The sequence below is a fragment of the Chlorocebus sabaeus genome, chromosome 17 (assembly GCF_047675955.1).
Source record: "Chlorocebus sabaeus isolate Y175 chromosome 17, mChlSab1.0.hap1, whole genome shotgun sequence".
NCBI lineage: Eukaryota > Metazoa > Chordata > Mammalia > Primates > Cercopithecidae > Chlorocebus > Chlorocebus sabaeus.
Genome location: NC_132920.1, coordinates 11,481,141 through 11,623,794, shown reverse-complemented (window position 1 = coordinate 11,623,794; position 142,654 = coordinate 11,481,141). Strand labels below are relative to the sequence as shown.

At 40.5% G+C, this 142,654-nt stretch overlaps 1 protein-coding gene across 1 annotated transcript; it reads right to left on the bottom strand.

Moving 5' to 3' along the window:
• Positions 1-69,644: 69,644 nt before the first annotated feature.
• TMEM170B (transmembrane protein 170B) lies at positions 69,645-112,826 on the bottom strand. Its single transcript, XM_007973686.3, has 3 exons — positions 112,726-112,826; positions 87,260-87,430; positions 69,645-77,764 (listed from the first exon to the last, which is right to left on the bottom strand). The coding sequence occupies exons 1-3, from the start codon at positions 112,820-112,822 to the stop codon at positions 77,634-77,636; spliced, it is 399 nt and encodes a 132-aa protein (XP_007971877.1). The 5' UTR covers positions 112,823-112,826; the 3' UTR covers positions 69,645-77,633.
• Positions 112,827-142,654: the final 29,828 nt, after the last annotated feature.

Below are 142,654 nucleotides of genomic sequence, written 5' to 3'. Positions count from 1 at the left end.
AAAAAAAAGAAAGAAGAAAGAAGAAAGAAAGAAAGAAAGAAAGAAAGAAAGAAAGAAGAAAGAAAGAAAGAAAGAAAAGAAAGAAAGAAAGGAAAAAAGAAAGAAAGAAAGAAAAGGAAAGAAAGAAAGGAAAGGAAGGAAGGAAGGAAGGAAGGAAGGAAGGAAGGAAGGAGAAGGAAGAAGGAAGGAAGGAGAGGAAGGAAGGAAGAAGGAAGGAAAGAAGGAAGGAGAGGAAGGAAGGAAGGAGAGGAAGGAAGGAAGGAATCTCTGGTGCATCTGGGCACGGTAGCTCACACCTGTAATCCCAGCACTTTGGGAGACCAAGGCGGGTGGATTACCTGAGGTCAGGAGTTTGAGACCAGCCTGGCCAACGTGGTGAAACCCTGTCTCTACTAAAAATACAAAAAATTAGCCAGTTGTGGTGGTGCACACCTGTAATCTCAGCACTTTGGGAGACCGAGGCAGGCGGCTCACTTGAGGTTAGGAGTTGGAGACCAGCCTGGCCAGCATGGCAAAACCCCCATCTCTACTAAAAACACAAAATTAGCCAGGCATGGTGGCACCCCACCTGTAATCCCAGCTAGTCAGGAGGCTGAGGCAGGAGAAAAAACTTGAGGCAGGAAGTAGAGGTTGCAGTGAGTCAAAAACACACCACCTCGCACTCCAGCTTGAGCGACAGAGCGAGACCACTGTCCCCAGCCTCCCCCCACCAAAAAAAAAAAAAAAACCAAAACTCTGGTGCCTATCAAAACCAAGAGTGGCCCAACAAAGGGCTGACCAGCCAGCTTCCCGGTCATCAGGGTCACACTGATGCTAATGGAGCAAGCTGGCAAGCTTGACATTTAAAATAAAACTGCCAGCATCAGATTCTTTGGCGCCAATGTTTCCCCAGGGTTTAAGAATCACTTATAAATTCTTCTTCCTTGCAACTCTCAGAACTGATCCTCCTCTCTTTGGCACATATCTCTGCCTTAGCTCCAGCTCTCAGCCCCCTCCCTGAATCCTGCAGCACCACAACCACTGTGTCCCTGCCTTCAATCTGCCCCCATCATCCCCAGTCCCTACATTGCTGCCACAGTGAGCTCTCTGACATGTCTGTCCAAGGCGGTGGATATTATTGGGTGTCTCTCAGCATCATTCTGTCTTCTCCTTTAAACAGAGACTGGATTTTGTTCAGATACCTAAATCTCCCACCTTTGCCATATGCTTCTAGGAAAGCTGTCTCATCTCCCTTTTCTTTGGGCAGGCCTGATTAATCGAAGAGTTAGCCTGTCCACTTACCAGTGACTGTTTTAATATTGATCCATGTTTCAGTTCTGGACAATGTTTTGGAAGGAAAGGTTTGTGGCTACTTCTGGGAATGTTCTTCTTCACTCCTTATCTGCAGGCCATGAAACATGCAAATTTCTGCCATGACACTATCACAGTGCCTTACTCATTTATGTGTTTGGATCCCTACAGAGACTGTAAGTTCATAGCGTGGACTTCTCTTACCCTACTGTTCATCCCACTCCTAATACTGGCGTATAGTAGACCTTCGAATAACAGTTGCTGAATGAATGAAAGAAGGAAGGATGGTTTAAGTTATCAAGGGTGGTGGATCTTCCCAAAGCACTTCCTACCAAAGGGACAGAGATCCTACTCCACAATCAAAGGACATCCACTTATAGGTGATGTTTGCTATAAACTCACATCTATTGCAGCTGCCTTTCCAGAACACAGTGCCAGGCCAGATGTCAACCTTCTTTCCGAAGTAGGAAGTGTTTCCTAAGTCACATACACAAGAAAACTTCTCCACAGGATGTTATGCTTGCCCCTTAAAGGCAGCAACAAAGCAGGGTTTTAGGACATCAGAGTCAGAGGCACTTTGAACACTCTGTCTTCTCAGCAGAGGCAACATCATGTACTGGCTTGAGTCATCCAAATCAACAAGACAGGTAGTACAGAAGGGTATGACCTCGAAGCAGAAGAGACCCTGGCCTCACCTGCAGGGCATTACAATTTGAAGTGGACATAAAGCGTAATCACCAAAAACATTAAATTAAAAATCCTGCCTGCCCCCATAAAGCCCAGAGGACAAATCAGTAGAGTTGTATACAGGCTGCAATGGAATCGTTTGCAATTAAGAGCAGTAATTTAGCTTCTGTTCCTGTAATTATAACTGCTCCTGTGTGGACAGACAGATCCCTCATTGTGTCTGGAACAATCTCAGCATTCCAAACATAAAGCAAGCCAAAGTAGCATACCCCAGGGCCGCCTCTTTCAACAAGCTATCGCTCAACAGCTCCCCGGTGCAACCGGCCTGAGGGCCCAGTTTCCTGCCATTGTTAGCCTGTTGAGCCTGGAATTCCATCCAAATGGATTTGACCCCTTTGCTAAACAGCAGTGCATATTTCCCTGATTAGTATATTCCTGTGTTTAGATGGGAAGTGGCAAGGTTGGGGGAGGTGAAGGGAGAAAGACAAGGAAAAGAATAAGGAAAAACAACTCCATTCTATTCATACAATGATGATAGCAACCTGGAACTCTGGCTTCATCTGCAAGTGTGATATACATGCTACTCATGCATAAATAAACATTCATCCATCAAAAATCCTGTGTTATGTGCATGCAGTAGACTAACCAGGCTAAGAATGAGCACGCACACCTGACTTCATTAATAAGCAGTGATTGCTATGGGGGCTCTGTTTATTCTAAGAACATGCAGAAAATTATAAACTAGAATCTCCTTGTAGTTGTCCTTAACTACGTGAGTTCTGTTCCTCAAGGACATTTCCTTCTGACAATGAGAGTGAAGAGGAGCCTTTAGGTATTCAGCAGCTGGGGTGCTTCCTGGATATACAGGACTGCCCTTCTCCACATCACATCTTCTCCCACCGTACCCTACTTCCTGCTGTTTCCTCTAATGCTAGAGTTTCTATCCATTGATTTTGCCCTTTATATTAATCGGGAATTCCGTCTTGCAGATCACTTCACCATATATTCCATAGCAAACATTTTTATCGCCACATGTTTATTAATGTCTATTTGTTAATGACCCAAAGGCAGAGAAAAAATAATTCACCATTTAAAGTCCTACGAGATTATCAAAATTAAAAACTGACATGTTTTAAAGACACCATCGAGAAAGCGAAAAAGCCCATGGAGTGGAAGAAAAGTTTCACAAATCATATATTTAATAAGGGACTTGTATCTAGAATATATAGGGAACTCTGACAACTCAAGACAAATAACCCAGTTGAAAGCAGGCAAGACGCTGAATAGATATTTTACCAAAGAAGGCATGCAAGTAGCCAGCAAGCACATGAAAAGATGTTCAGTGTCATTAGCCCCCAAGAATGTGCAAATCAAAACCACAGTAGGAAACCACTGTTACATGCGGGTCTTTGTTCTTACAGCTCCCAAGATGTGGCGAGCCACTCTCAAGATGGCGGCAAGCCTTTTGTTCCCTGACCTGGGGTTCTTGGCCTCAGGCATTCCAAGGAATGGAACCTTGGGCCATGCGGTGAGTGTTACAGCTCTATTAGAAGCCGTGGGTCACAGAAGAGAACCATGGAACCCAGCAACTAGTGTTCAGCTCAATTAGGACGAACCCTGGGGCCTTAGCCATGCAGGAACAATAGCGAGCCACTAGCCCGATCGGGAGTGGCAATGTGCGCCTCGCTGGATCAGAAGCACAGCGGTCACCCCACTGGGTCCGAAGGGGTGGAAGTCAGCGGCGGGTCTGTGACGACGGCAAACAGCAATGGTGGACGGCGAGCGAAAGCTCAGCTCCAACTGTAACAAACACCGACCGGAGGAGTGTGTAGTTGCAAGATTTAATAGAGTGAAAACAGAGCTCCCATACAATGGGAGGGGACCCACAGGGAGTTCCTGCTCCCTGCTCAAATGCCTGGGTTTATATCCCGATCATTGTCCCTCCCCCTGTGCTCTCAGGCGATATCTTATTTGACTATTTATTTACCTCCTGCTTTAGCCTAATTTGTGTTTTAGTGAGCACTCTTTACTACCTGATTGGTTGGGTGCGAGTTGAGTTACAAGCCCTGTGTTTAAGGGTAGGTGCAGTCACCTTTCCCAGCTAGGCTTAGGAATTCTTAGTTGGCCTAGGAAATCCAGCTAGTCCTGTCTCTCACCACTTCACACCCACTAAAATAACTCTAACAGAGAAGACAGATAATAACAAGTGTTGGCGAGAATATGGAGAAATCAGAACTCTAATATGCTGCTGATGGCAATGCAGAATGCTGAGGCTGCTTTGGAAATCATTCTGCAGTCAACCAGTCTGGCAGTTCCTTGAATGATTAAACACAGAGTAACCATAGGTGCCAATAATTCACCTCCAAGGTATATACCCAAGACATGACAACACATGTCTACACAAAAACTTGTACACAAATGTGCATAGCAGCATTATTTATCACAGCAAAAAAGGACAGAGAACCCAAATGTCCTTCAGCTGATGAAAGGTAAATAAAATGTGGTATGTCCATACAATGGAATATTATTCAGCAACAAAAAGAAACAAAGTACAAATACATGCTACAACATGAATGAACCTTAAAAACTTGCCAAGTGATGTAGTCCCAGCTACTCGGAAGGCTGAGACAGGAGAATTGCTTGAACCTCGGAGGCGGAGGTTGCAGTGAGCTGAGATGGCACCACTACACTCCAGCCTGGGCAACAGAGCAAGACTCCATCTAAAAAAAAAAAAAACATGTCAAGTGAAGGAAGCCAGTCACAAAGGATTGCATATTATAGGACTTCATATTATGAAACATCCAGAACCGGCAAACTGCAGAGACAGAAAGCAGATCAGTGGTTGCCTTAGGTTGCCTAAGTGGTTGCCTAGGAGGCATTCTGAATGGTTATTTCTCCCAAGAAGATGCAGAAATAGCCAAATGGGCGTATCAGGGGCTGACAGCTAAGGGGTGTGAAATTTCTTTTTAGGATAATGAGAATGTTCTAAAATTGCTTCTGCTGATGGGTGCACAACTGTGTGGATATCGTAAAGGTCATTGATCTGTATGCGTCACAGGGGTGAATTATCCGTTATGTGGATTGTATTTCATCAAAGCTTTTAAAAAACTGTGAGGTTAATTAAATACTCACAATTAGCTGGCAAATTTAATTGAAAGAGCATGGGACTTCACTCAGACTCTGCAATCTCGTCCTAACCTTGACCCTGCTCTAAATGACTAAGTAACTGAGGCAAGTATCCTCGGCCTCCGGCCTCTGCGCCCTCATTTGTAAAACGAGGAGCGTGGACAGATGCTCCCCGAGGACTTTCCACTTTTAATTCTTTCAAAAAACAGTGACCTCCAAAACAATTGTACTGATAAAATGGCCTGACTGTTCTTTGAACTCTCTGAAAGTTATCATATTCTTTTCCTTGGTTTTTAAAATTCCACCATGGACTCCACTGGGTCGTTAAAATAATAAGTTAATTGTGTTTGATTTCAATGAAAGCAAAGTGTTTCAGATTAGTGTGTTGTGTTTATGTGCTGATAATGACCTTTTCTGCGTGCTGAGGTGGGCAGCAGGAGTGAAATCTTCCCAACTGAAGCCAGCCTCATTGGGGTCTGCTAGGGCCTGGGAAGCCCCTTCCTACTCAGTCTAAGCTGAGTACATCCACTTCCTCTGAGTCCTCCTCTGTCCTCCCATGCGAATTCTTATTTCCTGGTGTCCTTCATGTGTGAGTATGAGCCGGTTAGGTCCCCAGGCCAGCACCACATAGACTTGCAGATTAATTCTGGTTTGCAAGTGAATCACAGCATGGCCAGACATTTTTTTAGGTGTGAGTGTTCTTGTCCTCACCATTTTTTACTTGATGGTGGTGGAGGAAGGTGTACTCCTTCTGCCAAGCTGCCATATAAAGTATTGGTCAGTGGTCTGCTTGACTGGCTAGAATTCAGCCAAGGCTGGCTTTGGAGAGTAGTGAACAGAGCGGGTTGCCTCCTAAGCCCTCACGTTGACAGTGACATAGCTGCGCTGATGTAGAGTCTGCCTTCCCTCTTCCCCATTTTCACCCAGCCTCCTGGCTCTGTTTCAAAGATTCCCTTTTCCCCATCAAAATAAATATCTAAGCTTATAAAATACAGCTTCAGCCTAAATCCTGTCTTGTGCTCAAAGCCTTCACATTTGCCTGCACTAATATCCTCTTCCCCCGAATCCCATCACAATAATGCTTATGAACCATAAAATGCTGGAAATGGGTGACTAGTTGTCTAATGTCTTTCAAATCAGCATCTTCTACTGGCTCTTGAGGTCAGAACTAAGTCTAATGCTTCTCTACTGTCTTCCTCCATGCCTAGCACAGTTAGGTAGACATTAAATAAATGTCTATTAATTGGCTTTACAAAAAATGGTCCTAGGGGAGCACCTACAAAGATGTGGTTCATGCTGGCATCCTGAGACAAGCTAAAATGCTGACAATTTCCAACAGATTTCTGAAAATGGTCAAAGAAAACTTTCATAAATATTGTGGTCATGCCTTACTAATCAGCCGGCTAGAACTTTTCTTGGGATGCATTTAAGTATTTCTTAAATAAAGAAATAATGAAGCTATGACTTTCTTTTTTTTTTTTTTTTTTTTTTTTTTGACATAGAATTTCACTCCTGTTACCCAGGCTGGAGTGCAATGGCACAGTCTCAGCTCACTGAAACCTCTACCTGTTTCAACCTTCAAGTGATTCTCCTGCCTCAGCATCCCAAGTAGCTGGGATTATAGGCGCCTGCCACCACGCCCAGCTAATGTTTGTATTTTTAGTAGAGATGGGGTTTCACCATGTTGGCCAGGCTGGTCTCGAACTCCTGACCTCAAGTGATCCACCCACCTCGGCCTCCCAAAGTGCTGGGATTACAGGCATGGGCCACTACACCTGGCTGAAGCTATCACTTTCTTTCTCGAACTCTTCTATAGGAGAGGAGTGTGTGTCTTTCCAGTGTTTTCATTCTTTCCCTCCAGAGACAAGGAACCCCTCTCTCTGGACTCCTCACTGGTGTTTTAGGTCAGATCTTCATCTACACTCTGAAAGCCTCACCAGGACCTTCACCCCGAGTTGTCTTCTTGTACTTGCCTTTCGTTTCCTCTTCCTAAACCTCTTTGGAAGAAGAAATCCTCTTCCTCAATCCTCTTCCATGGTAGCCTTTTCCCTCATACTATCTCTAGAGTAAAAAAATGTTGAGAATCCACGTAGGCAAATTCTCCATTACATGTGTATGATTAATGACCCTCTGAAAAATAACATTACTGCAAACTATTTTATTTTAAAATGGCCAACTTTGGGAATTTTGTTTGGTTTGCTTTGGTTTGGTAGATCACAGTAGGCTTCAAGAAAATTGGAGTGGGCAAATAGTTTTCCTCTACCACCTTTTTAGCAGGTATTTAAAAAACCAAGTCCCTGACCAAATTCTCACACATGCAAACAAGCTCAGAACAGTTCATCAAGCAGTCCTGTAAACCTGGAGTCCCAGCTCTCAGCTCTCTGTTTAGGTGCTCCAAGCATGTCTTGTAAAAGGTCTGCTTACCAGACACAGCAACAACTCTCGGCAAGATTCAAAACATTGCCATCTGCATTATCTCATCTCTTAACCAATGGCTGTAAGACTAACTGAGGCTCAAGCTAAGAAACTATCCTCAAAGGGAACAGATCCATGGTTGAATGGATTCTGAGGGGCTCTTCATTCAAGAAGGAAGGAGGACCTCTAAGCTCTAATCTATGCATCTTGAATTCCTTTAATTTTGAAAAAGAAAACTAACTGCCAAGACACAGATTTCATCCATAAAAACCCATTGTTTACACCTTACATAAGAATTAGCAAAGTAATGGTCGTTGAACAAGGAGGGCTTGTAAAAGACATGTCTGGCCTTTCTGATGTAATCCTGCCTGGCCACCCCATGAGAGGAGTTCTTGATTGGCACATGAAGTTCACCTAAGCTAAAGTAACACACAGAGTATCACACTAGTTACTATCAAGTATTTCTTCCTTTCTAGACAGAGTCTCGCTCTGTTAGACTGGAGTGCAGTGGCACAATCTTGACTTACTGCAGTCTCTGCCTCCCTGGTTCAAGCAATTCCCCTGCCTCAGCCCCCTGACTAGCTGGGACTACAGGCACACACCAGCTAATTTTTTGTATTTTAGTAGAGATCGGGTTTCACCATGTTGACCAGGATGGTTTCCATCTCCTGACCTCATGATCTGCCCGCCTCAGCCTCCCAACATGCTGGGATTACAAATCAGCGTGCTGGGATTACAGGCGTGAGCCACCGTGCCTGGCCACTGTCAAGTATTTCTAAGTAAGCTACAGGCATGACAAGCCTATAAACTAACACTTTATACCTAAAACTGCTTCAGAAAAATAAGTTGCATCATTTTGTAAAGTAGGACATTACCCCACTACCATATTTATCCTTTACATGATTTTTTAAATTTATCATTTTTATTTATTTATTTTAGAGATGGGGTCTTGCTATGTTGCCCAGGCTGGAATGCAGTGATTATTCACAGGTGCAGTCCCACTACTCATTTGCACACTAGTTCTTTTCTTTTTTGTTTGTTTGTTTGTTTTTTTGAGACAGAGTCCCCCTCTGTCACCCAGGCTGGAGTGCAGTGGCACAATCTCGGCTCACTGCAAGCTCCGCCTCCCGGGTTCATGCCATTCTCCTGCCTCAGCCTCCCATGTAGCTGGGACTACAGGTGCCCACCACCGCACCCAGCTAATTTTTTTGTATTTTTAGTAGAGACGGGGTTTCACCGTGTTAGCCAGGATGGTCTCAATCTCCTGACCTTGTGATCCACCCGTCTTGGCCTCCCAAAGTGCTGGGATTACAGGCGTGAGCCACCGTGCCCGGCCCTGCACAGTAGTTTTAACTGCTTGTATCTGACCTAAGCTGGCTCACCCCTCTTTAGGCAACCTGGTGGTCCCTGCTTCTGGGAGGTCATCATAGTGATGTTGAACTTAGTGCAGAAGCTTAACCAGCACAGCGTCCTGCAGCCCAGAACTCCCGGGCTCAAGTGATCCTCCCGCCTCAGCCTCCCACGTAGCTGGGACTAGAGGCTAAATGATTTTTTATAAGCTGGTTTTCTTAAAATTAGGCTTACATGTGATGGAACGCTGGAACTGCACCAGGCAGGTGTGTGAGCACGTGAGAGTTGCCACATGGGGTCCTCTGAACAAGTGATGAAGATGGAAGTTTGATGGCCGTGTAGTGACATAGTGATATTGCTGCTGCTGGTGAAAGGCCCTTTTAAGCTATGTTGGGCAGAGAGGGACTGTGACTCCCAACCTGAATCTCCACTTCACATGTGGGCCCCATTCTTTCCCCACAAGGGTTGTGGTCGGCCAGTTTTTTCCATACCTCTCCAGTTACACACTGAAAAGCCTGGAGGTCTTAAGCTTTTGATGTTCAATGACTACTTTGAGAATGTAGTGAAAATGTCTTCAATAAAATTGCATGTACGTACCAGCAAAAAGCAAATGTTAAGTATCATTTCAGTGAGTTATGGACCCCACCACCACCAGTTTCATCGTTAAATCTCCTAGGAATCCATCAAGGGGGTCAGGGAACCTCTGGCATTATGATGTCAAGAAAGTCAGTTAACCTCCCTGAGCCACTGAGTTTCATCTTCCATAAAATGTGCTGCTCTCATAGTGCTACCTCCTACTCCATCACAGTACTCTGAGGAGGGAGTAAAATATCAATTATGGAAGTACATTGGAAAGTGTAGATTACTGTGTGAATGCACGGTGAACTCTGTTTAATGAAAGTGCAACCCACCGGGAGGACCAACTTCTGTCCTCTGGACCTTTCCCTGGACATACAAGATGTTACCCGGCATCTGAGTCTACTCATGTCCTTCTGTGTTTTATCAAAGCTGGAGAAGTGACACTGATTCCCAGGACTGTCCTCTACCATGATGGGAAAATCAATATACCTCTGGTGTCTTCTCCCCTCTCAAACATTGCCCCTTACTTTCAGTTTTCCTTCCTCTCCAGTCCTCACCAAGAGCTGACATTAATCCCTGAGCCCCTGAACTAGTGAATTAATTTACACTGAAAAGATAATGATTTTATGTATTGTTTATTCCCAGCAGTATTTTGCATTTTAAAAGAGAACTGCCCTGTTTAGGCTACAGTGGATGCTAAAGAATGTACCCCTAATGATGGAATTCCAATAACTGTTGTACCAGGAGAAGCTATTTTTTTAGGAAGTTATTCAAGTCAACCACATAGGCTATTTCGTATTCCCCATATAAGCCTGAAGGCTAAGTTTGCCACTCACTTTAACTTTTTAGTGAAGATGAGATGATTCTCCCATATCTAGGCAAGAATATTTTGAAAGGGGTGTAAAGAATTCTGCTCCTCCAGCTACAAAGAGCACAGCTTTTTCATGCAAAGAAGAGGAGAATCAGGTTTATTTCAATGTCTGTTGTGTCAAAACTCCATTTACACCCTAGAGGGGAAAACAGGTTCGGAGGACATTGCTCCCAAAGGGCTCCCATTTTCACCAGCTCTAGAGGGAGTCTTCCTGGCCACCCTGTGGTCATGGCACACCTTTTGGGAAGATGTATGAGGATGATCAAAGGACTGCACTGGGATGGAAGACCTTCCCCTTAACACACCTCTCACCTGAAAAGCACTTGAAGTCTTAAAGTCAGAAGCCTGATTTACTTGTTCCCACCTTGCCTTTTTCCACTGTATTAGTCCATTTTCACACTGCTGATAAAGACATATCTGAGATTGAGTAATTTATAAAGAAAAATAGGTTTAATGGACTCACAGTTCCACGTGGCTGGGGAGGCCTCACAATCCTGTGGATGGTGAAAGGCACATCTTACATGGTGGCAGACAAGAGCAAATGAGAGAACTTGTGCAGGGAAACTCCCCCTTATAAAACCATCGAATCTCATAAGACTTATTCACTATCATGAGAATGGCATGGGAAAGACCCACCTCCATGATTCAGCTACCTCCCACCGGGTCCCTTCCATGCATGAAAATTGTGGGAGATACAATTTAAGATGAGATTTGGGTGGGGACACAGTCAAACCGTATCACACACTAACCCCCAATGAATGGAACAGACCTAAGCCCATGCTCGGTGTTGCAGCCCTCACCTCACCCTTGTCTTACTTCAGGCTAATGGCTTGGCCTTGCCATTCTTGCTTGCATCTAAGCATTTTTCCCATCTATGGCCTCTCCCTGATGAGGTCCCCCCTTCCCAGTCAAGTCCTGGCTGAAAGCTATTTTAGAACCTGCAGGTCCAGCTCATGCCCCTGACAATTCTGAGCCCACCCCTGCCCTTCAGGGGAAAAGCAGCACTCTTCCTGGCTCAGGTTGCCCAATCCTCTTAAGTATAGGCCAGCTCTGCCAATTCCTCACCATGAACCTATGTTCCAAAGGAAAGACTTATGAATTCATATTCTTTCCTTCAAACCAACAATTATGGGATCATGGTGCGGGACTTCATGTGTTTTTGAATGACTCAAACTTCATTTTTCATGTAATTCATACGAGAATCCTGGAGCCCTGGATTTCCTATCCACCCTCTATTTCCATTTTCCCTTGCTTCTCTTGTCCAATTTTTAATGGCTCAGCTGGAGTTGAGACCATATTTGCTACTCATGTTTGTTTGAACACTTAGGTTCTGTGAAAATATTTGCCTCCCAAATTCCCAATGATAGACAGATGTCCTAGCTCATTGCTGTTGCTTTTTAAGTATCTTGGCAGGGAGAGAACTGGCTTCACATTTCAAAGAATTCCTTTTCTGCTAAAAAGTTCTGGTGTCACCACACAAAAGCACTTGCAATGCATACCCACAAAATGGAGCCATCAGGCCCTCCTTGGAAAGAAAATGCAACTCTTCATTCTCTCTCAAGGTCCACTAATTAGCTCAGTGTCCTTGGGCTTAACCTCTCTGGACCTTAGTTTCCTCATTTGTAAATGAGGGATTTGTTTGATTTCTAAGGTTTCATCCAACCGTGACCTTCTATGATTCTATCAAAACAGGTCACAGGGAAGGAAACCATAATTTTAATTTGAGCACAGGGATTTTTGGAAGACTGTTACAAATCTGCAAATAGAGTTTAAGATCTCATCAATCTTCCTTTACTAACAAAATACATTACCATTCCTTATTCACTGAGTAATGGAAAATAGCCTTGAAGGGTAATATTTGAGGGGCCTTGGTGACAGCAGGGTTCATTTTCTTGTTTTTAGATTCCAAAGTTAAAAAAAAAAAAACTATTAAAGCCAATTCCTCTCACCAGGCCAGATCCGGAAGTTGCCATTTCAACTGGGTCTATTTTGAGGTAAAAGGAGATGAATATGAACACATTTCCGTAGATGGAACTCATGCAAGAAGAGGGCAAGGTAAAGTTCCCCCTTCTGAAATCAAAACAAACCAAGAAAATCCATGATCTGTTACAGCTACACTTGACATGCTTCTGCCCGTGTTATTTGGGGCTCCCTTAAGTTCCAGTTTTCATGGAGTGGGGGAGACAGAGTTGTCACTCATCTGAGGATTTCTCATACACTGCGCTGCTAGTTGGTGAACAAAGCTACGACTGTCACTTTGCTCCTGCAGCCTCTGACTTTCCAGCACAGCTCTGAATGTCTCTGCATGGAAAAGGACTACTTCATGAAAACGTCCCTGATCATTTTAACTGCACCATGAGCCACACGAAGGCCAAAGGGGGAACTATAAAGTAGTTCGCTGCAGAAACTGGCCTCCTACCTGGAGGTTATTTGGCCTCTTCTCTCCCCCTTTTCCCTGGATGCTGAGTCTCTGTCTCTTTACTGTTCCTTTGAGTTCTTTCTCAAACCCATGTGCTGTGCTTCTATGAACCAGAGCTAAGTGGAGCCCAAGGATGTCGGTTTCATGCGGCACTCAGAAGAAATGGCCGATTTTGGCTCTGTCCTCTTACAGAGTTACAGTCACATAGGAATATGAAAAAGTTTTTTGGCTCACAATTCAGTTCTTAACCGTCACTCCTTCACATATCCATTTTCTAATGAAAAACAATCTGGAAAAAAATAGCTGGCTGTATCTTCATTTTGTTTTTTGTCTCCTGTGGAAAAAAATATATAGTTTTTCATTCATTCTCATTAAGAAGGATTGGAAGAGGCTATAGATTTCATATATGTATATTTAAACTTGTTGGAATTTTTAATTCTCTCTACCCAATTACTAGTTTGAAAGGGTTAGAAGAAGTTCACTGACAACAATCCAGTTTATGAAGGTCTAGAGAAACATTCCATATGGGAAAAATAAGGCCAAGTAAAAAGGAAAATAGAAACTTCCTCTACCAAAAATAGGGAAAGGGCCCTAGAAGAAACCAAATGCCAAGAATATCTTGAAAGAAAAGCATTCCCAGGCAGCAAAAGGCATGCACACACAAACATGCACACACACACCCACCACCCATATACACACAAGCATGCATGGATGTAAGGACACAAAGACACACATACACACATATATCTGAACGCAGTGGGCTGGTCCAACCATTGGGAGGTGTGTGTCATGAGCTCCTTTTGTTCTTGTCCTTGATAAACTGGTAATCTTTAAATTCTGCTGCAAAAGCAAAGATATGGAAGGTAAAACATGATTCTGTCATTGTTTTTTTTTTTTTTTTTTTTTTTGAGAAAAGCATAGAAATCCCTGAATGTACCTCTGTTGGTTTTATACCAGAGATGACTATTCATTTATTCAACAAATGTATTTTTTGGTAAGCATCTGCCATATTCTAGGCACTGTGGATACAGAATCGTAGAACACTGGCCATGACGGATGGCGCTCCTGTCTGCGGAGTAAGGTGGGCATAGAAAGAGATAATTAGAGTAAAAATGGTTGGTATGGAGGAGGATTATGTACACCCTAAGTGGAAACAAAGAAGAGAGAACAATCGTCTCTGCTAAGGGCTCATAGTAGAAGAAACATTTGTGCTAAGTATGGAAGCAGGATGGAGACTCACTAAGGAAGCTGGAAGGGCATTACTGGCAGAAGGAAGGGCAAGAACACCATCACAGAGATGGGGAACAGCATGGTGTGTTCTGCACACAGCAGGGGATCCCACAAAGCTGGAGTTTAGATGAGTCAGGTTTTGAAGGACACGATCGACCATCATGCGAAGGAATCTCAGCTTTATGGCATAGGCAATGTGGCAGCATCAGAGGACTCTCTCCCCCCCACCCCCCACAAGCATAACTGTTAATTATTAGCTTATGGATTTGCTTTGAGATTTATGTTGCTGCCGAGTTTCTTTGGTGACAATAAGAAGAAGGAACCGGAGGTATGTGAAGCAAGGAGGCGAGTTAGCGGCTGCAGCCGTGCTCCTCGTAAGAGCAGAGGGAGAAAGTCCTGGCTTGGGGAGTGAAAATAGAAAGGAAGACTCACAGACACAGGCCAGGAAGGACCCAGACCACACTCGTGTCCTTGGTCTCCTAGATTATTCCTATTAGGGGTCACCTGTGTCCCTCCCCACCCAGGACTATGGCATGCCTGTGAACTCTTCTGGGAACAGCTGCCAAGTCCCTGTTGCAGGGGGCCAAAGAAGACTCAACTCATCACTTGACCCAGGCCTTCTGCCTGAGGGTCTGAACAGATTTAACCGCCAGAGCTCACGCCAGATTTATGGAAACATGGTTAAAGAGGACATCAATTAGAATGGCTTACTTCTCATATTAATTTTTTTCTTTTAAGCTCCAACAGACATGGCATACTATTGGTGCTCAACAAATGCTTTTATGCTGGGCATGGTGGTGCATGCCTGTAATCCCAGCTACCAGGGAGGCTGAGGCAGGAAAATTGCTTGAACCAGGGAGTCGGAGGTGGCAGTGAGCCGAGATCATGCCATTGAACTCCAGTCTGGTGACAGAGCAAGACTCCGTCTCAAAAAAAAAAAATGCTTTTGAATGAAATGAGAGGCGTGGGCTACACAAGTAAGTTTGGAACTGAGCTTAACCTAAGTTTACAAATTTCCCAGACAAGCCTTGGACCCTGCTGTGGGGGCCTATGTGCTGGGCCTCACCAGAGATATTCTACCTGCGTTTTTGTGACTGTCCACATCTTATTTCATTTTAAGAAAAATTTCTACAACTAAGACCAGATCATCGCTAAAGTCCTCCCTTTCTTAAAACATCTCTGCAGCAATAAGACATCAATGAACTGATTATCAGTGATTAATATGCTCTAGCAATTTGTGTTTAATGTATTTTTAATCCACTTGTGACTGAAATAAAAACCTTTCTCTTCCCTTATACTTGAGAAAAGGGAATTCTAGAAGTGGCCTTGGTTTCAGAGGAATGAGGCTGCCAACATGGGGTTTACCCAACTGGTTTTATAAATATTATTCTACCCTGTTCCCCGGTCCTTCAAACAATCAGTGATACCACTGTGGCTTAAAATAAAAATCTCGTGGCTGCTCTCTGACCCTCCCTAGTCACCCCCAAACCTCTCTAGGGGACTTGGACTTCCAAACCAGAATGACTTCCTCACCCAACAAGCAATGGGGGCTGGATTTTTCTCTTCTTAGGGTATCTTTCTAACTTGTTATTTCCATAATTAACTTTAATTACTTTCCTCCTCCTCCTCTCTTTCCACACAACACCCTATTTTCATTCTTTGTGGGGGTGGTAGACCTCCAAGCTTCTGGCAACTCTCCTTTTGACCAAGGTCCCCAAGAAGAATTTCCAAGGTCAACTGAGGGGGCCTAGGAGGGCCGTGTGGAAAATGAGGCTTAGGAGATGAGGAGGGGCTGGGAGAAGGGGAGGAATGAACTTTCCAATGGAAAAAAGACTCAGAGAACATTTATTCCAAGTTTTATTTCATAGATGAGAATGCTGAGGCCTAATGAGGTGAGGCAACTCACCCCAGGTTGCCATTGTTAGGGGGTCTTAGGGACATGACCCTATCAAAACTGGAGGCAGAGTTGAAACTGAGTGTCCGTCATTGGCAACCTGAACTTCTTCTTGTCTGTTTCAAGTGAAACATGGCAGCAGCCGAGCCTTACCTTTCTGGAACCTCTAGCTCATGTCTTCACATTCAAAGCCTTTGCCTAGCCTGGCCTGTTTTGTAGATCCGGCCACATGTTCCAGCGGGACCATCACTCAGCATTCTCTGCCACAGTGCTCAGGACTTTCCAGGGCCCACAGGCAATAGGAGATTGAGAAGCTCACCCAGGAGAGAAGGGGCTTGACCACCCCAGCAGACAGCTCCACATTCTTCTCCTGTGCTCTCCTCTCTCCCGTATGCATGAGCCTTCTTGTTTCACACATGTGTTTTTGAACACAGCAGCATCTCTCACTCATTTATTCATGAATTTTACATCACCCTGTGCACTTCCCAGGCACCCTGATCCCTCACACCTTCCCCAGCCTTAAACTCAACACAAGATGCAAGAGAAATATGCACTCAGACGACACACAGGCAAAGTCACACGTGCACATTTACATCCCAGAGAAACCTAGAAAACAGTAGGAAAGGACTGCTTTACAAGGGCAATTATTTTCTTTTTTTCTTTTTTTCTTTTTTTGCTTATCTTAAATGTTTCTGGAGTTCATTTGAATTACTAATTCCATTTGAATACCTAATAACACAAATAAATGCCTTTTTTCTTTTTGAGACAGGGTCTCGCTCTGTCGCCCAGGCTGCAGTGCAATGGCACAATTATAGCTCACCACAATCTCAAACTCCTGGGCTCAAACCATCCTCTTACACTTCAGCCTCTGAGTAGCAGAAACTACAGGTATGCACCACCATGTCCAGCTATGTTTTAAAATTTTTTTGTAGAGATGGGGTCTTGCTATGTTGCCCAGGCTGGTCTCAAACTCCTGGCCTCATGCAATCCTCCTGCCCCAGTAAATGTTATTTTTAAAACTTCTCTGCAAAATGTGTTTAATGGGCACAGTCCCTCCCTCATATATGTTTCAGCCACTCATTCAATAAGCTTTGGTTTTTACCTCATTGCCAGGGTAGTGCTCAGGGTAAGAAGAAGACGAGTAGCTTGTTTGTGTTCTCAATCTATCGCTTATCAAGGAAAGAATATATTGAAGATATCACTTAAATTAAGTCTAGACCCAGTCCGGATATAAAAATAGGATTACAATTTAAAAGTATGTGACAAAGATTTCTCAGTGCCAGCTAATGATCAACGTGTGACACGTGGAAATATACTACGAAAGAAGCCTCCAGCTCCACCATCGAGTCCTTCAGGGCACACAGAGTGAGGGGCTTTGACCTGGACAAGGCATGACTAATGAGGCAATGAGGCTCCGCTGTCATTCTGCTTATTGGCAAACACACCAGAACTCCTGCCTCTAAATAAACAGGTCCTTCCTGGGAGTCAGGACAGACGGCTACAGGCTCGTTCAAGCTAGACCATCACTGTTCGGATTATTTTGGAGCTATTCTTTGGGAACTCTCCTTATAACCAGTTTATCAGCCACATGGGAACATTAGCCACTTGCCTCATAGTCTGCTTCAGAATTAATATGTAAAAGAAAGGCAGGAAGCTAAGTGTTGGGAGTCTCACCAAGGGGTAAGGGCACAACAGATGCCCAGTGTTAAGGAAGCCACTGGGCCCAGACAGTGTGAGCTCTCTCAGGGCTGTCATGGGGCTAGGCATCCTCTGGTGCCCAGAGCGGTGCCTGACACACAGTTGGTCATTAATAAATACTAGTAGAAAAAAAATTGAGAAAAAAATGCAGCAACATTATGGTCAAATCCATAACCCACATATGACACACTCATTTGTCCAGACCAGCCAGGTGCTGGGCTGCTCCTGCTGAAATGAAAAGAAAAGGAGGTCTCAAAGCTTCTTTCTTCTCTTTTCATCTTCTTTTCTAATGAACATACAGGGTCAGCCTCAAATTGTTAAAACTCTTCCCAGACTCCACGTTTATAATCACATATTTGACATGAAGGCAAAAGTATGTCAGACTCATCATCATAGACAAAGGCAGTCAGGTTGAAAGCCAAATGTTGAACGCTCAGGCCAAAGCCTTCAAGTCCAGGCAGGCGCTCAGGATGGCTGGAGACCTCGCAGGGCCCTGACTTTCACACATGCCTGGCTGCTCAGGGTGAGGGATTTGAGAGGGTGTCAGCAGGAGATAGACCAGGTCACCATGCGCTGGCCCTGCCTTCCAGGTGAAGCAGACACCTGTCTGCAGAGCGGCCCTGCCTTGCTCCTGCCTGAGGTTGAGGGGTCCACATTCCTTTAATTCAGCTCAGGCCCACGGAAACCCTCCTTGGTCCAGCGTCTGTGCCAGGGACCTCTAGAATCCACTGCTCTCCAAGCCAGGGTTAGCAGGGCTTTCTCCAACCCTCCATCCTTTTTGCTAAAAGAGAAGGGTTTCAGAAGATATTCCTCCCTGGGGTGGGGTCAGGAGTGTGGGGAATGGATAAGGGAGTGAATTTTGTCCAGACAATCAAGATCTGCTGCTCTATTTCAGTTTTTCCGGAACATGAACAGGAACGCTTTTTCTCCCCCAATTCAAACTGCACACACCTTATAAAAAAACGATGGCCTGCAGGTGTGTCATTTCAGCAGCCGGCTGGCTTCGTACCCCTGGAAATCCCTGAAGTGGGCAAGCTGGTCATATCCCTTGGGCATAGAGCAATTTTTATTGGTAACTCTATCAAATAGAATGATTAATTATCTTATTGACCACATTCTATCAAGGGCTAACCATACTCCAAGCCCTGAGCTGAAAGTCAATTATCTCATTTAATCCTCATGAAAATCCCGTGGAGCAGGGTTGATTCCAGTTTTACAGAAATAAAAGTAAGGTGTGTAGGCAGCCCCTAAAATAGACTGACAAATTCACAGTCTGATGGAGTTCCGGTGTAACCAATGTATATTGTTACAGGTGGGTTTTCAGAGTTCGCTGGGACTCGGGTTTTTTCTGTTTTTTTGTTTGTTTGTTTATTTGTTTGTTTGTTTTTTAATTGTTGGGAGACATTATTATTATGTCAGTAAATAATAAGATCTGAGTGGGCAGCGTGTAGAGCTGTGATCCAAAAAAATTCAGAAGCCAGGTTATTAATCTGACACCTGCAGAAGCTGGGCATGGCCGATGCTTGACTGCAAGCCCAGGAGGAGTGCAGGCCAGGTGTCCTCTTCCTCTGTTCAAACTCCAGCCCTCTGACCTCAGCTTCTCATGCTCCAGCCCAGCCTCCCAGGGATGCCTTGTGATGCTGGCCTGCCTGGGGCTGACTGTGCGGCATCCTGTGTGCTAGGAAGATTCTAGGACCCACAGAGAGTGAGGATATTTGTGGCCTTATTCACAAGGACTCACCCACACCCGGCACATAATAGATGCTCAACAAATACTTGCTGACTTACTGATTCCTCCCCAGGGCCTCTCCTTGGGTGAGTGAGAGCAGCCCCCCTTCATCCTGCATTCCTGAGCTGGGCTTACTCAGAGACGCAGTGCTGTATTTGGTCACCAAGCGTCACCTCCAGCTAAGTCCAGCAGAGAAGACAACAAAGTGCACATGGAGCCTCGTGTTGGCCTCCAGCGACTTCTCCCAGCCCAGGCCTGCTCTCAGCCAGACTGTACTGACAGCTGCATCTGCCAGGGCTGGGAGCTTTGGGGGTGTGAGCCTGGGCCCCCACAAAACTGAGGCACCACCCAGGACTTGTCCTGGGTACTCTTAGAGCAGGCATATTGGCGGCTGCCTCCCCTCCTTCTCTGTCTCCAATCCTCTGGGTCTCCAGGATCTCATTCCTGTAAATATCTCACTAAGGCATGAATGGGCAACTAAGGTAGAATATTTACATTTTGAAAGCAGGACTCAAATCTGAAAAACTCACACACAAGAAATGCAGCTCTGATGTGAGGAGAACGTGAGTGAGGATGGCTTAGCGGAGGGCAGGAATCCTTGCCTCACTTCCTTCAAAGTCAGGCACTCTCAGGAATTCCCAGGAGTAGCGGCTCAAAGGCTGATGCTGTGCCACACCCCACAAAGGAATGTGTACAAGGAGGTCCCAGTCATTGCAGCCTCGCCAGAGAGATGCCGGGCTGTCAGTAGCCTTTTGCCTAAACCACCTGTTTGAGAAGAAGGGAGTGCGTGTGCGTGCGTGTGTGTGCATGCGTGTGAGTGCGTGTGTGTGTGTATGTGTGAGTGCGTGTGTGTGCGTGCACACGTGCGCTGTGCTGCTCCTGCTGAAATAAAAAGAAAAAGGGATCTCAATGCCTCTTTCTTCTCTTTTCATCCTCTTGTCTGATGAACACAGAAGTTAGGCTTAAACTATTAAAATTCTTCCCAGCCTCCATGTTTACAAGCACATATTTGAATTGCATGTGGGGGGTGGGTAGGGGGCGGTGGGAAGAGAGAGAGAAGAGAAGGAAAGAGAGAGAGAGGAAGGAGTAGAGGGGAGAGAAAGAGAGATGGAGAAGGTTAAGCAAATAGTTTTAGGACTAGGGCCTCCTGTTCAGCAGCCACCCTGGGGAGCCCCGGTCATGGGCACAGAGAAGATAAAAGTTAAGTACCTCCAAGGAGCTCACGGGCCAGCACAGGGAATGAAACATCAAAGCAGAGACTGTCGTTCTAATGAGCCAGGTGTGACGAGACCAGCAGGGTCAGGATGTCTGGGACCACCGGGACAGGATAATCCACCCTTAGCTTGAGGTTTCAAAGCAATTTTCCCAGAGAGACTTTGCTCATGTTAAAAGATATATTTTTGGCCTTTTTTTCCTGATCATTTAGTGGCAAAGATTTCCCCGACCTGGTTTTCTTCTATCAACACCCATAGAGCAGCTGTCTGTTCATGCCTCTGTAGTACGAACGCACCCCAAAACCGGCCATGGAGGGCTGAATGGCTCTCCAGCCTGGCCCAGGGAGCTTTTCTGGTCCAGAGGTGTAGATGCCACGGGGAAAAAAAGGCTCTGTGTCGCGGACCAGAGGTACAGGGATCAGAAAAGGGAAATGCTTGCCGCATCTTGGGAAATGTTTGCCAACCATGTTGTCCCAGATGCAGAGATGACAATGTCATCCCAGCTGGAACCTGGACTTTTAGACACTCTAGGGGACCCTCTTTAGGAAAAAGAAATAAAAAGGATTCCTCTTACACACTGTCAGAAACACAGGACTTACGGCGACATGGACGGGTTCTTTGCAGAAAGCAGGCCACTGCAAATGAGGGGCCCTCAGGCTTAAGCTTCCTGTGGCCTTCATGGCAAACCCACGTCTGCTCAGAGGACAAGAAATGGTCTTTCTCTGGAGGAAAGAATTGGGAGCCAGCTCACCCTGTGTAACTTAATCATCTGTGAACTGCGCAGGCAGAATGGCAGCTGTCGAGCGTCCCCTGCTTGTTCCCATGGGTCACTAGGAAGATGTAATCTTATTTTCAGAGCACAAACTTTCTTCAGCATTTCAGTTTGGCATCTAAAATTTTCACAGGAAAGCAAATGACAGCACTTGGCAGAAAACAAAATAGTCCTCCTATTACATTTTTATTGCTGTTCTGATGAGCCAAGGGCACAGGATACTAGTTTTTAAACAACGTAACAAAAATATTTGCCCCTAATGAAGCTTGTGTTCTCTTTCTTTAGAGGTTAAAAATGTCAGAGATTTGAACATCGCACATTAAAATCAGCAATGTATTTATTGCTTTTGTTCCCACCTAACATACAGTGTTGCTAAAGATTAGGAAAAAAGAGTCTGACGAGCAAGTGGAAATTGATCACGTTTTTCATCATCACCGTTACTACAGCGACTGTGGCTGTTCTAACACTGCTAACAATAATGATAACCCGTTCTCCGTCAGACTTCGTAAGTGAGATGAAAATTGCATCAAGTACCAACCTAAGCAGAGTTTGGAAAACAAAATGTGCTTGAAATGGTAACCCTGAAGAGCTTTTCCCTCCAATATTCATCCCTTTCTCCACACCTGTGTTCCTTAGGGAAGCAGCCCTCCACGAGATACAAGTCTGCTTGGTCACATGTAGGCAGACGTCATTGGGGAAAAGGCCTAAAGCCAAAGGGCAGAGCTTTGTTAGGAGACAGCTCTTCACTCTGTAGTCCTCTTCCTTCTTCCCATTCTCCCTACTGGATAGCCTGGGGGTGTCGCCGTCACACTAGAAAACAAAGATAGGCAAGTATGAAGGAGAGCTCTCTGTGCTGAGCAATGGGAAGACGACTTTGAGCAATGGGAGGGTGCCATGTTTGGGTCACACACCAGCCCTGTCCAGGCCTCCTCTGATGATGATTTTCCGAGATAAGCATACCTTTATTTCTTTAAGCCACCATCAGAAATACCAATAGTTCTGATACTTGTTGCCAAACACATTTCTAACTAATGTAAGAGAAAGAAAGAGCCCGGTCCCCTTTAATTCCATCATAAATATATTAGCAAATTATGGGACAAGCAAAAGCGTTCTATGTTCTCTAAGCTTCCATTTTCTCCTGGGTAAAATACATAACTGTTCTTGACCTGCCTCGTTATGGCGTTGCTCTGAGGATGAAATGATATATGTGAGGACACTCTGAGAACTGTCAACTGCATATGATTGTCAGTAGCAGGTGCCATGCTAGGAGCCTAGTCTGAGTGCCCATCTCTGCTTGGGTGTTAGGATCAGCCACTAAAAGATCTAGTTTCTAAAGTCTTCTTACAAAAGACTTCTCTGGCATAGAGGTGCCCCAGAGATAAAGGGTCAGCTAACACAGAAACCAAGTACAGAAACTCAGAACAAATATGAGAGTGAAGGTCAGAGTGCCCCCCACTAACAGTGTCAGAGGAATCACAGAACCGGTGGATGATGAGGAATTTTCTGGTACAACCCTGCATTCATTGCCTGGGGCTACCATGACAAATGATCCCAAGTTGGGTGGTTTATTTTATTTTTATTACATATTTATTTGTTGAGATGGAGTCTTGCTCTGTCACCAGGCTGGAGTGCAGTGGCGCCATCTCAGTTCACGGCAACCTTCATCTCCCGGGTTCAAGCGATTCTCCTGCCTCAGCCTCCTGAGTAGCTGGGACTACAGGCACACGCCACCATGCCTGGCTAATTTTTGTATTTTTAGTAGAGACAGGATTTCACCATGTTGGCCAGGATGGTCTCAATCTCTTAACCTCGTGATCCAAGGCCTCCCAAAATGCTGAGATTACAGCCACCGCGCCTGACCTATTTTATTTTTTTCTTAAAGGCCAGTGCAACAGTGTTGGGTACTTCAAAGCAAAGGGAACTCATTTCTTTCACAGTCCTGGAGGTCAGATGTCTGAAATCAGGGTGTCAGCAAGGTTCATTGCTTCCAGGGGCTCAGAGGGAGAATCTGTTCCTCTCTTCTCTCCTACCCGCTAGTGGCTCCCACAGTCTTTGGCATTCCTTAGTAGCAGATTCATCACTCCAAGCTCTGCCTCCATCCTCCCAAGGCTTTCTCCTCCCAGTGTCTCTGCGTCTGTTCCTTTTTCTTTGTCTCTTACAACACCCCTCACTGGACTTGGGGTCCACCCTAAATCAGGATGATCTCAATTTGAGATTTTCATCTAAATGACATCTACAAAGATGCTTAATCCAAATAAGGTCATATTCTGAGATTCTGAGTGGACCTGTATCATTTGGGAGCCACAGTACAAATCCCAAGATTATCCCTCGGATATTCTTGGGTCCAAGTCCTGGGTAACAGGCTCACATCCTTGCAAAAGGGGAAGTGTGGGTTTTCCTTTGGGGGCCTCAAGGGTCTGTGGTCACTGAGAGGTTCTCACAGCCTCCAGAGGCAGAGCTGCAGAAGGGAAGTTGCAGCAGCAGTACATGAGGCTGGGACAGAGGCAAAGCCAGCAGCAGCAGCTCCGGGAGGGGATGCACCGCCTCCCCTGTATGGCCCTTTCCCTACTCACCTGACCAGCCACCTGTCTGTCTTGTCCCAAGTTCCAGAACAGTCTTAACAGGGTATACCAAGTGCACTCAGTCCTCCTCATCCGTCCCCACGCCCCTCTACCTGCCTCCCAACACAGGGCTTCAAATCATGTCACCATCTGCTTTTGCTCAAACCTGGGACACAGAGTCCAAGGGCTGCCGCTGAGCTCCAGGAATCACCTGAGTCATAGTCCCTCCCCAGGGCTGTCCCCACGACAGAGGTTCAGGTTCCACAGCCTCTTCACACAACTCCCTAATCCTGAGTCCACTGAGCACCTCGGGAGAGTGAACTTCTGTCATGGCTTCTATTTCTGAGCCTGCCATGTCATCTGAGGAAGCTCTCCAACATGCTCTGTGAGGACTCCCGCCTCGCTCTAGCCAGGCTTCTAGGATCTCACCCCTTCCCACTATCTTCTGCCATCGAGGCACACACACACCTTGCAGAATGCTGAGTGAAACAGAAGCATAAGGAGAAGGCTCATAGGACTCAGGCAACCTCAGAGCTCACACGATCTGGGGAGAAAAGGAATCTATAATTGTACTAGGAAGCCCATGGCAAGTGTCAAGTGGCAGAATAGACATGAAAGGCCCAGAGAAAGTTACGAGAGAGGAATTACCACCTCAGGCATGGCAAAGGTGGAATTTGATTTAATGAAGAAAATCTTCTCTGATCATTCTTGGCCATCTTGTTACACTTCCAACAATGTCATATGGCTGATGATTCTCAGTCTGTATCTCTAGCCCAAGGCTTTCTCCACAGTCTCACAACTGTTATCTCTAGGCCTACTGGGCATCTCCACCTGGATGTCTCCCAGGACCTCAACCTCAACACGGCCAGACTTGAGCTCTCTCTCTCTCTCTTTTTTTTTTTTTTTTTTTGAGATGGAGTTTCACTCTTGTCACCTAGGCTGGAGTGTAGTGGCCCGATCTTGGCTCACTACAACCTCCACCTCCCAGGTCCAGGCGATTCTCCTACCTCAGCCTCCTGAGTAGCTGGGATTACAGGCGTCCGCCACCACACCCAGCTAATTTTTGTATTTTTAGTAGAAACAGTGTTTAGCCACGTTAGCCAGGCTGGTCTCGAACTCCCAGCTTCAGGTGATCCACCTACCACAGCCTCCCAAAGTGCTGGGATTATAGGCATGAGACCCGTACCCGGTCGAGCTCTCTTTCTTCCTCCTTGGGTACAGAGCTTTGCCGGCTTCCCAAGCAGATGTCTAGGAAGCACCTTCAACAACTTCCTTTCCTTTACCCTCTTATGTGATCACATAGGCACAGAATAGATACATTTAAGGGAAGGAAGAGAGGGAAAAGGAGTTCATGTTGTTGAGCCTCAATCACGAAATTCTTAATTAATTCAGAGGCTCAATCTGCCCTAGGGGACAGAGAGCCAACACTGATGTCGCCTGTCTCACATGCTTCCCTTCTTCCTGGCTAACAGAATCATGACTGTGCTAGGGGAGCAAAGTACCCAGCTGAAACTACTGGTAGATTTCTCAACTTCCTTCACCACTAACAGCAGCCATGTGACATGATGCTGGCCAGCAAGCTGCAGGTAAAAGTCCCCAAGAAAGAGTCCCCTTCTCAAAATAAAAAAAGCAAAACCTCGCTAAAAGAAAGCCCTTTTGTTGCCCTTTGCGCCTTTGCCCTGCCCTCATTCCTGCTTACAAGGAGGCAGCCATCCTGCAGCCACAGGGGAACAAGCATGACAATTGATTGGCAAGAGAATGGTGTGTGGAAAGATGGGCCGAGCCTCCATCCATGATGTTGCAGATGCCTGGATGGCCCATTCCTGCGTGCCTACCTGCAGACTTCCTTTTGTATAACACAAAATAAGCCACTCTGTGTTTAATCTACTGTAGTCAGGTTTCCCATCATTTATGTTCCTGATTTCTGCCATTATTTTATCATTAGTATTCATATATATGCACATCTATGTATATCCTACAAATTCCTCAATAATCCTTCACAAAACACAGGGAATGTCACAGATACTGTGCTACTGCCTAAATTTCCCCCTTCAAAAAGGGAGAATTTACTGCCCAATACTGTCACTCCTTGCTATGGTTTGGCTCAGTGTCCTTGCCCAAATTTCAGGTCGTCTTGTAATCCCCAGTATTGGAGGTGGGGTCTCGTGGGAGGTGATTGAACCATGGGGCCTGGTGGGTGGTGATCGAATCACGGGGGTGGATTTCCCCCTTGGTGCTGTTCTGGTGAAAATGAGTGAGATCTCATGAGATCTGGTTATTTAAAAGAGGGTGGCAGCTTCCCCCTCTCCCTCTTGCTTCTGCTCCTGCCATGTGAGATGCCTGCTTCTGCTTTGCCTTCCATAATGACTGGAAGCTTCCTGAGGCCTCTCCAGAGGCAGAAGCCTCTATGCTTTCTGTATAGCCTGCAGAACTGTGAGACAATTAAAATTCTTTTCTTATAAATTACCCAGTCTCAGGTATTTTTTTTTTTTTTTTTTTGAGGCGGAGTCTCGCTCTGTCGCCCAGGCTGGAGTGCAGTGGCTGGATCTCAGCTCACTGCAAGCTCCGCCTCCCGGGTTCCCGTCATTCTCCTGCCTCAGCCTCCGGAGTAGCTGGGACTACTGCCCGCCACCTCGCCCGGCTAGTTTTTTGTATTTTTTAGTAGAGACGGGGTTTCACCGTGTTAGCCAAGATGGTCTCGATCTCCTGACCTGGTGATCCGCCCGTCTCGGCCTCCCAAAGTGCTGGGATTACAGGCTTGAGCCACCGCGCCTGGCCGTCTCAGGTATTTTTTATAGCAGTGCAAGAATGGATTAATATAGTCCTCTTTGAGAGTTAACTTTACTCAAGAGAGATGCTCACTCAAGGTCACCCTCCTGCCTTGGAAAGCACATCGCCAACAGTCAATGCAGGATATCTATGTCTGGTCCCCTTCCCCCAACTCAGATCTCCCTGATGGACCATGCCCCTGGGATTAGCTGAGAACTCTGGTGACTGCGTCACACCAACTTTTCCGTCTGCCGTCATGGGTGTTGATCCTGACAGCATTCCAGAGTTAGGCGAATCTCCATCTCAGCATCTTCTTCAGGGACACTAACCTGCAAAGAACTGCCCTGATAACAAAACGTGAGAAAGAGAAGCCTCGGCCCGCATGTCAGGCAGTCTAGCATGCTCACGTTAAGACATTTTCAATTTTACAAGGACAGAGCTTTTTTTCCCCCTCTTAAACAATCAAGTATAAAATAACTTTGTCAAAATAGCATTAACACCAAGCCAGAGCTCATGCATGTCCCATACTGGCTTAACAAGCGGGGCCCCAGAATGACTTCTTTGCTTACCATGGGTTCTTTCAACTTTTTACTACTTGGCTTAAATGTTAACAACCTATTGTCTGATTTTTTTTAATGGACTTTTAAGTAGTGTTGCCAACCCTCCTGGAAAAGATCTGTTTGTGTTAGCTATTCAGGCATGAATATTGGAATTTGAAAACAAAGAACATGATCTAGTAAGCTCATGAGACTTATCCTTCCAGATGAAAATGTTCCCCATGTCCACACACTGTCCCACAGCAGATGCGCCCACCCTTCTACAACTAGAGTTGTGTTCACGCCAGATGTGTCCTGCTTAGGGCTGGGGTCAGCATGTACATTTGTGTCTTAGATAAAATGACTTAGTGCCAACGTGTGTCTGAGTCATGGAGCCATGAATTTGGATTCCGTACCACCCAGGCAGGCTGAAACTCTGGGTAGGTGTGGAAAGGGTTGTAAAGATATTTCAGAATGTCACAAAAACTGTGAGCTCTGAGAAAACTCTATCATGAGTTTAGTGCAAAGTACTTGAGCACAGGAAATCCAATCAGAGGAGAGCGCAGTTTGGTCCAGGGAAATTCCGTGAACAGAATCCTGAGATGCCTCTGGGCTTCGGTTTAGGTAACTTCAACACAGAAAAGAGGTTGCAAAAGAAGGTTCTTCATCTCAAAATTGAGTCTGGAAGAAATCTCAGGGAAAGATGTTGTTGTCACATTAAATAGAACTGGAAACAGCTGTAAAAGTTGGATTTTGCAGTCAATCTGGGGATTTTTTTCAGCTCTATCAAATAACAGAGAATCTCAGCTGGAAGAGCACAAAATGAGCGAGCAGTACATCATCAAAGGGTGACATGGAACCTAGGGACCCAGTCAGAGACACAGAAACCCTCCAGGCCCTAAGTGGAAGCAGGAAGGGCCCCCGCTCCCCCATGTCCTGTGTACTAGAGAGGGGGCTGAGGGGCAGGAGTCTCGCTTATTGGAGCCAGTGACTCTTCCCTTTCACACACACCGACACCACACCAGTCATTTCATTTGTGTGAGTAAAAAGCCCAGATCACCATTTATTCTGCCCACAAATCGCATAAGACAAAGAGCACAGATCCGTGGGTAGAGGGACAGGCCCACCCATGCCGAGAATGGGTTTTCTTCTTGCTCGGAGCGTCTTTAATTCTAACTCAGACACACTGACTTCCCCAGGTCCACGCAATGGCCTTCCTCAGGACTGGGAGGCAGGACAGGGCTGCTGCTTACACAGAATCCCACAGAATAGTCCCTGGCGAGGTGGGCAGCCAGTGACAAGCCTGCTATGGGTTGAATTGTGTCCCACTCCCACAAATTGAGGTCCTAACCCCCTAGGACCTCAAAATGTGACATTTGGAGATAGGCCGGTTAAGAAGGTATTTAAGGTAACATGAGGATATTCAGGTGGGCCCTAATTTACTATGACTGCTGTCCTTATAAGAAGGGGAGATGAGGACACAAACACACTGGGAGGAGACACCATCTAAAAGCCAAGGAGAGAGGCCTTGGGAGAAACCAATTCTGCCCAGAGCTTGATCTTAGATTTCCAGCCTCGAGTCCATGGTACTTTGTGATGGTGGCCAGAGCAGACCAACAGCCTTTCCAGACAAAAGTCTTAAGAGACTGCTGATTGTGCCTGGGATCAGGGGGGTCTTTGTTGGTATTGTTTACCTTATCCCTCCAGGGCCTAGCCCGGAGCCTGGCCTACACGATACTCAATTCATTGCGTTTGAGAAATCAGTGAAAGACTCGGGATGAACCTTCCTGGGACAGAAAATTTCCATGTGGCCTCACTCTGCTACACGGCCTTCCCTGAATGGTTGCCAAGAATCTTGCTCTGTTCCAAAAAGCTATAAATGCATAGCAGTAGTAACCTGTCAATGATTATAAGCCCAGGAGAAGAGGGGAGGGGGTAACAAATACTTTTTATTTTGTTTTCTTTCAGCCCTCAGCACAACTGCCTTAGGTCGGTCAAGGCTCGTGATTTCTTTTTAGGAAGGTAACTATGGTATGGTTCCACCATGGCTGGTAGGACAAATCCATGTTTAGTAAAATCAGTGACATTCAAGAATTTTTCTCTCAGGCACTCATGGCTCTAGCACTGATCCCATTTTATCCCTCCCGACTTCTGTCAATGGTTCCTCCATTCTCCCATGGCTCAGGCTCAGACCCTCAGAGTCATACTGGTTTTTTATTCTTGAATCTCTAAATCCAATCAGTAACAAAATCCTCTTCCTTTTTCCTTCCCCGTGCCTCTAGCTTCTTCTTCAGGTCCCTCAACATTACAACCCAGCTCATGCCTCACAACATGGGAATCCTCAATGATTCCCCCTGCCTCTAAACTTGTCACTTCACTGTGTGATGCTTTTGCTGCAAACCCCACCTGTGTCAAGCCTCAGACACTCTTACCTGGGGCCCTGGGTCAAGAATAACGAAGGTGTATCTTAGTCATTTTATACATGGAAGCCATGGTTAAGAAGTTTTTAGAAGGAGGGAGAATGAAAGGCTAGGAAAAATTGCTAGAAATATCGGCTACATTCATCTACAAACACTGGGGCTCTTCTAGAATCAGAAAGCCCATTTCCAGCTGCTACTCTACAAAGCACACACAACCAGCTTCACCTTAGGTTGTTGGACACAAGAATTCAGCTTTTAGAACATGCCAGAGTTCATAGGTAAACAGTTAATCATCTTTCCTGCTCATTTATTTTTGCAGGGATCGTTGTAAGATGGGGCAGGGTTGGGGAGAGAGGTGGCATGTGCAGGCCAGAGGGACATGGGGAGAGAAGGAGGCTGCTCCCAGGAACACAGAGTCATCGCCAAGAACTTTAAGTCTAACCTTCACCCTGCACGGTTCAGTGGCTTGCAGGCTGAGAGAAGGAAAGCGACATCTGGGATTTAGTCCATATGAGACACTTGACCTCTCAGCTTCATGCCTCAACAGGTTTGGTGTGGGGCTGAGGCCAGAGAAGCAGAGCAGCACATACAGGGCAGGCGAATGTTGACAGAAAAAATATGTTCTTCTCTGGATGCAAACTACAAATAGCCTACCTTCCAACAGGAGGTCTTGTGGTAGATTTCCTGCTTATATTAATGTTTAAAACAAATGAGTCTGTTCGGTTTGGTTAGCCATGGGAGGATGAGTTCCTGGACAGCACTGGTACAATATAACCATCCTTCTCTGCCTTGGGTTTTTTTTTTTTTTTTGAGATGGAGTCTCACTCTGTTGCCCAGGCTGGAGTGCAGTGGCGCAATCTCTGCTTACTGCAAACTCCGCTTCCCAGGTTCATGCCATTCTCCTGCCTCAGCCTCCTGAGTAGCTGGGACTACAGGTGCCCGCCACCACACCCGGCTAAATTTTTTTGTATTTTTAGTAGAGACGGGGTTTCACGGTGTCAGCCAGGATGGTCTCGATCTCCGGATATCATGATCCGCCTGCCTCAGCCTCCCAACGTGTTGGGATTACAAGTGTGAGCCACCGCACACGGCCTGGGTTTTTAATGAGAAACCATGGCCACGTGTGTGCCATGGGAGTTTCTGAAGCTGAGAGTCCTATAATGGCCAGTGATTGACCCTAACTCTGGGCCTAGGATCTCCAAGTTTGGCTGCAGAGGTGTTTTGGAATGAATAAAGGACTTACGGAAAACAGAAATTGTTTTCTTTATTAATCATTACAAGTGTAGGTAGAGACAAACCAGCCCTGGCATGTCCACCCAAATTCCTGCATCCTGGATTTACTTCCTTACTCTGCCCTTGCTTCAATCCCTAACACAATAAAGCTTTGAATACTCTGTCCCTGGGATGCTTATCACCTTTGAGTTACAAAAGCTGACGCTGTGGGGAAAAGCGCAGAAAGACATCCCCAAAGGGATCTGGATCGGTTCATCCAAAGAGAAGGATACAGAGCTCTTCTGATTCAGGGTCAATTCTGTTTCCTTGTCCATCAAATGGAAAAATACTCTGTTTACCCTCTAGCATCCCTTCTAGCATACAGATCTATGATATTAAAATATTGCTCTTTTCAGCCCTAGGCACAGGGTAAGAGGAAACTGACCCACAGCAGAAGGTTATGGGAAGGCTGAAGATACTCTTTTCAAGGAAGGTAGCTCTAGTTATTAAAAAACCATATTCAGAAACATAGTAAAACTACCAATGCTAACAAATATTAACACTGCTTTATTTAGTCAATTAATTACTTATTTTTATTGAGTATGAAGATCACATACAAAATGTGTGTGCTGGGGACAGTAGCATGCTGATAAACTGGCTCTTTAGAGAAACAAACAGCCCTGAACTGTAGTGTTTGCAGATTTTCATGGTGTAACTAGTCCTACTGTAGCTAGTTTCAAGGTATGAACCTGATGTCACTGGACCCCTCGACAGAGAACTGGGAACATGCGTACAATTGACTCTCAAGGGCCGGCTCAGGATCCAACACACCACTAGTTGGGTATAGTCTGAGCAACATCCAGATTTGTTGAAATCAGCTTAAATTCCTATATTATGATTTTATTTTCTCTTTTCACTATTTATGTCAGGAAGACCTAGTCTGACAATAAACAGACACATATTTTGAAACTGAACTCCCACGAGTGGAGAGTAAGCAGTAAAATCGCTGAAAACCAAAATGGGGTCCAGCCATCTGGTCCTTCTCCTGCAGGGCGGAAAATCATGGTGATAAGCAGACCTTCAGGCTCTCCTCACTACAAGCCACTTGACTGCCTAACTGCTGGGGTGGCCTGTGCTGGCAGCAGCCCCATTTCCAGCACACACTTACTGAGCTGTATGCCAGTTACACAGCTCAACCCACAGCTCATGACACATATTCAATAAATGTTAATCAAATATGAATTGATTCTCTAACAAGGTCTTGAATGCCAACCATGGTTTCTGTTCTAATAAAAGTCAAGTAGATCCAACAGACCGCCGGTCAGTTGAGTGGAGAAAGAAAGTAATGGGTGATGTCCAGAAAGATAAACACCATCCTCTCTAACAATGGCCAGATTCATTCTGCTGACATAGGGGAAGATGAAATTAACCCACAGCAGAAGGTTCTGGGGAGGCTAAAGGTACTCTCTTCAGGGAAGGTAACTCTAGTGATTTAAAAACACATTCAGATACTTCATTATCTCTACTGACAAGCAATGGTCCTTGGGCACCTACCTAGACTAGATGCCGTAGGGCCCATTATCCTTGTACAAATTTGTTTCCTCTTTTTTTTTTTTTTTTTTTAATTGAGATAGAATTTTGCTCTTGTTGCCCAGGCTGGAGTGCAATGGTGAAATCTCAGCTCACTGCAACCTCCACCTCCCAGGTTCAAGCGATTCTCCTGCCTCAGTCTCCTAAGTAGCTGGGATTACAGGTGCATGCCACTATGCCCAGCAAGTTTTTGTATTTTTAATAGAGACGGGGTTTCACCATGTTGGCCAGGCTGGTCTCAAACTCCTGACCTCAGGTGATTCACCAGCCTCAGTCCCGCAAAGTGCTGAGATTACAGGCGTGAGCCACCACACCTGGCCAGTTTCCTCATCTTTAAAACAAGGACATCAGTGCCTATTTTGCTGGCCTATTGTGCAGATTAAGTGAAATAGTATATACTGTGCCTAGCCCTAGGTCGAGGACATGACGGTTTAGTAAATGGCAGATGTTATGATGACTATTACATTCATGTAAGTCTCCATATCCCTTTTCTCTGTCTTCTCACACCTTCACATTGACTCCATGCTGGTAAAAGCTGTGCTCTAAGCCCTGTCAAAAATACTGATCTGCTGCCCCCTCTCTGAGGTGTCTGGGAATTGTTTTGTGTTACGACTCCAAGCTGCTTAAACTGTAGGCAGTAAGTAAAATCTTCCTTGGCTGGTGGGACATCCTGTAGGGTCACAATTTCAGCATTTTGCCCTGTGGACTGTGCTAGATAGGACAATGGCCCCCTAAAGAGGTCTGCATCCTAATCCCCAGAACCTATGACCTTTCATGGCAAAAGAGACTTTGCTGATGTAATTAACTTAAGGATTTTAGATGGAGAGATTATTCTGCATTAACTGGGTGAGCCTAGTTTAATCTGCAGGGTCCTCTGAGAAGGGGACATGAGGGTCAGGATCAGAGAAGAAGATTGAATGATGGAAGCAGAGTTTGGGGTGATAAGGCCAGGAGTCAGGGAGTGCTGGCAGCCTCTAGAAACTGAAAGAGGCAAGGAATGGAATGTCCCCTAGAGCCTCCAGAAGCATCCAGCCTTACTAGCTTGCCGACACCTTGACTTTGGTCCAGTGAGACAGAGTTTTGACTTCTGTCTTCCAGAACTGTAAGATAACAAATTGTTGTAAGCCACTAAGTTCGTAATAATTTATAATAGAAGGAATAGGAAGTTAATACAAAGGCAAATAATAAAACACAGGTCATGAGTCCCAGAAGGGGAGCAATCCTTCCTCTCCAAACCCCATGTGTGAGAGGAAAGGACACAGTCTCCTTAGTCTATGACTGTGTCACTTCCTCAGGCGAGACATTTTTACAGCAGAAAAGTACGGGTCACCAACCAGTCCTCACACCTTCCAATATTATAGCTTAAGTCGGGGATAGGAAAGGAAGAAGGTTTAGTGTGCAAAAAGCTGTAAGCCATCAGTATTGTGGAAGTCAGGTGATTACATGTATATATACATAAATACATTATATACACTTGGATATACATAAAATATATAAAGGTTATATACTTATATATACTTTAGAGTGGCATATATACTTCTATATATACATAGTATATATACTTCTATATATACATAGTATACATAGTATGCATAGTATATATAGAAGTGTATATATAAGTATATAGTGGTATATACTTATATACTTTATATGTATACTTTAAGTATATACTTTGTATATACTTTATAATATATATACTTTATATATACTAATATATACACTATACATAAAGTATGTATAATACATACTTTATTATATTATATCTCTTATAATGTATATAATATATACATATAATATGTATATTGAATTATATATAATAAAGTAATAATATATTATAATGTATATAATATATGAGATATTTTATAATATATAATAAAATATAATGCATATAATATTACAATATATAATATATGCTATATTATCACAATGTATATAGTATGCAATCTGTATTATTCTAATGTATATAGAATGTATAATACATTATATATGTTATTGTAATGTATATTGTATATTTATTATATGTGATATATTTATTATTATGTATATAATATGTATGTTATATATTATATACATACTTTATAATATATAAAGTATAGGATAATATGTATACCTTATAATATATATTATATATACTTTATATAAAGTATATATACTTCATAATATATAATATATACTATTTATACATTATACTTCATATAAAGTATATATACTTTATCATATATAATATGTAAATTACATACATTATACTTTACATATATACTTTATATATACATAGACTTTATATACTTATATACATATATACAGTATATATTTAAAGTATGCATACTTAGGTGTATATATACTTTATAATATATATTATACTTTACAGATATACTTTATATATACAAATTTTTATATACATATATACTTTATATACCTATATACATACTTTATATACATATATGTATATAAAGTATGTACTTTAAATATATAAATATATAAATGTGTGTACATATACATATGTATATAAAGTATATATATATAAACTGTATGTGTACCCACACATGCATACACACACTTATGTTAAAAGTTCAGAGTAATAACACTGTGAGTGGACCAAGAAAGCTAAGTAAGTGATTTTTCAAATAGATTCTGAAGAGGAATTAGAAAACAAATGACCTGAACTGAATTATGGCCTCATTTTTGAGGAATGAACTGTAGGCCCTGAACTGTAGTGTTCAGGAATGAAAGCTCCAGCTTAGCGTGCATGAGGAATTCTGTGAAACCACTGGAAACCATTTGGTAAGAAATAACGGCCTCGAGCAGCAGGACTAAAGTTCTTTCATGACCTCACCAGGAGGGTAGCGTGAGTTCCTGTGATCCCAACTGGCGCCACCCACCACCCACCGTGTCTGAGCCACATTTGTAAACTCCAGAAGGGCATGGGGCATGTGAGGGTGCCCTCTAGCTTTCATGGGGCTTGAGCTGTGGAGAAAAATGTTGAGAACAGAAATGAGAGCCGGCGGAGCTGGCCGTCTGGCTAACACCCTGCACTCCATGGGATTCATGTTGACTCACTTTGCAAAAGGCCCTCTGCGCCCATCTCTTTAAGAAAAATGCTTCTCAGACTGAGCTGCCAATAGACTCAAAATGGAAGGGCTTTCAAAGGGCTCCTTCTGATATTTTTTTTTCATTGTCATAGCTTAGAAAGCATATAGAAAAACAGTCATTAAAGATGATTTCCTGGTGTGTGTGTGTGTATATATAAAATATATGCAAATATAAGCATAGTATTTCTGGTGGGATACCCGTGAAATTGGTTAACAGTGAATAATTTTGAAGGTAGGATTAGAAAAGTGGCAAGGGGACCTAAACTTATTGATTCATGTGTTTTTAAGTGGCGATATTAAGGATGCTTTTTTCTTTCATGTTAATTGTTTCAGCTATTTTTTCCCTAAACACTTTCTTTTTCTAAATAAAAGAACTTTTTCCTTTTGGCTGAAAAGAGGTAATATCGCAGAGCAGAAAACAGAAAAGCTCTGATTGTACCCACTGAATTTCCAAAGTAAGTTCTTTCTTCTTACAACCAAACTGTCCTGGGCCAGTGAATGGCTAATCTACCTCCCAGACGTGCGGGCTGGTATGGCTTCATTTCAGGGCTTCTCTAACTAAAACGTGCAAATGAATCATCCAGGGATCTTGTTACAAGGATCTTGTTCAGGCTCCTATTCCCCATATCTAGGGTGAGGCATTTCTAACAAGCTCCCGAGGGATGCTGATGCTGCCAGTCTGTGGACCACGTGGTGACACCTGTTGGACGAGGTATCCAGAATGAATACCATGCGTTCCAGTTTAGCCATCAGAACATAGAAGCCCTGGAGTTATGCGAACCTCTGACCGGTAAGTCAGAAGTTTCCAAGGTCAGCCCAAGATCACACAGTGAACTCCAAAACCAGAGTGGATAACTGATGGGCATGGTCCCAGGCCCACTGAGGCTGGAGGCAGTTCCACTTTGAAGCCCACTAATCCCGCACTAGAATACCGAGGAAGTGCTACCACAGGAACAAACTACCTATGTTTCCACCTCAGGACTCTGCTTCTTTACTGTTTTTTGCTATAAGTGGAAAGACTTTCTTTGGGAGAGCCCCAGGGACCTGACACTGGCTCTTGTTGTGGTTACTGCTGTTATCGCTGATATTACAGTAAAGGCTATGATGCCAGTGAGCTAGAAGGCTTGTTCCAAATACCAGGACATTCAATTCTTTGTGATTACCCTTCAAGGAGAGTCTCTGCTATTTTGAAACTGGTACACTTATTAAAAAATTAAATACCAGGTGGTCAGCCAGAACCCAAGGGCATTTCCCACCCTGAACTGTGCATGCCAAAACTAACCAAACGGCCTGGTTGTGTTTTCCTTTTCTATTACCGGCATGCGAACAATGCAATCGCCGTCGTTTATGCTGGAGATATGGTGTCACCGTTAACCAAGACAAAGGATCAAAACAGGCTTTGTTCTAGGACTCTCTGTTCTATGGCCAGAGAGTTCTTGTAGGATTTGTGCTTGCTAATCCTTGGAGTGCAAATTAGATTTCTTTAAGTCCCCAGTACACTTATTCCTGTAACCAAGCTTTTAATAAGGACTTCTCCCCCACCCACCAATGTTGCCTGTGCCACTGCTTCTCTGCAATTCCAGCTATAAAAGGCGTTGTCCAGGTTTTTTTTTTTTTTTTGTGGGGGAAGCGATTTCCTTCTTGCTGAGACTAAAAGAGGGCAATCTCTACCTCCACATGTCTCTGGGCTTCTTACTAGTTTCTTAGGCCCAAGCAGAGATTCCATTTCATAGAATCAGATTTTTAACAGATTTTGGAAATTATTCAGTACAATCTCTCCAATTTGCAGATGAGAAACTTGTGGCCAAGAAGAATGAAGTGTTCAAAGTCACTCAGCCAATTTGTGGCAGAACCAGAGCCAAAATTCTGTCTTCTGACCCCCAGACCCATGCTGGGCCCACAGCACTCCAGCTGCCTGGGATCATGGCTGACATCAACGGGTTTCCCATCCTATACAGGAAAAGTGGCATTCCAAAACTTCCTTCAAAATGAAATCTACCCACAGTGTGCAGACATAATCTTGTGAGTCACTCACTGAGAATCTGAATATCTAAACAGTATCTAAGTAGCTAAATATCACCAGATTCAGAGCCAAAAAAAACTTCACTGGAGTTGAGTTGGTTTTACATTTAATATTGGGTACGTACTTGGATGGTTCAGGATTTCCTGGGTCTTATTTTCCTAAAACATAAAATGGTGATAGCAATAGGTCCTCACCTGCCTTGCAGGGTAGTTGGGAAGATAATTTGAAAGGACATTTTAATAGTCATGGCATAAATGAATTTGATGCCCACACACCTAGGTTTGATTCCTGCTCCGTAAATTACTGGCAGCAGGCTCGGAAAAATCCTTGAACCACTCTAGCCAATAGTTTTCACATCTTTGAAAATGAGGCAAAGACTTTTATCTCATAACTTTGTAGAGGATTAAAATGAGATGGGTATGAAATCAGGTGTATGACACAGTTTCTGGTAAGTGGTAAGCATCCACTGATAAACCGCATATTCTAGCTTCATCACTTCCTTTGTGTATCTGGTTTTCCCCACCTAGACTTCAACTTCCACACAGATTTGTTTCTTTGAAGTGAAAGGCTAACACTCAAGACATGCTTCCAGTTTACTTCCAAAGCAGAAGAAAACATGATGCTAGCCCTTAAGGAGTTCTTACTGCCTGCAGAAAAACAAAATGAGCTAACATATTGAGCACTTCGCAAGCATTATCTCATTTAATTCTGATGGCATCTCTATAACATATACGGTGTTTGAAGCTCATTTTACAGTCAACAATATGTAGGCACCAAGAGATTAAGGAACTTACCCAAGAGCTCAAATCCACTACATGGCAGAGCTGGCCCTCAGAACTCTCCCAGTTTTGCCCCAGGTTTGTAGACTCGTTTTGTGTTCCTGCCCTAGTGTTCTGATCTCTCATCATGTCTTCCAAGGTGCGTTTTAGCAAGGAACTCCGTTTCACGGTTCCTGATGGATTTTTTTCTAACCATGTGTGTTTGTTTGCTAGGGCTGCCATAGCAAAGTACCACAGACTGCAGGGCTTAAACAATAGAAATGTGTTCTTTCACAGCCCTGGAGCGCAGAAGTTCGAGATCCAGGTGTGAGCAGGGTTGGTTTCCCCTGAGGCCTCTCTCCTTGGTTTGCAGATGGCGTCTTCCCCTGTGTGCTCCTATGATCTTCCCTCTGTGCACGCCTGTGTCCTCATCTCATCTTCACAGAAGGACACCAGTTATATTGATTGAATTAGTGCCCACCCTCATGACTTTACTTTTTAACTTCATTACTTCTGTAAAGTCCCTATCTCCAAATACAATGACACTCTTGAGGGTTTGGACTTCAACAGATGAATTTTGAGGGACATAATTCAGCCATAACACTGTGATTTCCATCACAAATGTGTGTCTCCTCCTAAACAAATTCTGAAGTCCTAGCCTCCAGAAACGAGGGAGAAAGGGAGGGGAAGGGCAGGTGGCATAGACTCTGCTGAGGAAGGGGCACACATTTCTCGTGGAACACTTTTCAGTGGCCCCTTCAGCTCCCTTGAATAACCTGACTACTTCATCATTCCCACGCCCTCCGTATTCTCCAATAAGCCCTTTACACCGGTTTCTCTTGTCAGGGCTACCACGTCCCCACTTGAATCCTCATCTTGGTGTGCTTCTGGGGGAATCCAAATAAAGACAATCGCTATAATGAAATCCTAAGTAGAGCTGATGTGAACACTAGTAGACATACGCTACACAAATCTACCTCCAAGATTGAGCCCAACAGCCTTGTGATGTGTTTCTGCAAAAATTTCTATTTATCATCAGCACAGCAAGCTCCATATTAGTGGGACTCAGAGCAATGAAAACTGTTTAAAAGTGGAGGAAGAAAGTATTGTTAAAGGTACTATAAAATAAAGCTTTTTCCTTCCTTCTGCAGTGTCTCAACTTCTCATGACGTTAAAAAAATCTGCTGTTTAGTGTTATTCTAAGTCAAGAAAAAATAAAAATTTAAATTATTAGCATGAATTTTACGATTCATCTTTACATTGTACTATGTCAGTTTTAAATGCAAATATGGGCCAGGCATGATGGCCAACACCTGCAAAACCAGCACTTTGGAAGGCCAAGGCAGGTGGATCACCTGAGGTCAGGAGTTTGAAACCAGTCTGGGCAACATGGTGAAATCCCATCTCTACTAAAAATACAAAAATTAGCCAGGTGTGGTGGTGCATGCCTGTAACCCCAAGTTACTTACTCTGAAGACTGAAGCATGAGAATCACTGGAACCCCAGAGGCGGAGGTTGCAGTGAGCTAAGATCGTGCCACTGCACTGCAACCTGGGTGACAGAGCAGGACTTCATCTCAAAAAATGAGAAAAAATAAAATAAATAAATAAATAAATGCAAATATGAGAGTATTAAACTCATCTACTGAATCACTGGAATTATGTAATTCACACTTTGCAGCTTATACATGAATATATATTTTTTTTTCTTGCCGGAACAGTGGAAATACTGCACAAAACTAACTTAACTCTGTTTATTTTCCTTTTTTTTTTTTTTTTTTTTGAGATAGAGTCTCAGTCTGTCACCAAGGCGTTAGTGCAGTGGCACAATCTTGGCTCACTGCACCCTCAGCCTCCCGGGTTCAAAGTGATTCTCCTGCCTCAGCCTCCTGAGTAGCTGGGATTACAGGTGTGCACCACCACCCCCGGCTAATTTTTGTATTTTTAGTAGAGATGGGGTTTCACCATGTTGGCCAGGCTAGTCTCAAACTCCTGATCTCAGGTGACCTGCCCACCTTGGTCTCCCAAAGTGCTGGAATTACAGGCGTGAGCCACCACACACAGCCTTTTATTTTACTTCTTGATATGCACATACTCTATCAAATCTTAACTCTCAGCTGCCTTTTTTCCTTTTGGTCTATGTCTTCATTTTCAGAGAAAGTGTACGGTTAATTCAGGGAAGTGCATGAGTAAGAAAGAACAGAATAGGGTCCCTTGGTTGTTAGTATTTGTTATTAATAGAATGCCATTGCCTTCTTTCTTGTGTCAAAGCAAGTTCTGCTTCAAATGGGAAGTGTGCCCTCTTGGGGCTGTCAGTGTCCCTCCTCCTTCCTCACCTTGCCTTCCTTGGTTGTCCACACTTACCTTGTATTTGCTTTGAGTCTTCCCTGAATCCGCACACGTGGTGGTTCCACTGGAATTCTGTGTCCAGGGGGCATCCCGAACACTGTATGTGAATGAGCAGCAAGGATCAATGGACATACATGTTCTATGTCACTACTCAGCTCACATGCATGCTGCGTTTTCATGTTGGAGTACATCTACGAGACACGAGTTCAAAGGTATTAAGGCTTCATTAAGGATTAATAAATTATTAATTAAAAAATTAAGGATTTTACCATGGCAACAGCAGAATGTTAAACCAGATGTGAGACGCTTGTGAGTTCAGGGCCCTGGGTAGGTCACTCAACTGTGATGCTAACTTTGATCACAGAGAAAAGGAAGCCACGGCATGTTGTACACCCCTAAATCGTAAGTGGGAATCACGATTCTGCATTACAACCAGAGGCAAGGCACTGAACTCTCTGATCATCAGAGTCCTTATAAGATGAATGTCTTGTGCATGATAATCACAAAGGTATTATTTCTAAACACTTTATCATTCAGCCAAGGTGAGAGAGCTTCTTGAAGTTCTTTACTATGTTCAAGCAGGTCTCATTTAAGACCAAGAATGAATTTAAAAGAACACACCTGTCCCTTTCTTTGGGATTCCCCTGCTCTCATTAATATCACTTGGATAAGTAAAAAAAAAAAAAAAAAAAAAAATTCCTGGTAGCCTTTGAATGTCTTTGGCAAGAACAAAATTTCTTCTAGATGGCCAGAAAATTTCCACGATTATTTTTTCCTCTTAAATGCAGGGGGCTTTGCAGGCTTCTAATTTTTAATCCTGAGTGCATCCACAGACACACATAGACACACGCACGCCCTTGGTTTCCCCTCTGGCCCACACCAGCACGGCGTGGCCCGAACAGCTGCGGTTTGTTGTGTTCGCTGGTTTCCAGCTGTGGTCCTTGCACCTGCCCTCACCCGTGTTTGTACATTCTGGAATGTCTGCTGGTTTTCCTTATCAGACGCGTGGAAGAACATAAACATGTCACTTCTTCCGAACAAGACTTGCAGTGTGTGTATGTGTGAGAGTGTGTGTGTGCATTTGTGGGACTTCCTAGAAACTAGGGCTGTTTTCTCTTGCCAGGCGCCACAGCAGGCCTTCCTGTGCAGGAGGTCATTTCAATAAGGACTCTCGGAGTTTAGTAAGCGGAGAAAAGAAGGTCATTCCCAGACAGGATGTTGGGAAGACGCCCGGCATGAGCCTTGCTGGGCAAGAGACGCCAACCGGACCAAGAATGTGGGCCAGTCCCCCAGGAAGTTATTCATGAGCCTGCACTGTATGATAAACAGGCAACCAAAACCTTTTCTAAACAACTAAAATAACAATGCTCCAAATTCCAGAAAATCCTCAAACAATGACTGGACATTCCTTATCCCCTATTTGCTTATTTGTTCACCAAGTACTTTCAAAGAAACCAGAAACTGAAGTTCTGTCTTGCGTTTCAGAGCAGGAATAAAGTGGGAGAAGATGTGCTGGCCACGCCGCCCTCCCCGGGGCCATTCTTCCTTGCGCCAGCCGGGCCTTCCAGAATCCTTGTCACTCCCAGTGGCAGCTGAAGGCTGAAGGCCAGCATGGACTTCAGCTTTCAGACAGGTCAGCAGGATGGGGCTGAAAACAGGGAGAAGCTTCTACGGCTTATATAAGGGATCAAAAGATGTAAACTGATCAGGTTAGAAAATCATTCCTGAATAAGCAAAAAAAACTCTTCGGGGAGCTGGAAATTTACTATATATCTACATGACTTGAAAGAGATATCAAAACTCCTTGAGGGCATGTATCGTTTAAATGATAATATACACTCACTTGCTACACAATGACATTTCAGTCAAAGGCAGACTGTGTCCACGATGGTGGTCCTGTAAGATGATAGTACAGTATTTTTACTGTACTTTTGTATGTTTAGCCACACAGATACTTACCATTGCATCCCAGTGGCTTATAGTACTCAGTACAGTACCATGGAGTCCAGGTTTGTAGCCTAGGAGTGACAGGATCTACCGTATAGCATAAGTGTGTAGTGGGCTATGCTACCTTGGTTTGTGTAACTCTGATGGTCACACAACGATGAAATAACCTAATGAAGCATTTCTCAGAAGAGATCCTCATTGTTAAGCCACACATAACTGTGTGTACACATAATATGTATGATAATATGTATGAACACATAAATGTATGATTATATGTGTGTACACATATATAATGTATACATAATTATGAAATAATATTCTGAGTATCATTTTATAGATATAAATATCTACAGAATCTAAGTCTGCAAATAGTAAGATGACAGGTGGATATATGCACATGTATCTTCTATCTTCTAACACTTGTTTATAGGTAAGACCTATTCTTCATAGGAAGGAATAGAAACTTGTCATTTTTCTCACTGGTTCAGTAAAATTGCACTTGGAAACTTCAATGGAATCTTCTCTCTACTGTCCCGGTTGCAGGCCAGAACACCCAGTTTCTTCTTTTTTCCTGTGGGGCTTAAGACTTTAATGTATGCGGTTTATCTATTCTTTACTGTTTGTAATCTGTCTCCCCCACTCCCCTCTCCCTTATAATGAGAGCTTTCAAGGCAACAATTTTTTGTTGTTTCCTTGTTTCCTAAGTACACAAAGCAGTGACTGGTACATACTAGACACTCAAAATTAATTTTGAATGAATAAATGCATCTAGCCTCATTTCCAAAATTCAAAAGCACCGGATATTTACCACACACCAGTGAATACTTCTGATTAGTGTGGACCTAAATGGAAGATTGGATTGGTATTGAGATGGTAGTTTCTGGAGAATGGAAAACTCAAACTCACAAACATACTATTAAGATTTGACCAAAGGACCATCACAGGTGTCAAGAAGGATACATTTTAATGGGACAGACAGAAGAACCTGGACCTTCTGGAACAACACACAGAAATGAGCCAAGGCCCAAAAGCCCAAGGAATCTCTACCCTTAGACATCCTTGAAGCCAGTGCTCTGAAATGGCCAGTTTCCATCTTGTCTGTTGGTAGGAGACAGGCTGCACAGAGAGACTTTAGGATTTTTCCAAGCTCTCTTTTCCCAAGATTCTGTGAATTTCTCCGTCCATCTCCCAGGGGCAGGAATTCACACCACATCAAACCTCCCGACAATGCTGGCAGCATGGCTGGTGTGAAAGAGACTCTGGACTTGGGTCAAGAAGGGATGGAGGAGAGTGAGGCTGAGATCAAAAAGCAGGAAGAACAGCCTGGGGAAAGAGCCAGGGAGGAGCCGGCTCTGCTCTTTGCACTTCTACCGGTTTCTACTGGACCAGCTTTAGTTCTGCAGCATTTTTCAGCAAGCCCTTTCCTGGCAATGTTCAGATTATTTCTAAAATAAACACAAATCACTTTGCATCTCTCTCCATAGGCTGTGATGAACAGAAAGAGGCTTTGGAAAGCCGTGGGGACTCAGGAGCTGGAGCCAGGCTTGAGACGGAGTCTAGAAGGAGCAAGATGGGATACCTTTGGACTGATACCTTAAATTCCACCCAGTTTATTACAGCCCTGCTCACTCCTCTACCTGTCCCACCTCAGTCAGGTGCAAACTGCCCTCTCCAGTCTTTCTTCCTCTCTCATTCATATGTTGTCTCTGTTTTAAGAAGGCAAGTGGCCGGTGAGAGCCTTAAACTAGCTTTGGGTTCTCTAAATAAGATATGCCTCCATGGAGTTGTGAAAGTGGATCTTTGCATGTCACAAAATCACATATGCATACCTGGGCCTTTTTTGCCACGGCGGGGAGTGGGGGAATGTGGTGAGACACGCTACATATTTCTTGGCTTTAAGACAACAATCTTGTCAAGAACGAAGACCAATTCTAATTGAATTCTAAATCCCTTTCCTTACCGACTGCAACAAGAGAAGCCAATGCAAATCTATTTCTAGCCTGAGATAACTTGAAATTAAATTTGGAATAAAATTTCAGGAGAAGGGTCATTTCTGGCTTTCAAAGGCAAACCTAGAATCAGGCAGCCCCACTTCCTGTTAGGGACACGTTCCCCTCTGAAAACGATGATATATGGAGGCAGGGAGGTGACAGGTGTTTAAAATTTAAACCACGTTTCCGGGGGTGGGTGCCGATCCTGGCACGCAGCCCTGGCACCCACATGATAATGAGGGGCTCGGCTGGAATCTCTGGCTGTGGGCTTTTGTTGGAAAAGGTAGCAGGCAAGCCCAAAGAGCTCCCCAACAGATATAATGGCTTAATTATTACTTTCATCAGTAAGGCTGAGGTTCCTTAAAGGGCAGCTTCCTTCCCTTAGTTTTTTTCATCCCACTGGCTGCACTCACAGCTGACTGTTCTGAGCACGGTCCTGTAACAGAGGGCACATGGCCAACTGGATCTTAAACCAGCTTTGTGCACTGTAAACAAGATGTACTCTAATTATAAAAGAGGGTAAATGGAAGAGCCCAACAGGCAGAGGAAATTGAACATGGGTACAGAGTCAGTTGACTCAGAGGTTAACTACCCATTGAAATGGAGTCTAAAATGAGAAGTGACCTTTCTTCAGCACGGTTTTCATTCCATGCTTGATCCACAAAGGAACAGATACTGCACAAGATAAAGCCACCCGTGGCTAGCAGACAGCCTTGACTTGGTTCGTTGGATTTTAGCAACCTTGCCAAAAAAAAAAAAAAACCAGGGGGTGGGCGAAGAGCATCTGCTTTTTACAAAGAGACTGAAACGTAAAATTAATGTTCCAGGTCTTGTTTTAGAAACACGCACCTCACAGCAGCTAGGCCACACTGTTTGTGTCTGAAAGGTTAGGATGGCTCATTTCAGTGTCCCATCCCACCCTCCCACCCTGCCCCAGCTTCCTGCATTCAACTCAGGGCAGCTTCTAAATAAGCCTCTTTGTGCAAAACCAGCGTGCCCTGCTTGCTCCGGGCACAAACTTGATAGTCGTGGCTTCCCTCATCTCTGCCCAATCGCATTTCTGGAAAATGGATTTTCAGGTTCCAGTTTCACCCAACTCTACCCAGAGCTTGTTTTCTTGGAAGGTTCAAGTTTTCTTTGCAGATTTTTCCTAGGAGGCCTCAACTCTTTCCCCAATCCTAATAGCTTTAAATTCTATTTTCAGCCTCTGCACACGATAACCCTTTTTGTTCTCTTGGAGCCCTCATGCTGACACGATGCCCTTCCTCTTTTATAATCTGTCTATCTTTCTATATATTTGTCTCTGCAGGAATGTAGCACCAAAGAAAGAAAAGTTGGTAACAGGGTTTACTCCCTGCAGCCTAGTTGGCTGTTTGTGTCTCTCTCTACAAAGCATTCACCCCAGAAAGGAACGTGCACAGCTCTGGGCATCCCAGAAAACAAACCATCCCAATGCCAGGTAACTCAATCAAGCACAGAGGGAACTCAGATCTATTTTTCTTCCTTTGTTTTAGAACAAATGATGCCCGTAAGTGCTCAAATCTGAGTGGGGAAAAAGGAAGGTGTTAGAAGAAACAAAATAAGTGGTGTTGCAATCGTGTTTTCTTCCTTTCCCAGGGCTCTGTGTGCACCCCACCCTCATGGCAGCCCGGCCAAGAACAGGAGATGATTCTTGACTAAAGCCTCCAAAATGAGACCCCCGTTTTTGTTCCTCCCTGGGGTTCCCTGGGGACAGGGGTTCCCTGGGTCCAGTGATCAAGAAGTCCTGTCTGTGGTGTTCTGATGAGTTCTTTGTCCTCTGTTATCCATTCAAGTTCCTATAACAAACGTGATGCACATTTTACTGAGTATTCAAAAAAAAGAAGCTCTGGAAGCTGATAAAAATTGACTACTGTCAGTTTAGAGGCAGAATCCTTAGTTTGTCTTTTCTTCTTCTTTCTTCTTCTCCCCGCTCTGTCCTCCTTTTCCTTCCCCTCTTCCCCCTCCTCCTCCTCCCTCCTCCCCCTTCCCCCTCTCCTCTCCCTCCCCTCCTCCTCCTCTGCCCCTACTCCTCCTCCTCCTTCTTCTTCTTCTTTTTTTTTGCTATTATAGTCTTCCACAGAGTCTTTCACATATCTGTGATGAAATTTGGAAAGTCAAGAATGTGTCTAGGGACCCGTGTAATAGTGAAAACCTGCTGATCAGGGCCCTCCTGCCTCTAACCATGACAAAATCCACAAAATCGTATGTATGTATGACTCACCCAAAACGCAAATTCTGATCCATCTGTCCTCACTCCTCCCATCTCCCTTCCCTCTTTCCCACTTTACCAGCTAGCTTAAGTCATCCTGGTATTACTGCTTTTGCCAGGGGATTAAATTTCTTACTGCAATAAAAACCTTCTCTCCCATGCTACCCTGTGAGGAAGCACCCATCTTAACTGTATGGTCAGCCCCGTACCACCCAGCTGACCTCCTGGAGATGAGCATCAACTCTCTGGTGCTGACAACTTCCCCATCCTTCTGTATCCAGTCCATCAGCCCCAGACAGGGTGCCCTGTGCAGTCAGTCCTGCTATCACAATACTTTAGGTCATTTGGTACCTTGCTCTGGTTTAGGAGGGCAACTTCTTGGTTACTCTGTTACTTTTCTCTCTGACCTCATGCCCTGCAATCTTGATCAACTGATAGGTGCTCAGGTCCAGGTTTCCAGGGCATGGCCCTTCTCATGTGTCTCTCCAACTACTCCCTGGTTGGGTCAATACAAGACTTTGGGAATTCAAGGTCTGGCCGTTACCAAGCCTACTAACTTTGTGGATGAGCCAGTGCTCAAGGGAACCTGTTTTGAATTCTGATGAGATTCTTGGACCTCAGCCTCGGTGAAGCCTTTAGGATGGGACTTGAAAGGAATGATCTCAGAAGGAAAACCAGATTCTCCATCATCCTTTTCTCGTCTGATCTAAGAGCCTCTGCTCCTAAGATTCCTCTGCAGAAAGGCCCAATCTTAAGAAGTGACTTTGGTTGGCTGAGAGACCCCAAGAAGTAATCCTCTGTGTTATTTCTAAATGGTAGAACTCAGGGTCCCGGTCAACCTTGCCTGGCACTGGAAAAAGGATGATTAGCTGATTGGCTGCTGCTTCTGGAACTCACACAGGTGTACTCTGGGTTAGCTCAACATTGCACATGAGCTCAAATAAGTGCAGGGATGAAACGGGGCCAATGCCTTCTGCAACACTCATCCCAGTGCAGGTGGATTCAGTCAACATGTATCCCATGATGGGTATGTATTTTGAATCACTATAGGAAATGAAAAACCAATAGTCATTGCAGAGATAAAAGCAGACATACACAAATAATAAAGGGCAGAGTGTACATTATTAATAATAATGTGTAATTACAGACCCAAATAAAGTGCTGTAGGAGCACAAAGAAGGAAGAAGTGACTTCCACTGGGAGAGAGGAGTAGAAGAGGGTGAGGAGGTGGGTTTTTATCACCCAGGCCTTGTGAGCAGGATCTCGAAGAAGCAATTCTTACTAAATGAACCAAATGAAAAGTCTTTTGAGTGGCTATTTTTCTTGGCTCATAGCTGCTGCTTCAGAACCTCTCCTGTCTTATACAATTACAGATTTTGAGGTATCCTGGAGGAAGGACTTCTAGGCAGGACAAATATTCTAAATATCAAATAACCAGTAAGGCACAGGCAATAGCCACGGAAATGGGCATACTGTGAACAACTGGCAAAACTGGGCTGGTGCACACCCACTGATTTCATCCCCACGTCCAGCGGCAGCAGGTGGGGAAGATGAGAACAAGAGGTCAAAGAGGTTTGGGGGCAAGGAGAGGTTTGGGGGTGACGGGTCATGGCAACGTTATAACCAATCTAGTGATGGTGGTCTTTACTTTCTGATTTTAAGGGAAACTTTGGATTCATTCTAATGAGTATGTCTTGTTTTTATTACAAACAAAAATTAACTAATTTTAAAAGAATATAAAGATTTCAAATTCTTTATATTCTGTGGAACCATACCCACAAGTGTGGGTAGCTACTATCTAAAAAACAATAAAAGTAAAAACAATCCAGAAAATAGCAAGGATATGGAGATATTGAAAGCTTTGTGTGAACTGTTGGTGGGGAGTAAAATGGTACAGCTGCCTTGGAAAACAGTATGGCAGCTCCTCAGAAAATTAAAAACAGAATTACTGCATGATCCAAGAATCCCTCCTCTGGGTATATACCTGAAATAATTGAAAGCAGAGACTTGAAGAGATATTTGTACACCCGTGTTCGTAGCACCATCAGTCACAATAGCTACAAGGTAGAAACAGCCCAAGTGTCCAACAACAATGACTGGATAAACAAAATACGGTACATGTATATGATGGAATACTATGCAGCCTTTAAAAGGAAGGAAATTCTGACACATATGACCACGTGGATAAACCTTAGGGATATCATGCTAGGTAAAATAAGACAGTCATAAAAGAATAAATACTGGCTGAATCCACATATATGAGGTGTCTAATGTAGTCAAATTCAGAGAGACAGAAAGTGGAATGGGGGATGCCTGGGGCTGGGGTAGAGGGGAAGAGGGAGTGTTTAATGGTTACAGAGTTTCAGTTTGAGAAGATGGAAAACCTCTGGTGGTGGATGGTGGTGATCGTGGCACAGCAATATTAATAAACTTAATGCCACTGGACTGTACACTTAAAAATGGTTTCAATGGTCAGTTTTATGTGCATTTTATCACAATTTCTTTAAACTTGAAGAGAAAGAGAGCCCATGGAAGAGAAGGGTGTCCCAGGAGAGGGAATGGCTTGTGCAGAGCCTGTGGGTAGAAAAGCAAGTGTGTGCCTGCTCCTGTCATGGTAGGTGCAGGACATTGCTCCGACTACACATTAGAAATAGATTGTGAGGCCAGACACAGCCTACACCTGTAATCCCAGCACTTTGGGAGGCCAAAGTGGGTGAATCACTTGAGCCAGGAGTTCTACACCATCCTGGGCAACACAGTGAGAATCCGTCACTTAAAAAACAAAGCCAGGTGTGATGGCATGCACCTGTGGTCCCAGCTACTCAGGAGGCTGGGGCAGGAGGATGGATCACTTGAACCTGAGAGGTTGAAGCTGCAGTGAGCTGTGCAACTGCACTCCAGCCCAGGCAACAGAGCAAAAGTCTGTATCCCGCCCCCGCCTCCAAAAAAATAAATAGACTGTAAGAGGGAAATGTTGAAATTTTGGCTGGGTCTGGTGGTGGGGGTGCAGGTGTCGGAGTTGGGCACATTGTTCTCTGGTTGGCTGATGGCTTTTGAGGAAGGCGGGGTTATGATTCAAGATGGACCTCATGCAGCCATCACTAAGCAGAACCATGTGGGTTCATCCAGCAAGGAACAGACTGGAGGTCTCAGCCGAGCGTGAAGGATTAGAAGAAAAAGAGGCTTTTTAGCGGAAATGGCAGGAGGGGAAGGGTAGAAAAGATGTTGCTCATATAGAACTAATGTGAGGGGTGAGTCCGATATGACATTATAGAGACTTGGGGAAAGAATACATCCTAATGGTTTTTCCTGAGAGGGCAGCACGGAAAGGGTGGGAAGAGTCATCGGCTCAACCTGAAACCTCTCTAGTTTAAGTGTCTGTCACTGGGGGCACCTGGTAAGTTAGAGCTCTGATGAAACAAATGAGTGACAGGTCAGGAGATGGCAAAATGCACCAAGCTCTCTCGCCTAACTCCTCCAGATTCTGTCCAGAGCTTTCACCTGACCCTTCAGTTCTCTCCTCCTATCTCCTTCTAAAGGCCTGTTTCTTAGGGAAAGGCTTCCTCACGTCCCCACCCCATTCATACAGAGGCATCCCTGCTAGGTGCTCCCACAACATCCTGTACCCCCCACACCACAACACTTGCCAGGCTATATTGGAATAGCTCCTTCCATTTTTTGGTACAGTGGCTGGCCCACAGAAGATGCTCAATAAATACCCATTGAGAAGTTGGGAGGAAGGAAAGGGCCGGTGAAAAAGGGAAAGAGATGGGAGGAAAGAAGGGAGGGATGTTAGGAGGGAAGAAAAACCTGGAGTTTGGAAAAGAAGTGAGGTCTGTGAGTGCCAATATAGAGGCCATTCACAGAGGTAACAGATAAAATCCGAAGAAGAAAGAAAAATAAGGCTAGAATGTACATACAGAGAAAATGAACAAAGCCTGTACATTTGGAAAGAAGCGGGAGTGGGAAGGGCAGGAAGATTGGGAAAGAAGACATAGGAATGATTTCAAGGGTATGAGAAAAATCAAGGCAGAGAAGTGCTGCTGCAGCTGGGGAAGCACAGTTTGAAAAAGCGGAGGCTAAGGTGGCACGGGGAGGGGGAGGATCATGATTGAGGAAATGTCCTTTGGTCCAGGCATCTGGGAAGGCTGAGGTGGAAGAAGTCAGTGAGAGAGAGTGAGGGTGAGGCTTCCGCAGGTGTGGGCTGGAAGTGGACACTCCACCTCTAAGAAGTGTGGCCCTGGCAGGGAGGAGAAAGATGTGCTGGCAGCTCAAAGGAAGAATGAGGCTTGGGTTTTCTTTTTCCAGTGTAGGAGTCTAGGGAGATATGAGACTATTCGTAACCTGCAGTGAGAGAGTCACAGTGCAATGGAAGACAAAGGTCATGGGACATCATCAACGGAGACTGTAGGAGGACTAATGGTCAGGATCAGGGACAAAGGGGACATTCTCCTGTAAGAGGAAGAGGAAGACATGGTTCCTTAAAAGATAAAGGAGAAAGGGACAGGTAAGAACAGCAGACATTCACGTGGTGAGACAGGTTGCAGGCTCCCTCTTGGATGAGTCAGAGGCATTTGCCAAGGAAGGAGGTCAGGTGAGGGGCAGCGGTAGAGGTGGCGCTGGGTCTGGCAAGAGTGAAAAAGGTTCGGAAATCCCTCTCTGGTTAAACAGGAGAGAATGTGAATACACATGGGAGGTCTGGACCCCACTGAGCCTTTAAAATAAAAGCACACATGCCCCGAAGGCTCACTAGTTTCTAACAGCTTAACTTTGAGCATCCAGGGAAGAGTGAGCACAAGACTTTCTGAGAAAAGGAAAAGACTTTGTATCCATTCCAAGAGTTAGTCCAACAGCAAAGTGGGACCTCCAGGTTGCTCCCTGCAGGGACAGCCTGCCCACTGCCAACCTGACCTCTGTAACCTGACACCTGTTCCCTCATCTAGCTTTCAACCCTGAGGCCCACGCCCCAGACCCAGCTGTGAGTCTCTTGGAAGTCAGGACCCCAGGCACGGCTGGAGCCAGCCTAACAGAAAGAACAGCAGGGAATTCCCTACATGATGGATAGAATGACGTGCGTGCCGAAAATGTGTTACCACTTTAGAACTTCCTATTTCGCTATTAGAAATGTGCCTTTAAGGCCGGGCACGGTGGCTCACGCCTGTAATCCCAGCACTTTGGTAGGCCGAGGCAGGCGGATTGCCTGAGCTCAGGAGTTCGCGACCAACCTGCGCAACACGGTGAAACCCCGTCTCTACTAAAATACAAAAAATTAGCCAGGCATGGTGGCAGATGCCTGTAGTCCCAGCTACTCAGGAGGTTGAGGCAGGAGAATCGCTTGAAATGGGGAAGTGGAGGTTACAGTGAGCCAAGATTGTGCCACTGCACTCCAGCCTGGGTGACAGGGCGAGACTCCATCTCAAAAAAGAAAGAAAGAAAAAGAAAGAAAAGAAAAGAAAGAAGGAAGGAAGGAAGGAAGGAAGGAAGGAAGGAAGGAAGGAAGGAAGGAAGGAAGGAAGGAAGGAAGGAGGGAAGGAAGGAAGGAGGGAAGGAAGGAAGGAGGGAAAGAAAGAAAGAAAGGTGCCGTTAAAATCAAAATGGGAAGAAATAGTAACTAGGTGAGTGATGGATGGGTTAACTTGGTGGCGGTAATCATTTCACCATATGTACCGATATCAAAACGTCATGTCATACATCTAAAATACATGTAATTATTTGTCAATCATACCTCAATAATGCTGGGGGGAGATATCAAAATGGGAAAAGCAGAACATAAAGAGGGAGGTCAGTTGTGGGCATTTGTGGATTGCCTTGACCCTCTGCCTATTTCTAAAAATTAGCCAATATCAGCTAACCCAGGGAATGAGAGTTGTGGAAGGTGACTGGGATAGGCCATTTTGGAAAACAGAATGGAACTAGACAGACTGCTACAGCGAGGACTTCCAGCCACAGGAACACTGAGTACTTGAGATTTTAGGATGGGAGGGAAAAGAAATGGAGATGAAAAGCCTATGAAAAGCAGAGGTAGAGAGGAACCAAAACAAAACAAAGCCTTGTGTGCTCCATAATTTTACTTGGAGTTGACTTCGACTGAGGGACAGTGGAGTATTTAGAGAAAGAACCAGTTAGCAGAGAATTTTGCAGAGCCCAGAGTGGGATTAGGTCAGAGTTTATTCCAGCAAAGCAATCCACCCAGGTTCAGCGGAATCAAGTTAGGGAAGTCTGGAAGGAGGACGGGAAAGAGGGAAGAAGAAAGGGAAGAAGGGAAGGAGGCGGCAAAGGGCGGGAGGGAGCCATACAGGAATATTTTGAGAATCCAGAGCTGGTTCCACAAACACATTTCAACTGGCAGGGAGCATAAGAATGCCAGATGCTAGCAATGATTGGATACTGCCCAGTTCAGAAGGATAAGCTGCTGGGCACCTAGTCCCCCAAAAAGTCCACCACAAGCTTGGATATTCTGACTTCTGGCTTAGCCCCCTCCCTTCCTCCCTTCTGAGTATTAGTAACATAACATTCTTTTGATAATTTTTCTTTTAAAGGAGATACTGCTCTTACTAAAAGGTCAACCAGCTAAAAATATTTTGCTCAGATTTTCCATGCACTTCTGTTCATGATTTCTTTGCTTCTAGCCTTGCCTGGGAGAAATGATCGAAGCATTTTCCACCCGCAGGGAATCATTTTCTAGGCATTGATGCCAATGTTTGTCTTCTCACTTTTCCTTCCCTGCTTTACCCTCTTTGGTTTTATCAGTAACTTTCGGAAGAACCAAATGAAGTATTTTATTTTTAAGGAAGAGTCCAATCTCTCTTTGACATTTTAAGCCAAAGCGTCCTTTTTAGTAAATCCCTTTACCAGAGCAGAGGCAGGGCGCTGTGGCATGCGGGATGGAAATGGGGACTTTACTTGGGGCAGGACCCCAGGTATGGTGGCGCACCTGATGGCCCTTGGGTAGGAACAGCAGCTGTGCCCCTGGTAGAGCAATTTGAGGGGTGCCCCAAATGGTACCTGGAATTCCTACTGGCAGAATCATTTGTTTGAGCCAAAACATGGAAGATCCCTATCCAACCTTCTCTTCCTGGAATGGTCTTTCCTCCATTTCTCTACCAGGTGAAATTCTACTCATTCTTAAGACGGAGTCTCACTCTGTGGCCCAGGCTGGAGTGCAGCGGCACCATCTCAGCTCACTGCAAACTCCGCCTCCCGGGTTCAAGTGATTCTTCTGCCTCAGCCTCCTGAGTAGCTGTGATTATAGGCACCTGCCAATACACCCTACTAATTTTTGTATTTTTAGTAGAGATGGGAGTTCACCATGTTGGCCAGACTGGTCTCAAACACCTGAACTTGTGATCTACCCACCTTGGCCTCCCAAAGCGCTGGGATTACAGGCGTGAGCCACCACACCTGGCCCTACTCATTCTTTAGTACACAGCTCAAAGTGTACCTGCTTGGGGTTAGTTGTTTTGTTTTCTGGGTTCTCATAGCAGCTGACTCCTACCACCATCATGGTACTCAACTTGTCTTTTATCTGCTTGCATGCCTGTCTTTCCATAGCATACCCTCTCCCCGTGAGACCCTTCCATGCTTCCAGGTCAGCCTCAGTCTGATTATCTCTGTAAAAGTAAGACCTGGAACCTAATGGGTACTGTTCAAGAAAAAATTATGCTGACACTTGTTATTATGGCAAGGAAGACTATATTCAAAACTATTGCAATAGGAGAGAGAGATTTAGTTCAACCCCAAATGCAGCAACGATATGCAGGGATTTATAGCAAGGAGCAGAGTAACGGGGGAAATGACTAGGAATTACTAAGAGGAGACCTCGGTGGGAGGGAGATTCTGGCTAAACTGACTTAGCAGGATACTTTGCTAAAATTTGTTTGGGCAGACCAAGGATGGGGTGGGGACCACGGTCAAGGCCTAATGGAAAAAAGGGCTTAGAGGAGCCTAACTAAATTTTGGTCAAGGAGCAACTCTTTGTCAGTACCAAAGAGTTTATAAAATGAAAGGATCTATCTCTAAGAAGTAGCTCATTCTTGTCATTTAGCCCTATTCACTTTCTTCTCTCTGTAAACAATTAGTAGCCATGTGACCAAGATTCTCTCTTTGACCAAACTATAGGAGGATCCTCTGAACTCTCTTCTCACCTATGCCTTGATCTTTGGGCTTCTGTGTTAGTGTTTGCATTGCCCAATTTAGCAAGAATCTTGCTAAATCTGTTTAGCCAGAATCTCCCATCCTTGATATCTTACCAGGTAACTCGTCCCCACCATCTCCTAAGTGATAGGTGATTACACTGGCCTGTCTGTCTTCAGTCAGAATCCCGCAGGGATACTTTAGCCAGAATCTGCTGTTACCTTTGATGTTTTCTCTAGGAATTTTTCATCTGCTGACCTTGTGTACTAAGAGCTGAGCCCAATCTCTCAACCCTACTGCAAAATCCCCCCGCAGTCATCTTGATGTCTCCCTCAGTAGTCCCACTGAATAAAGTCTGCCTTGCCATTCTTTAACAAATGTCAGGAATAATTATTTCTTGGATATGTTTTGTCACTAACCCTGGCTAGAGAGCAAGCTGCATCCTTGGGCATTGCCAGGGGACTGGGGGCTGTGCTCTGGACAGGGATAATGGGGCCATGGGTCCCTGAAGGCCAGCGTGCCAGAGGTAGGGGCTGCTGAAGACCAATCTCACCCCCATCACAATTGTGCCCGAAGCCAACCCTTGCCATCGGGATGCCAAATTCTTCTCATATCCAATGAAACTTTCAAACTGTTTCTATTTCCTAGTCAAAGACAGTTATTTTTCTTTTTCCTTTTTTGCCATCACAAACATTTTTATTTAAATATTTAAAAGTAGCATGCCTTTTTTTGTTTGTTTGTTTCAAGGTCTTTTGTGTTTTGAGAACATCCTTCAGCCCAAAAGCGGTCCCCATGGGAATTTCTTTTAAGACTACAAAACCCGAGAATGCAGGAGTGAATGATAGTTAGCAGATGTGCCCAGGGGAGGGTGAAAGTAAAAGCTGAGTTCTGCTTATTTTTAACCTATTTTCCTCAGGATCATCTCCTCCCATAAGGAGCTTTGTGTCAACATGATAGGACTCTCCGCAGAGTTTTTAGAACTGGGCAGAGATCATCTGATCTGTTCCTGACATCTCAAAGCTTGGAAAGGAAAAGGAAAAGGAAGGGAAGAAAAGAAAAAGACTGAGATAAAGAGGTAAAGGCATTTACTGAAGTCCCCAACTGTCTCGGGGACAGTTGTCACCAACCCTGGCTAGAGAGCAAGCTGCATACCTGGGCATTGCCAGGGGACTGGGGGCTGTGCTCTGGACATATCTCACAAGGGAAGCTCCGTGTCTCACAAGGGAAACTTACACGCTGTTGGTGGGCATGTAAACTATTACAACCACTATGGAGAACAATATGGAGATTCCTCAAAAAATTAAAAATAGAACTACCATATGATCCAGTACTCCTACTTCTGGATATATATTCAAAGAATATGAAACTACTATGTTAAAGGCATATCTTCACTCCCCTGTTTACTGCGGCACTGTTCACAATGGCCAAGATATACAATCAACTTAAGAGTCCATCAATGGATGAATGAATAAAGAAAATGAGGTGTATTCACACACAGTGGAATTCTATTCAGCCATATAAAAGAATGAAATCCTATCATTTGTGACAACATGGATGAGACTGGAGGATGTTGTGCTGAGTGAAACACAGGAAGACAAAACACAAGATCTCATTTCCATGTGAAATCCAGAAAGGTCTAACTCATAAAAGCAGAGTGAATGGAGGTTACCAGGGGCTGGGACAGGGAAGAGGCGATTAGGGAGATGTTGGTCAAAGGATATAAAACTTCAATGAGAGGAATGAGTTTCAAGAGATCTATTTTATAATATGGTGATTATAGTTAATAAAAATACATTATACACTTGAAAATTGCTAAGAAAATACATTTTAAGTGTTCTCACCACAACTAAACAAGTACATTTATGTGCTAAAAAACAACATTTTGTTCGATGATGGACCCCCCCATGACAGTGGTTCCATAAGATTATCAAAGAGCTGAAAATTTTCTATGGTTTAGTGACATGGTGTAAGGCATTACCTGTGTTTGTGGCAATGCTGGTGTAAGCAAATCTGCTGCTCTGCCAGTCATATAAAAGTCTAGCACATACAATGATGTATACTACATAATACTTGATAGTGATAATAAGAAACTATGCTACTGGCTCATTATGTATGATGCTGTACTTTTTTATTATGATTATCGAGTGTACTCCTACTTATCAAAAAAGGTACACGCTATGATATTTGCACAAGGACAAAATCTAACAACCCGTTTCTCAGAAAGTACCTGTGGTTAAGCCACACCTGACTGTAGATGAGGCAATGCATATGTTAATTGGCTTGGTTTAGCTATTGCACAAAGTATACATCTATCAAACTGTGATACTGCACACCATAAATATATATTTTTATTTGTCAGTTTGAAAAAGGCTTCTTCTTCTTCTTTTTTTTTGAGACAGAGTCTCGCTCTGTCGTCCAGGCTGGAGTGCACTGTCGTGATCTCGGCTCACTGCAAGCTCCGCCTCCCAGATTCATGCCATTCTCCTGCTTCAGCCTCCCGAGTAGCTGGGACTACAGGCGCCCGCCACCACGCCCGGCTAATTTTTTTGTATTTTTATTAGAGACGGGGTTTCACCGTGTTAGCCAAGATGGTCTCCATCTCCTGACTTCGTGATCCGTCCACCTCAGCCTCCCAAAGTGCTGGGATTACAGGCGTGAGCCACTGCGCCCGGCCTCCGGGAGAGGCTGTTAAGAGAAAGAATTCCCTGGCCAAGGAATTCGAATACGGTTGATAAAACTTGCCTTCTGTATTCCTGTCTTAGAGATTCACAGTTCCAACACGTATATTGAAGATCGTGGAAAGCTCTGAGTTACAAACCTATTTGGCTTTGTTTAATTTCTATAAATACTCTTTTAGTAAGTCAACATCAATAGAAGGAATGTCCCTAGTTGATTCTGTGGTCTTCCAGGAAGCGCTTGCAAGCATATTTTTAAAGTTCATCATGGTCCCCATCCCAAAGGTCTCTGGCCCATCACACTACACCTGAACTGGGTTTTGACATCTACGTTTTTTTATTTTCATTTTGATCCCAGGCTGGTGTGCAGTGGCTTGGTCTCAGCACACTGCAACCTCTGCCTCCTGGGTTCAAGCGATTTTCCTGCCTCAGCCTCCCGAGTAGCTGGGACTACGGGCGCGTGCCGTCACACCCAGCAAATTTTTATATTTTTAGTAGAGACGGAGTTTTAACATGTTGACCAGGCCAGTCTCAAACTGCTGACCTCAGGTGATCCACCCGTCTCAGCTTCCCAAAGTGCTGGGATTACAGGCATGAGCCGCCGCACCCAGCTGACATCTAAGTTTTTATCTAAGTTTGTAATCCCACTGCTCAGTGTTGTTTCTCTTTAGCCTGCCAATATTTACTGACCTGATTTCTCATCCTCTGCCAGGCCCCTGGGCTCCAAAACCTTCCCAGTCCTATGATGTCATGTTTGGCAGATTTCTGTCTGGAATTTCCTAACTTGGGTGTCCTTCTGGGGGTTCCCAGACCCAAAACCCAAGGCTGGCACTCACTACCCATGGCCCAGGTAGTCTATGAATGTGGGACCCTCGTATAAAACCCAAGATTGCAACTGGCAAATGTCAAACGAGAGGTCTGGACCAAATGTCACAGGTTCCACGGGAAGGGAGAAGCTGCAGGGGTCTGGGAAGGTCAGGGACAGCTTCACAGATGACTTGGGCAGCGGGGCAGGCTTCAAGCCATGAGTTTCTGAAGGCAGAAGTGGTGGCTTATCATGAAGAGGGAACATCCAGATGTGGATACATAGTTGAAAGAGCACCAGAAACCCACACATTAGGGGTCAGAGTATGTGGAGGGAGTTACGGACAAGTGAGGCCACAGTGGGAAGAAGTGGGAGGCAGGTAGGTAAGCAGGTGCCAGCCTGGAGCCCTGAACTCCAGGAGAAAGGGCTGGAATTGTATCTTACAGGCAGTTGAAACTTTTTGAAAAAGAAAAGTGTACCCCCATCTGAAATTAGAGGGCAGGCAAGGGATGGGGTACAGTTGTTGGCTCTAACATTGTTTTAGTGTCTGCTTTTTAGATCCAGTGGGAAAGAATGAGGGCTTCCCAGTCAGAATCTTCTATCGAATTCCACCTTTGCCACTTAGGAGCTGAATCATCTTAGGAACGACTTTATCTCATTGAGTCTCAGTTTCCTCACTGAAGTGATTTCAAAGTTTGTAAACTAACTGTGGTGCTGGAACAGAGCCTGTCTACGGACATACTTAAGGAAGTGGTGCGTTAAAGGACCATTCTAACAGGCATCATCCCCCTCCACACTGGCAGGCACGCTGTCTGGTCCGATGCCTGCCTTGTCTGGAATCCCTGAATCTCGCTGTTCTGTTTGCCTGCAATAGAGAGGATGGTGTTGCAATAGTCTTACTCCTTTTACAATTTTCATTAATGTTTTTTGAGACACGGTCTCCCTCTGTCCCCAGGTTGGAGTGCAGTGGCACAGTCATAGCTCACTGCAGCCTCAACCTCCAGGGTTCAGGTGATCCTCTTGCCTTAGCCCCCAGAGTAGCTGGGAAGACAGGTGCACACCACCACACCTGGCTAATTTTTAAATTTTTTGTAGAGACGGGGTCTCATTCTGTTGCTCAAGCTAGTCTCAAACTCCTGCATTCAAGCGATCCTTCTGCCTTGGCCTCCCAAAGTGCTAGGATTACAGGTGTGAGCCACCACGCCGGGGCCCATTTCTCCTTCTTAATCTGAACTGCTGGTGGCTGTTGTTTTGAGACCCTCACAAGCACATTATTCTTAATTAGCATTAAGGTTAGCTCCCGTCAACAGGCAGAAGCAGCCACCTTGGCTGGCTCTTGAGTAGGACTTCTTGAAACCCAATCTGCCTAATTACCTCCTGTGCAAAAAGGCGGGTCAGAAGGAGGTGAAACCAATTGACCTCAACATGGCAGGTTTTGCCTGGAGCCTGAAACAAGAATTCCCTTTGTAGCTTCTCTTTTTCTCCTTTTTAAAGTTCATTAACTGTGGGAGAGAATGCCTGATGGGAATTCTCCTTAATGTTTCTTATCTGGGCACAAGTTGAGGCCTAAGGCATTACAGATAAGTAAAAGTAAACTCTACGTATTGAGAGTTTGAAACTACAAGACACTTAGCAAGTAGTTAATACAGGTCAAACATTTATTTATGTCCCTTGGTCTATTATTTCTATCCTTACCCTATCTCTTGTATAAAGTTAATTTTTCCCACTCGGCCCCCTGGCCCCTGCCATGCCCATCCCAGCCTCTCTCTGGACTGAAGGCACTGTTTTGCTTTCTTTTCATTGGTGGCTTCTCCATCACATGTTCATGGAGGTTCTGGCCTCTGAACCTACTCCTGGACCTTTCACCTTCCCCAGGCACCACACCCAGCATGGCAGCCTTCTGCAGGCGAGGCTGCACCTGGACTGGGTTCCTGGGAAAGATTTGAGTAGGTTCCAAGTCATGAGGGAAGAAGCCAATGGAGAAGGAAGAAAGGTGAGAGAGAGAAGAGTGGGAGAGATTGATTGTTGGGGTGAAGTCTCAAAGCAGAGACAAGGGGAGGAGATAGGGGAGGAAAGCCTGGCCCTGATGGGACATCTATTCAATGGCATGTTCCAGTGACGTGAAGCAAAGGGGATGAGATTGAGTGTGGCTGAGGACAGGTAAATGGTATTGATACAATACCAGTGTTCCATTATTACAAAATGACTACATGCAGTCACACACCCCAACATACTCACAGTGGAGAGCGGCCCTGGCCCCTGCCCCTGTCTGAGTGAGAGTGCTGGGGACAAGACACCCTCCTACCCTTGGTTTACAGACTTACTGTCAGTTTCCTGGTGTGGCTGTTAGTTATGCTTTTTTTTTTTTTTTCCATGAGGACTGGGGTAATTTTCATAAAAAGCATTTCTAGTCCTACATTTTAATTCTCATTTTTCCCAGAATCCCAAATCTGGCTAAGATATTTAAAGACTGTATTTTACCCCTGGAACTTCCTCTGATCACCTGCATTTATAATAAAATCTCAGCTCCTTCACACCACCTTGATACCTGCAGGACAGGGATTGCCTTCTTGGATTTATAGAGATGTGTCTAGAGGCTTTAGGTCAAGAAGCAAACTAAAAATATCTAGATCAATTAATAATATATGGAGCAAATAATTTGTTCTTATAAATTGGTGGGAAGGTTCTTATGAATTATCTCAGCTGTGAGTAAAACATTTTTCTTTGTTGCATTAAAAACATTAAATAGCTTATCCTGCAGCAAGACTTTTGGGATACACTTGGCTAACACGGTGAAACCCCACCTCTACTAAAAATACAAAAAATTAGCCGGGTGAGGTGGCGGGCGCCTGTAGTCCCAGCTACTCGGGAGGCTGAAGCAGGAGAATGGGGTGAACCCAGGAGCTGGAGCTTGCAGTGAGCCGAGATCACGCCACTGCACCCCAGCCTGGGCGACAGAGTGAGACTCCGTCTCAAAAAAAAAAAAAAAAAAAAAAAAAAAGAGCCTCTCCCAGTTAGTGTTCTTTAGAACAGGGGTCCTGTTCTAAAGTACCTGGTACCTGCAGACAGGTACCAGTCTGTTGCCTGTTAAGAACCAGGCCACACAGGCCAGGTGCGGTGGCTCACGCCTGTAATCTCAGCACTTTGGGAGGCCAAGGTGGGCGGATCACGAGGTCAGGAGATGGAGACCATCCTGGCTAACATGGTGAAACCCCGCCTCTACTAAAAATACAAAAAATTAGCTGGGTGTGGTGGCGGGCGCCTGTAGTCCCAGCTACTCGGGAGGCTGAGGCAGGAGAATGGCGTGAACCCGGGAGGCGGAGCTTGCAGTGAGCCGAGATCCAGCCACTGCACTCCAGCCTAGGCGACAGAGCGAGACTCCGTCTCAAATAAAATAAAATAAAATAAAATAAAATAAAATAAAATAAAGAACCAGGCAGCACAGCAGGAGGTGAGCGGCGGGCCAGTGAGCATTATTACCTCCTGAGCTGCGCTTCACGTCAGATCAGCGGTGGCGTTAGAGTCTGGTGGGAGCACAAGCCCTATTGTGAACTGGGTATGTGAGGGATCTAGGTTGTGTGCTCCTTGTAAGAATCTAATGCCTGATGATCTGAGATGGAAGAGTTTCATCTTGAAACCACCCCCCACTCTGTCTGTGGAAAAATTGTCTTCCACAAAACCAGTCCCTCCTGCCAAAAACATTGGGAACCGCTGCTTTAGAACACACTTAATAAATGCTATTTACATTTAGTCTGACCCATTTGTCATTGTGGCTAACAAAGTGAGGAGATTGGAAAATTTGAGAGAGAGAGAGAGAGAGAGAGAGGAGAGAGAGAGATCAGGCTTTATTTTACCAAATTTATTCCTGTATTAAAAGCTAGAGTTTTTGATAGTTTTGAGCAAAAGCTGTTACTAATACCAGACTGGATTAGTAACAGCCAAGATAACCATAGGATTCTTTGAGATGTACATCATAAAACTGGAATCCTACCAAATGATTTGAGACATTTTTCAACTTGATGTCTGATACTTTCCAGAATTAAAAATGCTGAATGGATATGTAAGAATATGTAATGAATATGTAAGAATAAACCAATTCTTAGTTATTCGGCCTGATTGTCCTCATTTCCTCTTTTGAAAAAGCCCTGCTTTCATGACAGTACCTATTTCATGGGCTTATTTTGTTAACTTTTAGGACAGTCCTTTAAACACACACACACACACACACACACACACACACACACACAATCTACATTATTCCTGTCTTAATTCTCCACCTACACTGCATGTGAAGAAATCCTTTGACACTTGACCACCTCTGCCCCCTTCCAGAGAAGGTAAAGGCAAAGTTGCATACATTTGAGATAGAAACGCTTTAAAATAGAAAGTGACACTTGTAAAGTGATACAAGTTTCAACATCAAACAAAAATTATTTTGGGGATATTTGCCAATTTATCTTTACCTCTTGTCTCTTGCATTGTGTAGGTGACATAAGGTTGAGTTGGTCTTTATGGACATGATTGTAATATAAATTTTGGTTCAAACTTTTTAAATAGTTTCCCCAATACAGTCTCTAATACCACACAGATTCCTGATGTCACGAGTCAGGCTGTTTTTACTTAATCCTGATTCTGAGGTTAATCAGCAAACTGTTCATTTTTCCCACCACAACCAACAAAACTGCTCCTGATATACTTCAGACTCCAGTCTACAGGGGTCTTGAAAACACAGCTTCCCATATCAACGACCCCAAAAGTACTGTTTTCTTTCGTCCTTTTTGGACTCAAAGTGTCCAGCGGGCCTTCATATTTTGCTTTGATTTGGCAACTTTTCCTGTCCAGATAATTGGTGGTGTGCATTGAACTAGTCAAGGTGAAACAAGAGTCTGAGAAACATGCCGCTTTATTTGTGAAAGAAATAGTCTGCTTAGTTAAACTAATGTTGAAAAATCTTAATAAAGCATTGCGGCAGTTCTATTCTATGAGCATTCTATTGACCTGGGTGTGTAACTCTTATGACTGAAGAGCTCCGTCACAAGTAAGATATTCCTGATAGAAGAAAACGGGACTTAACCCCTCAGTAAGATCTCATGTGAACATCTGGGCCTTTGTACATCCTTTCTCTCAAAATTCATAAGCCAAAGCATTGTGACAGGAAAATGAGCTAGTCATGGGTTACCCAGGAAGTGACTAGTTTCCAAGGGGATCCCTTTGGGCCTCTAGGGATTACCGGAGTCCAGGCAGTTAGGCTGTTATGGCCACCTCCATTCTGCTCTTAACATGCACATCTGTTCAAACAGCTGTCCAGGTCTCACAAGAGACCTTTGTTTAACCAAGTAAATGGCTTTCTTCATTTATTAAAAGCATTTTACCTTTCCCCCAAATAAGAACAGATTGTGAGGACAAAATGACATTACAGATGTGAAAATGGTTTGAGAGTAAAAGTTGAATTCCAACATTATTACAATGATTACCCTATCAGTAATACAGGCTTTACATATATCCTCTAGGCACTTGTGAAAAATGAAAAACAGGCCAGACACAGTGGCCCACGCCTATAATCCCAGCACTTTGGGAGGCTGAGGTGGGTAGATCACCTGAGGTCAGGTGTTTGAGACCAGCCTGGCCAACATGGTGAAACCCCACCTCTACTAAAAACACAAGAATTGGCCAGGCATGGTGGTGGGCACCTGTAATCCCAGCTACTTGGGAGGCTGAGACAAAAGAATCACTTGAACATGGGAGGCAGAGGTTGCAGTGAGCCAAGATCACGCCATTGCATTCCAGCCTGGGCAACAAGAGTGAAACCCTGTCTAAAAACAAAAAACAAAAAAAGAACAGAAGTTATTTGAAAAGCTGAATTTAGATCAAGACACTATGTGTGTATATATTCTTGCATGTGCACATATGAACACACACGTTTGTGTATGATGTTGGCCAAGACATGTAACCTGTATGCCTCAGTTTCTGGATCAGCAAAATTGGAATAATACCTCTGCCTTGTTGAATTGCAAAAAAAGGGGAAAAAACAGAAGTTAGAGTTTAGATTTGAACTTTTCATCCCTTCTCGTTCACCTTGGAAAAAAATCCTCCAAGTTAAACAAGTTTCAAATAAATCTGGACATAGACTAAGGCTCAGAACTACACGGACATGTTAAGTGTCAAATGCTTGGAGCCAAACTGGTCCTGGCCTAGGAAGGTCTGAGAATAACAGGCCTATACTGATGCTGTCCTGTTACAAGTTTCAACTTGCATTTATGAGAAAGCAAAAAGAGTTGATGTGTTTTCAGGTTTATTGAAGAAGAAATTGGCATAGAGAGATTAAGTCTAATATGAGGTCTCATGGGCACAAAGGGTCAGAACCTGGGAGAAGACCCAGGTCTCATGTCATCTCCTCTCAGGTAACATGCACAGGGCTTTCAAAAGTCACAAGTCTCAATAAATAGGAATGCTTTTACACTGTTGATGGGAATGTAAATTAGTTCCACCATTGTGGAAGACAGTGTGGTGATTCCTCAAGGATCTAGAACCAGAAATACCGTTTGACCCAGCAATCCCATTACTGGGTATATATCCAAAAAAATATAAATCATTCTACTATAAAGACACATGCACATATGTTTACTGCAGCACTATTTATAATAGCAAAGACATGGAACCAACCCAAATGCCCATCAATGATAGACTGGATAAAGAAAATGTGGTAGACATACACCATGGAATACTATGCAGCCATAAAAAGGAATGAGATCATGTCCTTTGCAGGGACATGATGAAGCTGGAAGCCATCATTCTCAGCAAACTAACACAGGAACAGAAATCCAAACACCACATGTTCTCACTCTTAAGTGGGAGTTGAATAATGAGAACACATGGACACAGGGAGGGGAACGACACACACCAGGGCCTGCTGGTGGGTGGAGGGCAAGGGAAGGGAATCTAAAGGATGGATCAATAGGTGCAGCAAACCACCATGGCACACGTATACCTATGTAACAAACATGCACGTTCTGCACGTGGATCCCAGAACTTAAGAAAAAAAAAGGAAAGTCACGAGTCTCTCAAAATTGTAGTTTCCTCAACCCTACATCTCCCACTCATTCCCGTACCTTCTCCTATTTTCCACATCAAAGATAACACAAGCGTCTTCTTTTAACACATGTTGGAGTCGCCCACCAACACCAATTCCCACAAAAAGTAAGCCAAGTGTCGTTTTATGAAAATCTGTTTGGTTCTCTTCTTTTCTTTTCTTCTCTTTTCTATTTATTTATTTATTTTTGCGACAGAATCTTACTCTGCCGCCCAGGCTGGAGTGCAGTGGTGCCATCTCGGCTCACTGCAACCTCTGCCTCCCGAGTTCAAGCGATTTTCCTTCCTCAGCCTCCTGCGTAGCTGGGATTACAGGCGCCCGCCAACATGCCCTGCTAATTTTTTATATTTTTAATAGAGAGGGTGTCTCACCATGTTGGCCAGGCTGGTCTTGAACTCCTGACCTTAAGTGATCCGCCCGCCTTGGCCTCCCAAAGTGCTGAGATTACGGGCGTGCGCCATCTAGTGTCTGAAGTTCAGTCCTGATTGAAGACCCTGAGTGCAGGGGCACGTGTGTCTCCATGGCTGCTGCAGGCCACACTATGGAAAACAAAACTCACGCTTTTACAACCAGAACTCTGGAGCTGAAAAGACCAACCCTCCCTCTCTGAGTTTGAACTAAATAGTCTGTCTCTGTAGCATAGTAAACAAAGCAGAGAAGCTCATTAGCAATAGGATCTGTGGTGGTTGATGACTATGTGCACAGCTGATGGGCAAGTCCCGGCCATCTTTCAGGATTAATTTATGCTGGCCGCCTTGGCTTCCTCATCTTGTACATATTTGGTTTAGAGAATGCGAGGAATTTGCTAGCTGAGCAAGTTTATTCATCCTGCTTTCTAACTAGGCTCTTTCCCACTGAGATATGTTTCTAAAATTTCCCTCAGCAGGCTTTGTTGCAAAAGCAGTGCAGGGTTCAACGGGACAGTTTAAATCTAAAACAAATCCTCCCTAAAAATGCACTGCTCTCTGTCAGGACAGAATCGGACTTAGTCTTTGAAACAGAAGTGCCTGAACTTATTACCAAAACTTACAGTAAAGGCTGGAAGGACATCATCCCTCTATGTGCAGACAATACATTGAAAGAGGCCGGTGGGACAAAGGTTATTTGCTAAGCACTCACTACGTGCAACATGAGATGTCATTCCATTTTACTAATGTAAGAACAGACTGTTGCAGAAGTTAAATGACTCGGACAAGTTCAATTACTAAGTGGGTGGAGGAGGAATTTAAAACCAAGTCTCATGATACAAGGCCGATTGCACTATGTGTGCGTAACCCCAAGTTGACCAACTGTATAACTAAGTGTCACTAAGAAAGCGTAGACTATTAAATTAGATACTAAGATGTCAAGGCTTGCATCTGTAATCCCAGCTATTCGAGAGGATGAGGCAGGAGGATTGCTTGAGGCTAGGAGTCAGCAACTTGCCTGGGTAACACAGTGTGACTCTCTAAATAATAAATAAAATACACTAGATAAAATAAATAAATTAGATAAATCCATTATGCATTGAGTTGGAATTTAAGAAAAATATAAAAATCAAAGTCTAGATTAATGACTTACAAAAGTCATAAACTAAAGTGATTTTCTAATTTGCAAACAACCTGAAACCTATCTTAATAATTCTTTGGAAAGTTAAATTGGCTAGTGATGACATGAAGCAACCTTAATTTTTCTCATATTTAATTTTCTGGTGTGCATTTCTTTTGGAAAAAAATTAACATTAAATATGTCACATAGAAATGAATCCAAAAGTAACAGTTAATTTCAGTTCATAGGTAATGTCTAAAGCAAAAGCAAGGAGAAAAATAAAATAGAGCCACTGCACCATCTAGTGACGGAACTCTTGCTTTACAAGAAAACCTGATGAATTACATTTTGCAAATCAGTCGCCACCACTTTCTGAGCCTGAAGAATATTCATAAAATTGTCCAAAAGAAGAATGCATAGTGACAATCAATCATAGAAAATGAAGAGCAGACAGGATAGATTCTTCTCCTAAGTTTCCATTTGGAAGCTAGAGGCAAACCCAAGTTTTACTCCTCAAGGAGTAAGTAGGTGCCATGGGTCCTGTTTACTTTCCCCTCTGCACCCAGAAGTTTTATGTACTATTTTATGAGCTAATACGGGTTCGAAGCCAGGCATGGTGGCACACACCTGTAATCCCAGCTACTCAGGAGGCTAAGGGGAAGGACTGCTTAAGCCCAGGAGTTTGAGACCAACCTTGGCAAAATAGTGAGCAATCCACTCTCAAAAACAAAATAATAAGGGTTCAACTGCAAAACATAGATGGTGTAAGGACCTATTCAGTAAATCTGAAATGTTTCTCCACAAGCCTGACTAGGACTCATTCATAATGGTAAACACAAAGCTCAGTTTAAGACTCAAGCATCTTCCTTCTAATTACCTTTCCCTGTAGTTTTGTCCAATGTAGGTGGTGATAAATCTGAAATGTACTAGCCAAGCCTAGTGGTGCACACCTGTAGTCCCAGCTACTAGAGAGGCTGAGGAGGAAGGATCACTTGAGCCCAGGAGGTCAAGGCTGTAGTGAGCTACATCACTGCACTCCAGGCTGGGCAACAGAGTCAGACCTCATCAATCACTCATTAAATCTGAAATAAGTAAATGGAAATTTAATGTCTTATTTGAATGCTCAGCAAATAACAAAATGCCCAAAGAAAACTGACTTATGTTTTAAAATTACAAAAATATTACTTCAAGAGCCAAAGATACTAGAACTAAAATAGAAAACTATTTTTGGATCTCAAGATTCATATTTTGTACAAGATATTAATATTCATGGCCAGGGAGAAAATATATTGAATAATTTCATGATTATTATGAATTTTAAAAATTACCAAGGAAGAAGAAAATACATTTCCAGAGTAATTACGTGGAACGAATATGTCAGTGTATGTGAAAAAATGTTTACTTCCATTATTCTCGCGCAATGTTTAAAGTGAAGCTAGTTTTCATTCCAGCAAGATTTGAAACATGTATAGTGACTGGCTCCGTCAGCTACAATCTCTTCACAGGCAAGAAAGTAGTTGAAAGTAGTTGGGTACTTAGCACTTCCCTGAGAAATCCCAAACACTCCAAATATGCATAAATTTGACAATTCAAATCCTGAGTTCATAATTTTTCAAAACTACATAATTTCATCTGGTTTTTGACAGTAATGAGATATTAGCTCATTACAGGTAAGAGCTCCCAAAATACTCTGTAGACACCAATACAACATAGTTGCAGGGAAGCAAGGTAATAGCAAGAAAACTCCAGCCCGGCAATTATTAGCTCTGTGACCTTGAGAAGATCCTACCTTTTCTTAACTTCAAATGCTTCATCTATAGTGATAAAACACATCACTTGAAGGATTACCTTAAGTGTTAAAGAATACATATGAAGTGTCTAACAGATAAGAAGCACTCAACAAATGGTAGCTCCTTATTAATAAAACTGATAGCATGCTTCTTTAAACGGTGACTCAGAAGTAGATGTAGCCCAGGATTGGTCCTAGGCAAGTCTGTTAACTAGTCTTTATGCCTCTCACCTTTATTTATGTATTTATTTATTTATTTATTTTCTGAGACAGAGTCTCACTCTGTTGCCCAGGCTGGAGTGCAGTGGCGCGTTTTTGTCTCACTGAAACCTCCGCCTCTTGTGATTTCCCAGCCTCAGCCTCCCAAGTAGCTGGGACTACAGGCACACACCACGGCGTCCGACTAATTTTTTTTTTTTAATTTTTAATTTTTTATTATTATTATACTTTAAGTTCTAGGGTACATGTGCATAGCGTGCAGGTTTGTTACATATGTATACTTGTGCCATGTTGCTGTGCTGCACCCATCAACTCGTCAGCACCCATCAACTCGTCATTTACATCAGGTATAACTCCCAATGCAATCCCTCCCCGCCCCCTCCCCATGGTTCTCACTCACAGGTGGGAACTGAACAATGAGATCACTTGGACTCGGGAAGGGGAACATCACACACCGGGGCTAATTTTTTTTGTATTTTTAGTAGAGACGGGGTTTCGCCATGTTGGCCAGGCTGGTCGCCTCTCACCTTTTAAGCACTACCTCCTAAATCTGTAGGTAAAATTGCGCCAGAAAAATTGACAAAAAGGCAAGAGAAGACATTTGAGTCCATAGTGAATGAACTGAAAAGATGTATCACCAAGAGTCGAACACCCCATAAAGCTTTCAAAGACAGGTTTATTTATATATAAGTGCATGAAATTGAATACAGAAACTTTATTAAAATACTGTATATTACAAATTTTTAATCCAATAAATTCTGTGTAATGACATTTAAGTGCTGGATTCACTTTTAACAGTTGTTTTGTGTGTATCAGTAAAGAGTTCACCCTGTATATTACAAAGAGGAGAGCCACATGAGGACCTCAGAAATGGTCCTGTGATTAGACACTGAATGATAGTAACTGTGCATCTTTTCCTTAAAGAAATGAATTGAAACCTAGATCTTATCTTTGTAGACCTACTTTCTATAGTTAAAAATAACTTGCGTATGTTTATTGCTGCCCTTTGAAGAAAATGAGAATGGTGAAAAATAATTTAAAATAAAGATCAATATCTCTAGGCTAAACTGATGCTTACTGCAATTAAAATACTTAAAATTCACTGCAAAATTTGTGTTCTCCAGGAAATTATGCTATATACATAATGAGATTTGTACATGAATTGGGAAATAAAAAATTGCTTATATAAAATTAAAAATCAATAATATACAATATTTACAGCTTGTTAGGTATTATATATAAACATAGTTTTTAAAATAATCCTTCAAAATTAAACTGTTTTATGTAAACATGCAGTACACATACTCATACAGTGTAGTTTATAGTCTTAACAGAAGGGGAAATTGTGTTCACATAACACAGGGTACTTCATCAAATATGCCTTTGTTTTTGTATATTACCCCTCCAACATTTATTCTCCTGTCTTTAAGCTTCACAGTACATTTAGTATTTCTATAGTAAAAATAAATCCCTGATGGTAAACATATTTCTAAAGGTTAAAGTGTGTGCCCTGTACTACAGTATAAAACTAACACTGTTCACTAGAATCTCTAGTTTACAACAAAACTAAATTTTAAAGTCTCACACTTAATTTCTTAACTACATTTTTTTTCATTTCATACTTGGAAAAAGAAAAAATAGAGAAAAATACCACATCATGAAAATATAGTGAAAGTAGCTGTCATCTGTCACAGTCAATGACTAAGTAACTGATTTACATTGAACCATATGAAGTTAGTAGCTACTATTTGTTAGGTTGTCTAAACTTTGAATTCCCAGTCGTGGGTGATGTGTACCTAGCCAGCTCACTGGTGCCAATCCTGAATCTTACTAAATCCACTTTGCACAAGTATCTTAACTTTCAAGGCACTAAGGCTTCATTTAGCTTTTAAAATCTGCCTGTGATTTACTAAATGACTCATCAGTGGTCTGAGAGTTAACACAATTTGAAAGTGAGACTTTTAATACCTGTCAGGTAAACTACATTTTTGCCATTTAAATAAAGACATTTTAGCTAGTTAACTTTCAAGATCAAGTTGATTCCCTCATCTCAGAATAACTAGAGTCAGGGGCTAATATTTACGGTAGAATCCTACGAATTTTGGAGGGCTAAAACAAAAAATACTGTTAATTTCCTATTTGTTCATCTAAATGTGTAGAGCTTAAGTCTGAATGTGTATATTGGTGAGAGGGCCAAATCTTTTTAAAAAAATTCTTCCATTGTAAATGCATCCAATATCACAAACATTAAGAAGGTGTCAAAAGTTAGACTATCAACTCATCTGCTATTAAAAGTAAATCATTTTTATGATGATTTACTCAACAAGTGCCACTATGTTGCTCTCTGTGGAGAAAACTTTAAAATGTTCCATTCCAAAAATATTTAGCAATGATGTGTCAATACTTTAAAAACAAGAGAAGCTTCATCATCAGTAGTCTTCTCGAGTTAACACTCATTTAAACAGGGCTCTAAAAAAAGTGATTTCTGCTTAATTCAGCAAGACAGAATAAAAGTTTTAAAGTGATTTTTAGTAACTACCAATTTATATTTAAGAGAAAAAGTGTTACAGCTACGGGACTGAGATGATTGATGATGCACCGCAATGCTTCTTTCTGTGTATTTGTGTCAAACTGCTTTTCGGTTTCAGTTATCCACCTAAATCCATTCCCAAAAAGGGTAGAGTCATGTTACTACCAAGAGTAGATATATGTGGGTGCAGTACATAATCTTAAAAACATATGTATGAGGTTCATGCTCTGCTGACTTGCCTAAGTATTTACTTTTCAGTAAGATTAGAGCTGCACAACCGTAGGTGTTAATATTCTTTCCTAAACCAGCTCCTTGGATTCTATCAAAAAACTGTACATATGTTTAAACTATAACATATGACATCTGTATGGAAAGAGGAGGAAGATTTTTAGGAAACTGCTAAATTTGTTCTCAAAATCAGGGAATAGTTATTATATAAGTTCAATATATGTGCCATAAATGTAAAGAATGTGAAAACAACTTCTCTAAACTCAAGGGAAGAGATGATTATAGTTCATAGCTCACTCAGAAATGTGAGTGTTTCCACTAATTTAAAAGTATTATCTGTATATCTCCACATTTACTGAAAATACTTCAGATATCAAGCATTATTTACCCCAAATTCACAGATACATTTTTAGATAACTAATTCAGCAACCTCCTTAACACTGTACTGCCTACACAGAACAGAGCTCCTTAAGTGAGAAGAGCAAACCTATCACCACACACACACAAAATGTAATACAATTTGAAAATGCACGGTGGTCAGTGAAGCCTCACATATAAACACAGCATGTGTAAACATGCAGTATACATACTCATCCAGTATAGTTTCTAGTCCTAACAAAACGTGGAAATTGTGTTTCACAGGATGTAGGGCGCTTCGTCAAATATGTTTTTGTTTCTGTGCATTATGTCTCCAAATGCTATAATTTTTAACCAAATAATATCCTTTTTATCCTGAAGAGTCTTCTTCCAAGATGTTATAACAAGGACGGGAAGTTAAGAAAGATTATAAAACCATTTGATTATTGGTCCATTTTAACAATTAAGAGTTTCACCCGATTATTAAAAGAAATAGTAATTTACCCAGTTACCTAAAAAGTGTTACCAAATCTCTCTGCAATCGCAATCTGCTAGAATTTCTTCAGTAATTTTCCTCATCCCTCACATCTGAAAAACAAATAAGGACTGCAGAGATTCTGATTGAGACTGAGAGAAAAATCTGTAGTGTCAAGAGTGAAGTGGTTTGAGAATATTTCAGAAACTGCTCCAGGCATTTTGTTACTCCTTGAATTATATAATGAACATAAATTTAATATAATTGTACTTAAAGTTAAAAAAAAAAAAAGGGCTGGGTGCAGTGGCTCACGCCTGTAATCCCAGCACTTTGGGAGGCCGAGGTGGGCGGATCCCTTGAGGTCGGGAGTTTGAGACCAGCCTGACTAACATAGAGAAACCCTGTCTCTATTAAAAATACAAAATTAGCCAGGCATGGTGGTGCGTGCCTGTAGTCCCAGCTACTTGGGAGGCTGAGGCAGGAGAATGGCATGAACCCTAGAGGCGGAGCTTGCAGTGAGCCGAGATCGCGCCACTGCACTCCAGCCTGGGCGACAGAGCGAGACTCCATTTCAAAAAAAAAAAAAAAAAAAAAAAAGAAACAAAAAAACAGCTAGGGCTTAAGCACCCTTGGCCAGTGGAAGAAAGGAGTTGGTAGACACTGAATATCATTCTATTTTTCTACAGAATTAGAACTACACTGTAGAGCCAAAGGCCCAGGGCCGGCAGAAGAAAACAGACATATAGAAGACAGAAGGGTTATATATCGCTCTTACTTTTCAAGAATAATTAGCTAATAGCAGAAAGTCAATGAATCAACATGGCTGAATGAATCCAAGGGAAGTGAGTGGGATTAGGTAAAGGAGTCAAGGCTGACTACCTCTCTACCCTTGTCCTATTTTAAGCAGTGGTCAACAGAACTCCTAATTTAATCCTCCTTGCACTGGCCATCTCTGCCACCACCAATTCACAAAAGGTTCTTAAAGATCTGCTGATTTTAAAAAGAAAAGGTGAAAAGGAGATGAAGCAAGATTATAAGAGAACGTTTTTAGTTTCTTTCCTAAAGTATATGTAGGGAAAATATAGAAATGAAAGAAAATTGATGAATTTTACAAAACAACATATTCAATTGGTAATGCAATTACAAAATATAATTTTTTAAAAATTCTACAGACTATCAATTGATCATTTACTGTCAAATACATACTGCTTTGCCATTCATAAACAATCTCACATAACCCTCACAATAACTACATGAGGTATTAGTCACATTTTATAGAGTATGAATTGAGGCTCAGAGAGGTTAAGTGATTCACTCAAGGTCAAAAAGTTGACAAGTGACAGAGTCTTAATTCAATCTGTGTTGCTAGCTTGGAGTCTAGTATTCTCTTCACTATGTCACAGCCATGATATCTCAGTTATGGAAATTCTATTTAGTGGATGAACCAGGAAAATGAGAATTTGGAGAGACAAAACAGGCTAACTCTCAACTAAAATCAGGAAGCAAAATGTTGTCCCAAACTTTTTAGGATTTAAAATCATCTTGCTAGCTCTTGGTGGACTCAAGGTAAAGAATTCCACCTTGGTAATTCTTGTACTCCTTACTAGAGAAAATACTTGGTAGAGCACTTTACATAGTGGATCCACAAAAAGTGTTTACAAAAGAGAATCATTTGGTGTATAAGTGGCAGCCTAGGTACATCAATGTGGCAGCTGCACTTTCTTCATTAGAGGTTCTTTAAAGACCTTTTCCACAACATTCTGTGATTTCAAATTATCCCATTCTTTATATCACAAATACAAGATATACAGGCCAACTCATTTCTTTATTTCTCTCATTTAAAGTACAAACAAAACCCAACCCTTATACTTTTTCGAGCAGTGAAATGTATGCTGCAAATACTAAGAAAGTATATTGGGTAACAAACTGTAACACTGTTTGGTAAACATTAAGATCTAAAGAATAATTCAGCTACAGGCCCTGAAGACAGCCATCATTTAGGACTTTGTTTATCCTAAGCAAGGTAGGGTATTACCTTGGAACTGTCTCATGGGGAAGACTACTAGTTCTCTTTCTTTTAAAGTTTTAAGCATTATTTGTCGTTTATTTGGGGCCTCCTGACTAGCTGTCAACTATGGGCATTTTTAATCAGTATGTTAAACAATAATTAGTTTGGACATGTAGGAGTTCTTTCTTTGGGGAGCTGATTTCACTGTAAACAATATTTTATTAAACACTTTTTAAATAAAGGAGTGTCCACTATAGAGGATCCTCCCTCCCTTCCTGCATTTGTCACGAAGAAAATGTACTGCTAAATCATAAATAAATTTTCACAAAGTATATAACCCAAATACATCAATAAGGGCTTTTGTCATGTCCCAAACAAGGGTCTCCAGCTCTATTAAGTGAAGAAAATTTTCCCAAAATTCAAAATTCTCAAACATCCTCAAACCTATTTAAAAGATCATTACACTGAACAAATTTTCCACTAGAACATGAAAGTGTTCATTGAAAAAAAGCTTTCCAAGTAGACTGTATTCATATATAGCAGCTCTCTATATACGTATATAGTGATATATATGTGTGTGTATATATATCATTAAACATTTCTTGTGTCTATAGGAAAGCTACTAACTTTTAAAAAATCTCAGCATATAAATAGCTCTTAAGACAATTCATAAACTCACACTATTCAACTGCATCTCAAAACATCAAAAGAGTGACAGTTGCACAAAATCTCCATGGAAATAACTGAAAACAGCAAAGGAAACAAAAATAACCCCTAAAATTGAAAGTATACACATACACACACAATTCATAATGTAAAGCAACTTGATAATGAGATAACTGCAGGACACTCTACAAACTAATTATTAACCATTCAATTATACTTTCATTCTAGAGTAAAAACAAGAGTTTAAATCTCTTTGGTCCACACATTAGTACATTTAATGTACCCAAGTTATTTTCTCGTTAATTTCGGATTATGAATCGTGCTCCATATTACTTTACCATGATAACTTTCTTAAATCATAAAATAACCATATGTTAAAGTAAGTATTCCTTCTGTAGATCTGAAACAATTTCCACATGCTATTGGTAATTCCTCTAGAAGAATATGAATGCTTTAAATTATTCACAGAATAGTCAAAGTAAAGGAAGAACACAATTCAAGTCTGGCAGAAAAGAAAAAATCAGATCGACTTGGAAAAGTTATGCCTATATTTAATTTGTAAAAACACAGGAATATAAAGAACACATGAAAACAATTTCAGGCTTGTACATAATAAAAATAATCAATTTTAAGATTTACTTCAAAGATCCATGCATAGTTGCTTATTATTTTTTTAAAACGAATTTCCAAGCCAGTGTTAGTAAATCCCCTAAACTGGTTTCCATACTGGGAAAAGTACTGCCTCTCCAACTTCTCACTGATAAGTTGTGGATATATTCTGCTTCTGGCTAGAGAAAAAGTGGTACGGGTAACAAAGTTGTTAAATTTGAATGGAATGTAACCAAGGCCTACCTTTACAGCAAATTGGATTAAACAGCAAGGCTACCAGGTTATTTTTTGATTATCCTTAACTTAACATTCTCTGCAATGTCTCCTTTGAGTTAGCACATTATAACTGTATCTGGTGCCAAAAAAAATCTCATTAGGAGACCAGTTCAACCCTACTTCCTATACTGTTACAATTACGTATTGCCAGAACCTCTTAAAATGTTTTATATAAAGGGCATTTCCACTTTTAAAATACACCCTCACAGATTCTTCTAGTAAACTTAAATCATAACTTCCTATCATAAATCAAGAACTGAATAACTGAAATGAATTACTCAAAATACACGTTCAGTACTGTATTGATATGCTGAGACTAACTGCCAAATTTTAAAATTTCCTACTATATTTCCCAATTTTCACTTAGCAAAATTATGATGTTGCCACATGTCCAAAGTAAAAGTTTATTACTCTTCCTATATAACTTACTTGTTACTTATATCTACAAATGAGGTCTTTATTTCCAGAGCCTAATTTAGGCCACTCTCTAAAAACAGTTAATACTCCAGAATGAAAGACTGTTTATGTTTTGTCAAAAATCAAGATATATGCAACACGTAATATAATCCCACTGAGATACTAGTTATAAAGATGTTTTGTCCGTGAGATACAAGGCAAAAACTTTCTTTAGAAGGGTCAAAGAATGCAACATGCATTTCAGACTTTTTTCTTACAAAATTTTTAAGAAAATTTTCAAATTACATTTTTATGACACACAAACTACAATCAATGTGTATGACCCTTCAAGTTTCTGAATTTGTATAAACAGAATATGTATGCATGAGGGAAGCTATTAAAAGGGTGTTAAGTTAGTGAAAAGTATGCACCCTATAGAGCTACTCTGAGTTCTTAAAACGGTTGAGCTAGTCTTCAGTTAAGAAGACTTATCTTCCACATCAATTAAATAACAATAATACCTAAACATATTGAAGCCCTAAATCCCAGAAACGCGCAACATTAAAAACCAAATAATTTCTCTCATATTAAAGAATTCAGTATTTAGCACTCATACGGGATTTAGTGTTACAGAACAAAAATCTTAGTACATTACCTGAATTCATGTCAAATATGTTCACAGCACTCAGCTACATCTACGCTTGCAAATTGTCACATGATCAATGTTAACAAAAAGAAAAGAGTTTGGCACATATATCAATACTTCGAAACGTCCCTGTAACTTAACACAACACTGTTAGGAACGATGATTTCAACACCAATGTTAACCTGATAGGCAGCTAAACAAGGTGCTTTTTCTTGTAACTTTACATAGTGTCTTAATGCACCTTGCCTGAGACAGAGGCACATAAGGTGCAGTGCGGTAGTGCAATCACTTGAACACCAGAGGGCAATCTTTCCACACAGCTCAAGGTCTTCCTTATGCTTTGACCTGCTCAGTCCACATTCTTGCACAATTTCATTTCCACTTGTTAACAACGCCGTTTTCAGGGAATCTATACATCTGTTTCCTTATGTGAAGTAAGACATTCCCACAGAAACCTCAAAGTGTAGCGAGGATCCTTGAAAAGGAGATGATTAATGTCAGTACAGTCTGTCCAACGCCCCATACCAGCGCTTCCAAAGGGGCCATGTTCTTCCCAGCTACTCTGTAAATGCCCGCTACTGCTGCACCTAAAGAGAAACGGGAGAAAAATGAAGGGACAGTCACTCGTTTTATAACACACTGCATGCTGCACCTTAAGAGCTCTTTTCATTTCATCAAAACTTAAGTCATCGTATTTTTTCAATTTATCCACTTTCTATGAGAAAGTTTCCCTGTCACTGGTGAAAGTTACACCTTACCATAATACACTTAGCCACTTATTTGAAAAAGACTTTTCTATTGAACCAAAAGATATGTATTTATGGTGTATGCTCCATACTTGATAGCAAACACATTCATAAAAATAATTCATTATTCATTATTGCAACCTCTCACCTGGGCATTCAATTAGCTATACCTCTGTAGCATTTCTGTAAACATACGACATAACATACTGATAGTTACAAATGATAATGCAGAAAAATAACATAATTTAATGTAATTTCTAAATTAATATTTTAATATTAAAGGTATCTTTTTTGAATAATATAAATTCTTAAATGTCATGTAAAATATAATACCTGACTAATCCATCTCACAATTCTCACAATCTACCATATAAAATAGTTCATTGCTTTTTAAATAAACCATCCAACTCTAAGTTATCTGGAGACTAGTATCTTGATATCTAATAAGAATAGAAAATGAACTTGACATCTATTCTAGTGAGGTTCCTTAGGTAATGTACACTTCCAAGAACGGGAGAATCTCAGCATATGAGGAACCTCAGTGCCCATCTGATTCAACATCTGATCTTCACAGACCATCCACAATGATGTGGTATCTAAGTGGCTAACTTTAAAAGCACATTTAGGAACCAAAAAGGAGGAACCATTTAAATTATAATACGCCATCTCACAGATGCAGATGGCCTGAAAACTATTTTTCTAGCAAAACTGTCTATATATCCTAAAATGGTTAGATAAAAGAACATAAGAAAAAGAAAAGAAGTTATCTGAAGATACTGAATTGACAATTACAATTAAGACTGAAACCTAGTCATGAAAATTCGAATATAATTTTTACTTGTCAACTTAGAAAAAAATTAGCTAAAGATTAATTCTTTGTACTTTACCCAAAATCTTCCAAATAAAAGTTATTGTATTGCTTTGTAAGAGATGTAAACAGGAAAAGCAAATTATTAACCTAAGTCAAGGACTTTCATATACATGTTTTAAAATAAAAGGAAATTAAAATAGCGTACTTACCATATACTATGTACTTTGCTAGGAACTTTAAAAATATTATCATATTTAAATATCATACCACCCCCTCAGTATTATCATCTAATTTAAAGATGAAAAAAACAGAGGTTCAGAGAGGTTCAGTTACTAGCCCCAGGAAATACAGCAAGTACAAGAGCTGGGATTTTTCAATCCAGGTTAGTATGGCTATAAATCCCCAAATCATTCTATCACTTCATATTTATACTAAGTGAAAATGAGAACAAAGAAATCAGAAAATGATAAAGTAGCTAATAAGCATCTCAAAACTCCTAGTAGCACCAACATTTACTTAATCAAACAATAAAATCACTTGTATAATTGGTCACATATCCAAATTGTAGAACTGGATGACATTCTTTAAAAATATTAAGTATCCTACAACTTTGTTATCAGAAATTATGTTAAAGTAAATTAGAGTAATACTCTTTCTCTTTGGATGCATCCTAGATTTATGTGACTATCTTCCATTTTAAAAACCACAATTTGGCCTCCATCCCTCTGATACTGTTTTCAATCATGATCCACAAGAAGGGGAAAATCAAAGCAATTACTAGCTCAGGCTGCCACGAAATGGAAAACAAATGTATCAATTCAAACGTTACATGCTTACATAAGGTGAGGAGCATGGGTTCTGAAGCTAGACTCCTGTATTAAAATCCAAGCTCCACCACTTAGCAACTGTGTTACACTGGGCAATCACTTAGCCTCCCATGCCTTGCTTCCTCAACTGTAAAATGGGTAGGCATGAAGATTAAGAGATGACACTTGTCAAGTGCTTAAAATAGTGGATGATCCTAGTATGTACTCAACAAATTTTGGCTAGTAGTTGTCATAGTAGTAAAGGATAAAGATAATTCCAATCAGTGATTCAGCATTCAATAAATGGTGTTGGAACGACTGGTAGCCATTTCAGAAAAATAAATTTAGGTCCCTGCTTCACACCATTCCCCAAATAAATTTCAGATGGATTAAATAACTAAATGTTAAAAACAAAAGTACATATCTAAACTTTAAAATGTAAGATAATTATATTTATGATCCTAGGAAAAGAGATCTTCTTAAGACCACAAAAAAATAGTAAAACCCATACAGGTTTCACATCAAGGAACAGACTGGAAAGTATTTGCTATATGCAAAACAAACTGATGATTAGTATTTAGAAGATAAACACACACATACACATGCATAAACACATAATCAATACAGCACTTTTGTAACCAAACAAAAACAAATGTCCACCATCAGTTGGAGATAAACTACATGAAGTCCACACCATGAACCCATCCAATTTCAAAAGGAAAATATAGATCTGTATGAACTGAAATAAAAATAACTTAGACATATCATCTATGTAACAAAGAAAATAAAACATAAAACAATACGTATTCTCTACTAGTACATACATATGTATGTGTGTATGTATGCATATATATATGTAAATATGTATGAGTGAATGTAATGCATCAACAAATATCTGGTGGATATATACCAAACTGAAAATAGGGCTTGCTTCTGAGAAGTGCACTAGTTTGAGAGTGGTCAAAAGGGACTTTGCTTTATCTACAATGTTTTCAGGTTTATATAATGAATATAATCATATATTACTCACGTAATAAAATTTTTTAAATCTAACTTAACTTCTATACCTAACTTACCTAAAATGTCCCTAAAATTCCAAGAAACTTTCATCTTAAATGTCAGGATACGAAAGATACTTCATTTTAAATGCCAGGATATGTTTCAATCCTATTTTTCAAACAAAAATATTGGTATACAATGAAAAAGTTAAATAAATTCTTGACTTAAAAAAGCAGGGCACAAATATGTTATGGAATATAATAGGAAATAACTATATTCCTTGTATGCAGCTATAACTTATTTATTTTCACTGCCATACAGAATTCCAAGTATGAATATACCACAATTTATTTATCCCTTCTGTGGTCAACAACATTTCTTTGTTTTCAGTCCTTTACAATCACAAACACTGCTCCTGTTCATGTCCATGACCCCTAGCACACACACGCAATTGAGAGTTTCTCCATGATCCACGGGTAAAACCAGAATTGCTCAGCCCTATGGTATGGGCCTTTTCAACTTGACTAGATAGTGCCAAATTATTTTTCCAAATTAGTTGTACCACTGTATATTTCAGTTACTCCATATCCTCAGAGGCAGGTGATATCCATTTTTTTTAATTTTTATTTTTGCCAATCTAGTGGGTAAGACATATTATCTGATTAATTTATAAATCCTTGGCAATTAATGTGATTAAGTTTCTCTTCACATATTATTAACCATTAGGATTTCTACTTCTAGGAAATGCTTAAGTCCTTTATTCATTTTTCTACTGGGTTGTCTTTTTACTTAAGTCACAAGGTTTTAAAAAAATATATAGTCTAGATATTAATGTTTTTACAATTATATGAAGTTATATATTGTTTTAACAAGTATCCAGTTTGTTCTCTAGTTTTCACTCTCCTTAGGGTGTCTTGCTCAACAACAGCTAGCTGAAAGAATACATTAAGATCTTTATTTTCATGGTGATTTATGAGGCTAATATATGCAGGCATTTAAAGAAGTGGGATAGGGTGCTTGAAATAAATAATACATGTGGATCTGCCACTATGAACAGTGGCCAACACAATCAATTAGACATAAGGAAAGATCCCAAATGAAGTGGAGAAAGCAATACTGCCAAGATGACTTGAAGGTGAGTAAAATATACAAAACTACAAGGATGAACGGGAATAGAAGAGTCATCAGTAGACAGAAAACACTGATACACAATATAAAAGTGCCTGCAAATGGGCATTCCAATAAAAAGTGATGTGATCTGCCCTGCATATTTCCTGACAGAAAGCAAATGATAGCCTGTAGTCCTAGCAACTCAGGAGGCTGAGTTGGGAGGATCACTGGAGCTCAGAAGTTCAAGGGTACAGTGAGGTATGAGTGTGCCACTGCACTCCAGCCTGGGCAGCAGAGCCAGACCCTATCTCTAAAATGGAAAAAGAAAAAAAAAAAGCAAGCATATCATAAAGGTTAAGTGTGAAGAGACATAAAGAGCTATGGGTAGAAAAACAGAAAAAAAAATAGAACAAGGATAAGGGAAGAATTAGTTTTAATAATATGTTCATTCCATCCGTTTGCACAGTTAGATCGAGGTTGGCAAACTACAATCCACAAATCTGGCTCACCCACCTATTTTGTACAGCATGTAGGCTAAGAATAGTTTTCACATTTTTAAAGTGATTTTCTAAAATCCAGAGAATAACATTATATGATACATGAAAATTATATGAAATTCTGATTGTAGTATTCATCAATAATGTTTTCTTGAAATACAGCTGCACTCATTTCTGACATTGAATTATCTTTTGCATCCCAAGAATAGCAATTCCTAAGGTTCTGGTGTAGTCCTCATCTTGTTCAGCAACAAGATTCCACTGACCTCTGCAAATAAGCTGTGCACAGCTTTAATTCTATTCTCTGCAGTAACTTGGATCAAATATGAACTAGTTGTTCTTGAAAGTTTGGTAGAATTCTCCTGTAAACCCCTTTGGGCCTGGAGTTTTTTTGGAAGAAGGGTCTTTAATATTGCAATTGGCACAAATAATTATTTTCCTATTCATATTTTCTATTTCCACTTATGTCAATTTTGACATTTTATATTTAGGTACAGCTGTTCATAAAACTATTTTATTATTATAATTCTCTATCTTCATTACTGAGATTTAGTTATTTCTTCTATTATGCTCTGTATTTTACTCTTCTGCCTTAATCCTTTTTTCTTAGTTTGCCAGCAGTCTATTCATCTTATCTCTCCAAAGAACCAGTTTTTTGTTAATCTTTCATAAACCTGACTTACAAAGCTTAATAGTATTTCTCTACACCAATAAAACTAAACAATGTAATCAAAAGATATCCATGCACAATAGCCGTAACAAGTGTTTAGGAATTAACTTAATAAAAAATATACAAACTTCCTATTGAGAAAAGCATTTTTAAACTCTAATAAGAGACATAAAAGATGATCTCAATAAATGGAGATACACTACATGTTCCTGGGTGATATAACATGCCAATTCTTCCCAAATTATCCTCTATATTCAGTTAAATCCTAATAAAAATCATTATCATACTTTTTGAGTGATCCATAGACACAGTCTAAAATTTATATGAAAGAATAAAGCTCCATCAATAGCTATAAACTTTGAGAAAGGAAAGCAACAAGAGGGACCTATTCCTGACAGATATTAAGATATACCACAAAACTACTGAGATAAAAAAAAGTGACCCTTCTATAAGAATAGACAAAAAAAAAAATCAATGAATCAGAATAGAGTTCAGAGACAGATCCCTGTACTTCGAGAATGTAATACACAATAAAGGTGGCACTACAAATCAGTAAGGAAATGATGATGTTTTTAGTGTATGGTATGATAAAAACTGATTTACTATATGGCAGTGGGGGAAAAAACCACACAGAATCCTAATACCTAAAACAAAGGTAGACTCTATATGGAGGATAAATTATGGCCTGAATGCCCGATGCCTTTTTTGTAAATGGAAATAAAGTTTTACTGAAACAGGCCATGTGCATTCATCTACGTATGTCTATGGCTGCTTTTGCACTACCTTGGCAGAACTCAATAATGTGACAGGGACCAGTAGCCTGTGAAATCTAAAATATTTATTACTTAGCCCTTTACAAAAATGTTTGCCAATTCCTGCTACAGGCAAATTAAAGACCTTAATACAAAAGGAAAAACTGTAAAATTAATGGAAGAAAATATATCAGAATATCTTTTGGCACTGGTATGGGGGATAACTTCTTTAATAAAATCTTTATGAACCGTAAGGCAAAAACTCTTTAAGTTGATCACATGGAAATTAAGGATTTCTGCTCTGTAAATGATATCATGGATGAAGGTAACTGATAAAAGACTGAGATAAATTATTTGCAAAGTCCAAAACCAGAGGTCAATATCTCTAATATATAAAAATATCTGTAATTTAAAAAGGAAACAAGAATACCAAAAGAAAACCACAGAATATAAAGAAGTAACTGTAGAAAAGAAAACCTAAATATATAATAAACATAGGAAGAGATGCTCAAACTCATTAATAATCACAGAAATGCAAATTAAACCAACAATGAGAACTTACTTTACACCTTTAGACTGGCTAAAATTAAACAGCTAAAATTAGACATTATATAGAAACAAGTTTCTCCCAATTCTGGTATTAACTAAAAATACTATATGAAAAATCACTCTGGTTTCAAAATAAAATTTAAGAAGTAGCAAAATGTAATGAACATGTAACTATATTCAGTCAGCAGCATCTTATTGAATATAGATATTTGGCAATCAATAACTGAACTGAAGATACAGCTATGAGTGCACTAGTATTCATAACTTGTATTAAGAAAATAAGTATCACTACTCACATTGGCTAGTTTTCCTAACTCACCTGTTTGCAGGTCAGATAATTAGCCAGAAAAAAATTAAATGTTTTATTGCTAATACACACACAAATTTTTACCTGAAATTGTGTCAGACTTACATTTTTAAGGATTTAAAAATATAACACTGCAGTTTCTAAAATCACTGGCTTACTTTATTCTTGACTGAATTGCAAATGGGTTACATATATACACATATCATCAGAGATAAATGGAAGAATTCAATTTCTCATGCTCTCTTTAAAGTTTTGCAGTAATATATGCAAATAAATACATATATATACACACACATACCACTTAAACTTCCAAACAAGCTGCTCCTTCTTCCTTCCTCCTCTGTTAATGGTTCCACAATTACAACAGTGGCCATGTCAAAAAATACTGGCAGCCCCTTTCATATCTCTTTGTATGCCACCACAATTAATAACTAATTTAGATTTTTTATCCTTTGTATAGTTCTTACATTAACTCCTTCCTTCCCAACCTACGGCCATTATTGTAGTTCAGAACCTGGCCTCAAGTACAGATTACAGTTAATGCCTCTTAATTCCTCTTCCTTCCTCTTTATTCTCTCTCCCTATCCCCTCTTCTTTATTTCCTTTCCTCCCTCTCTTCCTCTCTCACTCCTCCTATCCATCCAACCTATATGTTTTGAGTATAAATTATGTTCTAGGTACTGTTTTATTTTTGGGGATCGAGCAGTGATGCAGACAGACCAGGTCCCTGCTCTTTCAGGGTTTTCTCTTGCTTTCTATACATTAATTCTGTATTCAACTATAAAACAAAATTTACCACTGAACTGCTTTGTCCCTTGCCAACTGCATTCAAAAATATCCATTTGTTTTCCATGACCTGCAGGATAAAAGCCCAAACTTCCCAGACAGCTATCCAAGGTCCTCTGGAATCTGGCTCCGTGCTACCTTTCCTATGTGCTTTAGCTAAACCTGAGTACCTGTTTAAAACCCTGTCTATGACAAAGCATATGAGGTACCATCCACATCATCAAATTATAGGTTGAATGCAGAAACAACAAAAGCAATTATAAAAACTTAACACAAGATAACACAGAAAAAAACAGCAACTGAAGAATAAGAAAACAGACTCCTCCCCATTTCCCACAAGTATTTTATGGTTGCCTTATTAGTGCCTAGGACATACCCAGGGGCATGGGAGCAGGGCTCTCCTCTCAAGACAAAGGATGTCAATCACTCTGGAAAGGATAAAGAAGGGAATCCCCTGCATCATAAAGATAAGGTTGCCTTCTTATCTCTGAGGCAAGAATCAACTAGAAAGGAAGAAGAAACTGTCAGAGAGTCCCATAACAGATTCAGTGGTAGCAGTGAGCTGACCCTGACATATGGGAATAGGCCAGATGTGAAGGGCAACAGACACTTGTACTCTGCACTGGCAGTCACAGAACCGACAGCAGCATAGAGTGGCACCCGGTTTCTGGCACAACCACACTAAGCAAGCAGATGTGGCACACTCCAGTCTCAACAGGGTGCACACCTAAGCTCTGCTCAACCAGCAGCTGCAGAAATTGTTACAGTAGGTAAGTTGTCAGCAGTGGGGCAGGAGAGGAATGTCAGGTGACCATCAGGTGATGGTCCAACAGTTGTCACACTAAAATGATAATTGGTCACAGGCACCAGGGAGAGGTAATTTTCCAAAGGATAAAAACACTTGAAACTGGTAACCAGTAGCTTCCAATGAAATCTCAGGAAATGGGTAAGTGGGCTCGAGCATGCGCATTAAGACAAAATGGTAGAGTATGAGCTTCGGGGGCATTCCACTGGAAAAGGGAAGAAAGCCTCAGATAAGCATGAATACAACTTCTTAAACACACTGCGCATGCTCGCCTCCCAAGTGTAAGGAGGGCACCACACATGCGGGTGGCTCACCTTAAAGGAAGAACGAAGGAAAAGGGGTGCAAGACACTGGAAATGGGCCAGCAAGTCGTAGGACCAAGGTTAAATGGGACACTTGACCTCCAAAGTGCCCGCCTGGGTCTCTTCCAAGTGTACTTTCCTTTCTTTCCTGCTCTAAAGCTTTGAAATTCCACTCCTGCTCTGAAACTTGCCTCGGTCTCTTTTTCTGTCTTACACCCCTCAGTCAAATTATTTCTTCTGAGGAGGCAAGAACTGAGGCTGCTGCAGACCTGTATGGATTTGCTACTGGTAACTTGGATACCTTCTGCTGATAACAAAACCATAACTAATTCTTTGAAGTCAGGCTGGAGTTTGGGCCTAAGTACAGTGTTAAGCAGAGAAGGCCAGAGAGAATGAACCTGAAAACTTGTCTGAAAAAGCTCATGAGGCAGCACAGCAGGGAACCTGCAAAGCACTAGAGGACACTCTAGCACAGCTTATTTCTAGTAGGCCATAATAATGTGTGCGTAAGAAGAAAGTGCAATTTTATTGTGTAGTCACAGGCAGATGACAGTAAGGACCTCAGGGCTATACTTCTGCTTACGATGGTTATCACTGACATATTTTTATGCGTTTCCTTTTTCCTAGAAAGTGAGCAACTTTAAAGCAGAAACTATAGTGACTGTGAATTCTCCCATTGAACTGCCTTGCCTCTTGCCAACTGCTATGAATTTTTCTATTTCCCACAAAACCTTGTAAAAGGACTCTTCGCATTGCAGAATTACAACTATCTATTCAGTGAATAAATCAGCTCATCTTTATCTTCTAGGTGGAGTGTGTTAAGTGTTGACAAATAATCTACGTAAAATATCTCACTAATGTTACGTGTATAATAAGAATACAGCTACCAAAATGGTAAGTGCATACAAACTTACATCCTCAGACAAAACAAAATCAACTTACTGGTAATCATCGCGCCAGTTACAGAAGCCAGAAATCCAATGCTGACTGCAATGACAGAGATGACTCTTCCCTGCCTATGCCTCTGCAGCATCACAAACATCAGCACTCCTGCAGCACCATGGACAAACAGAGAAGAGAAGAGAGCCCAGAGGAAGATCCAGTACCACATCTCTGAAAGGAAAAGCAAAGTGTTAATCATCTGTTGAAACACGACTTAGAAAATTCAGTTTAACAAATAGTGAGCACCTATGGTTTGGGAGGTTACAAGACATAATACATAGAAAAATGCCTCACACCGTGCCTGACACAAGCAGCACGGAATACATTATAAGGTTTACCGTCATTGCTGACGCCTGATGGGGAAATATTCCTCCTATGGCTTCAAAAGGATAACACTATATTCTAATTTTTTCTAAATGTTCCTATTATATAGCTATCATCCATCAATTTCATATTAAACCTCTGATATATGTGTAAACTTCTTAGGATAAATTATAAAAGTTAATTCCTATGAAATAGAATCTTTTATTTTCTACCCTAAATAATGGTGTTAAGAATGTTTTTAACTACCTTCTAATTCTAATTCAAATAATTCCAGAAACCAGTCAATTATTTTTACCTTTTAAGAATTTCAGGCATTTTCTCCTTGTGGCCCTGAACTTGGTATACTAAAAAATCAGTCAGATTAAAAAAAAAAAAATCATTTGCCTCTAGTCATCTTAGTGCTCCTTACCCAGAACTTTTCAAGCTCCAATATTATCTCCCCAGTGTGACCTCAATCGACTGTTCACTGACATCTCGGCTTAGAGACAGTGGACAAGCGCACTTTTCATTCACTCTCCCACACTCATTCCCTTTCCTTCTGGCCACCTGACTGCCTCCCAGTCACTCCATATAGTTTCCACAGATGTCCCTGCACTGACTTCTTCTCCCTGACCATACTGTAGTGAGGTATGAAAGAAAGGCAAGGGATCCAAGCTGGGCCAATCGTCCTCTTCTCCTGGGACTTCTGTATTAGGGCCAACTGAGTGTCCTTGCTCTTTGGGTAGCTGAAGCTGAAAGGCTCAAGATTTGTGAAGTTACTTCATAACTGCACGGTGAAAGCCACAGTACAAGAAGGAAAAAGATCCATCAAAGACAAGAGAAAATCAAGTCCCTTAATGAGTTATTTCTAAGGCCCTGACACATTAACATCCTTAGATTCAATGTCACATCCCAGTTCCCTTGTAATAAAATCCCTCTTTTTACTTAAACTATTCAGGTAAGGATTCTCTCACTTACACCTGAAAGAGCTGACTCTAAAATATTTAGATGTTACCTTGAGGACCATCCTTGATATGCAAACATTCCATAATACAAAGTATCTCATCTGTGATTTGGGCTAGGTAGTCACTATCAATTGTAAAAGAAAAGTCAATAAAATAGTCATTAATAGAATTAAAATGGATGAATCAAAACCTATGTATCCAAATATCATTAAATATGGATATATACTGTTGGTAGGAATGTAAAATGATACAGCTGCTGTGGAAAATAGTATGGAGGCTCCTCAAGAAGTTAAAAACAAAACTATCATGTGATCCAACAATTCCACTTTCTGGGTATATACCCAAAAGAACTAAAAGCAGAATCTCAAAGAGATATTGGCACACCCATGTTTATCAGTATTATTCACAATAGCCAGGAGGTGATAGCAACTCAAGAGTCCCTGAATGGATAAACAAAACACAGTACACAAACAATGGAAAAATTACTGAGTTTTAAAAGGGAAGGAAGGAAATCCTGTCACATGCTACAACATGAATGAACCTTGAGGACATTATGCTAAGTGAAATAAACCATCACAAATGAATACCATGTTTTTTTTTGTTTTTTTTTTTTTTGAGGCAGAGTCTTGCTCCATCACCCAGGCTGGAGTGCGGTGGCGTGACCATAGCTCACTGCAGCCTCCATCTCCTGGGATCAAGTGATCCTCCTGCCTCAGTCTTCCCAGTAGCTACAACTATGCATGTGGGCCATAAAAATAATTTTTGTAGAGACAGGATCTGCCTGTGTTGCCCAGACTCGTCTAGAACTCCTGGCCTCAAGTAATTCTCCTGCCTCAGCCTCGCAAAGTGCTGGGATTACAGGCGAGAACCACTACACCTGGCCTCAAGTTGTAACCTTTAAAATCAACCAGTAACCATAACCAGTGAAGTGGCTTTCTACTGGTGTCTAAATGGGAGTCGTTTCTGGGACTGTGCCTTTAACTTGTGAGATTGGATGCTAACAACACCAGGTAGATGTCAGAACTGAATTGAACTGTAGGACACCCAGTTGGTATCCTAAATTGCTTGGTGTGGGAAAAAAACCCACACATCACTTGTCACAGAAGTGATCTGTGTGAGGGTGGAGAAAACAGTGAGTGCCTTTTTTTGGGGTGGAGGGGTGCCTGGAATGGAGTGATCTCAGCTCACTGCAACCTCCACCTCCTGGGTTCAAGCGATTCTCCTGCCTCAGCCTCCCAAGTAGCGGGGATTACAGGTGCCCATCATCATGCCTGGCTAATTTTTGTATTTTTAGTAGAGACAGGGTTTCACCATGTTAGCCAGGCTGGTCTTGAACTCCTGACCTCAGGTGATTCGCCTGCCTCAGCCTCACAAAGTGCCAGGATTACAGGTGTGAGCCACCATGACCAGCCAACAGTGAGTGTGTTTCATCAGATATGTTTTTACCAATTTTTTAAAAAAGGTAAAAAATTTAAAAGCATGGATATAAATTTGAAAAATAATTAGGCCAAGACCACAAATGACTAAGAATTTTAAAACAAAACAAAAACTCCTTAAAAAGCAACATAAGCTATCTCTGTGGTAATGGATTTCTTTGACTACAGTGGTGGATATACATGTAAGTGATACAATTGTATAGAACTAAATACACATAGAGAAGAGTACAAGTGTACATGAAACACTAGCAAAACCTGGATAAGGTTGGTGGATTGCATCAATGTCAATAAACTGGTTGATATATTATACTGTGGATTTCTGAGATGTTCCTATTGGGCAAACTGGATAAAGAGTACATAAGCTCTCTACGTGTTGGTTCTTACAACTGCGATTCTTATAATCCCAAAATAAAAAGTTTAATTTTAAAAAACGAAAGAGGGAATAGAAAGATTTTTTTAAAAATAAGCTTTACCCTGCCAAATTCTTAAGAATTGGCACATAGAATGGACTCAGGCAATTTGAAATTATTTCAAAGAAGAGACATCTGATATATTTTACAGTGTGTGTTAGGCTACCATGCATGCTTCTCAATGGCATAAGAGATAGAAGCTAGTGATTACGGAAAAATAGACAGTGTTTGCCTTTTAGAGGCTTTTCTCTTCCAGCATTCAGGCGAACAGTATTTCAGACCATCACTCTCAAACACATGGCTTCAATTTATAATAAATACATTAAAATTTAAAAACCCCAACTTGCTCAGAAGATATTTGCATATTGAAAGATACAGTTTTCCTAAGTGAACCTAATAAAGTAAGAATATAAGGGAATATAATATGGGGGTGTATATTTTCATCAAGGGAGCTCTTTTCTCAATTTACCCTGAGACAAGGAAAGGCTCTGCAACAACCACAGACTCTTCAATACAAAAGTCAACAATCCACCTTGTACCTCGAGCCCATTTAAAAAGTTCTTAGAATACAATTAGAGGAAATAATTTACTGACTATATTTAACACTATGAACAGGAGATTATCTGACATTATAAAAAAGTAGTGTTGTTTGACTACTGAATATGTAGCTATGATCTCAACAATACATCTACCTAATAGAAGGCAAAGTAAAATTTCAGTTTAATGTTTTATAAAAACCAAAGGCATAAAAATAATCATAAAATTAAAACAGAATCTCAAATGGTCCTCCAATGACCAGTCCAGGATTATTCCTTCATCAGACTCAACATCAACAAAGTACCCTAATGTCAGATTTACTTTTACATTTCTTTCTCTCTTTTAAAAAATCATACTCTTTATGATGGAAAAAATGGACTATCTTGAGAATATTTACAGTTATGTTAGGTTTTGTGTTATTACTATTATTTTGAATTACCGGACAGGTCAACATAACCTCCTGAGTGAAGAGGGCCTCTAAAGATTTTGATCAACTCTGGATAAGCAAGACTGCCTAAAGCCCAATCACTATTGGCAAATACACGAAACCTACTGGATTAGTTCAGGTGAAGAGAACTGCAGGATCCTAAGGACTAGAGCAAAAGCAGATGCCTAAGATCCTGGGAAGAAGAACACTTGGTAAAAAGACAGCAGTGGACTATCACAGCCTTTCCGTCAACTGTCTATGCTAAAGTGAACACCCAGAGGCTCACAGTTCTCTCTCCACCCATACCCCACCTCATCCAAGCTTCTAGCAAATGGGTGACAATGAAGGGAGGAAGCCAGAGAGACTCTGCTAGTGCTGAAAAAAACACAAAACAAACATTTAAAAAATGTAATACACAAAACAACAGAAACGTTGAAACATCTCATGCCTATAATCACCATGATTCTCTGGAAGGGAATATCCCTTCTTTCTGAACACATCTCAGAAATTCCCTTTGTAACATTTCCCCACTCCAGACTATCTACAATCCTCACCTTGGACTAATTTTGTCTGGATTGTTGCAGTGCGTTACTTTTTGGTGGGGTAAAAGGGAGCAGAGTTATGATCTGTTCCAGCCTCCAAACAATACTAGAAATAGCTCTGCTCCCAATCTGTAACTTTCATCAGCTCTGGTTGCCAAGCCACTAAAAAATTATCTTCTGTGCTTTTGTTTTTAATCCTTCGACAACATTATTTATGAGAAATGAATTTCTCTAGATGTCTAAAAAATACTGAGTAAAAACAAGTTAAAGAATGGTATGTATTGTATAATCCTATTTTAAAAAGTACATTTTCATATCTGTACAGAAAACGTATAATCAAATGGAAGAATATCTAACAATGGCTATCTTTTAGAGATAAGATATGAGATGAATGATACTATTTTATACATTATTTACTATTTTAAACAACCAGTCTGAAATATTTTACACACATTTTTACTGCAAATACAATATTTTTAGAAATTAACTTTTCTTTTTTTTTTTTTTTTTTTTTTTAAAGAGATAGCAGTCTTGCTGTGTTGCCCAGGCTGAACTCAAACTCCTGGGCTCGAATGATTCTCCTGCCTCAGTCTCCTGAGTAGCTGGTACTACAGGCATGTACAACCATGCCTGGCTCTCATTCTATTCTTTATCAAAGGAGAAGATGCCCTACTACACTAATAACCATTAGTTATCTACTACACTAATAACCATTAGTTATCTACTACACTAATAACCATTAGTTATCTACTACACTAATAACCATTAGTGTAGTAGAGCATCTAATACACTTGGGCTGCTCATGAGAACGACTGCATACTGGGTATGCAGTAGAGACAGAAATCACTACCCTAGGATAAAGTTACATAAGAGGTATTTTTTTAAAACTCCAAAAGTCATTAAAACAACAAAACCTATCTCATTAGACTAATTATTTTTTTAATTCTCAAAAATACAGAGAATCCAACTTCTCTACTAAAAGTCATTAGCAAGTCAATACTGAACACTTACTGTATACTAGACATTCTAGAAATCAAGCTGAAAATACCATTTATATATCATATATATATTATTTCTTTATACCATCACCTTCTTTATAGAAATGCTCCATATTATGTATTTAAATAATCTGTGTCCAAATTGGGTTATTTCAAGCTTTTTGTTATACCAGCAAATCCAGTGTAGAACTTGCTCCCATTTTCTGACAGCAATGACTTCTGAATTTGGGGACACGTCCCACATAGGGGATTAGACTCTCAGAGAGATGATACATTTACAATTTGAAAAAGTGCTATATAGATCAAGGGGTGGCAACATACAGCCCATGAGCCACATCTAGCCTACCACCTGACTCTGCACAGTCTTTGAGAACGGTTTTTAGATTTGAAATGATTGTTTAAAATCAAGAAGCTGGGCACAGTAGCTCACTCCTATAATCCCAGTAGTTTGAGAGACTGAGGCAGGAGGGCTGCTTGAGCCCAGGAGTTCAAGACCAGCATGAGGCCCTATCTCTACAAAAAAATAAAAAAATTAGCCAGGCATGGTGGTGCGTTCCTGTGGTCCTCACTACTCAGGAGGCTGAGACGGGAGAATCACTTGAGCCCAGGAGGTCAAGGCTGCAGCAGTGACCCATGAGTGACCCACCACACCACAGCTGGGTGACAGAGTGAAACCCCATCTCAAAAAAAAAAAAAAAAAAAAGGAAAGAAAAGAAAAGAAAAAATATAGAGAGAACAATAATTTGTGACATGTAAAAATCAGAGGAAACTCAAATTTCAGTGTTCATAAAGTTTTATTGGAACAGACACACTCATTCATAGTAGTCGATGACTACTTTCAAGCTACAATGGCAGAGCTGAGTAATTGTGACAGAGACTATATGGCCCATGAAGCCAAAAATATTAATATTTACTACATTTTCTATTTAAGTAAAATAAAATACTACTGCTAAAAGCAGAATACTGCATTTACAGAAAAAGTTTGCTGACTCCTGGGCTAGGCTTGACTGTCCTATCCCCCATTGAAAATTACAGTCAAGGTAGTTTCATATATTATGAAGAGCTGGCACTTTGAGTGTTCAATTAATGATATTTCAATTACATATGTTCTAATTCTTCAGTTTCTAAAGAGTACAGTATGCAGATTATGCTATGGGGTACACAGCCCTGTGCAAGGATGTGGGTTGTCAAGAAAGGTCCCAAGAAGAGTCATCACCACACATGAATTTTAAAAAAATTAACAAGATTTAAACAAATTAGATAATCATGTTGAAGGTGCAGTAAGAGTGGGGAGTGGGAGGTGGGACTTGGCCGTATGCTGGAGTCACCTGGGAGAGCCTAAAATAAATGATGCCTTGATACCACCTGCAGACATTCTGATTTAATTGGTTTAGGATGTAGCTTGGGCACTGGAATTTTTGAAAGTTTCCCAATTTTAAATGTTTCTTATGCTCCTGTACAGCCAAGAATGAGAAACCACTGCTCTAAAACACAATGTTCAAATCATGAAATTGTATATAATAGAGAATACGAAATTGCAAGAACTCTGGGTTTGACTAAAATAAAAAAATATGGAAAGATGAGGCTGTAAATTACAGTGGTATGAATTTCTCTAGATGTCTAAAAAACACTGAGTAAAAACAAGTCAAAATTACTCTGGCTAGAGCCAGTAATTTTGGTGAAGAAAGAGGAGAGGCTTATAGACCATACAGAACGAAGAATTTTGGTGAAAATTGAAGATTATGGGGACCCAATAAAGGCTTTAAATAAAGAAGTTATAGAATCATATCTCCTTTTAAAAAGATGACTCTGGTAGATATGGAAAAGTGGGACTGGATGGAGATGAGAGGCTATAAGAATATTTCAAGAGTACAAAGAGATTAGCCAGGTGTGGTGGCAGAAGCCCATAGTCCCAGCTACTCAGGAGGCTGAGGCAGGAGGACTGCTTGAGCCCAGCAGTTTGAGGCTGCAGTGAGCTATGATCGTGCCACTGCACTCCAGCCTGGGCAATGGAAAGAGACCCTGTCGCTATTAAAAAAAAAAAAAAGTAATGATAATAAATGAGTAAATAATAACAATTTTAAAGAGTACAAAGATAAATTAAGGCCTGGATTTTTGTACTGGACTTGGGATTGAAAATAATTTGAGAAATATTTAGAACTTGCAGATGGCCTGGATGATAAAGATGAGGGAGGTGGGATGTCTGGCCTCCCAGATTTCTTGTGTGAACACCTGGATAAATGATAATTCCATTAGGTTTGGGAGTATAAAAACGTACGTTTAGTCCATCTACCAAACAGTTCAAACGTTGGTGAGAAGCAAGCAGTAAAGAAACTAAACGTAGGAAAATAACAAGTACAAAAATGTGAAGATTACCTGCACAATTACATTACTGACAGTGTTCTAAAAATATCTAAATTTCTTTTTAAAATTATTTTATTGTTTTAATTTCTAGGGTACATATGCAGGATGTGCATGTTTGTTACATAGGTAAACGTGTGCCATGGTGGTTTGCTATACCTAACAACCCATCACCTAGGTATTAAGCCCAGCATGCATTAATTTCAGGTTTGTAGTGTCCCTGATTTTTTCTTAAATCCATGATTTTGTTGAATTTAAAATCTATGATTACTAAAACAGTTCAGTTATTCTATTTAAATTTTAATATAAAAAGTTGCAAAAAATGTCACTCCCATCCAATGAGAAAAAGATAAAATTATAAAATAATAACTTTTCCTTAGCTCATTAGTGAGGTGAGGATGCAAAAGAGTGGGGCACACGTGTTACCTGGTAAAGCATAAGAGCAGGCAGTGGGCAACATACAAGTGGGTAAGAAGAAATCCGCTACAATTTTTACAGATTGTTAAAGACCAAGCATGGGTTAACATACCAGCCTTGAGTTAATGACACAAGTGACACACACAAATGCACACTCGCTTGCAAGTGCTTTTCCACAGGTCTCTACTGGGTGCTCCCTGGAAAGACTGGATCATAGGCCGGGACTGGAGAGAGCCACCACTGGTGGTGTAGGCCTGCGGGGAGGTGACACTGGCTGCTGGGGAAACAGAAATCTTGCTTCTTGCGACCCTTCTCTTATTCAAGGCAAAAGCCTTAGCCATTAGGGGAGGGCAGCAAATCCTGTCACCCTAAAGGGACAGGCAAAGCTATAACAGAACTCCAGTTCAGGGAGGGGGAGAAGAATAAAACCTCTATTCCTGGGGGAAAAGCAGAAAACCATCCAGGATCCAGGACCCAATTCCAAGCAGAGGTCTGTTACTGCTGATGGAAGAACGGGAAACTCCTGCCTAAGAACAATCACAAATGTAAGAAGAGTTTGGCCACCATGGTTCAGAAAGGCAGGAATGCTGACAAAGCTCCCACTTCCTGAGATCCCCATACACAGAGCATGCCTAACACAAAAACAGGACAGCTCCCCTCAGAAGCCCAGCAGCAAGTAACAAGCATCAGCATTCCACCACTGGCGGAGGCCCCTTCTGAGGCACAGTTGTGAAGAAATGGCTAAAAGCTACAATGGAGCATGGCCACCGAGAATAACCCTGCAGTGCAGAGCTCCCACCCTAAACACAAGGCAACAACAGTAACCTTCAGAGAATGTGAAGCGTGCGGTGCGCTGAAGGTAACCACAACCACTAAATTCAAATTCAGCTCAACTCTTAAGTAGATTAAATCAACTCTCACACTGTTGGTCTAACAGAAGCAACAGACCATCTCCAGACATAAACACTATGTACCTCAGTCTTTAGTGAGCTTTTTCAATTAAAAAATTATAAGAAGCACTCAAAAACAGGAAAAACAACTCACTGTTGACAGATAAAGCAATCTATAGAACCAGAGTCAGAGATGGCCCAGTTTGTAGAATAACCAGACATGGACTTTATAATAATTATTGTTAATACGTTAACGTCTCTAGGGGAAGAAGCACACAACATACATGAACAGATGGGGAATCTCAGTAGAGATGGAAATTCTAAGAGCCAAATGAAAATGCCAGAAGTTTAGAGAAAAAGATATGGAACAATTTCAAATGGTTTAACATATATGTAATTGGAGTCCAGAATAAGAAAGAGACAATGGAGAAGAAAAGACACCTGAAGGGAAAGTGGCTAAAAATTTTCCAAAAATAATAAAAGTCATCAAACCACAAATCCAAGACTCTCACAGAATCCTAAGCAAGATAAATACCTCCCACTTCCAAGAACCAAACAACAACAAAACAAAAATAAACCACACATACACCTAGACGCATCATAGTGAAATGAGTGAAAACCAAAGATAAAGGGAAAATACTGAGGGTAGTCAGAGGTTAAAAGACATATTACAAACAGTGGAACAAATATAAAAAGTAAAGGAAACCTCTCATCAGAAACTTTTGAGCCAGAAGACAATAGAGTGACATCTTTAAAATATTGAAAGGGGAAAAAAAACTATAAAGCCAGAAATGTATATCCAACAGAAATGTCTTTCAAAACTAAAGGTGAAATGAACATTAATTTGTCAGAAAGAAAAAAGCTCGGAGAATCAACTGTCGGAAGATCTATGCTACAAAATATATTGAAGGAAGCTCCTTAGACAGGATTATGATACCAGATGCAAACTTTACACCAAGAAATAATCAACAAAGGAGGCTAAAATGGAGGTAAACATAAAAGACATTTTCTTATTTTTAATCTAACATTTCAACCAGATTTAAAAATAAATTGTATTTATAAACTGGCAACCACATTTAATACATAAGGTAAAGCTACTGTAGATATTTAATAGTTTTCTACTTTTGCCTCTTGAGAGCAGAAATACTAGCTCTTAAACTTAATTATAACACCTTCAAGAGCTGCTTTAACATAGTGCCCATCTTAAAATTCATGGCAATACTGTTTATTACCCACTTAAACTAAAATACCCTTTTGCTTGCTAATTACATAATTTCAAACTGTAAATAACAATACCCATAATTAAATAGAAGACGATCCTTAGAAAAACAGGATTTTAATTAAAACCAATCAAAATATCATTTGCTTTAAAGAAATCAGGTTAAAGCTATTTAAAATAGTTCAAAAATTGCTCTATATTTAAGCCACAGCACTATCTTCCTAAAAGATGCCATTCAATTTGTTCTTCCCCATAACTGATTAACTGAATAATTAATCAATTATAATTCCAGTGACTTTTACTCAGATAAAAAGTGTAAGGATTAAATGTCAAAATCTGAAGCTAGTATGAAATTATAACAGTAACTATACAACGGTTTTAATTATTATTGTGTGCCCTCAAGCATCTTAAATTATATGTATCATACAAAAAAGTATTTTTTTTGATTCATGGTTTTTTGAATCACTGACCTAAAAAATCTTCTCAATGAAGAATAAAATGTTTTACAATCTCATGATATAATATTTCCATGGGATATTTATACTAAGTACTGAACATTAAACTTTTTACACCAATGAGCATAACTTGTAATGAAATTCTCAATATAATACATTCCTGAAACTAAATATAAATAGGTGACCAAATGAATGACAGATCCGGAAATACAAGCATAACCAGGAAAACTGCAAATAATGCAAAGTAAAGTCACAGTAATCACACCTTAATATCATTCTGACTAATTGTAAGGAAGTAATTATGCTGTACTGGGATTAAGAGAGAGAAAGAAAGAATTTCATAACTGGAAGGAATCTTTAAATATTGAATCAAGTTTCCTAAACCATATTTCAAGAAGGCCTAAGTCTAAGAGGTCAGAGGTGTTCAGAGAGCAAAGATTTTCTTGGTTCTAAACCTTACCCTACAAATAAGTATATTAAAAGTCTGAAGAAGTCCCACTTGAAAAAGAAAGTTGCTTAACTTGAAAGATTAAAGAAACAAGTTTATGTGCAAATGCATACATGTTTTCTTAACTCCCAGTAAAACTTCTAAACTTTTTTCCTTAACTCATAACATTTTTAGATCTGCTCTCCTTTAAATCAATATGAAAACTGTTTACATTAGATAGTATTATAAGTGAGGAAACAGGCCTGGGAAATACATGACTTTCAAGGATTCTATTACTTCTTTAAAATCTTTATTTTTAGGGAAAAAAAAAAAATAGCAGAACTCCAATTACCCAAGAAGGGAGGTGGAAATTCCAATAGCTGCTCACCTAACATTTTTACATCAACATTTTTAATGTTTGCTTCTCCCATATACTTCAGATTTAATATAACTAAAATGTTTAGAATTTTTAAGATACAGTAGACCCTTGAAAAATACAGGTTTGCACTGCACGAGTCTACATACATGTGGAATTTTTTTTTTTTTTCAATTTAACATGGAGCAAAAATACTCTCAGGATGCAAAACCCGCCTACAGGCAGGGTCGACTTTTCACATCCAGGGGTCCTGCAGGGCCACTGCAGGAGTTTGGTATATGCAGTGGTCCTAGAATCAATCCTCCATATATACTCTGAGACCAAAATAGACACCTCTTTATCAACTAAGACTGACCCTAAGATTAAGGAAGCAAAGTTACCTACAGGTCAAGGGTTCAGGGCCCAGGTGGCATGGCAAATTTCTAAGGTCCTATGGCTCTAAACTCCCTAACAATAGGAGCTATCAGACCACCCCTAACTGATTTACAACCCAGACCACAACTCTGATTAGACACAGGACGAGCCTTACAAACATTCTTTTCTGATAAGCAATTGTAGACCTTAAGCCAGTCTCTAACAGTTATAGCATACCATAGAGACTGCGCACAGACTGCCTTTGCGTCCCATAGTTCACCTTTTGAGGTAGTCAAATTCTACCTTATTTTAATGCTAAAACCTTGCCCCAAAGTAAACACAGAATGTATGTTACACATGTTTACTCACTGAGCATGCACTCAGCTCCTCTCATAAATATGTATAGCTTTTCCCCCAAACCTGCTGAATATGTATGACTCTATTGTGTAATACAAACTCTGAGAGGCAATAAAACCCAACTCAACTTCCCTTCTATGAAGAGACAGTGTCTTCTGCACATGCACATGCACATGGCAGAGACTGTCTCTTCCTGGTTTGCAAATTGATATTGCTGAGAAAGCTATCCTTTCTACTACTCAGCCAGCCCAGTGGTCTTTTGGATGACAACACTGAGGGATAACTGTATTATAATTTAATAAGGATAATTTTCTATGGCTAATACCACATACAAATGAAGAAAACATTCTCAAAAGATAAATTTAATATAATCTGTTAAAAGTCACTTTTTTAAACAACTGGGTTATCATATGCTCTTAGAAATAAGTGAGTCATTTATACTGAATTTTAATAAGTCTCAATCTCCATATTAACTATTATACACCATAAGATAGCTATAAGTCTATTACAAAAAAAAACTTTTTTTAAAATCGGGTGTTCAAAACCCCTAAGCTCTCAATAACAAAATCTCCTCAGGAGTTAGTTTACAATGCAGCATCCTAGGCCTTGTTCTAAGATCCTAATTCCACGTATATCGACTGGAGCCATGGACCTGTATGAAAAGTTCCAGGTGATTCTGATACGTAGGCCTGGAAACCATGACAGATTAAAGTAATTCATGGGTAGGGAGTGATAGAAGGAAAAAACTGTATAATGAAAATCCAGTTTCATGTTACTGATGAAAACATCTTTGCTATCCAAGGCACCCAAGAGCAGCAACGTAATCATGTCCTGGCAGTACCAAGCCACAGGCAGTTCACCTCTCCTGCCCCTCTACCCTCCCAGAAACAGGTTCCTCCTCCACCCTCTACCTCTTCTTGTGCTGTCTTCACAATTCCATTGCCTGGTTCTTCTGAACTCAACAAGCCACAAAAGAACTACTTAATCTAAAGGTCAGCTTCTCTAGATCACTGAGCTCCTTACTGATGACTGACATTTTCACTCCTGTTCATCAGTGTTTACCACAGAGACTGGCATATAACTCATAATCAAGAAATATCAGGATTAATCCTTGAAAATGCTAGACTGTGCTATTTAAACATGATTCTACCTATCAAGACAGCTTTTTGCTTTTCTAACCACCTTGTTTTTACAGACACTTCATCCCCTCACCTGCCATGATGTCCCTAGTCTTCCCTTAGCCTCATTCCTTTCTCCCCAAAGCCACCTTTAAGACTGTCTTAGCCAGTGTTGAGCAGGCCCCCAGGAGTCCCCACCACACCCCTGTGCAGTCTGCTTGCACAATGTTCCAGAGCTGGTCTGCGTATGACCAACAGAATACAGCAGACAGGATGGTGTATCACTTCCAAGATTAGGCTATCAAAGACTGTGGCTTCCGTTTTGGTTTCTCTTTCTGTGCGTTTGTATTCATGTGTGTGTGATCTCTCACTCTGAAAAAACCATGTTGTGAGTAGCCCTATGGAGAAGGCCTCCCACCGCCTGCCAAGAGCCACAGGAATGCACCTGGGAGCTGACCCCCCAGCCCCAGGTAAGTCTGCAGAGAACGCAGTAGTCCTGGCTGACAGCCTGACTGGACACTGTAAGACCCTGAGCCAGAACCAGCATTCCTGACCATCGGAGACTGTATAAGAAAATAAATGTGTCTTGTGTTAAGCTGCTAAATTTGGGGGTAATGTCATTCAGCAATAGATAACTAATACGAAGATGTGTAAGTTAATACTCAAGAATATAAGCTTCTTGCAAAGAGTCACCATGTGTTTATCTTTGTATCTCTGACATCACCATGTCCACTGCAAAGTTACTCAAATGTTTGCTCAACTGGACTGACAGTGGTAATTTTTCAAGTCATGGCTTAGACACTCTGTAAGCAAGGGCAAAATATTCTCTGCCTGTTTCCTCACTTTTAAAAACTGAATTAATAATAGTGTCTACCTTGTGGGATTATTGTGAGGCTCAAATGAAATAATACATGTAACATTCTTAGAACAATGCCCAGCACATTAAAAGGTGTTAAAGAAATGTTAACTACTAAAAGTAAAATTTCTAAGAAGGAAATATATCACTTTCGTTCCTTAGTACTGAAACCCTGGGTATATATTTTTTTATATAAGAATCATAAAATCTGTCAGGGTAAAGTGTTGGTTTAAAAAAAAAAAAAAAAAAGATGTGTCTGGGCACAGTGGCTCGCGCCTGTAATGCCAGTACTTCGGGAGACTGAAGCAGGTGGATCACCTAAGGTCAGGAGTTTGAGACCTGCCTGACCAACATGGTGAAATCCCATCTCTACTAAAAATACAAAAAATTAGCCGGCCATGGTGGTGTGCACCTGTAATCCCAGCTACTCAGGAGGCTGAAGAAGCAGAATCACTTGAACCCAGGAGGCACAGGTTGTAGTGAGCCAAGATTGCGCCACGGTACTCCAGCCTGGGTGACAAAGCGAGACTCCTCTTCAAAAAAAAGAAGAAATTATATAAGCCATGGCAGGATTATGAAAAAAAATTAGAGGCGGGGTACAGTGGATCGTGCCTGTAATCCTAGCATTTTGGGAGGCCAAGGCGGGCAGACTGCTTGAGTCCGGGAGTTTGAGACCAGCCTGGGCAACACAGTGAGACCCCGTCTTTATTTTTAAAAAGTTAGAAAACCTGATGTACATATAAGTATATGGGATAACATATCAAATGAAGGGGAGTAATGGAGTATGTTAATAAGCTAATGTTAATTGATCTAGTAACCTACATTCCTCAAAACTATTTTCATTTTTTTCAAGTCCTACTACAACAAGTAGATACATGCTCTTAGATTATATTCCATGATTATCATAACACAGCAGCTGGACTCCAGTTAGAAATTGTGTTCTTCCTATTTGCATAAAGTTTGGTGAAAAAAGTCTTTTTCTTTCAAGGCTTAATCTACTTAGCTAAAGTCACGAGATGGAATGTGACAGTCTAATGAGGCCTCCTTTAAATGTGTTGCTACTGCCACTGTTTATTCTATGATTATTTTATTGTGCATGTAGTCATTAAAAACATAAAATTAACCTATCACACTTGATAGAATCACATATATTAAATAATAAATTATATGCTCACTTTATAGAAAATGAGATGCATGCAAAATGCTTTATAAAGTGTCTGACACATAGTGAGGGTTCAATAAATGTAGCCACCAGTAGAATTATTCATCTGATACTATAATAAGTTCAACACACTACACTCTCTGGGCTCTCCTCTTACCTCTGACCACTCTTAATTCCAATTTCCTTCCTTAGTTTCAATTCCTTGTCCCCATCCCTACCTCCTCCCTCTTCTGTTTAGGTTTCTTTTCCATAGAAAATATATCCCTAGAAATTGTGACTCCTCTTCATGAACTATCTTACTTTCTTAGACCTTCCTTTCAATCACTAAGCAAAGATAAATACATTTTATCACAGTTAATATTAAAGAATCAAAATTATAACTCAAGCAGTCCCAATACTTATCCAGAAAATGGTTCGGATCTAAGAAATGTCATGTGGACCTTGCACTTGGTATTGCTAGAGGATATGAATTTATGATTCAAAAACAATGAGACAGAAATTAAGAAAATAAAAACTTAATGACAAATGGTGAAAACAAAAAACAATCTCTAATGACAATTTTGGTTTTTAAAAATTATAGCATCTTCATTCTCAATAAGATATACAGGTAAGCCTCCTAAGAAGTTAAATCCTATGAAGGACATATCATACTGGCACTTATTAATTGACTCTGTACCACCAAGGGTAAGGACTTTTCACATTTTTTTTTTTTGACACAAATACTGAAAAGTAGCATATATCTTTAGGGCTACATTTACAAAACATAAATAACTCTAAGTAGACATTTGAGGTAACTTTACCTACTTAAACTCACCTCCTATAATAGGGCATAGGAAGAGGAACTTAACCTAATGGTAAGCTAGAATACAGAGTAACCCCGAGAGAAGCATGCCTGCTTGGGAATACTACTGAAGGAAGGTGCTGACTATACCAGTATGAATGTGAACAATTCCAAATACATATACCAAATATTCACTTTCTTTTATTTTTTTCTTTTGACTGACACTAAATATTAAAACAAAAATGGCTTAGCAACTATAATGCCTCAAAGGGAACTCTAATGTAGAATGTATATGTGCATGTGTATACACATCCTAAATATACATATATACAATACTCCCCGTTTATCTGCAGTTTCACTTTCTGCAATTACAGTTACCCACTATTGACTGTTGTCTGAAAATAGATGAGTATAGTACAACACAGTATTTTGAGAGCGAGACCATATTCATATAACTTTTATTACAGTATATTGCTATATTGCTCTATTTTATTATTGTTGTTGTTAATCTCTGACTGTGCCTAAGTTCTAAGTTAAACTTTATCATAGGTATACATGTGTAGGAAAAAACAGTACAGGCCTGTGTTGCTTAAGGACAGGGATACATTCTGAGAAATGTGTCATTTGGCCATGTCATTATTGTGCAAACATTATACAGTGTACTTACATAAACCTAGATGGTAGAGTCCAACATATATTCCTTTGAGGTTATATGGTCTAGCCTATTGCTCCTAGGCAACAAACCTGTATAGCATGTTACTTTACTGAATACTGCAGGCAATTGTAAGACAATGGGAAGCATTTGTGTCTCTAAACATAAAAAAGGTTCAGTACAAATATGGCATAAAAGATTAACACATGGGATATCTGTATGGGGAAGTTACCACGAATGGAGCTTCCAGGCCTGGAAGTTGCACCAGGTGAAACTGTGAGTGAATGTGAAGGCCTCGGATGGACATTATCGTACACTGCTGTAGACTTTATAAACACTATGCACAGGCTACACTAAATTTATTTTTAAAATATTTTTTGTACTTCAATAATTAACCTTAGCTTACTGTAACTTTTTTACTTTATAAACTTTTGTTTTAACTTTTTAACTCTTTTCTAATCACATTTAGCTTAAAACACAAATATATTGTACAGCTGTACGAAAAATACTTTATATTCTTATTTTATAAGCTTTTTTCTACTTCTAAAACAAAAAAAAAATTTGTTAAAAACTAAGACCCAAACAGACATATTAGCCGAGGCCTACCACAGGGTCAGGATCATCAATATTACTGTCTTCCACCTCCACACCTTGTCTCGTGGAAAGTCTTCTGGGGCAATGACAGGCAGGGAGCTGTCATCTCCTAAGGTAACAATGTCTTCTTGTGGAATTGCTCCTGAAGGATCTGCCTGAGGCTGTTTTACAGTTTTGGATTTTTTTTGGTAAGTAGGGGTACATTCTAAAATAACAATTAAAAATCTAGTAAATATATAAACCAGTAACACAGCTGTTTGTTACCAAGTATTATGTACTGTACATAACTACATATGCTCTACTTTTATACAACAGGCAGTACAGTAGGTCTGTTGACACCAGCATCACTATAAACATGTGAGTAATGTGTTGCACTATGACATTAGGACGGCCATGATCTCAGTAGGTGATAGAATTTTTTTAGCTCCATTCTGAAATTATGGGACCATCATCATATGAGGTCCTTCTTTGACTGGAAAGTTACATGGCACATGACTGTATATATGCAGTTCAGAAATATCCATGGTTTCAGGCATCCACTGGGGGTTTTAGAACATACTGCCCTTGAATAAAGGGGACTACTACTAGTACTACTACTACTACACACACAGAGAGAGAGAGAGAGAGAGAAAGTCTTTTAACCTTCATTCCAGGTTGAATTCCCAGCCTCCCAATGCTTATTACCAATAAAAAGAAGGGAACACCTGCCCCCACATTTGCTGCTGACACTGAGAGACCAGCCTGAAGCAGCCTTCATCTTTTTCCCACAGAGCAATTATCCCTTTCCTAACACCAGCCAAGTTTTGCATTTATACTGGGGTTTACAGACCCTGCCCTTTTCTAAATAAAAATTCTTCTCTAAACTCTTAGCAACCAAATTTGGGTCAGAACACTAAGATGGAAGCCAAAATAGTTAAAGAAAATAAAAGTAAAGCAAAAAAAAAATTAATTGTAGATTTTTTAAAAGTCTAGTTACCTAAAAAACCGTATATACAATATCGACTCTCGTTTTAGATTAGGGTTGGGAATTTAGAACATATTCAAAGAAAATCTATTTGAGAAAGAAAGGAAGCTATTTCTCTCTCTACTTCAGAAGCATATAACTGATACAGTTAAACAATTTAGGAATCTTGTGAAAAACACACTTAAAGAAGTGATATATACAGAAAGAGAATTTTGGCAATGGTTATTAAGTGACAGATATGGGGTTTCGAGGGATTAATATGCTCGATATGGAATCCCCATACAAGTGTCTTCCAAGGTAGGGGAAATAAATAGCAGGCTGAACTTGGTGGTAGTTTTTAAAACTGGCTAGATAATAAATATGGATCACTAGCTTTTACAAAGGCAATGGCAACTTAAAATTTTAGAAAGCCTAATGTATTACATTTTCCAGTATATTTTATTTTCTGGACAAATTAGTTCCATTCATACATATTCAGGTTCGCTGATGCAAATACTTACTAGGGTACTCTTAAGTACAGGTTGAATATCCCTTATCTGAAATGCTTGAGACCAGAAGGATTTTAGACTTCAGATTTCGGAATATTTTCATGTGATTTACTCATTCAGCATCCCTAACTTGAAAATCTGAAATCTGAAATGTTCTAGTATTTCCTTTGAGTGTCATGTTGGTGCTCAAAAAGTTTAGGGTTTTGGAGCATTTTGAATTTCAAAATTTCAGATTAGGAATGTTCAACCTGTACTGTAATACTCATTCTCTCTCAACCTGCCTGAGTTAACAAGCTACGTGGGAGAACAAGGAAAGGCAGAGAACAAACGGCCAGGAAACTCTGGTTCCAGTCCTGCCTCTGTCATTAAATAACTGATCTCAGCCATGTCACTTCACTGATGGAGTGATTATTTCAGTATTTCTAAAATTAAGTCGTTCTGACTGTAAAATGTTAAGACGTTTTAGTTCTCATTATTACTTTTTAAGAATTTATTTTTGTTAAAGTGGTACATAAACAAGACTACTTTCTAGAGGTCAGTTTTTAAGATAAAAAGGTCAGTATATTTTCCCACTTCACCTATTGGGATAATACACAAAGTGAAGAATCACATCACATCTCTTTGTACATGGGAAAAAAACACTAGTGACAGCATATTTTCCTTTCATTTGGTATTTAATTAACCAGAATGCCTATTAAGCAAATTTGTGCAAATCCTTCACACAGTTATTTCTTAAATCCAAGTAGCCCTGATTCTACACTACGCTCCTTTCTATTAGTTTCATTTCCAAGTTTATAATGATGACAAAAATGCCTTCTGACTTAACAGTATGTGTTATTGTATTATGAAAAAAGATAATGACTTTTTCATTTATTAGCTATCAGATCTAAGCAAGTTACTCTTTGCTTCAGTATCTGAATCTGTAAAATAAGAACAATAATCTCTCTCAGGATTGCCGAAAAGATTAAACAAAATACTTGAAAACATTATATCCAGCACAGAAAACTATACTCAATAAGCATTTGCATGTTTTAAAGGTATGTATAAAAACGATTTACGGCCGGGCGCGGTGGCTCATGCCTGTAATCCCAGCACTTTGGGAGGCTGAGGCGGGCGGATCGTGAGGTCAGGAGATTGAGACCATCCTGGCGTAAACGGTGAAACCCCGTCTCTACTATAAATACAAAAAAATTAGCCAGGCATGGTGGCGGGTGCCTGTAGTCCCAATTTCTAGGGAGGCTGAGGCAGGAGAATGGCGTGAACCTGGGAGGCGGCAGAGCTTGCAGTGAGCGGAGATGGCGCCACTGCACTCCAGCCTGGGCCACAGAGCCAGACTTCGTCTCAAAAAAAAACAAAAAAACAAACAAACAAACAAACAAAAAACCGATTTATACGAGTTGCTTAACACTTCATTCCTCTTAAACAGCATGTTCACTCCAAGAGATGCAGCTGAGCAACAATCCAATGTAGAATGTTTAAATTATACAACTGTTAAAATTTTTATAATTCACCTCAATAAACATGTATTTATCATTTACTATGTGCCAGGTACTATAATGCTAGGGTAGAAGAATTCAAAGGTGAGGCAATGGATGGACCCTCAAAAAGCTCACAGTCTAGAATCTATAAATACAAATTATAACGTAATTGAAAAACATAAAAAAGGTATGTACAAAGAGCAGAAGTAGCAAGATAAAGCAAGAAATTCATTTTGCTTGAAGAAAGTAAGGAGGAAGTAGCTGAAGTAGCATGGTAAAGCAGAAAGAGGAGTCTAGAGGCAAAGACTTGCGTCTAAAGCCCAGCTCAGTCATATACTGGCTATAAGATTTGGGACAATTTAATTTACCTCTCTGAGTTTCCTTTTAAATGTACTTTGAAGAGTTACTCTGAAAATTAGAAATAATATATGTAAAGTGCCTAACACATAGTGGTCATTCAACAAATGACAGATGTTTCAGAAGCTGTGTTTACTTGCCTCTTTTTAGTAGACTAAATTGTAAATGGCACTGTAGGCAGCATCTGTTAACTAACGATTAAGATACACACGGGATCACTAAGGTCACTAGCATGGAGAAGGCCACAATGAATCCCATCAGAATATTACCACTTACAGACTGCCACTGTTGAGATGTGGTTCCTAACATGTTGTACACTCAACCACTAGTGAAACATATTTCTAATCTGTTTTTTTCTGCATTTTCACCCTGACACCTAGAATTTTACATATTCAGACAATAGTTATTTCCTAGTAGAGTTTCCCATATTCCTCAGTCCTACCACAGTCCAAGTTTGGGATGTTTGGCATATTCTTTATGAAATGGCAAGGTCCAATGAGCAACTGGTAAGTATTAATATCATACTGAAAGACAACTGGAGCTAACCTTGGATGAATAACTACAATTATCAGCTTCATGGCTGACTTGTGGAACTGGAGGCAATTATAATCATTAGAATCTTACTTATTTAAAAATATTGTTGAAGCTGGCCAGAAGTTACATTTACATTTACTATATGGCTCCCAAAGCTAACTTTCTCTAAAAGCCCTTTGATGAGCTAAGCCAGTGATTAACATCTACAGGCATACCTTGTTTTATTGTACTTCACTTTATTTTGGCTTTTACAAATGGTAACTTTGAGGCTACCCTGTGTCAAGCAAGTCCATCAGTACCATTTTTCCAACAGCAGGTGCTCACTTGGTGTCACATTTTGATAATTCTCACAATATTTCAAATTTTATTATTGTATCTGTTATAGGGATCTGTGATAAGCGATCTTTGATGTTACTATTGTAATTGTCTGGGGGTGCGACAAATTGCACCCATATAAGACGGGGAACTTACTCGATAAATCTTGTGTGTGTTCTCACTGCTCCACCAGCCAGCCATTCCCCAGTCTCTCTCCCTCTTCTCAAGGTTCCCTATTCCCTGAGATACAATATTGAAATCAGGCCAGCTAATAACCCTACATTGGTCTCTAAGTGTTCAAGTGAAAAAAAGAGTCAGATATCTCACTTTAAATCAAATGCTAGAGATGATAAAGCTTAGTGAGGAAGGCTCGTTCAAACATAAGTTAGGCTAAAAGCTAGGCCTCTTGTACCAAACAGTTAGCCAAGTTGCAAATGCAAAGAAAAGTTCTTAAAGGAAATTAAAAGTGTTACACTAGTGAACACACAAATGATAAGAAAGCAAAACAGACTGCTCTCTGATATGAAGAAAGTTTGAGTGGTCTAAATAGAAGACGAAACCAGCTACAACACTCCCTTAAGCCAAAGCCTAATCCACAGAAAGGCCCCAACTTTCTTCAATTCCGTGAGGAAGCTGCAAAAGAAAGTTTGATACTAGCAGATGTCCGATCTTGAGATTTAACAAAAGACATCTCCATAACATAAAAGTGCCAGGTGAAGCAGCAAATGCTGACGTAGAAGCACAAATTATCCAGATGATCTAGCAAACTGATGAAGGTGGCTACCCCAAACAACAGATATTCCATGTAGATGAAACAGTCTTATATCAGAAGAAGATGCCATTTAGGACTTGCATAGTTAGAGAGAAGTCAATGCCTGACTTCAAAGCTTCAAAGGACAGGCTGACTTCTTAGGAGCTAATGCAGCTGGTGACTTTATATTAAAGCCAATGCTCATTTACCATTCTCGCGCCCTTGAGAATTATGCTAAATCTACTCTGGCTGCACTCTATAAATGAAACAAAAAAGCCTGGATGACAGTACATCAGTTTATAGCACGGCCTACTGAATATGTGAAACCCACTGTTGAAAACTGCTCAGAAAAAAAGATTCCTTTCATTTTAATGAGTATTTTCTTCACGGACAATGTACCTGGTCAACCAAGAGCTGTGATGGAGATGTCCAACTAGATCAATGTTGTTTTCATGCCTGCTAATACAACATCCATTCTGCAGACCATGGATCAAAGAGTGATTCTGACTTTCTAGTCTTATTATTTAAGAAATACACTGTGTAAGAAGGCTAAAACTGCCAGAGACAGTGATTCCTCTGATGGATCTGAGCAAAGGAAATTGAAAACCTTCTGGAAAGGAGTCACCATTGTACATGCCATTAAGAACAATCGTGATCCATGAGAAGAGGCCCAAATATCAACTTTCATAGGAGTTGGAAAGCAATTAACTCCATTCCTCATGGATGACTTTGAGGGGATCAACACTTCAGTGGAGGAAGTAACCACAGGTGTAGTTGAAATAGCAAGATAACTAGAATTAGAAGTGGAGTCTGAAGATGTGACTGAATTGCTGCAACTTCATAATAAAGTTTGAATGGATGAGGAGTTGCTTCTTAGGGATGAGCAAAGAAAGTGGTTTCTTGAGATAGAATCTGCTCCTGGTGAAGATTATGTGAACACCAGTGAAATGACAACAAAGGATTTAGACTATTACATAAACTCGGTGGATAAAGCCGCAGCAGGGTTTGAAAGGATTGACTCCAATTCTGAAAGTTCTACTGTGGGTAAAATGCTATCAAACAGCATCCCATGCTACAGAGAAAACTTTCATGACAGGAAGAGTCTATTGCTCTTCCTTAGTGGCAAACTTCATTGTTTTAAGACACTGCTGTCATCCCAATCTCCAGCAATCATCACCTTGATCAGTCAGCAGTCATCAACACAAAGGCAAGACCCTCTACCAGGAAAAAGATAACATCCTTGCTGAAGACTCAGATGATCGTTAGCATGTTTCAGCAATAAAGTATTTCTAAATTAACGTCTGTACTTTTTTTTCAAACAATGCTATTGCACATTTAAAGACTACAGGCAAAATGTAACTTTTACATGCACTAGGAAAACAAAAAATTCATTTGACTCACTTTATTGCAATATTTGCTTTCTTGCAGTGTTTTGGAACTAAACCTGCAATATTTCCAAGGTATGCCTGCACAAATATATGTTAAGTCCCTACTTTTCATTTGACTTCAACAAAAATTGGTACAGTTCAAATACCAAACAGTGGATAAACGCAAGAAAAATCAGAAGTAAGATAAAGCAGTCTACTTCTAAATTCAATTGAATCATGAGATGGTCTTTATGTCCATTTAGTTTTCCAGAATTATAACAATATGCTCCTTACCGGCAATCAACACGTACAGTCAGTCTGTTTCAAGTTAAATAACCACAGCTTAAAAGTGAGGATAGCATCAAGCAATCCAGAATCTACTTTAACTGTATAGTTTCTATTCAAAGAAACCGGTGTCCTTCAAGTTGTCTTTTGTGGTATATAATTCCATAAAATTTTCTTCTATGAATGTATTCTATACCATGCCAGACTTTATATCTGTTATATATATGAACACGTTATATTTGTAAAATACTCATAACACTCTTAACCAGTTTGACAAAATGCATTTTGAAATACTAATGTTCTATTGAAATTAACTGCCTTACACATTTTCAAGAATTAAATCCTGAGTATGTTTTTAAGAATTTTTTTTCTCTGAAAAGCAGGCACTGAGGAGTCACCAAATCGCAACTGAATCTCTTTCTCGTAAATTCTACTTTAGAGAATAATTTTTAAATTCGGAACTCAAAGTATAACGTAAGCATTTCCACACAACAAAACCAGAAGTTTCTTCACAAAGCAAATCTACAGACTGAATAAAAATATTGTGTGTATTATCACCCACTTTTACAAACAGAAATTGATGTTGTAAGGCCAATTCCTGACAGTCTTAATAAATGAAAGGAAATACACAAAATTATCAAAAGTCTCAGAAGCAGCAGCTGGAGGCCTGAGGGAAAGAGACAGACAGACAAAAGGAAATGGGAGGAGAAGGAGATATATGAAGCTAACATGCTTAGACTGCACTAGACCTTAGCTCAGCCCCGATCCACTGTAATTTGCTCAGTTATCTACATCGCCCAAAAAAATCAGCGGTTGAAAAGCAAATCGACCATTGTGGGCAGTGATTTTAGGTCCTACATTTGGCTTGAGACTTGCCAGAAAGAAAAAGAGCTAAATCAGAAAAAGATGTAAATAGCAAGAAGCGATGTGTGTGGAAGGGGGAGGGGAAGAGGGTAATGGAATAAAAACGAACCGCGCTCAAGTCTCAGCACTAAAGCTACTCCGCGCTTACTACAGAGGCCGGGCCGCCGCCGGGAGCTCTCCCCGTGCAGGGCAGGAGCGGGGGTCGCGGATGCTCACCCCGCGACTCAGGGAAGGGGGTGGCGGGCGCCGGCGCCCCCAGGACACGCACGGAGTGGCTCCAATTAACACCTTCCTCGCCGTGACCTGGAGCTCCGAGCGGGGCGCGCACGGGGGTGGGGCGGCGAGGAGCGTGTCCCCTCCCCGGGAGAGAGAAGACAGGAGAGGGGAGGACCGCATCCCCGTCACCAGCCCAGGCGCGTCAATTACCCGTGAGGTTCCTCAGCACCGTCCCGTGGGCCCAGAGGCTCAGGACCTGCTGCACCGACAGGTTGATCATGGAGTGGTCGCCCCCCTCCGCCTTCATCTTCCCCGAGGGGCGCCCGCCGCCCTCTCCTCGGGTGCCGGGCGGCGGCGGCGGCTGCGAGGCTTGGGGGGCGGCGGCGGGTGCGCGGCTCCTCCAGGCCGCCGCCGCCGGTGGAGGCTGCGGGACGCCGGGCCGGGCGCTGCTGCTGCTGCAGCCGGAGGGCCTCCGTGGGGCGGCCGCTCAGCGAGTCTCCCAGGCAGCCCCCTCCCCGCCGGGGAGACATTGAGGACGGCGGACGGAGGAGGGAGGGGAGGGGGCCGGGCGCCGTCCCCGCGCGGCCCCCGAGCGAGGACTCGGGGCGGAGGAGGCCGCCGCCGCGCCCTCTCAGGGGCAGCGCCGCGCCGCGGGGGCCGGACACGCGAGGAGGCCGAGGTCACGCCGGGAGGCCGGTGCTGACGGGCAGCCGGCAGGTGCAGCCCCCAACAGGGCCCAGCTCATCGCTGCCGGAGGACGAAGAGACGCGGGACCGGCCGGAGGCTGCGGCGGCACCTGCCGCCCGCCTGCCCGCCCTCGGGTCGCCGACACTCGAGGAACCGCCCCCTCCACCCGCAGCCGGCGGCGGGCCGCTCGTGCGCGCGCGCGCGCGCCTCTCAGCGCCGGTCCCTCCTCCCCTACCCGCCCCGGAGCCGCTGCGCATGCTCACTCCCCCGCTCCCCGCGACCCGCCGCCCTCCGACAGCCGGTCGGCCCCAAAGCCCTCCTCCTCGTTCTCCCCTCGCGCTCCAGCTCGCGTGGCTGACAGCGCTGAGCGTCGGCCCGCAGTGGGGCGGAGGGAAGTGCGGTCTACGTCACTGGCGCCACCGCCGGGCCTTACTGCTGATTGGGCGCTCCAAGGGAACCGCCTCCACACCCCCCACCCCCGGACCCCGGGCGCGCGCCCTGGGAGACCTGGAGACCTGGAGCCCGCGCCCTGGCCCTGCTGGGTGCGCGCGGTGCGGGCGGTGCAGGAGCCCGCGCTGCAGGGGCAGCCCTGACCCAAGGTGGGGCTGCTGAACTCGGTGAGGTGGATGCTGTGACAGTTCACATTTTTGCCTTAAAATGTAATGCTTTTGGTAAAGATGCTTACGTATAACTTTTTAAAAGGTATAAATATCTCAGCATTTAGATGTATTAATTTGCGGGGTTTTTTTTTCTGAGCCTGAATCGAATGACCTGGATAGGTCACTTACTTGCAGAATGCGTGTTAAAACCCCTAAAACACAAATAGACCCGCGTTATCATTCTGCTAATCCCTCTTCCCGCAGCAAGAACTTGGGCCTCCCAGGGTTCCAGGACCTGACATTACCTGTTTACTCCAGGCTCAGCAGGTGTCCTAATCCTCACGGCCATCGCCAGCTCTAGTCCCCTGCTTTTTTGGTGGTAGTATTCTTTTATCTAAATTGTGCCTGTTATTTTTTTCCCTCGAATTTAAACTCGACCTCTCTCCCCATCATTTGCTGTCTTTCTTCACGTCCAGCGTTAGCCAGAGGAGCATCTAAAATCCTACTACAAGTTAAACTCCTCGAAATGTGAAACTTTAAAAAATAAAGATTTAAGTTTTAGCAATAACACAAATATGCAGTAGCCAGCCCCTCCCCCCACCTTTTTTCAACCCTTCTGCCATCTGGATAAAGAAAAATTTACAAAGAGAAGTGAAGAAATACCTGCTATAGCTAAATCATCAAATATATTTGACAAAGCACTGAAGGGTTGAATTACCTGTCAAATGGTGCTCTTGGTGGTCACTTTAAAATAATATTTACCTACACACATTTATTTATTTATTTGTATTTTCTTTTTGATGTCACAACATAAGAGAAATTTTTGCACCATTAATAGGAATTGAGCCAAAACTCATAATGTAGAATTTATCTTCCTCCTAGAATTTAGACTTAATTAGATCTATTAAAATTACAGAATATCAAACCTAAAAGAGGCTTTAACATTTTTTATAACTTTATTTTACAGATAGGGAAACGGATTCTGTGAATTAAGTGACTTGACAGAGATGACAGCACTTCAGAGCCCCGTTTCTGAATTCCTGGTCTATTATTCTTTCTAGCAACCCCATTATCTTTCTTAACCCACTATTAACTCCCTCACTTTAAGATTCTCGATGGGGAAGTGCAGGTTACCTAATGATATTCTTAAGGGACTTGACATTACATAATTACTGATATTAGGGAATGTGACCACATTCAGTGAAGGGTTCACAGCAAACTCCCTGAGCAGGGACTTATTAAACTCTCACATCAGAAACCTTTAGTTAGTTTAAGTTCTTCGGATTGCACACTGTTATTTAAAACACACTAGCACGCAGTGAAAATATTCAGAACTTGGGACAGTGCCTGGCACATGTACCACAAATATTTGTTGAATGAATCACTGAGTGATCTTCATAGAAAATTAAGCATTGTTCTTGTTCCGAATAAATGTTTTTTACAGAATCCAAGTGTTCATGTCAGGAAATGAGAAAAACACAGCAATGAAGCCTCAAATCAGTAATGTTCTTTGCTACCCAACAACTTCTCCCCTGCTGTTCAGTTCAATTTAATTGGCGTCTGTATTTTTTTGGCATCTACTATCTGTAATGTTCTGTGCAAGGTGTTATCTGTAAGATTTGAAGATAAGGTCTCTACTCTCTAGGCTATTTAACTCAGGTTTGCGTTGATAAAGGTAATGATCTTGGATAAAGGTAAAGAATCTTAAAGTTGGAAGCTTATATCCTTAAGAGAATTAGACATTTTCCCAACAGCCAGAGTTATGAAACCCAAAACTGAGTTAATACAAATGAAAGTTATGGAATTTCTTTCCTACAGATTTTTGATACTGAATAATACGCCAATTCAGGAATGGTTTCGTCAGAATCCTGCTGGAAATCAGGGAACACCCCAAGTGAATCCAAAAATTTCCTTTCAACTCTGTGCCCTTCAGCATGAAACAATTCACAAATGTAGTTCCTAAACCAAAATTCCTGGTTTATTTCTCACACCTAGGTGAGGGAACACACATTAGCCTTAGTCATTTTAAAAACTGTCCAGAGGCCGGGCGCGGTGGCTCAAGCCTGTAATCCCAGCACTTTGGGAGGCCGAGACGGGCGGATCACGAGGTCAGGAGATCGAGACCATCCTGGCTAACACGGTGAAACCCTGTCTCTACTAAAAAATACAAAAAACTAGCCGGGCCAGGTGGCGGGCGCCTGTAGTCCCAGCTACTCCGGAGGCTGAGGCAGGAGAATGGCGTAAACCGGGAAGGCGGAGCTTGCAGTGAGCTGAGATCTGGCCACTGCACTCCTGCCTGGGCGACAGAGCGAGACTCCGCCTCAAAAAAAAAAAAAAAAAACTGTCCAGAGACAACCTAGAGGAAAGCTTTTAAAATCAATTAAAATATAAAATGATATTGATCCTTTGATAAAAACATTTTCAGGTACCTTTTCAGCAGCACCCCACTCTACTGGTATCAACTTACCGTATTAGTCCATTTTCATGCTGCAGATAAAGACATACCTAAGACTGGGCAATTTATAAAGATAGAGATTTAATTGGACTTATGGTTCCATGTGACTGAGGAAGCCTCACAATCATGGTGGAAGGCAAGGAGGAGCAAGTCCCGTCTTACATGGATGGCAGCAGGCAAAGAGAGAATGAGGAAGATGCAAAGTGGAAACCCCTGATAAAACCATAGAGAGTCAATATCATTCCTCCCCTGGCCCCTGCCAAACCTGATGTCCTCACATTTCAAAATCAATCATGCCTTCACAACAGTCCCCCAAGGTCTTAAGTCATTTCAGCATTAACTCAAAAGTCCACAGTCCAAATTCTCATCTGAACCAAGGCAAGTCCCTTCCGCCTATGAGCATGTAAAATCGAAAGCAAGTTAGTTACTTCCTACATACAATGGTGATACAGGCATTGGATAAATACAGCCATTCAGAATGGGAGACATTGGCCAAAATAAAGGGGCTACAGGCCCTGTGCAAGTCCAAAATCTAGATTGATTCAGCCTGATTCAGCTCAGTCCAGCTCCACGGGTCTTCTCATTTCATACCTGAGGCTGAGGAAGATGTCACGCTCTGAGTACGTGCCATTCTCATGGTATAGGGCTGGAACCAGGACTATAATGGGACACTGGCCTTGCCTGCAAGTCTTGATAACAGACTCTGAAACACTCTGTTATCAAGATAAATAATATACTAGTGTAATATTTTTAAAAATAAAAATTCATGCAAAAATCCATGATTAATGAAATACCAAAATTTTAAATAAACACAGAATCTGACCCTGCACTTGCAAGACCTTGTCTCACCCATCTCATCCTTATCCTAGCTCTGGCATGAACAAGAGGGGCAGGGCTAAACTACACAGGTGCACTTAAAGTTCATGCTTAGATATGGGGTCCATGTCACATACATGTCACATATCCACATTCCCTTGTTTGAAGCAAATTGCATAGTTAAGCCGCTAAGTGAATGGGATAAAAAAGTATATTCTGCCTACAGAGAAGGATGGAAAGAATGAATGGGAAGGGGCAACAAATGATAGTGAACAAATAATGCAGTCTAACACAGGCTGAGTGAGGTAAAGTCTTCTACAAATAATATATTTCAGCCTATATTTCTGTGTACTTTTTGTAGTTTGCGCTTTATGAATTTTGATTCTATGTGTTTTAGTGAGCACATATGTATGTAAGATTTATGATTTTGCTTTTTTAAATTAAAAATATATTAATTTCCATTATAAAATGCTTTTAAACTTTAGGTGAATCTTGTCTGATGTTAACATCCTGAGTCCTGCTTTCTGTTTGTATTTGCCTGGCATGTATTTTTCCATTCTTTTTCAACTTTTGAATAATTTTGTTTTAGGAGTTTTGACATTGTAATCCAATATGAAATTTCTAATTTAATAGAATTTCTAGATAATTTTGAGTCATTGATATGATAAATATGTGGTATTACTTGTATCATAGTTATATTATTCTTTCTATTTTTGTTGCTTCTTTTAAAAAGGTATTTCATGGGTATGGTTTGTGTTTCCTTTGTTTATGTGTTCCTTATAATTTGAAAGGATTGATTTGGTTTTTATATTTTATAGTAATCTCTGTTACCATAACCGATACACACTTTGTCCTCTGTTTAGAATGTATCTAGTGACCATTCACTCTCAGCAACCCTAAAATCATATGACTCCACTTCCTTATAACCTGCTCTTCCTCCCCTTCTCCATCAGATTATAATACAGTATATATTTTTTTCTATTTCTTACTTCTACAGCTAACCTACCTAAGTTTTAATCCTGATTTTGTTGCTTTACCAGGAGTGAACATTCAACATTCAGTGAGTGACTTAACCTCTGTAACTTTCAGTTTTCCCCTCTGTAAAATGTGAACTATAATGTTCTATTATATGTATAATATACATGTTATGCATTATAGATAGTGTATATTTAATTATAATATTTCCTTGAGATATTTTGAGGATCAAAATACTTAGTATTTAAGCGGTTAGAGTGGAGTCTGGAGCAGTAAATACTCAACGAATACTAGTTTTTATTACTGTAACATTTAAATGTTAATAGATTTTTTAGAACCGTATGGGAATGGCAATCTTCCAAATAATTATTTGTTTTAAAGAACAAGCAGAAAGAACTTGTGAAGGATTCTCTTGATGGGCAAGAATCTACCTCTTTCCCACCTTTTTTTTTTTTTTTTTTTTTAGAGTGATGAATTCATATGACTCTAAACTCTCATGATATGACATGTGATCAGTGAAAAGTCTCCACCGACCCCTGGCCCCCAGCCACTTAGGTCCATGCTGCCTGGGAGTTACCTGCCCTTCCTGGGCCATAACACTGTTTCCTTTAGTAAAAGTGTGGAAAGTGATGTTTGGGCATGAAGAAATAGTTTAATGTAGGGTGGAAACTGTAGTATTAATAGAAGGTAAGTGATAAAATTGAGAATACAGGAGAAATGCAAGTTTAGTGACAAATGTCCATTAAAAATAGCCCTATTCTGCTCGCAAACGTAGACCCTTCACACAATATTGGTAAGAAAATGGGTTTTAGGGGCTCCCAACTGTATGCAGCATTTTAGTTAGGGAAAGAGTATTAGGCAGGATTCTCCCAGAGAAACAGAACCAACAGGTTGCATATGTATAGAAAGATACTTATTATGAGGAATTGGCTCACATGATTACGAGACTGACAGGACCCAGTGTCTGCAGGGTGAGTTGGCAAGCTGGCGACCCAGGAGAGCCAATGGTGTAGTTCCAGTCTGAGACTGCATGCCTGAGAACCAGGAGAGCCAATGTTTCCATTCAAAGACAGGCAAGAATTCTCCCTTACTTGGGGGAGCCTTTTTACTCTATTCAGGTCTTCAGCTGGCCGGATGAGCCCCACCCAGAAGCAGTCTGCTTTATTTCATCCACCAATGTAAATATTACTCTCACCTAAAAACACCCTCACAGAAACACCCCAAATAATGTTTGACAAAATAACTGGATATTCCACGGCCCAGTCATGTCGACACATAAAATTAACCATAATTCTATTTAACACACAAAATTAGCCATCTGAGAAATTCAGGAGATTTGAAGACACCTGGGTTATACAGTATGTTCAACAAGGCACGACCCTCCTATTATTGAAAGAAGCTTTGAAATGAGAAGTGGAGTTGTCACGAACAGCTTGAAAACCATCGTTTATTTAACACTTTCTATCTTTCATATACCAGTCTGTAAACTGTTAACCGTCACAGCACCCTTTTAAGGTTGTGCTGTTATTAGCTTCACTTTTCAAATAAGGAAATTGTGACTCTGAGCAGCCAGTAACCTGCCAAGGTCACGTAGCCCAATACTGTCTGAATCCAAATCCCCAAAATTTAACCATTACTTCCTCAATTTACCCCTTGTTTTAATAAGACTTCTGAGGCTCAAAACTTACAGGAACTTTAGATCTGCTTGTTGAATGACTTTTGAGGCAGAGATATTCACTGTTCACTAAAATCTCTTCTTCCTGGGCATACAACCTGATGCATTTCCCAGCCACCCTTGCAGGGAAGTATGGCCTTGGAACGTGCCCAGATGTGATGTGTGCCACTTCCATACCTGGCATATCAAAACCTCTTTTAACTGTTGCTCCATACTCTTATTACTTTTCCGACTCATTGGGATGGTGACACTCCAGTATTTTTGAAAGTCACATATCAAAGATGTCAAAGCCAAAGATATCAGCCTGGGTTCTTGAAAGAGTGCATAGAACAGGACACAGAACCCCCAGCTGATCTGGAATCCCCTTTGAACTTCCGTAGTATAGAGCTTATAAAAGAAAATAAAATTTTAAGACCCTCTGAATTTATTATGCCAACAGGGAAGGTAAGCCCTGGAGACTGAGTCATGTCACCTGTTTGGAATTCTGCTTCTTAGGTTGTAGCTTAACTCTCTTCCTCATTGTGCTTGTTCTGTAAATGACTAAGAGAGCCCAGAGCCCAGATCTTCCCTTCCAATTACTGATCTTTGTTATAGATTAGCTGCCTCCTTTATTGTCCTGTGTCTAACTTAGACCAGATGGTGCTCAAGACCCCATAACAGTTACATCTTCCATGTGGAATTTTTTTTTTTTTTTTTTTTTTTTTTTTTTTTTTGAGACGGAGTCTCGCTCTGTCGCCCAGGCTGGAGTGCGGTGGCGCAATCTCCACTCACTGCAAGCTCCGCCTCCCGGGTTCACGCCATTCTCCTGCCTCAGCCTCCCGTGTGGCTGGGACTACAGACGCCCGCCACCGCGCCCGGCTAATTTTTGTATTTTTAGTAGAGACGGGGTTTCACCGTGTTAGTCAGGATGGTCTCGATCTCCTGACCTCGTGATCCGCCCATCTCGGCCTCCCAAAGTGCTGGGATTACAGGCGTGAGCCACCGCGCCCGGCCCATGTGGAATGTTAAATGTACCTTTCCCAAGGGAAAAAGACCACCTTTTGCATCAGATCATTGTAACTATGCATTAAAGCTTAGATAACTTCTACACTTTGGAACACTGGCTTTCGTTCTTTGGAATCTGTACTTCCCAAGTGGGCCATCCCCACATTGTACTTGAACACACTCTCCTTAAACTAGATTTTGACCATTTTGATTATTTTAGATTAGCAAGCTATTGTATTTTGGGACTTTTCCTTCAGTGGTTTAGCTTCCCTAATTAGTATTCCAATACTGCTCTGATAAGAATGCATTATTTTGTATTCCAGGTTTCCAGTGATTCTGTTTTTGAAGTCAATTGGTGAATTCAGCTTACTAATCAAAGCTAGATGATCCAAATTTTCTATAGACACAAACAATTTGGGCATATCTTGTCTACCCACAAAATCCTGCCACCTTGCAACTGGCAAAGGCTGTTTCCTAGAGAATTCATCCACACCACCTTTCTTCACTTATATGACTTTCTAAGTTTTTATATAATGTACATAATAAATGTTACTCCAACACCCTTCTCCATATTAAAGTTCTGTCCAATTGGGTACCTAACCCAATCCATCATAAATTGAATTCAACTAGAAATATTAGTTGCATTAAAAAAATTGAAACTCTGAAAGTAAATTTTCCCCATGGTCTTTTTTTCTTTCTTTTTTAAAATTATTTTTTTAATTTTTTAATTATTATGAATACATATTACAATTATTTTTAAATTAAATTTTAATTTTTAAATTATGGGTACATAATAATTGTATTGATGGTGTACATGTGAGTTTCGATACAAGCATACCATTGATCATGACCAAATCAGAGTACTTGGGATATCCTTAGTCTCAAGAATTCATTATTTCTTCATGTTAGGAACATTCCAATATCACTCTTTCAGTTATTTTAAAACATACAATACATTTTTGTTAACTATGGTCACCCTATTTTGCTACAGAATACTAGCTCTTACTCATTTGATCAAACTATAATTTTTGTGCCCGTTAACCATTCATTCTTTGTCTTTTTTTTTTTTTTTGAGACGGAGTTTCACTCTTGTCACCCAGGCTGGAGTGCAGTGGTATGAACTTGGCTCATTGCAACCTCCGCCTCCCAGGTTCAAGTGATTCTCCTGCCTCAACCTCCCAAGTAGCTGGGATTATAGGCATGTACCACCATGCCCAGCTAATTTTTGTATTTTTGGTACAGACGGGGTTTCACCATGTTGGCCAGGCTGGTCTCAAACTCCTGACCTCAAGTGATCTGCCCGCCTTGGCCTCCCAAAGTGCTGGAATTACAGGCTTAAGCCACCAGACCCGGCCTGGTAACCATCATTCTAATCTTTATCTGCATGCATTTAATTATTTAAGTTTTAGCTCCCACATATGAGTGAGAACATGTGACATTTGTCTTCTGTGCCTGGCTTATTTCACTTCACGTCTTCCAGTTCTATCCTAGTTGTTACAAGTGACAAGATTTGATTCTTTTTTATGGCTGAATAATATTCCATCGTGTATATGCATCATATTTTCTTTATCCATTCATCCATTGATGGACCCTTAGGGTGATTCCATATCTTGGCCATTATGAATAGTGCTGCAACAAACATGGGAGTGCAGATATCTTGTCAATGCTTCATGAAAAGCATTCCTTTGGAAATATACCAAGCAGTGGGATTGCTGGATCATATGGTAATTCTATTGTTAGTTTTTTGAGGAAACTTAATGCTATTCTCCACAGTGGCTGTACTAATTTACTTTCCCTCCGATAGCGTACGAGTGTTCCCCTTTATCCGCATTGTCCCCCAGCATTCATTATTGCTTGTCTTTTGGGTAAAAGCCATTTTAACTGGTGTGAGATGATATCTCATTGTAGTTTTGGTTTGCATGTAACTGATGATTAGTGATGTTGAGCATTTTTTCACATACCTGTTGCCCATTTATATGTCTTCTTTTGAGGAATGTCTATTCAGATCTCTTGCCCATTTTAAAATCAGATTATTAGACTTTTTTCTTATTGAGTTGTTTGAGCTCCTTATAAATTGTGCTTATTAATTCCTTGCCAGATGAGTAGTTTGCACATATTTCTTCCATTTTGTGGGTTGTCTCTTAACTTTGTTGATTGTTTCCTTTGCTGTGCAGCAGCTTTTTAGCGTGATGGGATCCCAGTTGTGCATTTTTGCTTTGGTTGCCAGTGTTTTTGAGGTGTAGCTCAAGAAATCTTTGCCCAGACCAATGTCTTAGAACATTTCCCTGATGTTTTCTTTTAGTAGTTTCATAGTTTGAGGTTCTAGTTAAATTTAAGTCTTTAATCTGTTTTGATTTGAACTTTGTATGTGGTGCGAGATAAGGGTCTAGTTTCGTTCTTTTGCATATGGATATCCAGTTTTTCCAGCGCCGTTTATTGAAGAGACTTTCCTTCCCCCATTGTATGTTTTTGGCACGTTTGTCAAAAATGAGTTCACTCTAAACGCAGGAATTAATTTCTGGGTTCTGTATTCTCTTCCATTGGTCTATGTGTCGGTTTTTATGCCAGTACCAGACTGTTTGGGTTCCTATAGCTTTGTAGTATTAATATAATTTGAAATCAGGTAATGTGATTTCTCCAGTTGTGTTCTTTTTGCTCAGGAGAGCTTTGTCTATTCAGGGTTTTTTGTGGTTCCATATAAATCTTAGGATTTTTTCCTATTTGTGTGATGAATATTGAATAGTCATTTTTTTATACCTTCTTAGATAACTTTTTCAAGCTCATATTGTAAATATCTGGGTTAATTAGGAAACTAATGACAATATCTGGCCTATTGTAAAAGTATGAGATTGAATACAAATTTATAATTTTTATCGCTTTCATTTCATTATACTAATTATGTGTGTTAAAAAATAGAATACTTTTTTCCTACTCTCGAAGACCTTAGCATCTATTTAAGGGAGAATAAAAGATACATTAGAAACAATAAAGAAATAGGTAACAAACAGTTACTGAGAACAGATGTATATATGTATCATATGTATCATATCAAATATATTTATATAATACTAATAAATATATTTGCATTCTATAATCCATATCACATTATCATTGTACATATTGTATGCAATATATATAATACGTATGTATTATGTTTTATTTGTATAATGTATATAGTCATGTATCACTTAATGAGGATTCTTTCTGGGAAATGCATCATTAGTCAGTTTTGTCATTGTGTGAACATTGTGGAGTGTATTTACACAAATCTAGATAGTATAGCCTACTTCACACCTAGGCTAGATGGTACAGCCTATAGCTCCTACGCTACAAACCTGTACAGCAGGTTACTGTACTGAATACCGCAGGCAATTGTAACATAATGGGAAGTATTTGTGCATCTAAACACATCTAAATTTAGAAAAGGTACAGTCGCAATACGGCATAAAAGATAAAAATTGGTAGAACTCTATAGGGCACTTACCATGAATTGAGCTTGTAGGATTGGAAGTTGCTATGACTGAGTCAGTGGGTGAGTGGTGAGTGAGTGTGAAGGCCCAGGACCTTACTGTACATTAGTATAGACTCTATACACACTGCACTCTTAGGCTACCTTAAATTTATTTTAAAAATGTTTCTACAATGATAAATTAGTCTTAGATTACAGTAACAATTTTACTATATAAACTTTTAAATTTTAAAAACGTTCTGACTTTTTGTAATAACACTTAGTTTAAAACACAAACATATTTACAGCTATACAAAAATATTTTCATTCTTTCTGTCCCTTTTCCATAAGCTTTTTTCTGTTTGCAAGACTTTTTTTTTTTTTTTAACCTTTTAGATTCTTTTGTTAAAAACTAAAACACAAACATACGCATTAGCCTAGGCCTAAACAAGGTGAGGCTCGTCAATATCACTGTCTTCCACATCCATATCTTGTGCCATGGACGGTCTTCGGGGGCAGTAACACGCATGGAGCTGTCATGTCCTATGGTAACAATGCCTTCTTCTGGAATCCCCCTGAAGGACTTACCTGAGGCTGTTTTATGTTAACTTTTTTTTTTTTGAGACAGAGTCTCACTCTGTGGCCCAGGCTAGAGTGCAATGGTGCAATCTCGGTTCACCGCAACCTCCATCTCCCGAGTTCAAGCAGTTCTCCTGCCTCAGCCTCCCAAGTAGCTGGGATTATAGGCGCACACCACCACACCTGCCTAATTTTTTGTATTTAGTAGAGACGGGGTTTCATCATGTTGGCCACGCTGGTCTAGAACTCCTGACCTCAGGTGATCCACCAGCCTCGGCCTCCCAAAGTGCTGAGATTACAAGCATGAGGCACCGCACATGGCCCATAGTTCTTTATTATCATTCTTTAAATACAATTGTGTATTATATGTAATTATATGTGTTCTACTTTGATATGACTGGCTGCAGGGGAGGTTTGTTTACATCAGCATCACCATAAACACATAAATAATGCATTGTGCTATGACATTAGGATGTCTACAATGTCATTAAGCGATAGGAATTTTTCAGCTCCATTATAATCTTATGGAACCACTGCCATATAAATGGTCCATTGTTGACCAAAATGTCATTATACAATGCATGACTATGTATTATATGTAATATATATGTATTATTATTTGTATTATAATATATATGTGTGTATATATAGCACATATAATGTGTTTACTCAGCAAATGTATTACATTTATTATATAATATATATAACATATATGTGTGTACTCATAATATATATATAAATGTGTACCCAGTCACTGATATATATATTGCACAAATGCTTAGGGAATTATACAAATAGAATAAGATGAATGGCCTTCCTCATAGCCATGGTCATGTCACCTAATTTCCAGTTTGAAAAAATGCTTGTGTCAGCTAGAGCAGACTGTCAACCATCTTAGTTTCTTCGTCTTTCCAGATAACCAAAGGAATTTAAGACAGTTGTAAAAATCAAATTAACAAATATCTCTTGAGTAAGACACTGAGTTAGGCAATGGCTGAATAGATGTCATCTTTCAAAATTAGGCCAAGGGTTGCATGTAAGCCAACAAGTTGCACAACAAAGTGTGACTTCCTCCCTGCAACCAAGGAGGGTTGCTTGCTTCTGAGTCTGGCTGCCAAGGGAGCTTCCCCTTTAATTTCAACTTCCTTATATTCGTCCTGGATTTTCAACTTCCAAAGTGCAGTTTAGTATTTTATTGTAAAACACAATGCACGAAGTACAATAGAAGGATGAATAAAGATTTTAATTGACCCCAGGGTGAAGATTAGGCCCTGACATATTCCTGGTCCATGTGTAAAGAGAGGCTCATTTAAAGGATCTCATTGCTAAGAGAGCAGATCTTTTGTTAGGTTCTTACCAAAGTTAAAAAAAAAAAAAAAGATCTCATTGTGATTTAGTTAATGACCTTCTTTTCTCTTTCTCTGGAACCTTTGGAAAAGTTACTTAAAGAGAAGACAAAAAGGCCCTTTTGCCCTTTGCCCATCTTCCTTTCCTTCTGAAAGTTCGAACATGGTGTGAATAGATAATTAAACATTTTTGAATTATTGTTTATTCCTTTCTATTCTTTGTAAACCTTTGAAAAGTAAGACCATTTCCTTCTCATATATACTGAGGTTTAAAATATAAGGAAAATAATAAATCCGTGGGTTTAAATTGATCATTTACTTTGAAATTACTGAGTAGACGTCCACCCCTTAAAATAGAAATACACTCCTTGAAAGTCTTATTATTGCTCCAGTCAGAGTAGCCTGTTAGGGCTGTTAATGACTGCAAAAAGATTTATGTATAACACATAACTTCAAAAAACTTATATTGAAAAGCTTGCCTAGTTTGAAGTCATTGGGAATTTAAGCCAACAAGGTTGATTTTCCATTTAAAATCAGAATTTTTTTTTCATATTTAGGTATTTTGAAACAGCTTTGATAAATATTTGGTCCATTTTTTAAAAAGCCCTCAATGGTGTGAATGTGTATAAAGTGAGGGTAGATCTGGTGTTTGGATATAGTCAGAAGTTGTTCGGTGTTGTGTCAGTTAAGTGACCAGCCTGGGAAATATTTATTTTGATCAAAACTGAGGTGTGTCTTAAGAGGTAAAACCTTTGTCTGAGTAATTCATAATCTGGTTTTGAAGAAAATTTCAAAAATGTTTGAGCTTGGCCGGGCGCAGTGCCTCAAGCCTGTAATCCCAGCACGTTGGGAAGCCGAGGCAGGTGGATCAAGGTCAGGAGTTTGAGACCAGCCTGGCCAATATGGTGAAACCCCGTCTCTACTAAAAATATAAAAAAATTAGCCAGGAGTGGTGGCAGACGCCTGTACTCCCAGCTACTTGGGAGGCTGAGAAAGGAGAATCGCTTGAGCCCAGGAGGCAGAGGTTGTAGTGAGCCGAGATTGGGCCATTGCACTCCACCCTGGGAGACAGAGCGAGACTCCATCTCAAAAAAAAAAAGTATTTGAGCTAATGGTAACAACATTAGAATAAGAGTCATACCTTCCAGAGTGTCTTCTCTGAAGGGTAATATCAACTGGGAATTATAAATGATACAAATGTGACTATAAAGTAAAATACTAACTAACTAAAAATATTTTACTTTACAGTCACATCTCTTGAAATCTTTCATTTGCACCAGATTTGGTCTTTGATAAAGATATCATCTCCAAATTTTTTAGCTATTTTCCTCTCCTTGGAGATCTTATTTATTTTCTGTGTTTAAATATACCCAAATAACTCCTATTAAAAGAGAAACAAAATCAAAAACAACATTTACTTTATTGTTCACCTGACTCATCTAAGATCACTTTTTCCTTTCCCCTACAATAAAAATTCTTCAAAGAATAACACAGTATATTGCCAACATTTAACTGAGTTCCCTTTTTCCCCTGGTGATAGGGTCCTGCTCTGTTGCCTGGGCTGGTCTCGAACTCCTGGCCTCAAGCAGTCCTCCTGCCTCTGTCTTCCTAGTGGTTGGGATTACAGGTGTGAGCCACCGCACCTGGCTTTAACTGAGTTCTTTCTATGGGGCAGACACTGTGCTAAGCATTTTTCATGTTATATTCAGCCTGCCTATGAGCAAAGTGTTATTCTCCTTACTTTAAGGATGAGTATGTTAGTTTCCTGATGCTGCCATAATAAAATACTATAAACTGGTGGCTTACAATAGCAGAAATGTATTTTCTCATAGTCCTAGAGGCTAGTAGTCCAAAATCAAGGTATTGGCAGGCCCCTCTGAAGCCTCAAGGGGAGACTGTATTCCATGCCTTTTTCTTAGTTTCTGGTGTTGCCAGCAGTCCTTAGCGTTCCTTGTCTTGCAACTGCATAACCTCAGTCTCTACCTCTGTCATCACATTGGGTGTCTTCCCTGTGCGTGCCTCTCTCCGTGTCTCTCTCCTCTTCTTATAACGACACCAGTCATATTGGATTATGGAGCCACCCTTCTCCATTATAACCTCATTTTAACTAGCTGTGTCTGTAATGACCCTACTGCGAAATAAGGTCACATTCTGATCTGGGAAGGACATGAATTTGGGGGACCATATTCAACCCAGTGCACTGGGACTTAGATAAACTTCTACCCGTTAAGTTGTGCAGTTTGGGTGGAATCAGGATTCAGGTACTGTGGCCGTCGGAGCCTGTCATCATAACTGCTTCACTATTTGACCTGACCACTGGCCCATCACCTTTCCTCCTTCATCCATGTGATGCCGTTTCCAGTCCCAGATTGCCATTGAAACTCTTCTCCCAAAGGACCTCACCTTCTGGATCATCCGATTTCTTCCTGCCCTGGTGGTGGCATCCTCCTCCTTAGCAGTCTGCTCCCTTGGTTCTCTGGCCACACTCTGAGCCTTATACTCCAGACTGGGTGTTCCCTCTTGCGCTTGCTCATCTTACTTAGCCTATGTCCTAAATGTGGGTGGGTGCTTCCCAACTCACATTTCTCTGTCCTTCCCTTCACATTCTTTCTTTCTGAAATCTCTTCCATTCTCAGTTTCAGTTGTAACTGCTGCCATTGGCTCCCTCATCTATGTCAGTCTGTTTCTGCCTGCTGCCCTCTCCCTTAATCTCTAGCCCCATACCTTCAAACTCCTGTTGGACAAGAAGTCCTACCATCATCTCTAGCCCAGCATGCTCAAGCCAGGTATTTTTCTTCCTTGAAACGCTTTCATCCTGTCTCACCATGTGCACTGACACATATGTCCTGGCCCAAATCTTTGCTGTCTCATGGAAGGAACAGTACAGCAATGCCCTAGTTAACTGACTTAATGCCAGTCTCCACCCTTCCAGTGTGCCTTGCATAACCTTGACCAACTAATCTCTCCAAACTCAATTATTGTTATTCCCTGTGCTCAGCCATTCCCTATGTTCTGCTGCTTCATGTTTACACTCCTCTGACATCTCTTTATCCACCATCTTCACCTCGTATAATTTCCCATGGCTTCAATGTGCGCTTGTAGTCTAGTTAGTCATTGCTTCTCTGCAAAACTGAGCATATTCTCATTTCTATGCTTTGACTTATGTTATCCACTCGACCTTTTATCCTCTCCAATCTTACCTCTTCCATCAGGCCCCAGATCAAATCTCACCTCCTCTAGGCAGTTCTCTCTGCCCATTTCAGGTTTTATTCATTTCAGTGGAGCCTCAGGGAAAGAATAACAGAAAAGTAGTCAGAAATGCAAGATGGACTTGCTCTCTCTGTGTCCTCTGTTCTTGGCTTCTATGTTTATATTTGCTCCATCTTTCTCTCTCTCATCTCAGAACTTCTAAAAATCAGCATACACATTACTCTGAGCTGTCCTGTTTTATTAATTGTTGCTTTATGTCTCTTCCCAACTATTTTATCAGACAAGTGAGGGCAAAGGCCACAACTCATCTTTTTTTCCCTTAATACCTATACCACCTAACATGATATTGAATACGTATTAAACCATTTTCACTTAATTTACTTAATAAAATTTCACAATAAGTTGAGTGGAGTTTCTTACAGAAGTGCCAAAAAACTGTTTCTGAAACCTAATGTGTTCTAGACACTAGTTTTCTAAGCCAAAAATATTTCACTGAAGGTAGACAGAGTCTGTAATGTGAAATGTGAAGATAATTTCCTCAATTGTATAAGCAAAAATTAGTTTTCAGGATATTTTAGAGTTGTGTTAATTCTCTGCTATCTTCAGTTTTCTAGAAAAATCCTTAAAGCTATAATAAACAATATAAATTATATTGGTAATACTGGAAAATTTTTATTTTGCAATGTTAGTGAATGTTATTCTTTTTATCTTAATCACTAAATATATGTCACATACATTTATGCTGAACCCATGCCAAATTTCTGAAAATGGAACTCATTGACATTCAAAAGACAAAAAATACTCAAGTGCTTCATTCCCACAGTATTAAAACTATTGTCTGTATTGTAAATAACAGTAAGGCAAACAAAACCTGATTTCTTTTCCATGAATAACATGAAGGAATTAGAACTTTTTGAAAATGAATCTGAAAGACTGGGCACAGTGGCTTTCACCTATAATCCCAGCACTTTGGGAGGCCGAGGCGGGTGGATCACCTGAGGTCGGGAGTTTGAGACCAGCCTGACCAACATGGTGAAATCCTGTCTCTACTAAAAATACAAAAATTAGCCAGGCATAGTGGCAGGCGCCTGTAGTCCCAGCTACTCAGGAGGCTGAGGCAGGAGAATCACTTGAACCTGGGAGGCGGAGGTTGCAGTGAGCTGAGCTTGCGCCATTGGACTCCAGCCTGGGTAACAGAATGAGACTCCATCTCAACATCTCAAAAAAAAAAAAAAAAGAAAAAAAAAAGAATCTAAAGAAGTCACTGAATGTCAAATCATAATCATTTTCTGATAATCTACTCTCTCTACTCAGGAAAATATATGTAAACGTTTGACACTGAACTTTTATGAGAGCAGAGATGGTCTAAATAGTTCTACATTCAGCACTTTGGTGAGTGTGCAGGAAGCACCATAAGTTTACAGCTAAAATGGACCCTAAATTTACTGTCCAGAATCTGTAAGGAACTTAAAACAACTCAGCAAGAAATAAAACAAGTAACCTCATTAAAAAATGGGCAAAGGACATAAACAGACACTTCTCAGAAGAGGACATATAAGTGGCCAACAAATATGAAAAAAATGCTCATCATCACTAATTATCAGAGAAATGCAAATCAAAACCACAGTGAGATACCATCTTACTATACTGTACCACCTGAATACTGTACTGTACTGTACTGTACCATCTGAATAGTAGCCATTCAGAATGTCTACTATAAAAAGTCAAAAAATAACATATGCTGGTGAGGCTGCGGAGGAAAGGTAATTGCTTACACACTGTTTATGGAAATGTAAATTAGTCCAGCTGCTGTGGAAGACAGTTTGGAGATTTCTCAAAGAACTTAAAACAGAACTACCATTTGACTCAACAATTCCATTACTGAATATATACCCAAAGGAAAAGAAATCATTCTACAAAACAGACACATGCACTCTTATGTTCACAGCAGTATTCACAATAGCAAAGACGTAGAATCAACCTAGATGCACATCGATGGTGGACTGGATAAATAAAATGTGGCACATATATACTAGGAAACACTATGTAGCTGTAAAAAATAATAAAATCATGTTCTTTGCAGCAGCATGGCTGCAACTGGAGGCCATTATCTTAAGAAAGTGAATGCGGGAACAGAAAACCAAATACTACATGTTCTTGCTTAAAAGTGAGAGCTAAACACTGAGTACACAGGACATTAAGATGGGAATAGTACATACTGGAGACGTCTGGAGGGAAGAGGGAATGGAGCATGTGTTGAAAAATTACCCATCGGATACTATGCTCACTACCTTGGTGATGGAATCATCCATACCCCAAACCTCAGTACTGTGCAATATACCCATGTAAAAAGCCTGCATTTATACCCCCGAATCTAAAAGTTGAAATTATTAAAAATAAATAAAATAAAATGGGCCCTCAGATTGAGGGAATAGATTAAAAAGGAGCTATCACCATAAGTGAAGCCAAAGATATATGGACCATGATTAAGGCTGGTTGGTTGTTGATAGGAGAAAACCTCCCACAAGCCACATTAATTTTTGTATTATTTGAGCCTTTTTAACGGAAACTCAACTTGACCAAAAAAAAAAAAGAAGAAGAAAGGTTGGGATTTGGGTATTATTATTATTATTTTTGAGATGGAATCTCTCTCTGTCACCCAGGCTGGAGTGCAGTGGCACAATCTCGGCTCACTGCAACCTCCGCCTCCCAGGTTCGAGTGATTCTCCTGCCTCAGCTTCCCAAGCAGCTGGGACTACAGGTGTGCACCACCATGCCCGGCTAATTTTTTGTATTTTTAGTAGAGATGGGGTTTCACCACATTGGCCAGGCTGGTCTCAAACTCCTGACCTCGTGATCTGTCCTCCTCAATCTCCCAAAGTGCTGGGATTGCAGGCATGAGCCACCGTGCCTGACCTGGAGTTGGGTATTATTAATCATTACAGTGATTGAGGGATTTCACAGAATCAAAAAGTGGGAATGAAACTGGAGTTCTGGAAGGAAGTGAAACCAGCAACTGACAGCTGACAGAATCCAGGAAGTGCTGTGTGTACATCTTTGCTTCTCCTTTTTGCATCTTCTCCTATCTTCCTTCTCCTTAAAGACTTCCTTTCTCTGGTCTTCAGGCTTCAAAGTGGGCTATGGCTGCAGGACACATGAAGAGATAAACTTTACTCTTGGACTTAATTTAGAAATTCTTGGGTGACAGCCTAATTGCCCCAGTTAAATCAGATTGCTAGAACTTGAACAATCAACTGTGGCCATGGAACTGATTATCTACTATAAATTTGGTTGCCTGGAGACTGCTTCTGTGGTTTTAAGCATAATGTTGAAATGTTCAGTTTTGTGACTTGCCCTAAATTTCATCAGGGGCAAGGAAAGAGATGAGCATACAAAATAAACTTAATGTAACAGTAGATGACAAAAACAAATTTGTTTCATAATTAATTCCTTGAATCGTACTTGTTTAACTTTAAAGTTACATTTTGGATAGGGGATAGGGAATAGAGTTATTTTCATAAAAAAACAGTCATTATAAGTTTGGCAGATACTTCAGAAATAGATGTCTATTGGAAGTACAATTTGGATATAACTTAAAATTAGAATTTATGTCTTCAGTAAATAGAAATGCAGAAATCATGAAGTGAAAGCTAATATTGCCGTAGTACATGAATACAAAAGTAATTGAATCTCAAGGAGTCTTGAAAAAAATTACATGCAAGTTAACATTAGGTTGAAAAATGCATTATCCAAATGTTTTTTTTCCCCATCTCCTATGATCTTGTATGAGATTATACAAATTTTATGACATCATATTCAGAAGATTAGGAAGACCGCCGGAGTAATATACTGTGGGCAAAATAAAATATTTTGGGAAGACAACCTCAAAATGTCACTTTTGGTGATTTCTGGGTTGTGTGATGACGAGTAATTTTTTTTTTTACTTTATATATTATTTTTGGAGCTGTTAGTGAAAATCTGTTGCTTTTATAATTTTAAAAGATTATTTTTATAAAAAGAAAAAGAGTACCCTGCAGTAGAAATATCACTATATTCATGGAAACAGTGCTTTGATTAGCTGATATTACATTACCAGTATATCAATAGGAAAGATAACACATCAGATTACCATACCAGACAAAAGCACTGCTGAACATTCAGATTCCTTTTGCATAAGCTTTTCCATTTAAATATGCAATTGTTTCAGCACCTTTTATTGAAAAAATTTTCCTTTGTCCCCAGTATAATTACTTTGGTGCATCTGTTGAAAATTAATTGACTGTGTAAGTGTGAGTCTGTTTCCAGGCTCTCTATTCTGTTCCATTGACATTTGTTAGACCTTATGCCAATACCATATACTATCTTGATTAACTTTAGCACATTTTGAATTCAGATAGGGTAAATCTTTCAGTTTTCTTCTTCTTTTTCATGTTTGTTTGGGTCTTCTAATCTATGAACATAGTATATATCTTCATTTATTTGGGTTTTCCTTAATTTATCTCAACAATGTTTTGTAATTTTTAGTGTAATTTTGTATGGTTTTATTTAATTTATTTGTAAGTATTTTACATATTTCTAATTGCTATTGTAAGTGGATTTTTAAATTTTTTTCAATTATTTGCTGCTAGTACATAAAAGGACGATTGTGGAGTATTGGCCATGTATCCTGTAATATTGTTAAATTTGCTTATTAGTTCTAGTGGTTGCTTATATGTTCTTTAGAATTTTCTACATCAACGAACATTATATTCTTTATTTCATTTTCTTGCCCCATTTCATAGGCTAGGACTTCTATTACAACATTAAGAGGGTACATCTTTGCTCTGAGTCCAATCTTGAAGGGAATACGGTTAGTCTTTCACCACTAAGCATTATATTAACTATAAGAATGTCATAAATATCCTTTATCAGCTCAAGGAAATTTCCATCTTTTCTTAGTTTACTTATAGTTTCTTAGGGCTTTATGTATGTACATACTTAGATTTGGAAGATACAAGTTCAGTTTTGTTACATAATTACATTGCATAGTGGGGAAGTCTGGGCTTTTAGAGTACCTGTTATCCAAATAGGGAACATTGTACCCAATAGGTAATATTTCAACCCTATCTCCCTCCCAGCCTCCCACCTTTGGAGTCTCCAGTGTCTATTATTCCACTCTGTATGTTCATGTGCACCCATTGTTTTTTTCCCTCTTATAAGTGAGAACATACAGTATTTGACTTTCTGTTTCTGAGTTATTTCACTTAGGACAATGGCCTCTAGTTCAATCCTTATTGAGCAAAAGACATGATTTCATTCTTTGTTATGGCTTAGAAGTAAAAGATATGTATATATAATATGATATCCTCTTTGTCAAATCATCCATTGATAAATACTTAGGTTGATTACATAACTTTACTATTGTGACTAGTACTGTAATAAACATATGAGTGCAGTTGTCTTTTTAGTATAATGATTTATTTTCCTTTGGGTAGATACTTAGTAGTGGGAGTGCTGGATCAAATGGTAGTTCTATTTTTAATTCTTTAAGAAATCTCTGTACTGTTTTGTATAGAAGCTGTACTAATTTACGTTCCCACCAGTAGTACATAAATGTTCCCTTTCTGTTGTATCCTCATCAACACTTGTTGGATTTTTGGCTTTTTAATCATGGCCATTCTGGCTAGTGTAAGATGATATTTCACTGTGGTTTTAATTTGCATTTCTCTGATGATTAGTGATGTTGTACTTTTTAAAAATATGTTTCTGGGTCACTTGTATGTCTTCCTTTGGACATGTTAAGATGTAAACCCAACAAATGAATGTAAACAACCAGATGTGGAACATCTTTGGATTACTTTCTATTCAAACTCTAATTCTGTCTTTATGGCCACATAAAAAAGATGAAATCTACATTGAAATCTCGGTTTGGTGAGTTCACAGTTTCTGCTGCTGGTTGGTAATTTCCTTAACTACCCATTCAATATTTTTAACAATACTAAAACACCCATTAGTCAATGGTCAATCCTGTGCTTTATTGTAATATTTTATAAGATATATTCCTTCTCCTCACACCTCCTTAACATTTACTTTTTGAAAGAACTGGTAACTTAATAATACCTGATAATTAGATTCATGACATTATGCTCAAAATTACTTTACTAAAATATCCCAAGCTTGCCAACAAAAGAAATAGAATGTTCTTTTAATGCTGTATTCTGAAAGGAAAAGTCTTCAAAGAAGGAAAGTTCAAATAGTGGCCACTCAACAGCAGATTTTTAGTGTTTAATACATTCAGTGAAAGGTCTGTGGGTAAATATTCAGTGATTAAGTGGCCTACATACAACTCACAGCTTTTCCTCTAAATATCAAATATAAAAAGAAAAACTATTTGGCATTTTCAATGGTTTTTAGGTACTTGTAGGAAGTTCTGGCTTTATGCATAGTTTTTTAATATATGTGTCTACTGTTACATTAAGATCCTATTTTTATATCAACGTTTATGCTAAGCAGTGCAAAGTTACTTGACCTCTTGTCTGTTGAAGTGTTTCTTAGTTACGGTTTGAGACGCTTTCATCCAATTTCATAGCTTTCATTCTCAAACTTCATCAAAAGGAAGAATACACAGGAACTTCAATAACATGTAAACAGTAAGAAAAAAAATGTAAGTGAGATAAATAGGGAGTTTTATATGTGGTAGGTGGAAGCTCTTTGTCTTTTTTCCTGCGTTTTGCCCTTAACCTCCAACATTGAAGGTTGGCAGAGAATGTGTCAGGATTGAATAAGTCAGCTCAGTACACATTGGCATGGTGTTCACTGTAAGCTGTTCTAGGAGCGAGGCCACCAGTGAACTGCTTTTGACTGCTGAAGAACATTTAAGAGTTGTGAGGTACTGTTCTAAGAAAACATGTTTCAGGTCCTGGATAATGTGCCTCATTGTTGGAGCACTATTTCTTTATAGTAATTCTCTGTGGTTCATTGAAATTCCAGATTATCTTGCGGAGCCTTGAGGAATTTCCCAGCATGTTTCATGTCAGCATCGAGTATGGTTGTCAACCTTGTGGCTTCCTCAAATCAAAATTTACAATAAATATAAATATCTTCAAGCTCTTTCTGTAATGCAACACTGCAGTCAAGCTGCCTATTTTTAAGAAGACATCGGAGGTGTGACCCTGGAGATTTTTTCCAAATGATCTTTCTGAAAATAGGACACTTTTATGAACAACAGTGATTTATAATTAAATCAAAATGTTAATGCACTACAGAGAACAAAAGCTCAACCAGCCAGAAAGGTATTCCATCTAACATTGGTGTCATCCTTTATATGATCTAAATACAAAACAATTGCTAGCAAAAACATTTCAAAAGCATCATGCATGCCTGTACATTGTGAATAGCAGATTTCTTTCAGTTCACTTGCCTTTTCTTTGTTGTTCTGAAAGAGGACAGACATTATATTACTGAGCTCTAAAGCACTTGTGATCAACATAGAAAAGAGAACTGCCATCTTTAGTTGCTCCCAAAGCAATAGATGATCCTCCCACAACAGAAAACTGATTTTGACTTCTACATATTAAAGGCAGAGGAAGAGCAAGGTGTGTAGATATGTTGGGGTTATTTCTCTAAAGTTCTAGTTATCATGATTGCCATTTTGAAAGAAAGTCTACTAGACGTAATCTAAGCCAGATCACACCAGAATTCCTTGTTCATTTCCCACTTCTCAGTTATTGTAGTGTGAAATTTCACAGCCAAACTTCCTGCATCAGCTTCAGAAGGGGGAAATCCCACATCCTTCTCTCTGGCCCTGAGATTCATCAGTGAGCCTCACCAATACCAGTGATTGCTTTTTCTCAGCTTTATATGTCCTCCATATTAGCGACAGTAGGAAAGAAATGAATCTCCCACTTCCCCGTTTCTTCCTATTGCAGCTGTTGTAGATCTCAAGCACCTGTTTCTGTTGTGTTTTCAAACTGAATAATGTGTTTCAAAGAACTTTCTCAGAACTGCCTCACCAGAAAGTACACTGCACTCCAGCAGTGCTTAAACATTAAAAGGAGAAAAGAAACCCTTTGAGATTTGGTCAACCTCATCTTCATCCAAAGATGTATTTTGTAAAAACCAAACTTCAAATAAAGATGTTAAGTGATCTTTGTTTTTATTCTCTTCAAAGTTTAGGGGTTAAATGCCTTCATTTTGTTCTTCACTTTCTTCTTCTGCACTGGAGTTCTGCGTATTGCTGTTGTTTCTTTATTGGTTTGTTTCTGTTCAGAAGTTTCATCATTTTTTTCCATTTGTGTCCTGATTTAATTATCACTCAATTATCTTATTTATTTTCAGTGTCCACCATGTGGATTGTTCAGATGATCAGCAAAATCAACCTTTGCTAACATAGCATAATTGCAAAGAACTCTCCTATAAGTACTAGTTCTATAAAGTGACAATAATGTTTACTCAGCCAATCAGGTGTTTTATCTTGTAACTTAATTTTTCTACATTTCTTCACCCACTTCAGGCTTCTTTCAAGGTCTTGTAGTAACCTGAAGGCCAGATTGGGCTTCATTTTCTTCCATGTGCAGTTGGGAACTGCATACAAGTTTGATGTTATAGCCCTACCAGCCAGCTAGCCCACATTCCTCACCCGCAAACTCAGGCCCTCCTGCCTTCCTGTTAGTGATGGGGAAAGAAAATCAGCTTAACATGACCAGTGTTTTAATTTTCTTTATTTGAAATGTCTTTGTCAAGTTTAGTATCAGGATCATGCTGACCTCATAAAATGCACTGGGATGTGTTTCTTCCTCCCAGGTTTCTGAAAGCATTTGTGTAAGACTGTTCTGTTTTTTCTTACCTAAATGTTTAGCAGAGTTCAGAGGGAAGATTTTGATAACAAATTCAATTTCTTTTATATATATAGGACTAGTTAAGAATTTTTATTTCATCTTGTGTCAGTTTAGTAAGTTGTATTGTTCAGAAAATATGTCCATTCCTTCTAAGTTGTTGAATTTATTAGCATACACTTGTTCATATTTGTTGGATCTGTAATATATTCACATACTTAATCTGATATTGGTAATTTCTCTTTTTTTCTGGATAAGTCTATATATAGTTTATAAACTTTGATGTCATTTCCCTTAGAAAAACCCCAAAATGGTTTATACCTATTAATTTCCTCTATCATTTGTCTGTTTTCTGTTTCATACGTTCCTCCTCTTATAATATCTTTATTGTTTCCTTCCTTCTACTTTCTTTGTTTTTTGTTGTTGTTGTTGTTGTTATCTTGAGACATAGTCTTACTCTGTAGCCCAGGCTGGAGTGCAGTGGCATGATCTCAGCTCACTAACCTCCACCCCTCAGGTTCAAGAGATTCTTCTGCCTCAGCCTCCCAAGTAGCTGAGACTACAGGCGTGTGCCACCACACCCGGCTAATTTTTGTATTTTTAGTAGAGACGGGGTTTCACCATATTGGCCAGGCTGGTGTTAAACTCCTGACCTCAAGTGATCCTCCCACCTCGGCTTCCCAAAGTGCTGGAATTATAGGCATGAGCCACTGCACCCAGCCCCTCTACTTACTTTGGATTTACTTTTCTCTTCTTTCTCTGGATCTTACTGTGGAAACAAAGGTCATTCATTGTATACCTTTCTTCCTTCCTATCCTAAGCATTTAAAAGGTATAAATTTCTCTTTTAGCACTACTTTAGCTGTATTCCACAAATTTTGATATATTTTCATTATCATTTCGTTTGAAATAGTTTCTAACACATCTTATGACTATTTTCTTTGACCCATGGATTATAGACAATATGTTTTTAAATGTCCAGATACGTGAATTTTATCCTTCTTTGATATCTTATTGTTTTTGGTTTCTAATTTAATTCCATTGTGATCCAAAAACATTGTCTGCATTATTTTAATCCTTTAAAATGTGCTGAGAGTTGTTTCATGGCCCAGCATTTCATTTATCTTGGTAAACATTACATGTTACTTGAAGATGTTTATTCTGCAATTGTTGGGTATAGCGTTCTATAAATGTCAATTTACTAGGTAAAGGAGATTGAAAATTATTCAGGTCTTTTATCTGCTTGTTCTGCCAATTGCTGTTAAAAGTAATGTTAAAATCTCCAACTATATTACATAAGCAGAATAGGCATAAAAAAATCTCCAGCTGTCATTGTGGAGTTGTCTCTTTCTCCTTCAATTGTGTTACTTTTTCATGTTATGTATCTTAAACCTGCTTTATTAGACCCATATACATGTATAATTATTGTGTCTTGTGTAAATTTATTCTTTTATTATTACAGTATGTCTGTTTTTTACTTTTTGTCTTGTGGCATCTATTACATCTGATATTAATACAGCCAATCCAGCCCTCTTAGGCTTACAGTTTGCATAATAAATCTTTTCCTGTCATTTGCTTTCAACATATCTGTATTTTTATATTTAAAGTTCATCTCTTATGGAGAAACTATGTTGAATCTTACTCATTTATCTCCTTTGAGAATTTCTTAATTCTAATTGGAGCATTTAGTTCATTTCCATTTAATTAAATTATTGATAGAGTTGAGTTTAGACCAACAACTTTACTACTATTTTCTGTTGGTCCTGTCTGCTTTTTGTTTTTAAATTCTCTGTTACTACTTTCTCAATTTTTTTGTTTAATTAAATTTTTTTGAGAATTATTTTTTAATGAATGTTGGCTTTTTAGCTATATCACTTTGTATTGTTTCAAGTGGTTGCTCTAGGGGTCACAGTTTACATCCTTGATTTTTCACAGCCTACTTAGATTGAATATTGGACCACTTTGTGTAAAGCAGAATCTTTCTGCAAATAGAGATTCATTTACTTCTTCTGTTTTGGTTGTCATATGTACTTCATCTAAAAATGTTATCAATCCCACAATAATGTGGGGTTTAAAGCAAATATAGATTTTTCTTTAGTCATGTTTGTTTATGACAAATTAGGAGAAAGGGATAATCTTAATATTTAGCCACATGTATATCATTTGGGGCATTGCATTGTTTTCTAAAGACTGAGTGTCCACCTGGCATTAATTCCTTTTGCCTAAAGAACTTCCTTTGTGTTTCTAGCCAGGCACTCTGGCCCATTCCTGTAATCCCAACACTTTGTGAGGCTGAAGTGGGTGGATCACGAGGTCAAGAGATCCAAGACCATCCTAGCCAACATGGTGAAACCCCGTCTCTACTAAAAATACAAATGTTAGCTGGATGTGGTGGTGCACCCCTGTGGTCCCAGCTATTCGGGAGGCTGAGGCAGGAGAATCACTTGAACCCAGAAGGCGGAGGTTGCAATGAGCCAAGATTGTGCCACTGCACTCCAGCCTGGCAATAGAGCAAGACTCTGGCTCAAACAAACAAACAAAAAACTTCCCTTGTGTCTCTTGTACTGTAGGTCTGCTAATAAAAATTATCGTAGTTTTCATTTATCTGAAAATATCTTTATTTCGCCTTCATTCTCAAATGGTTTTTTGTTTTGTTTATTTTTTGCATTTAGTTGACTTTTTTCCTACTTTCATCATTTTAGAAATGTCATTCCACTGTCTCCTTGTGTCCATTGTTTCTGACAAGAAATTATTGTTATTTCATGTCATTCCACATTATGGAATATGTTAATCTGTGGTTAATCTGTGGTTGTTTTCAAGAGTTTCACTTTAACCATGGTTTCAGAAGTTTGATTCTAATGTGCTTACATGTGGTTTTCTTTGTATTTTTCCTACTTGGGCTTCACTGGGTTTGTTATAGTTACATCTGTAAATTTATGCCTTTCACCAAACTTGGGAAATTTTTTCCAATTATTTTCTCAAATATTTTTGCTCTGTCTCCCCTGTTTTTGAGACTACAACTACACATATGTTAGACCTTTCCACATTGTTTCCACAGATCACTGAGACACTTCACTTTTTTCTAATCTTTTCTCTTGTTTTTTTTTTTTTTTTTTTTTTTTTTTTTTTTTAAGATTAGGTACTTTCTATTGCTCTAGCTTCAGATTTATTGACTTTCTCATTTTAAGTTATCTGCAAATTTTAAATACAGCTTTAAAAAAATTTTTTTGGATTTTCATTTGTTTCTCTTTTGTAGTTTTGATTCCTCTGCTAAAATTTTCTATCCTTTCATTCATTGTGAGCATGTTTTTCTCTAAATCCTTGAAATGGTTATAATAGTTGTTTTAAAATCCCTGTGTGCTAATTCCAACTTCTGGGTCATCTCAGAGTCAGTCTTCACTTATTTGCCTTTTGTCTTGAGATCACATTTCTCTGTTTCTTCATAAATCTAGTAATTTTGGATCACATGAGTATTATGAATGATGTGTTGTAGGGACACTGGAATCTGTTATGTCCCTCTGAGGAATTTGCTTTCTTTGTTTTTGTTTTTAAGCAGGCAGTTAATTTAACTTTAATTCAAACTCCAATCCTGCTTTTTGTGGAGTGGAGCAGCTGAAAACTCAATTCAGTTATTTTAGACTCATAAGGCCTATTTGGAGTTATCCCTGTGCATATTTAGTGCAGGGTCAGCCAAAGATTTTATCAAGGTTCACATATAGAATCCCCCTTGCCCTGCCCCACCCATGGCTTGTATCTTTTGTGGGTTTCCCTCTCACTCTCCAGCTGCCATGGCCTCCAAAATCTGTCCTGTCGTTCTCCAAGCCAATAAGACTGGATTTCTGCTAGAATTTTACCCACCTAGAAAGCTGCAACTAGGGTCTACCCTCCAGCAAAATGTTGTATCAAAACAGGAAAACTACATGGCCATTTCCTTCTTTCAAGTATAAGTTTACTTCCAATTTCTTTCAGGTCTTCTAGAGTGCCTTTAGATTAATCTAATTCTATTTTATATTTTGTATGGAGCTTATATTTGTTACCTGAGAGTGGGTTGACCTGATAGCAATTACTTCTCCATTTCATTCTGGAAACCTATTTGCATTAAGTTTTTATTCACCAAGAAATCAGTGTTTATTAGTTTTCACAGTACCCCTATGTAAGAGTTCGCTGGTACTTGTGTTAAGTAGATTTTTCTCTGTTCTACTACTGTAAAATATTTATTCATTCATTCACTCATTCTCTCTATATATTTTTAGGATCTGCTATGTTCTAGGCATTGGATAAAAGTGAATAAGATATGGTATTTGCCCTCACTGAGCACAGCTACACTGTGCATTACAGTAGTTACTAGCCACATGTAGCTATTTTAAAATTATTTTTACATTCAATGAAAATAAATAAAATTAAGAAGTTAGTTCCTCTGTTGACAGACAGGTATTATGTTAATACCACTAGCCACATTTCAAATGCTTAATATGTAACCACATGTAGCTATTGACTACCATAGTAGACAGCACATATATAGAACATTTCTATCATCCCAAAAGTTCAGATGT

What these genes read in the sequence shown, in the direction of transcription:
- TMEM170B (XM_007973686.3), bottom strand. Translation starts at nt 112,822, where the DNA reads ATGAAGGCGGAGGGGGGCGACCACTCCATGATCAACCTGTCGGTGCAG. An exon ending in GGTGCTGAGGAACCTCACGG is followed by an intron (nt 87,431 to 112,725) that starts GTAATTGACGCG and finishes TTTTCCTTTCAG; the next exon opens with AGATGTGGTACTGGATCTTC. An exon ending in AACTGGCGCGATGATTACCA is followed by an intron (nt 77,765 to 87,259) that starts GTAAGTTGATTT and finishes GTTTCTCTTTAG; the next exon opens with GTGCAGCAGTAGCGGGCATT.